The sequence below is a fragment of the Theropithecus gelada genome, chromosome 5 (genome assembly GCF_003255815.1).
Source record: "Theropithecus gelada isolate Dixy chromosome 5, Tgel_1.0, whole genome shotgun sequence".
NCBI classification, from domain to species: Eukaryota; Metazoa; Chordata; class Mammalia; order Primates; family Cercopithecidae; genus Theropithecus; species Theropithecus gelada.
In genome coordinates, this window is record NC_037672.1 from 133,051,513 (window position 1) to 133,195,691 (window position 144,179).

General features: G+C 33.4%; 1 long non-coding RNA gene across 1 annotated transcript; it reads right to left on the bottom strand.

Moving 5' to 3' along the window:
- Positions 1-8,940: 8,940 nt before the first annotated feature.
- Positions 8,941-61,271, bottom strand: LOC112625418. Its single transcript, XR_003119587.1, has 3 exons — positions 61,213-61,271; positions 9,951-10,012; positions 8,941-9,267 (listed from the first exon to the last, which is right to left on the bottom strand). It is a non-coding gene; the product is annotated as an uncharacterized LOC112625418 (long non-coding RNA).
- Positions 61,272-144,179: the final 82,908 nt, after the last annotated feature.

Genomic DNA, 144,179 nt, shown 5'->3' on the forward strand with positions numbered 1-144,179 from the left:
GCATACCTATTTTTCAAGTGTTATTTATTTATTTATTTATTTAATTTTATTTTTTAATTAATTTATTTTTTATTATTATTATACTCTAAGTTCTAGGGTACATGTGCATAACGTGCAGGTTTGTTACATATGTATACTTGTGCCATGTTGGTGTGCTGCACCCATCAACTTGTCAGCACCCATCAACTCGTCATTTACATCAGGTATAACTCCCAGTGCAATCCCTCCCCCCCACCCCCATGATAGGCCCTGGTGTGTGATGTTCCCCTTCCCGAGTCCAAGTGATCTCATTGTTCAGTTCCCACCTATGAGTGAGAACATCGGCACTATTCACAATAGCAAAGACTTGGAATCAACCCAAATGTCCATCAGTGACAGATTGGATTAAAAAAATGTGGCACATATACACCATGGAATACTATGCAGCCATAAAAAAGGATGAGTTTGTGTCCTTTGTAGGGACATGGATGCAGCGGGAAACCATCATTCTTAGCAAACTATCACAAGAACAGAAAAGCAACTAGCATTTTTGAATCACAGGTAGTGCAAAGTGGTGGATAGGGACATAGCCTATAGAGCATTGCTGCATGTGTGTATAGTTGACCTCTGTCTCTTCTTATCTGTGAGATTTTTTATTTACTTTAACTCTCTGTGCCTCAACTGCCTCAACACAGAATGGTTAACAGTACCCCCTACACTAGGACGACCCTATGAAGATTAATGTCCCAATATAAGTAAAGTCCTTACAAACCATGCTGTTTCTTATCTTGGACTCACAGTTTTTTAAATGGCCAACATGAACATCGGGAAATTGTATTTTACATTTGTTTCATGTACTATGAAACTTACTTAATTCACGTTGGTATAGCCAGTGCAAATTCATCAGGGTATGTAGCCTAAAGAACCAAATGGATTAAAAACAAACAAACAAACAAACAAACAAACAAAAAAAACTCACACCCAAAGTCTTGTTTCCTGAGTTGATATGCCTGAAAAATAAACTTAAATTATACTTTCTCTTATATTTTTGCCAAAGAAACAGAAATGCTTGTAATTCTGTGGTGAATTGAACTCTGGGAGAAGAAATGGGAGATGGCCATGAAGTAAGGAAACCTCTATGTTTGAAATATCAGATTTCCAATGAATCTCCAAGCACAATGTTTGAGTTCATGTAGAGAACGCACAAACTATGGCTATGTTGAAAAATGATTACAGAGTTAAAATGTTAAGAATCCTAAATTTGATTTAAAATGTAGTCTCTGTTTCTCACCCAAATCATGCATATTATAGGGAGGAAGTCTGCCTCCAGAGAAGGTTATTTAGTTGGCTTCTTTCTTGTTCTTACTTACTGCAGCTATTTAATCAAAGCTTCTGACCATTCCTTGGTTGGCCTACAGGAAGAAGAATAGGAACTGAGCCAATTAATTCCTTCCTGGCTGATACTGCCACAAACTGGTGGCACAGCTCTAGTATCAGTATTTGCTGGACTTAGGGAGTATTTCAGTTTGTCTCTCATAGACATGTTTCTGCTGCACAAGCTATTCCACATTGCTGACATTATTGATCTACTGTTTATTGATGGAGATAAATGCATCTCTATTTTTGCTGGTCACTCATTAACTCATCAGCCTGTAGAATTCAGACATACCTCAGCTTCTATCTATTATGATTTGTTCACATTGAGAAGGCTTTATTGGAGAGGTTCTAATATATACTACAATGAATATTTTTGTGTGTTATCACCTACATCTGTTACATGGGAAAAGCTTCCCATCTTTGCTCTGAATGAAAAGGTAGGTAACTCCTAAACTACAACCCTATTTTGTTAATATCTTATGATTTTGATTATTATCTGTGACTTAGACACCAATGTACTTTATCCTACAAGCCTCAATGTATAAGTATTGAGCTTTCAAGTGACTGCTTTCAGAACATTCCCTTTTGTGTTGAGTATGTATCATGACAGTGAGAAAAGTAAAATTTCACAGTACTGTTATAGCCAAAGAATTATTCAAATCTTCCCTTCATATACCCTCATTCTATTGTATTATAAAAATAATTCAAGATTTTCAGAATAATATGAGAAGTCATCACTTTCTGTCATTTCTGCAATATCCTTGTGGCCACACAAGTCAGCCCTAATAATTATGGTGGGAACTTCACAAGCTCGCTGAATACCTGGAAACAGAAATCACTTGGGGCTGTCTCAGTAGCCAGCTAGTACAGTATGTCCTCTGGCCACCAATGATTCCCGCTACCCCCACATGCAAAATACACTTGCCCTCCTCCCAGGCCATGAAATGTCTCATCTTATTAAAATTATAATAACTTATTATCCAAATTAAGTTTTTTGAGCAACTTCTCAAGAAGTTTCTCTCATTCTGAAGATCTGTGAGTTAAAGAAACAACTTATCTGTTTCCTATTTACATGCACACAGCTAACACAGTGAGGCGGTTCTAGGGTACTGCTACACACATTCCTTTCCAAAGAAGGGTGTCTGTTGGGAAGAACACAGAAATCACTGTTTCTCAATATTTTTGAAATTATGACAAGCCAGTTGAAAATTTTCTTGTTTGAGACTCAGTCATACACTTACCATGGACTGATTCTCCATGATTCTTTTCTCTGCCCTCTCGATTTATGAATTCTTTATTGAAAATACCTCAGCTGAATATAACCTACAGCCCACTCAGAAAGTGACTTTGCTTTTACTCTCTTTGTCTCTTTTGGTGAAAACTGGAACAGTTTATGCAAATATAATTCTCTTAAAAATGTGTTCATTTATTCCTATTGAACTCTTAAAAAAATCAATTGCATGTTTTTAAAATATATTCTGAGAACAAACTTCTACAGCTTTTGTGTGTTCCAAATATCTTCTTCAACTGCATGGCTTGCCTTTGAAATCACATATGTGTATTACTTATATCTTTATTTATTTACATATATAATATACTCAATACATTTTATTATATTAATTATATATACATATTTACATATGTAAAATGCATATATTAGTCATAATATATATGTGTTTTACTTAACTTTTCTTCAATTTTTAATCATGATTAATAATTTTTAAGTTCTATTTACAAAATTTTAATCAGAGGTCAAGTTGATATTTTCTTGTATACTCCACAGAGCTTATTTTATTACAGAGTGCTTTTAGAACTAAAATGTATTACAGATCAGTGGTCTTTTTTCCTCATATGCACTCCATCTCCATAAACAGGACATGTTCCTTGAAGATTACTCTCACCAGGCAAGTCTCAGCAGAGAAAGTGGTGGGAGGGTAATCCTGCAGATTCTACAGTTCAGCTCGCTTTCAGCAAGGGGCTGATATCCCAATACCTCTATTTTCCATGAATTACTCTTCTGAGGGCCCCTCACCTGTCTGCCTGTGAGTAGTCTTTACAGTATGTTTCCAAAAAATCTTACAAAGACTATCTCAGTGACTCTCAACCCTCAACTCTCAACACTTTCTCTGTCCCCAGTCATTGTTGCATAAAGTTTGGGGATAAGAGCTGGAGAGCTACTATTGTGGAAAAGTGGTAATTGTAGTAGGAATAAATTCTATTTTCTCTTTAGTAATCCCTAAGGGTCTTCTTTATAACTGGACACACATCATCGCTTGGTGGCAACTGTGGATCCTGATCTCCGCGGCAGAAGTTAGCTAAGCCTCAATTACATGAGTGAAAATGAAGATCCCCCTTGTCCCTGAAGGTTTGTTTATCTGTTGAGTTTTAGAGCAGAATACTATGTGATGGCACATATTGAATTCTAATGTATTTTTTTATTGTTTATGTTGAAGAATAAACTAATAAAGAACATATTTTCAGGAAAATAGTGCATTGAACTTTTGAAAAAAAAAATTATCTCAAACTGTAAAATTACCTGACATTACTTTCCAACAAAATGAATGATCTACTAAAGTGTAGAATCTGTGATATAGAACTAATCTTCTAAGTGGGTGGGTAGGTAAAAACAAAAGAAAAATTTCTACTAGCATGACTCTTATTAATGTTTCAGCCCTACACACTAAGTTGAAAATTTATTCTTTATTATGTAGAGTCTTCTATTCAAAATCATTCAGTGAATCTTTCAGTTATTAATTGCACATGAGATTTGTTTTTGTGCTATGATAACTCCTCTGGAAATGAAGTTATAACACAGGCTATGTGAAAATTTACAAGGTGCTAATGAGCTTTCTTCAAGCACCACAAATTATTTAAGTAACTTAATGCTGTTGTTATTTTTACAGTGTCAGAGGAGTTTTCACACTAATGTGAAGCAGCCACACAATTTATTTCTCTGTTTTCAAACTTCCAAGTATAAATTGAAAACATAAGCATAATGTCAAACAGAATGGCATTAATTTATTTCTTTCAAATGCTTGGATGTTAAAAAGTATTTTTATTCCAGGGAAATGTAATACATAATGATATAATTGACTTTGATCTTTAACAATCTGAAATGTTTAGTACAGTATTGAGGAAGGGAATGTGTAATAGAATGTTGATATATTTTAATAAAATATTTAATTTCTATTCATTTCAGTTGGATGCACTATATTAAAATTTGATCCAGGTATATATTTACACTAAAACCTCTCAGTGATAACTGTGCTCATTCCATCACACTTGAAGGTCAATTTGATTCTTGTCTAATATGGAGAAGTAAACACTGGATAAGCATAATTCTCTGTTATTTTAAGGAACCTCAGAAGTGGAAAGCTAAGTTGAATTTGCAGTGGTATGCAGAGCTAAGGATTCTAGAGAAAGATAGAAAATTCCAAAGGATAAGTGAAAGTTGAGTTTTGAGCTCATAAGGGTTTAACACTAGCTTTGGACTCTTGAGGAGATTCACTTGTATGGTTGTAAACTCAACAGCTGAGAAAATTGGAAGGGGTGGAGAGGTGGACAAGAGTTTTAAGCTCTCATTTAGTGAAGATGCCACCCAATAGAAATTTTAAAACCTAGACACACTTGCTTTCTATTTCCTCAGTTACCTGTGGTCAACAGCAGTCCAAAAACATTAAATGGAAAGTTCCAGAAATAAACAATTCATAAGTTTTATATTGCACTCCATTCTAAGTAGTGTTATGAAATCTCACACCATCTCACTCATCCCTCCAGGAATGTCAGTCCTCCCTTTCTCTATCATAATCTCAGTGTATTTGCTACCTACATGTTAGTCACTCAGTTATTAGATCAACTGACATGGTATCACAGTGTTTATGTTCAATTAACTCTTATTTTACTTAATAATATCCTAAAAGTGTATGCATAGTGGTGCTGACAATTCAGATATACCAAAGACAAGTCATAAAAGATTTCCATTAAGTAAAATGGGTCATATCCTGAGGTTGCTATGATATATGGTAAGAACATATTTGTGAAACTGTGAAGAAGAAGAAATAAATTTTTGTTAGTTTTGCTGATTCACCTCAAACTGCAAAAGTTATGGCCAAAGTGTATAATAAATTCCTAGTTAAGAAAGAAAAGGCATGGAAGGAGTGGAAGACATGAAAATAAACACACTCCTGTTGACAACAATTAGGTTCAGTACTATCTGTGGTTTAAGGTATCCACTGGGGGGGTCACAAAACTTATCCCTTTTGGATAAGGGAGGGCTCCTCTAAAAAAATAATAATTAGTTTAACACTGATCTTTCCAATGACTTACTTTCTGAAGTGATTTTCTACCTATGTGGCAATATATTTAACCCTTCTGAGAACAAGACTTAAGATCTGTCAGATTCAGGATTTAACTGCAGGGCCCTGAAAAATTTATTCACAATCTCTAAAATTTAATTTCTTCTCCTTTGAGATGGGAAAAATAATAATGTGTATTTCATCAGGTCGTTTTCAAGGTTTAAATGAGTTTAGCTGAGTGCCTGACACAGATTTCAGTTTCACTGAATTTTAATAGTTGATTACTTTTGCTAAATGATATGAATGACGTAAACCAGAATATATCATATGATATAATAAGAAGAATTATACAAAATGATAGAAATCATTTATTGAGATTACAATATTTGCTTATACAATTAACTCAGTGCTTTAAGTGAGTTTAATCATTTCAATAACTCTAGATAGAGATAAATAAGAGGCTGAGTAACTTTAATAAAGTATTAAAATTAGGGAAAAATATTGTAAATCCAACCTCTAGTTAATGCTTTGAAGAGTTTTGATCCTTAAAAGTTGTCAGTGGTTATCTAACATGCTTATTATTAACAAAAGCATGTGCTATTACCCTTAATTATCACTTTTAAGTCTTTGAAACCACAGCTTCTTTATTTATAAGTAATGTGCATCCAGACCAGGTTTGGAGATGTTGAGCACACTAATTGGCTTCTTGTTTTGTTTTGTTTTGCTCTGTTTTTGTTTCTTCTGAGATGGAGTTTCACTTTTGTTGCCCAGCCTGGAGTGCAATGGCACGATCTTGGCTCATCGCAACCTCCACCTCCCGGATTCAAGCAATTCTCCTGCCTCAGCCTACCAGGTAGCTGGGATTACAGGCACCCACCACCACGCCTGGCAATTTTTTTTTTTTTTTTTCCATAGAGACAGGGTTACATTATGTTGGCCAGGTTGATCTCGAACTCCTGACTTCAGATGATCCACCCACCTCAGCCTCCCAAAGTGCTGGGATTACAGGCATGAGCCACTGCACCCGGCCGGATTCTTATTTTAAACCACGTTTGCAAGCATGTGTGACTTGTGCATTTCATTTAGGGATTTGGACATATACCACAGAGCAACACTTTGCTTTGATATGGCTGCTCTGTAAACAGATGGTAAATTCCTTACTGATTTCAATTAAGTGCATTTTTTTTTCCAGAAACTTTGTAAATACTAAACATTCAGAAATTGTACCCACATACACCTGTAATGTTATGAAGAGAGCAGAATAAATTTTTGATAATATAGTAGGTTTAACTTAGGTAGTTCCTGGACTGATGGATTTATTTTCTCTATGGTTTTCACACTAATATATAACTGTTTCTTCCATTTAGGCTAGGTTTTAATAAAGGCACCTCTTATTTATAGTGTACCTCTTACTTGACTTAATTAACTCTGATTATATAACTACAAATTGGCAGATGTAAAATTTATTTAAATGGTGTTTCTCAAATTTCAAAATAAAAGCATTTCTGTTTCCTTCAATCATACAATTTAAAATCAAGAAAACATGCAAATGTTAAATTGGGAGGTTGGAGTTTGACAGTATATTTATTTGATTTTAACAAAAAAAAATGTTGCTTTGCATATAAAGTGCATGAATTTCAATTCAATAATGATATAAGTAGGAATAGCAGAGATGATTAAAAATGTTACCTTAATTCTACATTCTAAGTATATCTTTATACCTCCTATTAGCTCTATGCTTTTTATTTCCCATCATCTTTAGTGATAAATGACCATAAAATTTTCACACCATGAAGGAATTTCAAAATTATAGTTTCAAGTGTTTCTTGCATAGCTTCAAAATATAAAAAACAGAAAATTGAATACAATTTTCCAAACTGCCATGGATAATGGAAGAAGAAATTCCACGTTGATTTCATTAAGATTAAATGCTGTTTCCACCATACAATAAATTGTCTTTACAATCTGCCAACTAAGTAAAAAAAATTGTATTATATTCTAATATTAAAGCCACCTCATATGCTATTGTCTTCACAGGGACAATAAAACATAAAGACATTCTATTCTGTGTGTTTCTATTTACTGAAGATAATTATGTTAAAACAATAGGTAATGATGGATATTTTAGAAGGAGATATAAATTAAACACACATAGAACTTAATGTGTAAGTATGTATGTTTACATGCACACACTTATCTACATATAGTCATTAAACACTTGGATTTGCAAGGACTACACAAATAAACATATGTGCACTTGAAAAAAACCATAAGAGACTGTGAAATAAGCTTTGGTGTAAGAATTAAGTCTATATACTACACTAATGCTTATTTAAGATCCATTAATGTGAAATTTTAGTTGAAGATCATTTTGTTGTGGAAAGAGATTTGGGCTCTGATCACGATAGAAGGAAACAATAATACTCAATACTCACTTCTACTATCAGTTCCTTCTCAAATTCTACCTTATAATGTTCATGATATATTCTTATCTTTATGGACTATGATGTATAGCATTGCCATTAATTTATAAATTACATTGATAGACATTTTGGAGAAAGCTTAAATTTATTTTGAGCTATTTCAGGAATATATAATGAATAAAGAATCTAAAATATTCTCTGTCTCCACTATTAACAAATAAAACTTAAAACAGAGTTGAATCATTCCTACAAACTTTTACTGATTGTATTCTTCTTCCACACAGAGATATTTATAATTCTGAATTTATATTTATTACCCCTTTACATTCTTTATGTTTTACTTCATATGTATGCACTCTGAAATGTTGTGACTAAACTAGAACTATGTATATCAATATAAATGAATTAAAAATACATAATTTTATAAAATATTAAAAGAAATTAGTTGGTGAAAACCTAAGTAGTATATATAACAACAATTACATGAAGTTTTATTCAGATTTATGTCTACCTATAAATATTGTGTAATTCTCTATGTCTCTGATAGTTTCTTCTACATATAGTTTGCTAAACAATACATAAGATTTTCTTAACAAATCTTGATCCCCCTAACTTCCACTCACTAGTAGAGTCTTATCAACTTGATTCTATAACCGAGGGACCATGATCAACTATGTTCATTATATTAGATCCCTTGGAAGCAACCAATATTTTCTTTCTGTCTCCCGACATCTGATATTGCCACATAACATCTAACAGCTTTGCTTATCGAGATATACCTTCGTTCTGAGGGTCTGATTTTCTTTTTTCTTTTTAGTGTCATCATTCATATGAACCATTCATTCTGTTTTGTTTTTTTTTTTTTTAACTGCTGATATTTTATCACTGTATCACTATCTGGCAGAAACACATAAGGTCTTTTAAAACTTCCTATCACATTACACTGATATAAAATATAACATATAGAATAATAACTTCTCATCAATAGCATTTGACATCAGGATCCATTTAAATTAAGACTCACATTTTCTGATACATGTGAAACAAACATACTTCTCTGTTAAATGGACTGCTTAATATTTTTACATAAAGATCTTCATAAAGCATGAGAAACCATTTAAGTATAATAATAATCTTGGTTGCTGCCATTTTTCTTCCTCTGTTTTTGTCACAAAAAGGCAATCTGTGCAATCCTGTATTATAGAAGGACATAGAGCATAGAGAGAAAAAAACAATTAAATTAATTACATATTCTAAGCAAGATTAGAAAGCAGTAATAACCCAAAGAGAAAGATAAAATACCACTGAATAGTGAAACTCTAAAAACCGTAGAGACATTTCCCATTAGAATTAAATTACATAAAAAACAAAGTTACCCCTAGCCCTTATCAAAAGTTCCTGTGTCTTGCGAGAGCAGAAACAATCACATCAGACACATATATTGGGAAAATATAATGAAGAGCAATGAAACTTAATTGAAGTGCTTTTGGCCATTAGGGTCAGGCCTTCAGTGGATTAGAGGCACATACTATTAGGCATTGCTCTTGCTATTTCCATTTAATGTCAATTTAATGTAGGTGCACGCACTGTTCTTCTGCTCCAATTAAATTAGTCAAAGTTATATTTTGAAATGTTCCAATACAGAGTTAACCTTGGGGAAATACACTAATCATATTAGAAGATGATATATTTTAATAAATATTTTACTGAAAGAAATAATTGCATTATGTTAACAATCTGTTATTTCACTGGAATAAATTATATCAGCTTTCAACACGTCTACATTTAAATATTTCATCTGCCTTATTCATCCTGAAGTTACACACACACACACACACACACACACACACACACAAACACACTCAACAAATATCACCTGTTTGCACCTATATAATGAAGGTTAGTTCTTTTCTTTAAATATTTTTTCTGTTCTTTGACCTGAAACAAGATTTATTCTCTTGTGAATTTATCTAGTCATTCCAGTTGTAGCAGTTGCCTATTTGAATAGATAGTTTGAGGTCAGAATTTCACACCAGGAGAGTCTCAGAGGATAATGTTTTATTTCACTGTGTATCTCCACTGGGACATGACTGTCACCCTCATAAGTAATAAATAAATAAATACCAAATATTGCCAAGTAGAGATGAAATAGCAGAATAAATGTGATGCATATAAATAAATATTCATTTTCTTCTAAAAATAAAACTGATAAAAGTTATAAAATTAATAGGTGAATTATTAGCCTTCTTTCTAATATGTGATTGTAGAAAATCACATAGATATTTAATAATTCCTATGGTTTTCAAATAATAACTCTGGACATTTATTAACACTCTTATATTTAAGTCTCCTCACACACTCACATATAGGAGCCCTATTGGCCTTTCTTAGAGGAATAGTGCTTTGCTATCAACTCTGAAAAGTCTGAGGTAATTTATGAAGAGCAAATTTCATGAGTTACCATAAACAACAAAATAAGATGAAGGAACTGATGTTATTCTTCAAATGCCTTAGCCCTTACTCTTGCTGTTCATTTTTATCAAAATCCAGATGTCAAAAACGTTAGTACTCTGCAAGAGAAACTCATAGTTGAAGATGATCTTGACAGACTGTAACATGTGCATAATATGACTTGTTTATGGTTTAAAAGAATAAATGTATAGACTTACTAATACAGGCTAGTTGATATGACAAAACACATGAGAAAGCAAAATCCCTGTGATTTAGAATTAATGAAAATACTATTGATGGATAGTTAGGTTGATTCACTGCCTTTGGTATTATAAATAGTGCTGTAATGAACATGCAGGTGCATATGTTTTAAAACAAAATAATTTATGTTCTACTGGGTATATACCCAGTAATGGGATTGCTGGGTTGAATGCTATTTCTGTCTTTAGGTGTTTGAGGAATTGTCACATTCTCTTGTCAGAGCTAAATGATGAGAACACATGGACACACTGGGGGAACAACATGCACTGGGGCGTTTCAGAGGGTGGAGGTGGGAGGATGGAGAGGGTCAGGAAAAATAACTAATGGATACTAGGCTTGATAACTGGATGATTAAATAATCTGTACAACAAAATAATATAAGACAAATTTTCCTACGTAACAAACCTCCACTTGTACCCTCAACTTAAAGTAAAAGATTAAATAAATAAATAAATAAATAAATAAGAATAAAATAGAAAAAAATAATGAAAATAATATTGAGACTCCCCAGGAGCTCTAGCTACAGATACAGCATATACAACTCTGTATGTAATTTAAACAAAATACAGAATACTATCACACAATTCACCAATTGACAAGGACTATTAGGTATAAAAAGACAAATATTAATTAAGAACTAAATTTCTAGAAAAAATACATTTATTATACTTTAATATTTTATTTTTAAATAAATAATTATTATACTGAATGATAAACCTAAAGACATTGAAAATATTCAGCCCAGAAAGACAATGTGTAAAAGAGATACTACAGATAATATTAGACAACAGTGAAAATGGAAAAAATAGCATAACATGGGGAAAACAATGAGTGCAAAGTTTGTTCTTTGAAAAAAGATAATAGAGAAAAATCTCTGGCCAGATTGATCAAGAAAAAAAAAAAACAGACACATGTAAAAATAATATTAGTAATGCTAAAGCAAAAATAACTGCATTAAAAATGAGAGTACTTTATTATAGTAATAACTTGAAGATTTTGCTGGAATACCAGAATTCTTAGAAAAAATATAACCTGCATCTGAATCACAAAAATCTGAATACCCCTATAAAATTGAAGTAATTAAAATATTTCTTATCAAACTACAAGAAAAACACCAGACCCAGTGATTGACAATATAAAGGTCTATAAGGCTTTCCTAGAGTATATCATTCTAATGGTATCCAAATATTTTAAAGTAATTTATAAAGGAATATCTTCTATCTCATTCAGTGAAGCCATGTCACCTACATACCAAAAGATGATGGGAATATTATCAGATAGGTATAGTGAATTTCTTCATCAACAAAGCTCCCAATATTTTTCATAAATTATTAATGTCCAACTCTAGCAGTATATTAAATGGTAATTCAACATGAAAAGTTGATATATCCTGGGAATTGGCAACGAGAGGTGAACAAACAAACTCTATAAAAAAACTATTCAGTACATTAACGGAGTGAAGATAATAAAGAGAATACAGGATAGATGGATTCAGAATAAGTATTCTTCAAGCCTGACATGTCTTCATAATATAAAAGCCATCTTAAAAAACTAAAAAACAAAGAGAATTTCTTTGTCTTGATAAGGATTACCTGCAAATATCTTACTGCATAACATCAATCAATAAGGAAATGTTGGGAAAATTCTTTTAAAATTAGGAATAACGCAAGGATCTCTGCAATCAAAGCTCATCTTTCACATTGTCTTGGTAATTCTAACAAGCACACTAAAACTTTCAAAATAAATTAATTCTAGAAGATTGAAAAAAGTAATAAAAACACACTGTTTCCAAAGATATCATGATGGATTGTCATAGAGAACCCCCTCGCCCAAATTTGCAGGTTCATTATTAAGAAAAATTGACAAGGTATATAGCTATAAGATTCATAAAAAGAAAATAAATTGTGTTTCTATACATGTACTTTACATCTGTTTCTCAAAAGCCAGTGATGTGCATATCATATAAAAATTACCTTGTCTATCAAAGATAACTTTTGCCATCTTTGTAAGTCTTGCTGTTATATGTCATTGTCCTAATTAATTATTTGTTTATATTTTACTAATTGCATCTTACAAAGAGTGTTTTGTTTACTTATTTTTAATGATTCCACTTTAAAATTTCATGTGTATTGTAAAAGAACAACTGAAGAACAGAAGTAAATTTTTGTTATGTTTAGAAACATAAAACATCTTATGAATCATGCTTTAGAAATAACCTATTTATTATTAATGTGTTAATTTTGATTTTATCCCAAATCCTATCATCCTTCTTTTGGCTTGACAAGGATTTAGCTTTGTCATTTACAGTTGGGACAGGTTAGTTTTGAGGATATGCAAATTTCACACAAGTTTGAGCTGAAGGAAAATATCCTCAAGCACTTCTGAAAATAAATATTTAGTGTGGTATATAAATGCAATGGGGTTCATACTCTCTAGTCAGTTTTCAGATACATATGTGTGATGGGAAGTTACACATAAAGCAACGAGCTATCTCAAAGGGTTAATACCACATTACAATGGGCATTGTGCAACACACAGTATATGAATGCAATTCTGAGACTAGCAGAAAATATAAAGAGTCTATGGCTCAGTAGTTTCTGGGGCATATTACAGCCTTTGCTGAGTAAGGTGTACAGTTCCTACCTGCAAGACTTTGGGAACATATAGATAGGTATGCTATCTTTGGCTGTAGAGTGATGGTACTTAGTATACATTAAGATGATATTAAAGCCATGTAGTGAGCCAACAAAGCACATGTAGGAAGGCTGGCAAATATAGAGTCAATAATAAGATATGAGGATGTGTGCGGTAGCTCACGCCTATAAACCCAGCACTTTGGGAGCCCAAAGCGAGTGGATCACCCGAGGTCAGGAGTTCCAGACAAGCCTGGCCAACATGCTGAAACCCCCCTCTCTACTAAAAATATAAAAACTAGCCGGTTGTGATGGCATGCACCAGTAATCCCTGCTACTCGTGAGGCTGAAACAGGAGAATCGCTTGAACCCAGGAGGCAGAAGTTGCAGTGAGCCAAGATGGCGCCACTGCACTCTAGCCAGGGCAACAGAGTGAGGCTCTGTCTCAATAAATAAATAAATACATACATACATACATACATACATACATACATACATACATAAATACATAAATAAATAACATGAGGCACAATTCTGAGACATACTGGTACTGTGCATTTTATTCACAAGAAGGAATGAATGCAAGTCAAATTCAATTAAAACAATAGACTCATCATTCAAGGTTGGATCACTTGAGCTACATCATTTTCTAGGTTCAACCTTTGGGGTTCAAACGATTCTCCTGCCTCAGTCTCCTAAGACCTTTTATTTTTAACAATGCAGAAGGAATAGAAGAGAGGGGCTGCTGTTTTAAATGCCATAAATCATTTTGGGGTTTTTATAATGTCTGTGGGAAATGAATTCAATTTAAAGTATTAACATGTAGAAAAAAATTATTTCAAGTCCTCTCGTATGTGAAATGAGTAACAGTGTTTATACTTATAAACTGTCACTGTTTACTATATTTTTATGGTTTTTGGTGTTCACAAATTATTAAAATTCATTTTATGAGCTTGACACTCATAAAAATATAAATATTTACCATTTAGACAAGTCAATCTCTGTAATAAAACTAGTCAACCAGAGTTCATATTTATTTCTATTGAATGGAAACTAATAACAGCAATAGAAATAGAAAAATATATCTTTTCTGATAAAGAGCTTAAAAGTTTAATCTCATAAAGAAAATTTCTTAAACTGATTAGTGAAATAAGGTTTTCTGTTCAGTAATAAATTCCCCTTTCATCTCATAGAAGAAAGTTAAATCATTTACCTGAATAAAGAAAATACTTCTAAGTTCAAAAAATGTGCTTCATAATAGCTTTTCTTAATTGAAGTGTTGTTCCTTTTAAAAGGGAGAAATATCTCTGATGAAGTTTTCTTTCTCAGAGACTTATACTACATTTTTATTGACAAGATCATACCAATTTTTCTATGTATATTTTTTTCATTTATCCAACAGGAACAAATTTATTGATCTACATTATTCATATTATCAATAACATGTAAATACCATGTTATTTTATTAATCATGCATGCTTATCTGTGATTCATCTGTTTATTCATTAGTTTCATTAAATTACCTATAATTTCCTTGGTGTTAGAGACCTGCTTGTTTACTTACATTTTTTTCTAGTACTGATTTCAATTTGAGAAAATATAAATATGAAATTGATTGTTTTAAATGTATAAATAGGAAATGTATACATACATAGGTAGACGTAAAGATGGGAGATGGTAAATCATCCTCCCATATAAACCATGGTATTGTAGTGTGTGTCTTGATTTCCTGTATTGTTGAAAAAAAAAAACTATCTCAAATGACAACATTTAATTATTACTTTACTTTTTAAAACATATTATATGGTCATTTTCTGATCTTTTAAAAATATTTTGCCTGGAAGTAGTGGCTCACATCTGTAATCCTAACACTTTGACTGGCTAAGGCAAGTGGATCACTTGAGCCACAGGAATTCAAGACCAACCTGGGCAACATGCCAAAACCTCGTCTCAACAAAATATACAAATATACAGAAACATGTGCACTCCTGTGGTTCTAGCTACTTTGGAGGCTCAGGTAGGAGGATCACTTGAGCCCAGGAGTTGAGGCTACAGTAAGCCGTGATCGGGCCACTGCACTTCAGCCTGGGCAACAGAGTGAGACCTTGTCTCAAGAAACAAGCAAACAAAAAACCAAACTATATATACATACAAATATATACATTTTTTATTCTTAACATACAGTCTTCTTAATTGGTTTTCTAAATATATGCTTATAATTAAAAATTCATTTGTCTTGTAAATAATATAACCTAAAATATACTATATAGTGAATGCAGACATCAATTAAAAATTAATCAGATTTGTTTTTTCATGCTCAACAACTCCACATTCATTCATTCTATAAACCATTTATGCAAAAATATATAATATATATTGAATGCAGCTCTATATGTTTTCCTAATTAGCACATGTTTAATTTATCAGGTTTGAATACGAAGCCTCATGACTTTAATTTTTAAATAAGTTAAACATGGTTTTTATATTTCCATTAACTTGATTTAACAATACTATATTTAAAAGTTTATTGAATTTTGTAACAAAATCAATGAATAATTCACATTTACTTAATTACTTTCTTCAGAAGCAGTAAACTCTTCATTAACTTAGGGGTTATGGTTTATGTAAAACACTATCGATTCATTTCAATTTTTATAAAATGTTAAATAGGTACACATAAAACTTTTATGGAATTTTAACTACAGTCAATATTTGCTTCACCTAACCTTGTAATTCAGCTCTATGGTAGATAAATTATTTTATTCAATAATACTCGAAAATAAGCTGCCATTACTAAAATCTGTTGAGAACCTACTAGCTTTAGGTATCTAATTATTTACCTATTGGTCTATCTGAAAAAGCAGTGTTCATATTGAGTTGAAAACATATTTATCAAACTCCTGATATGTACCTGGAATTATCTATCCTTGACACTGAAGAAAAGTTGCTGAATAAAAAAGACATAGTTCTTGTCATATTAGAGACTAGATTTGGAGCAGGGAGAGAAACAAATACACGTACACACTCATACAAATATGGCTGAAAAGTACAGCAGCAACATTCATTCTAATAATGATAAACACAATAACGCAACAGAGGGAGTCAAGCAATAGATGTTCTATATTCATGTGAGCCAAGGAAGATCTCAGATATGATGGCCTTTGAACTAACACCTAAAAGATGAGGAGTCAGGCATAGAAGGAAGGAAAGAAAGGGGAATATGGCAGAAAGAAAAATTACGTACATGAGTTCTAAAGCAGAAATGTGTATGATGTATTCAAAAAACCGGAAGAAGACCAGAGTGGCGGGATCATGATGTGGAATAAGAGATGAATTCAAAGAATTGGAGAATACAAGCTACCATCAAACTAATCCATGTGTAAATACAATGTTAGAGACTAGCTTTCACAAATATATAGAAATACAAAGAAGTATGTTTCTCAATAGAAGCAAGATCTCTTGTGTAGGACAAAGTTAAATGACGTGAACAGGCTAACATTACTAACAAATACACACCTCAATGTGTAACGTTTCTAGACTATAAACTTATTCTCAATCAAGTATCCAGATCAAGGAATGTACAGGTTGGAGGAAGTGCTCTGTTCCATGTATTAATTCAATAGCAAAATGTCAGTGACAATACACCTTCAGCATGTCTCCTGGAAGAATTTCCTTTTCATCAACCTTCATGTAGCAGAGGCAAAGAGTATAGAAGACCATGGGTGGAGAGTTGTTTTATGCGTCTAAAAGTCTCATAGGTTACATTCATTTGCCTCTACTTGAAAATAACTCAGTTGCATGGCCACACTGAACTGGAAGGGATGTTGGGAAATACAATCTAGGGAGAAGGACAACTGATGTTTTAATAGACCCTGCCACAGTGCGGCACTTTTAAATTTCAGGTCATGTCATTCCTGTATTTATTAAAGGTACTTCATTTCCTCATTGTCTAAGGAGTAGGCAGGACCTGTAATCCAATTCAATAAATTATATGTATGTTGTTTTTAACTGATACTTATACTTTATGATAGCTAATAAAACAACAATATTTTAAATATTTCTTGTCTGACAGCTACATTAATACTTTACATTTAGTGATATAAGAAAAAAAAGAATTACAAGCCTGGTATAGAGAATGATTATATTATTCATAGAATATAACAAACAATATGTATCTTGAAATTTGAGTTAGCAAGAAGAAATATTCATATAGTAAAATGACTTCACTGGTCATTTGATGATGAAAATCTGATTAATTTTGCATGTAAAAAAGAAATATATACTTAAAGCTTGACTTCTTCACGATCTTCAGCAACTACTTTGAACCACCTATGGTCTAAATTGAAGCGACCATCAACTCTAGAGAAATTTCTAATTATGTCTGTTCATTGTCTGAATTTTAATGCATCTGAATGCACCTTCCATCAGCATTTCAGAGTCAGTGCTCTAGCCTGTCATCTGAGAATACACTTTCTATGTTATTTGTCAGTCCCCATAAATATACTGAATTGGAGAAATTATCTGTGTTAAATGCTTTAGATGATATTTAACACAGCCACTCTTCTAGGTGATCTTTTGTCTGTCCTTGAGAGCCAAACCACATAGACATAAGCTCACTGAGCTTTACTTTAGCGTTCAACACTTGGTTGTTGTCTAAAGAAGTTAAATTGTCCAGCCATTTGAAATCTGTGATTTCATTATCTGCATGAACACTGCAGAAAAAAGTATCACTCTGTGCTCTTTTTACAGAGCCTCAGGTGAAGATTTAAGTTCATATTGCTTTTAGAAGAGATATGCAAGGTACAGTTCACATCCTCTAAGGAATCAATGTTTTTTCCCTTTCTGATGATAATAATCTCATAAGTGGCCATGTGTTACTGTTTCCTCTTGCCTGCTTTAAGAAAAATAAGCAAATAATTAGAAAGTAATTTATGGCCAATGAATTTGTGGTCTTCGATTTCTTTGCTACATTTATCTCATACTTTTTTGAGATAATGCTTTTTTATATATATTATAACTTCCTTTGACATTCTTACTGTTATTTGTCTCAATGCTTTCTTAAGAAGATTAAGATCTGCACAAATAAAAATGTCATAAACTCTAAGTTTTACTGAGGCGACTGTTGAAGATGGGGTTTAAACAGGATTGCTTAGGGCTGTCATCACTCCACATGTCTATCGGTATTATAGCCTGAATTTATGTTCCTCCAAAATTTATATATTGAAACTCCAACCCCCAATGTGATGGTGTTAGGAGATAGGGCCTTTGAGAGTTGACTAGAGGTCAAGAAAGTGAAGCCTTCATAAATGGGATTAATTCTATATAAAGGGATGGAGAGATCAGAGTTCTGCCCTTCTGCCATGTGAGGACACAGTCAAAAGATGACCATCTATGAACCAGAAAGAGGGCAATAGTGAATTTGCCAGTGCCTTGATCTTGGACTTCCCAGACTCCAGAACTGTGAGAAATATATAACTGTTCTTTATAGATGACCCAGTTTATGTTATTTTGTTATAGCCACCTGAACTAACACAGTAGACAACACTTACTTGGATGGACACTTTAGTATTGTTTCTATTCAAACTTATTTGAGGATTTACATAGCAAGTTGTATCTCCATATTGCTCTGCTCTATATATATTAAAAGAATACAAAACCGTTTCATGGAGTGGATGAGAGTGCTGTCTCTAATTTTAATTTTACTGTTTCATGTCTGTGATGTCCTACCTTGTACTAATGTGCAAACACATGCATATGAGTGTTGTCCTTGGCTTTAAACAAATCTAAAGATTTTTCAAACAAAGGAAATAATAGACAAATTAAGAAGTCTAGAAATAACTTTCAATTGTAGAGCCAAAAAGGAGAATTGACATTTCTTTGAAGTAGGTTTCTTTCAGCATTAATGAAATGCAGACTCCTCTGAATTTCTCTTTCTTAAGTCATATCTCCTGTCAAACTCTTAGAGCCACTGAAATCCTGGAAAAATTCTGGAACTACTGAGCACTGAGTATCTCAAATACATGCTAAGAAAGCACAGATTGGGGATTTATGCACCAGGAAGCTTGAAAAGGGGGCAAATGTAACAATGTCCATACAGTGATTTACATTTTACAAGCTGTTTTTACATGGAATATCTCATTTGATTCAGGGAAAAAAGAAAACAATAAAAATGAATAAATGAACAAACAAACATTGTGAGATGAAGAATGAAAAGTAGAATTAGTCTTCAGATTTTATAATAATAGTTGTGGAATTTGAATGTCAAAGAGGTTAAATAACTCCTCAAGTTTCCATGGTTGAACAACATTGTACTAGATTAGTCTGTTGATAGATCGCCTCATTGAAGACCTGTGTATAGTTTCAAAATTAAGCTAATTACTTTTCCAGTTCCCCATGTCTGAACACGCATGAAAGATTAAATCTAGCTAGTGTTACCCTGATAATTTTAGTGAATAATAGTGTCAGAATTGCATTGCAATTTTAATTTTAGGTCACATTAAAGAAGTCATTTTCTTAAAAATTCCTATATTTTTACTGGAAGATTATAAACATTAATGTTTGGAAGAGTATAGTGCAAAGTTAACTTTCATCTTAGTTTTCAAAGTTGTATTATCTACTATTAGTATCTACTACTAGTATCTATGTTCCATGTCTCTTTGCTTGATTTTATCTGTTTGCTTTTCTAGACCAGAAAACAAGAATTTTCATTTTAATATTAAGACAAACCTTTAAGTAATATGTCAAAAGAGAAAATACTCTGGTCTAATGTGCAAAAACAGCACTCAGTAGCAAATTGCTTTATTTTCTTTTTTCATTATATAAAATAGGAAAAGTAGATTATGTGCTTGAGAAGGAAAAAAGACATTGGAATAGTAATATTAGGATGAATAATTTCATCTTGACAAATATTGCTAGGAAAAATATTAATACATATTAATTTTCCAGTTTTCATAAAGATCTGTGTGCATGTAATTGTCAATTTGTGAATTATTTGTAAATAGCTGTAATTTCAAATATTCACTGATATAATTGTGTCTGGCTGCAGTAAAGTTACATATATTGTAGCAGGATGAGCTGCAGACAAAATTCCTCAGACACCAAGTTAAAGGAAGCGGTTTCTTCGGCCAGGGGCATCGGCAAGACTCCTGTCTCAAGAGCTGAGCCCTCCGAGTGAGCAATTCCTGTCCCTTTTAAGGGCTCACAACTCTAAGGGGGTGCATGTGATAGGGTCGTGATTGATTGGGCAAGCAGGGGGTACATGACTGGGGGCTGCGTGCACCAGTAATTAGATAGGAACAAGATAGGGATTTTCACAGTGCATTTCCATACAATGTCTGTAATCTATAGATAACAGAACCAATTAGGTCAGGGGTTGATCTTTAACTACCAGGCCCAGGGTGTAGCACCGGGCTGTCTGCCTGTGGATTTCATTTCTGCCTTTTAGTTTTTACTTCTTCTTTCTCTGGAGGCAGAAATTGGGCATAAGACAATATGAGGGATGGTCTTCTCCCTTAATAGTACTTTGTGTATCCCTCACTCATCATGAAGCATGTCAAATGCAATGAGCAATAGAGCATAGCTGCCTTGTGGAAACTGCTCTCCCTTTCTATGCTTCACTGCTTTCTGTCTTGACCCAGGATAGAATACCAGCATTTTAACATCACAATTAAACTATCAAACAGTACAAGTTATATCACTAATCAAGTTGAGGGAGAAAAAAGAAACTATTGTTATTTTCCTTTATAAATCAAAACTGACTTTTTAAAGGAAATTTATGAACTCCTTTAGCAATATTTATTAAATTCCATAAAATAATTATTATGAAGTGTTGGAGGCCCCAATTTTAAGTAATATAAAACGTTTGTATTTTTCAGCAAAACATTTTTACTAAGAGCAAGATCTAAGAATTGAACACAAATAAGATACAGTTTTAAATTACATTCACTATATAACACTTAAGATGTCTACATCAAATGAGAAACATTTGTCTACATCAAATGAGAAACGTTTGAATTTTCCCTTTTTATGGCATAAATGCTGTTGAGTAAATATAATTAAAAATAAAAGTTACTCCAAACCTAGAAAACCTCTCTGCAAATGTAGAAGTAAAAGAAAACAACTTTTATAACTGAATAGGTATCAAAACAGAATGTGATGTTCATCACAGATAATCTGCTAAGGGAATGCAAAGACAGGAATAAATATTATTATTTTGTATAGTGAAGCAGATCTAATCCATTGCATATGAGTTCTCAAGATAAACAATAACTAGTGCTCAAATAAGAGGCCCCGACAACACCATTTAACACACAAAGGTCATTCTATAAGCAACAGGTCATTAAAGTAGCCATCTGTGTTTATGAATTGGCTAATCCAAAATTAATACATAAATCAACTTTTCACATCCTTCTCATGAGAGAATTATACAACTTGGAGTGAAGCAGCCACTGAGTTAGGCTCCTTCCTTCACAAAAAAACTGGGAAATAAGGGCACTACCCCTTTCTTCATGATTACATTTCTAAGAGAAGATTCCCAAGACTTGGAGAAAGATATTCTTGGGTTTTAAACCTGACAAGAAGCTTATTTAACTTTTAAAAATATTTCCATATATTTCAAAAAGATAGAAGAATAACTTAAAACTGTAAGTATTATAAAATAAATGTTATAGGAAAGGGGGGAGTCTTTTCTCTTATTTTAAATATAAATAATTAAGCCTCTTATTTTTTATTTGTTTGATTTTATATTCCACATAGATTATGTATCTATAGAGTGACTAAGTTTTCAATACATTCTGCTAAATAATGCCATATGATAAAATGTTAATTTTTAGGCCATTTTTCTCATAGGCAAATTTCTTTTTTGAAATACATTATCTAATTTTACTATTAACTCCTATTGGTTATTAGTAACTACTAGCAACTTTAGTAACTATTCAAAACTCGGTGACGGTGGGGGAAAGAGGTGTCATGTTGCATATCTGCTGATATTGTTTTCAGTAGGCAAATGGAAGCATCATAATGAACCTACCCTTTTATTATTAAATAACATGCTTTCCTCTGAGACCCTGTAGGCTATTATGCTATTTAGATGATCTGATTTCCTTAACATCTTCCTGGACACCTTGCAGTCTGTTTACATATGTATATATGCATAAGCATTCAGTAATTACTAATGAAGTTCAGCATCTTTTCATTCATTTCCCAGAAAGGAGGAGGGGAGATTTACATTGAGCTGGACTTATCAAGCCCAACCATGATAGACATTCGTACTATTTTTGAAGAGAATAGTTGTTTGCTTTAAATTTATAATTCAGTTACTTTCCAAAAGTTAAGCCTGATGTAAATTTACTATCATAATTAAATTGAATTGACTATGGCCTAAAATTTTAGATTTTAATGAAACCCTTCAGGAACGGTTATGGTTCAGGACTTCAGCTTAAAAGATATATTAGTTACACTTTAAAGATTGAATGATATCTTCATCTATATGTGTTGTGTGTGTGTGAAATTAATGTCTGTACATGTACATATATAGGTAAAATTATCTACCTATGTGTTAAAAATTATATATAGTATATATAATATATGCATATACTATTATATGATATATAATATATGTATCACACATATTATATATATCATATAATATATTTTTATATATATGGCTATTCTCTTATCTGTAGGTTATCAATGTCCTTTTAATGCCCACAGTTTATTCAATGCAGAAGTTTATTTCTTTATAAAAGAGACAATGTATTTGAGGCATTACTTTTTATGATTGTTGCTATGTCCTTCAAACTTCGAAACAGTAACTACTGTTGATTAAATTTTCTGATTTCTAATTTTAGATTACACATAGCATTGAGATAAAAATCAGATAACTTGTAGCCCCATTGCCTAGAGTCTTAGTTCCAATAATTATTAGCTGTATGACATTGAGCAAGTTAAGCTCTATGTCTCAAGCTTCCTCATCTCTAAAATGAGTATAACAATCATAATTTCCTCATAGGTAGTTGCAAGAGTTCAGTACGTTAATACAAATAGAAAGGGAAAGTGTAACTACCAAAGGGATTGTGGGACATGATCCTAACCTCTATGTCTAAAGTTCTCTTCTCTCCTTTAAAAAATAAAAATTAAAAAAGGCAAATCTTTGGTGATTGATAATCACATGTTCTTTAATTCTAATTGGCTATGAATGAGAATTCTATTTTCTTCTTCTCAAAGACAATACAAAACAAATATTTTTATTGCATATCATGGCTGAAAGTATCTCATAAATTGCAGATATATTGACTGCATATGAAAAAAATAACAAGATTGCACTAAGATATCAAAATATAATTTCTGGTATTCTTGACTTAAAATTGTAGTTTTAAAACATTTGATTACAGAACTCTATATTTACATGAATGCTTATTCATGCTCTCAATATTAGGGGAGATAGAATAGCCCATTCACCCCTTCCAGCCTGTCTTATACACCAACCAAGACTGCCTTTCATGAAGTGCTACAGAACTCACTGGTCTAGCGGAGTTTAAACTTGCGTTTTGGCCACCATCTAGTGCAATAGATCACAAAGACTTATTCCTTCAGTCTAATGCAGCAATATACCTTTGATTAATATCTCTTATTTTCCCATTCACATACGCAATTATTGTCAATTAAAATTAATTATTAATTAATTAAAACAATAAAAGTAAAATACACAAAAATGTGTGCTTTGTATAAAGTGAAAGAATTACTTATTTTTCATCAATGTAATCTCTTTTTGGTACTTGCAGCTACCAAAAATGGCCATTGCTTTTATAGTTATTTTAAGAGTACTATCAGTAAGATAAAATAATCTTATTAATTAGAATTACAAAATGCATAAGGTCAAGCAATCAGAGACACCGTATTTTGTTGGAATGTAGCAAAGCAGAGGGGTGCACCATAAACTAAGCTATTGGAATTCTAAAGCTAGGATTTTACCAGGATTTGTTTTGTTATGCTAAACAAATGAAGCAAACTCCATCAATTCAGTGACATTTGTTTTAAATAACAAACAGTTCCTGCTGCTTCTTAGATCTCAGCAACAGATATTTTTAATGTAGGGTATCGGATCCCCAAAACAATTCTTAAAAATATATTTTTAAAGGAAAAATATTGCCGATAGGCTCAGACTCACAGATTGCTGTGTTTGGTATTATTTTTCTGTACTGCATCTAGTATTTACCCAGATCTCTGTTCAGAGTCCTGAGTATCTATTAAGTCAGCAAACTATGACCTTTCTCCTGCTCTCTTGTTTTTCTTACCCAATTTATATACCGATGCATGACTTTTATTCTAGTTCTTTCTCCTAAGTTTCAACCTAACACTCAAAACCATTAAAGCCCTCTGTTTTTAGGGGATACACTCTGTAATCCTCATTTCCAATTTTTTTTTTATCACAACCCAATCCAATTAAATACAAGTGTCCCATGATGTATTCTGTCCACTTTGGAAACGTTGTGACTATGCCTTCCTCACTAGAACAAGTCTCTATTAGCTTAGGGACTTTGAGCATAGCTGAAACCTAAGTTTGTTACACTCATTAAATATTATAATGTGAACTTCTAATGGGTAACAACTATTGATTTCTCTATTTCTGGCTCTCTTATACCAGGTTTTCTCTTTCTACTATGACCTGTGTCCTTAAAGCCTCAGCAGACTTCACCATAATCTAAGGTTTAATACAAAATTATTTAACATGAGTTTATTATGAAGATATATGAAGCCATTTTGTTAATATTAAATGGTGCATAATAACATTTCATTTGATTTCATATGAAATTTCTTAAAATAATATTGTCAAATATACAAATAAAGAGAAACATAAAATCTAAAGAATGTTTTTCTCATAAAAATCATTAAAACAGTGATGTTGACCATCTTGTAGCAGCAATAGATAAAATATCCGTGTCATAATCCAAAATATCCTATTCATTTAACTTTCAAGTTACATTACACTTTTGGTAGAAGATAGAGTCTTGGATAGAGCTTCAGGGTCTGAAAATAATGGCTAACCACTAGATAGATTAAGCATACATACAGGATGGCAGGCAATGACTAAATCTCACACATCAGATGTTTTCAGTTGCACTATACACGTGAGTGATTTTGCATCACATATACATAGATAATAATTTTAATTTTCTAATACAAAGGACATAGGCATAAGCTAAACTCTACTTTTTTTTTTTTTTTCCCTAGCATCTTGGGTAGAGATAGAAAATTTCTTAATATTGATGCTAATTTTAACAACTCCTAGCATTGTAAAATGACTTATATCACACCATAGTAACAGCACAAAGAACACTGAACCAGAAAACAAATTGATCATGGTTTTGTTATTGTCTTTTAGGCCAAACTCATCTTCCCTTAAGCAATTGTTCAGCGCTCAGTGAACTGAGTTTAAAAATGCTCATCACCTTCTTTTTCCAATCTTGAAGGATCTGGAGGAGACGGCATCTTCAAGGATGAACAGGGTTTAATAGATTTTAAATTCTTCCCAGAATTCAAGAAACAGAGTTTTTCATTTGTTGTGCATGCTGTGACACTCAAAGCATTTATGGAATACATCGTGTGTGTGTGTGTGTGTGTGCACGTGTGCGTGTGCGCGCACGTGCGCCCATGTGTCCACTGGGACTGGGAAAGGGGTAATATGAAATATTTGGTAAGGCAAAATGATCAATCCAATAGCTCAGTTTATATCACAGTATGTGCCTTAGTGGCTTGGTTTGACATAATATCTTTATACCTATTAAATCCTGTAAGACAATAAATTTTATAAAGTTACAACACAATGTAAATATAATTCAATAAACCTTGGTTTGTTAACATTCATTGACTATTCAATTAACTAAATGGTCTTTGGAGGATCTTTTTAGAATACTAGACTTTATCCTCTTTGTTCTTTATGTTTTAACTGTTTCAGTTATTTAAGGACCCGTGATCTGAAAATAGATTATTTTATTTACGAACAAATGAGACTTGGAGGATGAATTGGAATGTCAGAGGCATAAAAACCTTAAATTGCCTAGGATTTTGGCCAGGTATCTATTCAGAGTATATAATCACTAAGCTTGGTAAATCCAGAATGAAATAGCAGAGGCTGTGAAGAGATTGCATCCCTTCTTGCTCTAAGCCTAAGATCACAACTAAACAAAAGATCTTGTATACCTCATAAATGTTTTACCAAAACTTTCTTGACTTGGGATTTTCAGAGGTTAGTTAGATACAGGATCTTGAGAAAGAAAGCAAAATTATTAATTTAGAAAACCTCAAAGTACAACGCAGCAAAACTCGGGAATAATAAATAATCAGACAACTATTTAGCTAGCAGAACAGTGTTAAACATACTGCAGATTTGTACACACATGTATAGATGCCCGAAATATCTTTGTGTCCAAGAAAAAAAAAAAACTAAGAGTAGGAATACTGTTAGTAATAAAGAACACTAACTATTTCTTTTCTCACTGTCTGTCTCTGTGATCACGAATAAATAACTTATTTGGACCTCATTTATTTTTACATGTGTTTTAAAACTTAAAAAAATCAAATAATAGTAATACTTGAAGTGAAAGATTTCTAAGAACGGACTGCAAAACAACATTTTAAAAATATATAATACTACCACACATAAATACAAATATCAAAAATTAGGTAGATTTTGGTTAAATATAAAATATTCAGCTAGTTATTGCTTCATACTAGTAAAAGACAGCTCATGACAGAATTATCTTTTTTCTCATTTGGAATTAAATATCCGCAGCTGTAGTTACACAAATGCACTAAACTTTTCTTTGCAGAGTTTACATATTATTCAACAAATATTTTAATTCTTAATACCCCAAAATGGTCAAAATCAGAGACAAAATGTTCAAGACAAATGATAGTGCCAGAAGCACAAATAACAGCTGTCAAAAGAAAAAATGATAACTGCTGTTCCTAATTGCCTGTTAAAAATCAGTAGTGTTTAAGTTTATAAGTCAATTTTCCTTTGTGAAACATGGAGTCAACAGTTTGCAACATTAAATTTGGAATATTCTTATTTGCATTAGTAATAGGGGAACATCTCTTTATTTGGAAAAAGGTTTAATGTATTTTATTTGAGGCCTGATATATCAACAAGTCACAGAGTCATTGTACAGAATCGTGCTGAAGTTAAATTAAATGCATTGAATGAGTACAGCACAGTACTACATTTTGTCAGGTACAAATATAAAATATATTAAACTAGACATATAAACATAAAGATTCTGAGAAAATAATAACAATAATATGTGAACATAGTGTAGGAAAAAGAGCTGTTGATATGATATTTAGTAGATAAAGAAGATAATATGGCAGAATGGATTGGCTGAGAAAATAACAGAATTGGTAAGAATTGAAACATGATATTAAAAAGTAGAAAATAGTGTAATTATGGTAGATCTTTCATATGAGAGTATTGGTTAGATGGTTTTTCATGAAAAATATCTGTAAGAAGATACATTAGATTTGGCAAATGTATTAGTCTTCTATAGCTTCAGTAACAGTTTACCACAACTTGGATGGTTTAAAACAACAGAAATTTGGTCTCTCACAGTTCTGGAGACTAGAACTTCGAAATCACATACCAGCAAAATTAGTCCCATCTACAGAACTCTGAAGAAGAGTCTGTCCCAAGCTTCTTTTTCTGCTTCTGAGAGTTACCAGTTACCCTTGATCTTCTTTGGATTATAAATGCATAAGTGTGAGCTCTGCCACTGTCCACATGCAGAAATCTTTGCTCTGTGTCTCTGTCTCTTCTCCTCTTTTTATAACAACAGCAGTCATTAAGGGCTTACTCTATGCAAGTATTGCTTCATCTTAACTAATTATATTTGCAATGACTGTATCTTCAAATAAGCTCATATTCAGATATTCTGGTGGTTAGGACTTTAAGTGTTGAGGGGGTAAATTTTTACCTATAACAGTAAGTAAATATTTTATGTAATAGAGTTGAATAATATCAATATTAGCTTGAAGTTTACAGGAACTCATTAGATGTACAAATTAGGAGAAAAGCAATTTGGAAAGTGGAACTTTGGGATTATTTAATTGCTTAGGAGAATTCTACAAAAATACAAATATGAGATAATTAAAACATAAATATAATGGAAATGGAAAGAACATATTGAAACAGTCTCTTGTTAAAGAATGATATACCCTAATGGCACCACTGCAAAACAAATAAAAATACCAAGAAACTATTAAAAAAGCATAACATAAAAACATAACTTTGAATCTATCAATGGTATGAAAAATAACTTAAAAATTCTCAGAGACCAAACAGAAAGTAAAAAGAGGCAAAGATTCTAAAAGAGTCATCTGTCAAATTCTATTGACTTTAACCTTCAAGTTTTGCTACCATATAGCAGAAGACAAAGTGTAGAAACTGATTTTGTGGGAAATCTGATAGAAGACTCAAAAAACAAAGCTGACACCTGTAAAAACTATCCTCTTAGTATGACTGCAAACTAAAGAATCATCCACCCACAAAAGAGGGCAGTAAGAAACGTTTTTCTCTCAAACTTTGCATTGTGTACCAGGAGAAAATACCTTCGTTAAGAATTCAAAATCAAAAACCTCAACTGAGCATGCCACCTGAATTTACAGTTCTTATAGATTTCTGAAAAACTCTAATGAGTGTATAAATGCCATTGTAAGCATATAATGTCACCAAGAAAATGGGAAAACATAATATAAATTATTGAGGGTAGAACACAGTCTTCAAACAAGACCTCAAACATTATTACAAATGAAGGTCCTAAGGGGCATGAGCTAACAAAGATTAGATATGCAAGAAACAAAGGCATAATGAGCAAGACCAAAAGGATACAAAAGAGTATAGTCATACCCAATGAATATAAAAATTAACAGTAAGAATACAACAAATAAGTGTGTGCAATATAACTGATCAAATAAAATAGTAAGTAGAAAATGAGTTTAAAAGAAAAAAGAGACATAAAATTGTCAAGCACATTGGAATAACAACCAAAGAAGTTAAAGGAGGGAAAATAGTAGTTTCATGTGATGAATACAGTGGCAATTGCCTAGTTAATTAGATGCGGCTAGGAGAAAGACTGACTTGGAAGATAAATAAAAATATATTATAGTGGTAATTCTAAAAGAAAGATTAAGAATGTACGGAAGAATCTAGTTACCACTTGGCTGGCAAGACTACTAGGAGGAAAGTAGAGAGAAAATGGTGCAGAGTCCACATTTAAAATGATAATCATTGACAAAACTTGGTGAAAGACTCACATTTTCAAATTCGAAAATCTCAATGACTCTCAAACATTATAAATAAGAAATACTAAACCTAAATACACCAGAGTGAAATAGCAAAACAGCAAAGAACAAAAGAAGATTTTAACCACAGCCAGAGGAAAAAAACTATATTTATTCCAAAGAAATAACTTTAGATCAACAGTTAAATTTTCTATAGCTACAGTGGGAAGCATAACATGGTATATGAATAATTTTTGATGAATTTGTAACCAACAGAATCTCTAGAAGCAATATATGGATATGTCTCACACAGAAGAAAAGATTCCAGAGAGATTGCCTAGTAAACATGTACAAAAGTTAAGAGATAAATAACTAAACAGGCAAAACTATGATAATAATAAATAATAATAAGAAAATAACAGTAATAGTATTTTGTAGGATTAAATGAAGCCATAGAGATCTAATATCTAAACAACAATAGCAAAGTTTGATGTGCAAATGTGAGTTAAATTATTGATTTTATTTCTTTTCTCAAAATAATATTAGGGTTATTTAATAAATTTAAATATTTTAAATTATACATGTTGAAATGCTGATGGTAAACATTTTCAACAAAACAAAAATAGTGTATTTAATTTCTAAATTAGAGGAAGAAAGTAGAAAAAGAAAGCAAAATAATGTCAAACAAATCAAAGTTATTACAATGGAAAGAAAAATAATGACATAAAGCAAAATAAAATTTTGAGCCAAAGAAATAAAGTTGTAGAATACATACATTATTATTTAATTTATATACAATTCCAAATGCAAAGCCAAGTATAATAAAAATAATGCATGTATATATTCCAAAAGTACATAAAAATGAAAGGGAGTGGTTAACATAGAATTGGGGTAACATTTCTCTCCTGAACAGAGAAAGGGAAAAATAATTGGAAAGGAGGCATACAGGGGATCTAATATTAAAAATTAGGAATTTGTATTATCCACGTTTCAATGAAGATATACAGTTGTGTGTTTTATTATTTGTATTTAAAATTAACAAAAATGATTTGGGCATATTCAAAAATTAATAAAACATTTTAAAAGAAAATAAAAGGATTGTAAAATTATACTAAATTTAGAGAGATACCATTGTCAAAACTGGAAATTTGTTACAGGATTTGTTCATATACTAGCATTCTCAAACTGCAAATTTTGTCCTTCAATGTCACTTTCTGGTTGTTACGATTGTTTCTAGACAGAAAGTTGAGGTTTGATGCAGCAAGCTTGTCCTCCTCTAAAATTGCTTTGCACAGTCTACCAAGAAATCTAATTTTCAGGTGTAGTGAACTCATCATAGAAGCATATATGTATGCATATATAATCAAATATATAAATATATATTTCCAATCAAATTAGACAAAGACATTGTCTTTAATGATAGCATTATTTAGTATGCTTTATGGTTCTTAGAAATTATAGATTTGTCCCCTTAATCTTTGGCAGAGTCAAAAGTAATATCTTATTAGTGTCTCTTGAAAAACAGTAAGAGACATTGCCATTATTCTTAATCTTTGATATGTTTCATTTAATCTCATTCAATATTGTAACTTTATTCAGCCCTTGCTAAATTTGATATACTTGCAATGAGGGAGACATATGCTGAAAGATATATTTTTAGAAGGAATTATGGAAAGTATGTATATATGTTCTATTCACTGATATATACACATTAATATTAAGCATATATAAAAAGAAAACTACATAAAATAAAGAAAGAAACATATTCACTATGAAGTGAATTGAATTACTGAAACTAATATTCCATTTGATAGATTTTCCTAGAGTAAAAATCTATAGTTAAAAAAAAGAAATCTGACAGATCAATCACACAGCTCAATATCAGAGAATTATTCCAGTTATTCAAGAATGAACTTTAATTTTTATGGTCCTTTAAAATTTCTTTATACAAACATTTAAAAACATAATCTTTAAATCTATGGATAAATATATAAATCTGACACTATCATGTGTGCTATTCTTTTAGTAGTTCTTTTCCTTTTGCTTTCCTTTTTAAAATTTGTATAAGTAGCCTCTTCTCTTACTTCTCATCAGAAGTGCTACCAATCATTAATCCATGTTAGTTCACTAAGATACCTTCTTGTATTTGCCCTTAATTTATACATATGAAAATACAGGAAGAATTAAGATCATTTATGACTGTCAAAAAATTGGGCCATCTTACTCATAACTAACTTAATCGCAGAAATCTCTCCAAATCAACTGGTATATATCTACTACTGTTGGTTTTGACATTTAAAAAACAACAACAACAACAACAACAAAAACAACAAAAAACTGTCTTTAATGATGGGCATTTATTTGCTTCTTCATCTCACAATGTATCTTCTTTGGGTAATTGTGTGTGTTTGTGTGTGTGTTTAAATGAATAAATATATATTTGTTAATACATAGGTACTTTGCATTTTTGAAAGTGATTATCTGTTGTTTAATTGTGGGATCAGAGTCTGTGCTACTTAACCTTGATTTTAGCAAGCTGTTAGTTTCCAAATGACTGTAATAGTTAATGTATCTGAATACTCCTTAATCCACCATATATAGGTATTTCTAATTTGGAAAATTCTGATTGTATATTGTGACATGCCTGATATGTCACTAAAGTTTGTGTTGAGAATTTCACTATTGATTAAATAACTAATCTACTTCTCACTGAAATAATGCTAACTTCATAATGCAATCTTTTCACATATTTTAAGTTCTATTCATATTTTTTGTGTAGTTTTATTTTGTTCAGATCTGCATACCTTTTCCTATGCAGTTTCCAGGTCAACTTGTTTTCAGAGGTTTTATGATTTATTCTCTCAATTCATACACAGTAAGTTTTTAAACATTCTTGCCAGTTGTTCAGTATTCTGGCACAGCTGTTATCCCCTTTGATTTTAAGATCATTTTATTAAATTTCAAAAGCAACAACTAAGAAGGTGCTGAATCTAAAAGCAAAACTTTAATAATGGAGATTACTTAAGAAATGCCACTATAATAGAGATTATTCATAAAAAGTTAACATAGATGGATAAACAATATTCAGATGTGTCATGTGCTAAAACATTATTGTCATTCTTTGATTAAAGCTAATATATTTTGTATTTGGCTGTTAGTCAAAATGCTGTAAGTAATAAACATAGATGACTTCGAAATATATTTCTAATTATCTCTCAAGTGAGATTTAGATAGAATTGATAATTGCGTAATGAGAAAATATGCTGTCTGACAGAGATTGGTACTCTACAATTCTCTATAGGTGACTGAAGAAGGATATAGTTGCATTTGAAACAAGAACATTACATGGTGTAATTGAAATGGTCAATCGTTTTTTCATAAAGAAGTACATATTTCAAAGTTTAGTCATACAAAATATGTGAAAGAATACAATTAATAGTGATTTGAAAAAGAACACAAAAATAAACAAAAAATTGTATGAAAATGTTATAGTCATTGGTGGTTCCTGGAATATGTTAAGTTTACTTAGTTGAAGGAATAGAATTATACTAAGGGAGTTAAGCTGAATGGGCATGTTCTCCTATTTTTGTGGGAGTGCAGGTGAGATGGTTTGTAGCTACATTTCTTTTTGTCTTCCATCTTCATTCATTTTCTGCTGTACTTTATTCTATTTCTTTGCTTTCCCAGAAAGTCAGCAAGATAATTGAATCAATGCTCACGTTAAAATTACGTACAGTTATTTAATAATATGATTTCTAATTTTGATGCTTTGGTCATCTTTTATTATGCATGACTTAAAACTTCTTTATAATGAGCATGCATATTTTCAGTGCATTCAAACCAATAGTCTAAAAGTAATTTAGTACCTAAAAAGTATTAGATTGAACAAAAAAACAAAATATCTAAATCGATTGTTTAAAAAATTGCTACAAACAAAGTCATTTTTTATTTCTGGATTTTAGGATTCATTTCTTAGAGTGCCTTGATGTTATGTTTCATAAATAGTTACTAGCCATAACTTAATAGCATTCTATTTATATGATAGTTATTCTGTATACTAATGATTTATTCTATATTACATAAATACATCTTGACTGTAAATTTTCTTCTTATGTCTGCTTTGCTGTGCCTCCCTTGCAATCCCTAAGAGTAGTTTTGTCCACGACTCTGTCCTTGGACTTCTTCTCTTTCCACTCTTTTCCACTCTTAAATTTTTCAGCTCATTTGAAAATTACTTTAAATATCACCAAATACCACCTACAAGCTCATCACTGCAGTAGTCCCCCATTATGCATAGTTTTACCACCATGGTTTCAAGTACATGTGGTCAACCAAGGTCAGAAAATAAGTGATTACAGTACAATAAGATATTTTGAGAGAGAGACCAGATTCGCATAACTTTTGTGACAGCATATTGTTATGAGTGCTCTACTTTATTAGTAGTAATTGTTGTTAATCTCTTATTATGCCTAATTTGTATATTAAACTTATCATAGGTTTGTATGTATAGGAGAAACTTGGTAATTATAAAGTTTGGTACTTTCTGTGGTTTCAGACATCCAACAGGATCTTAGAACACATTCCCTGCAGATAAAGGGGCATGCAGCTGTACTTAAGGAGTAATTTCTAGCCAAGAATCTCTCTTCAAGTCACAAATGACCATCAGAAAGATCCATCAAATGTAAAGATAAAAATTAAATATAATCATTATTTTTATTGTGATACTTCTCCCAGTATGAATGCAAATCATGTCCACAAAATATTCTTTCTTCTCTAACACTTTCCCTTTGAAGAGTGCTATCCTCCAAGTCATTTGAGTCATAAAACTAGCGTCTTCCTATCTTATTTATTCTCCTAACTTCAACCTCCATCCATCACTAAATTCTATAGATCTTATCTCCTTTATACTTCACATATCTAGTCTGCCTATATCCAGTACTCCTATATTATTCAGACAGATATTTAGTCCTGAGCTATTGTCTTCTAAGTATTCTGCACACCTGCATTCCCACATCACTCAGAAACTTTTTATACCTGTTTCAGAGTAATTTTCTTCCAACATAGGCATGATTATACCACATCCATGCTTGAAATTTTTTCATGAGCGTTGAGCTAATTTACACTCCTAACAACAGTGTTTAAGCATTTCCTTTTCTCCACTGCCTTTCCAACATCTACTGTTTCTTGATTTTTTAATAGTAATTGTTCTGACTGATATGCAATGGTATTTAATTGTGGTTTTAATTTGCATTTCTCTGATAATTAGTGCTGTTGAGCACTTTTTTCATATGTTCACTGGCTGCTTGTATGTCTTCTTTTGAGAAATGTCTATTCATATCTTTTGCCCATGGAAAATATTATGGATCTTTGTCAAAGAACTAAAATTTGATTTACCATTTGACCCAGCAATCCCACTACTGGGTTTCTGCCCAGAGGAAATCATTATATCAAAAAGACACCTGCACTCATATGTTTACCACAGCACTATTCACAATAGTGAAGTCATGGAATCAACCTAAGCATCCATCAATTGTGCATTGGATTAATAAAACGTGTTATTTATACACAACTGAATACTACACAGCCATGAAAAAGAATGAAATCAGGTCCTCTGAGCCAACATGGATGGACCTCGAGATTATTGTCCTAAGTTAATTAATACAGAAACAGATAATTATATACTGCATGTTATTACTTATAAATGGGATCTAAACAATGGGTATACATGTGCATGAGGATAGAAATTATAGACACCAGGGGACTCTAAAGGGAAGAATGGAGGGAGAAGAGTAAGAGTTGAAAAGCTTCCTACTGAGTACTATACCCACTATTTTGGTGATTACTTCACTAGAATCCTAAACCCCAGCGATACACTTAAAAATCTGATTTATACTCCAAAATGTAATTTAAAAAAAAATGATAGCTTCTAAATCAGGAACTAGTAAACTATGATGCATGGGCCAACTCTGGCTTCCAGCAGTTTTTGCAAAGTTTTCCTGGAACCAGCCATGCCCATTCATTTGTAATTGTATGTAGTTGCTTTGGTCTATAATGGCAGAGTTGAGTAGCTATGATAGGGACCATGTGGCCTACAAAGCTTAAATATCTGGAACTTTACAGAAAGTTTTGATACTCTGCTTGAAATCCTAAACTCTTAATGTTTGACATCTCCTCCATATAAATCTGAGTTCTTTTCAATACCTTATGCTATAGCTATCAGAATATACACTGATATAAATATGCATCATAACATACACTGATATCTCCTGAGATCACAAGTCAGAGACCTGCCTGGCCAACATGGCAAAACCCCATCTCTACTAAAAGTACAAAAATTAGCTGACGTAGTGACAGGAGCCTGTAATCGCAGCTACTCAGGAGGCTGAGGCAGGAGAATAGCTTGAACTCGGGAGGCAGAGGTTGCAGTGAGTTCAGATCTTGCCACTGCCCTCCAGCCTGAACGACACAGCAAAACTCTGTCCAAAAAAAAAAAAAAAAAAAAAAAAAAAACTACACTTTTCATGTTGCAACCTAAATCCTCAACTTCTTGGTCATTGGGTAATCTTTTAAGATTCAGAACAACTTTTCACCTTGTCGTTGAAACCTAATCCCTGGGGAAACTAAATTAATCTCTCCTTGCCCTATGCCCTCTTTGCCTCTCTATGCCCTGCACAAGGTTATTTCCCACACATAAAGGGTTCTCCTCTACTTAATTCATGTGGCTCTGTCTTAGCTTCTCCACTCTCCTGTGCAGAAGCAGGGGACATGTTTTATACTTTTTTATTATTCCCAACATATAACCCAGTGCCTGTCATAAAGTTAGCACTCAACACATAGTTGGAGCATGCATATATACATAAGTGAATATCTATATATATTTTGGGAAAAATATTTTTTAGGAACAAAGGTAATTAGTACCTATGTTATTGGAAAATTGTTGCTCCCTATCTTTCTTTCCCCATACAAACTTTTCTTCTTAAAGGAAAAAAACTACAATCCTGAATCAATTTACTTTCAAGTTCCATTTGATCCCACACTATTTATCTTTGACACTGTTTCCTTTTATCATACTAATAGGTTACATTGGTTTATAGGAATAAAACTGCATTCCTCTCATTTATTTTTTAAAATATTTTTCTTTCTTTCAAAGTTGATTTCTATTCATTTTTTATTGGACTTAACTTATTCAAGTCTTAACTCATTCCAAGAACTTAACATTATTCAAGTCTTACTATAGCCCCAGCACTCTTGTTTCTAAGAGAACACATTAATGATTTCCTGCTAAGAACAGAAGAACAACAAATCTGTGGACATTACTTTAATAGTTGTAGAACAATACTTTAATAGTTCACAGTTAATTTTGTTTTCATTGTATATGTCTCTGTAGGAAATATAGAAAAACACCCTAGTACATATTCAGTTCACAACTTCCTCTTCCCAGTGTTGTTGGTTAGGTATTTGTTTCCTTAATGATAAAATGAGAAAAGACAGGTTGAGGATAGAAGTAAAGTTATTGTTTAAAACCATAAAATTTTAATGGAATACTGTACAAGCAAAAGGATAAGATCACACATCTGTTCCACTTGCCACTTCTATTATTTGTGTAAATTAGACAGGATTTCCTCTATCCCTCACTAAAAATAATCATGGGTGAATGCAAATTAAGGTGTACTTATGAACATAGTTTAATTCCCAGTATCCAATTTTGGAAAGAAAAATGTAACATATATATTAATCAAACTGTTTCATATTCTTAATAGGTAAGTAGGTAGGTAGACAAATGCATATTATTTCTTTAAGAATATTTTCCCATATTAGAGTCAAGATTGCATCTGAAGAATCAGATACTATATTTTGGAGAACTAGTTCAAATATAAATAATGCAATTAGTTCAAAGATAAAATAATTCTTCAGATTGCATCTGAAGAATCAAACACTATATTTTGGAGAATTAGTTCAAAGATAAATTATGGAATTTATAGGTGGTAAAATATGTACTTAAGGAATCAGTACAGTACAGATGTCAGTTTATCCTGGACTTTACATGCATGTGCACATACACATTTTCAGCAAAATGTTTACAATAAGATAGACAGGTGTGTATTTTATAGTAATTTATTATAGGTTGGTGAAAAGTAATTGTGGTTCTTGACATTAAAAGTAATTGCAAAAACCGCAATTACCTTTGCACCAACCAAATAGACAAGGCTAAACAAGGTTGACCAGGTTTTTAATCTATTATGCTGATTATCAAACAGTTAAATTCTGCATAACATATAATTAAACAGAGTAAATCATATTGTATTGGTTTTAAAATGCCTTACTGTTGTGTACAAAAACCTTCATTTTAAAGTAGGTATAAATTGTGGCATCAACAAATATTTGTGTTATTCACAGTAAAAATTTAACATTAATTAAATAAGAAAATAGGGCAGGCACAGTGACTCATGCCTATGATCCTAGTACTTTGGGAAACCAAGGTAGGAGGATCACTTCAGCATGGGATTTCAAGACCAGCTTAGTAAAGGTGGTGAGATCCTGTTTCTACAAAAGTAAAAAAAATAGCCAGGTGTGGTGATGCATGCCTGTGGTCCCAGCTACTCAGGAGGCTGAAGTGGGAGAATTGTTTGAGCCCAGGAGTTTGAGGCTGAAGTGAGCCTGAGCAACAGAGGATGATCCTGTCACTACTTTTTCAAAAAAAGAAAATTATAATAAAGAAACTGCAAGTTTACATTTTTGCAGTAATAACAGAAAATTATTTTAAATGTCCTATTACATGGACCTTAATTATATTTAATTATTTGAGACACTAAATTTCACTGGGCATACACATATGCACATGCACACATGACTAACCTTATAACTCTAAGTAAACAGGAAAATCAAGTCAGTTTGTTTTAGCTACTTTTTTCATAGCAATAAAGCAAAGTGACTAAAGCTATGCATTCACAATTCCTATTTTCATCAATGCATTCACAATTCCTGTTTGCATTGAAAATTATTTATCAAAGTAAATTTGTAAAAATATTTCTGGTATTCATTAATTTTGTTATGTATACTGTTTTGCATGCAGTCAAGCCATCCATCCATCCAGATATATATATATATATATAACCGACATACCATGTCTTGGGTGCCCTCATACTATCATAAAGGTTGGAATAGATCCATGAATAAAAACAGGCAAACACATTATTCTCATTGAACACATTCTTCAATGAGTGGAGACAGACTCTAGACAAGATAAATAAGTAAAATATATAGTACATTACATGGATATTAATGTTATGAAAAATATTGTATTACAAATGGAAGTTGGAAGTGGTGGTACGGCCTTCTTAAAAAAGACCCCAAGGACACAAATAACAAATGTGGAGATTTCTGCTGTAAGAATGTTCCCGTCAGAAGGACCAGCACACATTGCTCACTATGAGAATGGCTACAGGAATGGCAAAGAGGCAAGCATAACAGAAGTGGAGTGGAATGAGTGAAGTAAGGGAGAGAGGGTAAGGGAGGGAGGTAGGGGAAAAAACTGGGCAAGAAACTCTAAGATTTTATTCTGAATTGTCCTTTTGTAGAGGTTGAAATAAACTTTATTTTTATAGCAATAAAATATAATTTATATTGTAAATGAAATTCTGAATTATTCTTATTTTGTAGGAACACTATCTCTTGCGGGTCTACATCGCTTAGTATTTTGGTCCTGTCTTCCGTTTATGCTAGTGCAGTGGTGTGTGATCTACTGGTTTTCTTCCTTTCAATGGGGGAAACTAACTAATATGCATGTTTTCAGAGACTGTATTCCACAAGAAGTGTTCTTTTGGGAGATTTTGAGGGGGGAAGTGCCATCCTCACTGAAAGGAGTGAGTTATTAGTCTGTTAGTTCCTGGGAGAGCTGGTTATTTAAAAAACTCTGGTACCTCCTTCCTCTCTGTCTCACTTTCTTCTCCTCTTGCCATGTGATCCCTGCTCCCCTTGGTCTTCCACCATGAGTGGGAAGCTTTCTGAAGCCCTCACCAGAATCAGATGCTGACACTATGCTTCTCACACAGTCTGCAGCACTGGGAACAAGACAAAGTTCTTCTCTTTATAAATTACCCAGCCTCACTGTTTTATTTATAGCCACACAGATAGACTAAAATAACAAATTGGTACTGATGAATGGGGCATTACTATCCCTAACATCAGTGTCAAATCCAGAAAAATGTATTTCCTGAAAATACCAGACAGATACCAAAAAATGTATAAAGACGTTTGGAACTAAGTAACGGACAGAAGTTGGAAGAATTCAGAAGGCTCAGAAGAAGATAGGACGATAAGGGCAAGTTTGGAATTTTTTGAGGCTGGTTAAGTGGTTGTGACCAAAATGTTGATAGATATATAGACAGTAAAAGCCATGCTGATGAAGTGTCAAACGGAAACGAGAAATGTATAGGGAACTGAAAAAAATAAGCCGTCCTTGTTCTGCCTCCGCAAAGAACGTGTCTGCTTTGTTTGCATGTCCTAAGGCTTTGTGAAAGGCCACACCTAAGAATGATGATTTAGGTTATCTGGTGGAAGAAATTTCTAAATGCTAAAGCATACAAAATGTGGCCTGGCTACTTCTAACAATCTATGATCAGACATGGGAGCAAAGGAAAGATATAAAGTTGGATCTTGTAATTACAAAGAAAACAGAGTGTATAAATCAGGGAAATCTGAAACTTAGTCATGTGGTAAAGAAGGAAAAAGCATTTTCAGGACAGGAATCCAAGGGGACTAGGAAGCAACAACTTGCTAGAGAAATTATTATGACTAAAAGCAAGTCAGGTGCTAATAGTCAAGGTAATGGGTAAAAATCCCTGAGGGCACGTCAGAAATGTTTAAGGCAGCCCCTCTCAGCACTGAGCAGAGGCCTAGGAGAATAGAATGGTATGGGGAGGTGGCAAGCCCAGGTTGCCTGTGCTAACTCAGAGTGCTGCTCCCCACCAAACCACTGAACAGGCTGCTCTGGATCTAGGCTCAGCTCAAAGGGTCCTAGGTACTGCTTGGATAACTGCTTTGTGGGGGCACAAGCCATAAGCCTCGGCAGCTTCCATGTGGGATTAAGTTTTAGGTGCCTAGAATGCAAGAATGGTCGAAGCTTGGCCATTTCCACCTAGATTTCAGAGGATGTATGGAAAAACCTGGGTGCACAGACAGAAGCCTGCCATAGGGACAGAACTTCTGCAGAGGCTTTACTAAGGCAGTACTGAGGTGAAATGTGGGATTGGTGGCGCCACAAACAGTTCCCACTGGGAGACTGCCTACAAGAGTTGTGAGAATGGAGCCACATCCCTCCAGACCCCAGAAAGTTAGAGCCACCAGCAGCATGCACACTTTAGCCTGGAAAAGCTGCAGGCAATTGCCTCAAACCCTGAGAATAGCCACATGGCCTACACACAGCAAAGTTGGGGAAACAGAATTGCCTGAGGCCTTGGGAGCCCACTTCTCATACCAGTGTGCCCAAGATGCCTGACATGGAGTCAAGGGAGATCATTTTGGAACTTATATTTAATATCTGACCTGCTAGGTTTTGCATGTGTCCTGTTACCCTTTTTGTTTGTTTGATTTCTCCCTTTTGAATGGGAAAGTTTATTCTCTGCCTCTACCACCATTGTATGTTGGAAGTAAATAACTTGTTTTTGAACTTATAGGCACAGAGCTGGAAGGAACTTGCAGTAAACAAGTCTAAAGCCTTGAGAGTCAAGACTTTTGAATTGGTACTGAAATAAGACTTTTGGGGACGATTGAGGAAGGGTGCTTGTATTTTGCAATGTAAGAAGGATGCAAGATTTGGGGGCGGCCCAAGGTGAAATGATATAGTTTGGATTTGTGTCTCCTCAAAACCTCATGTAGAAATTGGATCACCAAGATCGGAGGTAGAATCTGGTGGGAAGTGTTTGGGTCCTCAGGGTGGATCCCTCATGAATAGCCTTGTGTCATCCTCTCTATAACAAGTTCTCACTATTTATTCCTGCAAGAACTGATTATTAAAGAGTCTGGCACCTCCCTTCTGTCTCTTGCTTCATTCTGCTCTCACTATGTGATGTCAGTTCCTCTTCACCTTCCATCATGAGTGGAAGCTTCCTGAGGTCCTCACCAGAAACAGAAGCCAGTGTCATGCTTCTCATACGACCTGAAAAACTATGAGCCCAATAAATCTCTTTTCTTTATACATTACCCAGCCTAAGGTTTTTCTTTAGAGCAATGCAGACTAATACAAATTTACACCCACCATCTCCTCTTAACTGCTGGCCCTGTGGACTCGTAAGTCCAGCAACAGACACACACACAAAAAAACAGACTTACCAACTCCCACAAATGCTTATGGCCTAAGCCTTGACTGAAAACATAAGTAAATATTCAAATTCATAAAATGACAGATATAGATAAATTGAAATATAATTAATTTACTTTGAAAAGTGAATAAATGATAGATATTTTTCCCCATGTGGAATTGGTTAAACTTTCAAAGAACAAAAGCACACTATGCACAAATGTTCCCAGGACAGAGAGAAAATATTATTTTATATCAACATATTAAAATGCCAGTTTTTTATCTACTAAAATACTGAAATATTTCCATGTCCACTCATAAAAACACTATTACATTTATTAATATTAATTACCTCCGCATAGTTATAGAAATCAGACACACATTGCAATTTCAAGAAATACATTCTTCCGGATTTGACACTGAAGCTAGGGATTCTACTGCGGCTATTTTATTTACTTCTGTTTTCTGGCATTGCCACTAGATTTAATCTTCCAGAGGAAAGAGAAACTTCCAAGTGAAGTTAAAAGGAATATATTGTGTAAATCTTTGAGAGAAATGCCTAAGGGGAAAGCTTGACTTAGTTCAGATTGCCTCTGCAGAATGTGTTGGGGTCCATGGTGACAGACAAATGTTTTCATGATAGCCTACTCCCGATGATTTGTGATATTAAAAAAAAAAAAAAAAAAAAAAAAAATCCCCTAAGTATAGGCAGTGCTTTCTATCCATTTTCGAAAGTTATCACAAACAAGCATCAACCTGACACCTTGTTTATAAACCTATGCAAATAACAATGGATCCAACCCTTCCACCCTCTTATCACAGGCACCATAGTGGCATTTGTGTATATATATAATTTGTATAATCATATTATCTTATTCATATGTGTATATATCCATATATACATTTGTCAAAGAAATTAATTGACTTAAAAATTTGAAAACTACACATGCAGAGACCGGGCGGAGCAAGATGGCTGAATAGGAATGGCTCCAGTCTCTAGCTCCCAGAGCCAGCGACACAGAAGACAGGTGATTTCTGCATTTTCAACTGACGTACTGGGTTCATCTCACTAGGGAGTACAGGACAATCGGTGCTGGTCAGGTGCTGCAGCCCGATCAGCCAGAGCTGAAGCAAGGTGAGGCATTGCCTCACCTGGGAAGCACAAGGGGGAAGGGAATCCCTTTTCCTAGCCAGGGGAACTGAGACACACAACACCTGGAAAAATGGGTAACTCCCACCCCAATACTTAGCAAATGGGCACACCAGGAGATTATATCCCACACCTGGCCAGGAGGGTCCCCTGCCCATGGAGCCTCCCTCATTGCTAGCACAGCAGTCTGCGATCTAACCACAAGGCAGCAGCGAGCCTGGGGGAGGGGCGCCTGCCATTGCTGAGGCTTAAGTAGGTAAACAAAGCTGCTGGGAAGCTAGAACTGGGTGGAGCTCACAGCAGCTCAAGTAGGCCTGCCTGTCTCTGTAGGCTCCAACTCTGGGGACAGGGCACAGCTAAACAACAACAACAACAACAAAAAGGCAGCAGAAACCTCGGCAGACCTTTGCAAACAACTCTGTCTGACAGCTTTGAAGAGAGCAGTGGATCTCCCAACACGGAGGTTGAGATCTCAGAACGGACAGACTGCCTGATCAAGTGGGTCCCTGACCCCTGAGTAGCCTAACTGGGAGACATCCCCCACTAGGGGCAGACCGATACCCCACACCTCACACGGTGGAGTACACCCCTGAGAGGAAGCTTCCAAAGCAAGAATCAGACAGGTACACTCACTGTTCAGCAATATTCTATCTTCTGCAACCTCTGCTGCTGACACCCAGGCAAACAGGGTCTGGAGTGGACCTCAAGCAATCTCCAACAGACCTACAGCTGAGGATCCTGACTGGTAGAAGGCAAACTAACAAACAGGAAGGAGACCCACACCAAAACTCCATCAGTACATCACCATCATCAAAGACCAGAGGCAGATAAAACCACAAAGATGGGGAAAAAGCAGGGCAGAAAAGCTGGAAATTCAAAAAATAAGAGCACATCTCCCCATCCAAAGGAACGCAGCTCATCGCCAGCAATGGATCAAAGCTGGACGAAGAATGACTTTGACGAGATGAGAGAAGAAGACTTCAGTCCATCAAACTTCTCAGAGCTAAAGGAGAAATTACGTACCCAGCGCAAAGAAACTAAAAATCTTGAAAAAACAGTGGAAGAACTGATAACTAGAATAATTAATGCAGAGAAGGCCATAAACGAACTGACAGAGATGAAAACCATGACACGAGAAATACGTGACAAATGCACAAGCTTCAGTAACCGACTCGATCAACTGGAAGAAAGAGTATCAGCGATTGAGGATCAAATGAATGAAATGAAGCGAGAAGAGAAACCAAAAGAAAAACGAAGAAAAAGAAATGAACAAAGCCTGCAAGAAGTATGGGATTATGTAAAAAGACCAAATCTACATCTGATTGGGGTGCCTGAAAGTGAGGGGGAAAATGGAACCAAGTTGGAAAACACTCTTTAGGATATTATCCAGGAGAACTTGCCCAACCTAGTAGGGCAGGCCAACATTCAAATCCAGGAAATACAGAGAACGCCACAAAGATACTCCTCGAGAAGAGCAACTCCAAGACACATAATTGCCAGATTCACCAAAGTTGAAATGAAGGAAAAAATCTTAAGGGCAGCCAGAGAGAAAGGTCGGGTTACCCACAAAGGGAAGCCCATCAGACTAACAGCAGATCTCTTGGCAGAAACTCTACAAGCCTGAAGAGAGTGGGAGCCAATATTCAACATTCTTAAAGAAAAGAATTTTCAACCCAGAATTTCATATCCAGCCAAACTAAGTTTCATAAGTGAAGGAGAAATAAAATCCTTTACAGACAGCAAATGCTTAGAGATTTTGTCACCACCAGGCCTGCCCTGCAAGAGACCCTGAAGGAAGCACTCAACATGGAAAGGAAAAACTGGTACCAGCCATTGCAAAAACATGCCAAAATGTAAAGACCATTGAGGCTAGGAAGAAACTGCATCAACTAACGAGCAAAATAACCAGTTAATATCATAATGGCAGGATCATGTTCACACATAACAATATTAACCTTAAATGTAAATGGACTAAATGCTCCAATTAGAAGACACAGACTGGCAAATTGGATAAAGAGTCAAGACCCATCAGTTTGCTGTATTCAGGAGACCCATCTCACATGCAGAGACATACATAGGCTCAAAATAAAGGGATGGAGAAAGACCTACCAAGCAAATGGAGAACAAAAAAAAGCAGGGGTTGCAATACTAGTCTCTGATAAAACAGACTTTAAACCATCAAAGATCAAAAGAGACAAAGAAGGCCATTACATAATGGTAAAGGGATCAATTCAACAGGAAGAGCTAACTATCCTAAATATATATGCACCCAATCCAGGAGCTCCCAGATTCATAAAGCAAGTCCTTAGAGACTTACAAAGAGACTTAGACTCCCATACAATAATAATGGGAGACTTCAACACTCCACTGTCAACATTAGACAGATCAATGAGACAGAAAGTTAACAAGGATATCCAGGAATTGAACTCATCTCTGCAGCAAGCAGACCTAATAGACATCTACAGAACTCTCCACCCCAAATCAACAGAATATACATTCTTCTCAGCACCACATCGCACTTATTCCAAAATTGACGACATAATTGGAAGTAAAGCACTCCCCAGCAAATGTACAAGAACAAAAATTATAACAAACTGTCTCTCAGACCACAGTGCAACCAAACTAGAACTCAGGACTAAGAAACTCAATCAAAACCACTCAACTACATGGGAACTGAATAACCTGCTCCTGAATCACTACTGGGTACATAACGAAATGAAGGCAGAAATAAAGATGTTCTTTGAAACCAATGAGAACAAAGATACAACATACCAGAATCTCTGGGACACATTTAAAGCAGTGTGTAGAGGGAAATTTATAGCACTAAATGCCCGCAAGAGAAAGCAGGGAAGATCTAGAATTGACACTCTAACATCACAATTAAAAGAACTAGAGAAGCAAGAGCAAACACATTGAAAAGCAAGCAGAAGGCAAGAAATAACTAAGATCAGAGCAGAACTGAAGGAGATAGAGACACAAAAAACCCTCCAAAAAATCAATGAATCTAGGAGTTGGTTTTTGAAAAGATCAACAAAATTGACAGACTGCTAGCAAGACTAATAAAGAAGAAAAGAGAGACGAATCAAATAGACGCAATAAAAAATGATAAAGGGGTTATCACCACCGACCCCACAGAAATACAAACTACCATTAGAGAATACTGTAAACACCTCTACGCAAATAAACTAGAAAATCTAGAAGAAATGGATAATTTCCTGGACACTTAGACTCTCCCAAGACTAAACCAGGAAGAAGCTGAATTCCTGAATAGACCAATAGCAGGCTCTGAAATTGAGGTAATAATTAATCGCCTACCAACCAAAAAAAGTCCAGGACCAGATGGATTCACAGCTGAATTCTACCAGACGTACAAGGAGGAGCTGATACCATTCCTTCTGAAACTATTTCAATCAATAGAAAAAGAGGGAATCCTCCCTAACTCATTTTATGAGGCCAACATCATCCTGATACCAAAGCCTGGCAGAGACACAACAAAAAAAGAGAATTTTAGAACAATATCCCTGATGAACATTGATGCAAAAATCCTCAATAAAATACTGGCGAACCGGATCCAGCAGCACATCAAAAAGCCTATCCACCATGATCAAGTGGGCTTCATACTTGGGATGCAAGGCTGGTTCAACATACACAAATCAATAAACATAATCCAGCATATAAACAGAACCAAAGACAAAAACTACATGATTATCTCAACAGATGCAGAAAAGGCCTTTGACAAAATTCAACAGCCCTTCATGCTAAAAATGCTCAATAAATTCGGTATTGATGGAACGTATCTCAAAATAATAAGAACTATTTATGACAAACCCACAGCCAATATCATACTGAATGGGCAAAAACTAGAAGCATTCCCTTTGAGAACTGGCACAAGACAGGGATACCCTCTCTCACCACTCCTATTCAACATAGTGTTGGAAGTTCTGGCTAGGGCAATCAGGCAAGAGAAAGAAATAAAGGGTATTTAGTTAGGAAAAGAAGTCAAATTGTCCCTGTTTGCAGATGACATGATTGTATATTTAGAAAACCCCACTGTCTCAGCCCAAAAATCTCCTTAAGCTGATAAGAACCTTCAGCAAAGTCTCAGGATACAAAATCAATGTGCAAAAATCACAAGCATTCTTATACACCAGTAACAGACAAACAAAGAACCAAATCATGAATGAACTTCTATTCACAATTACTTCAAAGAGAATGAAATACCTAGGAATCCAACTTACAAGGGATGTAAAGGACCTCTTCAAGGAGAACTACAAACCACTGCTCAGTGAAATAAAAGAGGACACAAACAAATGGAAGAACATACTGTGCTCATGGATAGGAAGATTCAATATCGTGAAAATGGCCATACTGCCCAAGGTTATTTATAGATTCAATGCCATCCCCATGAAGCTACCAATGAGTTTCTTCACAGAATTGGAAAAAACTGCTTTAAAGTTCACATGGAACCAAAAAAGAGCCCGCATTGCCAAGACAATCCTAAGTCAAAACAACACAGCTGGAGGCATCACGCTACCTGACTTCAAACTATACTACAAGGCTACAGTAACCAAAACAGCATGGTACTGGTACCAAAACAGAGATATAGACCAATGGAACAGAACAGAGTCCTCAGAAATAATACCACACATCTACAGCCATCTGATCTTTGACAAACCTGAGAAAAACAAGCAATGGGGAAAGGATTCCCTATTTAACAAATGGTGCTGGGAAAATTGGCTAGCCATAAGTAGAAAGCTGAAACTGGATTCTTTCCTTACTCCTTATACAAAAATTAATTCAAGATGGATTAGAGACTTCAATATTAGACCTAATACCATAAAAACCCTAGAAGAAAACCTAGGTAATACCATTCAGGACATAGGCATGGGCAAGGACTTCATGTCTAAAACACCAAAAGCAACGGCAACAAAAGCCAAAATTGACAAATGGGATCTAATTAAACTAAAGAACTTCTGCACAGCAAAAGAAACTACCATCAGAGTGAACAGGCAACCTACAGAATGGGAGAAAATTTTTGCAATCTACTCATCTGACAAAGGGCTAATATCCAGAATCTACAAAGAACTCAAACAAATTTACAAGAAAAAAACAAACAACCCCATCAAAAACTGGGCAAAGGATATGAACAGACAGTTCTCAAAAGAAGACATTCGTACAGCCAACAGACACATGAAGAAATGCTCATCATCACTGGCCATCAGAGAAATGCAAATCAAAACCACAATGAGATACCATCTCACACCAGTTAGAATGGCAATCATTAAAAAGTCAGGAAACAACAGATGCTGGAGAGGATGTGGAGAAATAGGAACACTTTTACACTGTTGGTGGGATTGTAAACTAGTTCAACCATTATGGAAAACAGTATGGCGATTCCTCAAGGATCTAGAACTAGATGTACCATATGACCCAGCCATCCCATTACTGGGTACATACCCAAAGGATTGTAAATCATGCTGCTATAAAGACACATGCACACTTGTGTTTATTGCGGCACTATTCACAATAGCAAAGACTTGGAATCAACCCAAATGTCCATCAGAGACAGACTGGATTAAGAAAATGTGGCACATATACACCATGGCATACTATGCAGCCATAAAAAAGGATGAGTTTGTGTCCTTTGTAGGGACATGGATGCAGCTGGAAACCATCATTCTCAGTACACTATCATAAGAACAGAAAACCAAACACTGCATGTTCTCACTCATAGGTGGGAACTGAACAATGAGATCACTTGGACTCGGGAAGGGGAACATCATACACAGGGGCCTATCACGGGGAGGATGGGGGGTAGGGATTGCATTGGGAGTTATACCTGATGTAAATGACGAGTTGATGGGTGCTGACAAGTTGATAGGTGCAGCACGCCAACATGGCACATGTATACATATGTAACAAACCTGCACGTTATGCACATGTACCCTAGAACTTAAAGTATAATAATAAAAAAAAATAAATAAATAAAAAATAAAAAATAAATAAAAAATAAAAGACTATAAGGGAGCCAAAAAAAAAAAAAAAAAGAAAGAAAGAAAGAAAACTACACACGCAGAAACATAAAATTTTAATGAAACTTATGTCTATAAATTAACATAGTTAAGTATTTGGGAGGTATAGCTTTCTAAATATATATTTATATATTTACACCCATTCATTTACCATTTATCCTTCTATCAATTTGTTTATCTATCTGTTTATCCTTTTATATACTTACCTATCATGTTAGCTGTTTTCCTGCATTATAATTGTTTAAACAAAAAATCATGGAAGACATTCATTGGCTCTCCTGTCATTATTTACTATTTGTTTAAATGTTTATTCTTTCATTAATGAGTTATGAAGAAGAGAAGTTAAAAAAAGGTACTGCAAATAGAAAGCAAAGATTTAGCTATTTTTAAATGAAATTTTGTGACAAATGATAGATTCACATTAGAGTAAATCATTCAATGAACAGAATATTTATCTTAAATTATACCATTATTTTTCATATTTATGGCTATGGTTAGCAAAATTGTTTTGGTCTGAATCATCATAAAGTGATTTACCTTATGCCATCTTTGTCCCAGGCCCTAAGGACTAATAATATCTTTTAAATAAGCAAGAACTACGATAATTCTGAAAAGCAATATACAATGTTTTTCTTGAACCAGATAGAGTAGAAGTTAAACTCTACATGGGTTTTTGCCCAAGTTTGTCATTTATATAAATTAAATTTTAGCTCTTCTACTATTATTACGATAAATTTGTCTCTAAGGAAGCACATTTTAAAATCCCACACAAGCCATTGAAATAAGATACATTAAATCTGTACTTTATAATTCATGTATGTAGTAATATTGTCAACAAACCTACTGTGTTTAACGAAGACACATAGCTAACTCTATCATAAACCTACGTAATCATGAAATAACTACCACCCATTTGGTCAGTTATGAGTCTTGTTTAGAACGTAAATGTAAAGAACAGGTACATTTACCAAATAAAAATAAAATCTCTGCTTTGGATCAAGTGAAGGTGAATTAATCTAAGATTCTAATTCAATCCAATGGTTAATATGCAACACAATTTCTACCTCCTCTCTCTCCAAACATATTGTATTTTTATATGTGAATAGTTAATGAAATTCCACAGTCTCATTATTAAAGAAACTTGGAAAAATTATTGCATTTTAAATGCACTGTGAAATACAATCACATTTAACCTTCATTTAAAACTGTAAATATACAATTTCCTGTTAATATAGAATAGAAGAACTCTGAAAAATTAATCAAAACATTCTGACTTAATTTCTTAGGGCATCAACACAATTAACATAAAATATTTGCTCAATAATTCTGTAAGGCAAATAATAGCAAAGCTCCTAGTAGAAATAAGCAGAAAAGAATGAGAAACAGTAGCATATAATTTTAGGACATACTGTATTACAAGAGTGATGTGAAAGTTCATAATTGATTAATTGACACTGTACCATAGACCGAATCTGTTAAGCTCTTATTTATTCTGTTACTATACTCTGGTTTATAAGCTGGAATATTTAAACACTTTTTCGATTTTAGAGGAAAATAGTGGCTAGCTAACAATCAATTACACATTTTGTTTTGCATTATATGTTTTGACCGGGGATGTGGTCTTTGACAACATATGTTTGAAGTCCCCGTGGCAGAGTTCCTGTGGTATTTCCCTGCATGCTGTTTGTCAGTCCAAGTAATCCATTAAAACAGTTGATTTCTTCTTTGCTTAACAGCAACAAAGAAGACATTTTTAAAGATTAATTTTATAATGTCATGAAAAATATTTGTAAAATATACTATTTGAAATATCAATACAATTACTTAGAGATTAATGCACTTGTCATTGAAACAGCTTAGAATTTTTTGATTAATTTTCCAATACTCTAAAAAGATATAGAGATGTTTTCTTTGTAGCATGTCCAAGGTTTTGGAACAGTTATTGGATTACTTTAGAACACTATTTGTTAATGTTAAGAAAAGAGAAATATTTTGATTAGATATGTTGAAGTTTGTTTGGAAAGTCAAGTGATAAGACAATAATTTCATTTTATTGTTACTCTTTCTTTTGAAATGTTTTGAATTTATAAAAGCATAACAAAATAATGCAGATTTTTTTTCATGAAATTAAGCATTCTTTACTGCTGCTTCTTGAGGTTGAGGTGTAATGAATCTATTATTTTCTTTGAATAAACATATATAGGCCAGGCCTGGTGGCTCATGCCTGTCATGCTAGCACTTTGGGAGGCTGAGGTGGGCGGATCACGTGGTCAGGAGTTTGAGACCAGCCTGACCAATGTGATGAAACTCCGTCTCTACTACAAATACAAAAATTAGCCGGGAATGGTGGCATGCGCCTGTAATCCCAGCTAGGAGAACTAGCAAATATGGACTCTGCAAATAATGAGGATTGACAATATAATATTAGAATATCATAAATAATGGAGGTTTTTCTTCCTTTGAAAGTAGAGTACAATGAGGGAGTTCATGAATTCCCAGGAAAAGTGCAGCTGTTATTTAAAAAGGGTAAATCAGGGCATCCTGGAGAAAACAAAATTTCAGTAAAGGTCTGGAGCAGGTAAGGAGGGTAGGTATTTGTTTTCTGGTGTGTAATATTCCAAACAAAATGAGTAAAAATAGCCAATGTGCGAAGCTTGAAGCATTCCTGAAATATTAGCCCAAGAGCAAGGAAGTCATAGTACCTGGAAGGTCAGAAAGAGGAGGGGGGGCGGGAAGAGAGAGAGAGAGAGAGAGAGAGAGAGAGAGAGAGGGAGAAAGTTGCAGAAAGGTCAGAGAAGTAATATGAAGAATCAGTTCCTGTGGGTTTTTTGGGCCCCACTAAAGATCTCTGCTTATATGTTAAATACAACAAGAAGTCATTGCACAAGGACTGACTTACATTTTAAATCAAACTCTCTGGGTGTTCTGTGGTGAAAAAACAAAGGGAGAAGGGAGGGATGAGGGTCAAAGGAAAAAAGCAAGAAAACCTGTATACATTAGGCATTCTTTGTGGTGTGTGGAGAATAGCTGCAATAGATCAGATTCATAGTCATATTCATATCTGTGGAAGTGTTGAGAACTAGTAATGCACCAAATACAGTTTTAAAGTATTGAATGTAGGACATAAGAAAAGAAATTAAAAAGAATAGGAAAAGAAGAGGAACCAGTTAAGTTGACTGAGAAGGACTAAAAGTGAGGTAGAAAATAATTGAGGAGAGAGTGGTGTTTAGTACCCAAAAGAAGTAGTGGATCAAGATTGAGCACGTTAAGCTTTGTCAAAGGCTACTAATAAATAAATTATATTGAGAAGGGAGCAATTTGACACTTGATTTGACAGCCTAGAAATTACTGTAGTCTTTATGGGAACTCTAGGAGGGAAATCTTGATTGAATTGGATTTAAGAGAGAATGGAAAGTGAGAATTTGAAGATGGTTAGCCTAAACTATTTCGTAAGAGATTTGCAAAAAAATGGAAACAGTTTTGCTATATAGTGTTTCAAGAAAAAAAAAAGTGTTTAAAAAATTGTAAGACAGGAAAATAACATTATGTTTTTATGATTATGAAAAATCATTTTTTTTATGTGGGGAAGAGCCAAAGTGTACATTCTCAGGCCATGTACATAAATAGTCAAAAGATGAAAGAAGAGAAGGTAAGCTGAAATAAAAGAAATTATTGAATTTAGGCAGAATCGTGATAGCATTACATCTATAGTAACATCAAAAACACAGTCAGTATTTGCAAATACTGGCAAGTAAGGAAAATGTGCTTGTGAGAATATGTAGATACTTTTTTAAAAACTTTTAAGTTCAAAGGTACAAGCACAGATTTCTTATATAGGTAAACGTATGTCATGGGATTTTGTTGTACAGATCAGTTCATCACCCAGGTATTAGGCCTAGTACTCATTCGTTGTTTTTCCTGAAGCTCTTTCTCTTCCCACCCTCCACCCATCAAAAGGCCCCAGTGTGTATTGTACCCCTCTATGAGTCCATTTGTTCTCACCATTTACTTACAAGTATTTTCTCACTTACAAGTGAGAAAATACCATATTTGGTTTTCTGTTCCTGTGTTATTTTGCCAAGGATAATGAGCTCCAGATCCATCCATGTCCCTGTGTCCCTGCCAAAAAACAAAAACAAAACAGAAATTCATTTTTCTTGATGGATGCATAGTTTTCCATGGTCTTCTTTTGAGAAGTACCTGTTTCCTTCTTTTACCCACATTTTAATGGGGTTGTTTGTTTTTTTCTTGTTTGTCTAAGTTCCTCATAGATGCTGGATATTAGACATTTGTTGGATGCCTATTTTGTGAAAAATTATCTCATCAGTAGATTATCTGTTTACTATTTTAGTAGTTTCTTTTGCTGTGCAGAATCTTTTTTAGTTAAATTAGAATCTCAATTGTCCATTTTTGCTTTTGCTGAAATTGCTTTTGGCATCCTTGTCATAAAATCTTTGCTCATGGCTATGTTCTGAATGGAATTGCCTAGGTTGTCTTCCAGGGTTTTTATAGTTTTGGGTTTTCCATTTAAGTCTTTAATCCATATTGAGTTAAATTTTGTATATGGTGTAAGGAAGTCGTTCAGTTTCCATCTTCTGCATATGGTAAAACAGTTATCCCAGCACGATTTATTAAATAGGGAATTGTTTTCCAATGGCTTGTTTTTGTCAGGTTTGTCAAAGATCAGATGGTTGTAGGTGTGTGGTCTTATTTCTGAGTTCTCTATTCTGTTCCCTTGGTCTATGTGTCTGTTCTTGTACTTGTACCATGCTGTTTTGGTTACTGTAGCCTTGTAGTATAGTTTGAAGTCAGGTAATGTGATGCCTCCAGCTGTATTATTTTTGCTTAGGATTTCTTTGGCTATTTGGACACTTTCTTGATTCCACATGAATTTTAAAATAGTTTTCCTACTTATGTGAAGAATGTCAATGGTAGTTTAATGGGAGTAGTATTGAATCTATGAATTGCTTTGGGCTTTACAGCCATTTTGTTGATATTGATTCTTTATTTTTCATAAGTATGCAATGTTTTTCCATTTGTTTGTGTCATTTCTGATTTCTTTGAGGAGTTGTTTGTAGCTCTCCTTGTAGAGATCTTTCACCTTCCTGGTTAAATGTATTCCTAGGTATTTTGTTTCTTTCTATGGAAATTTGAATGAGAGTTTATTTGTGATATGACTCTTGGCTTGACTATTGTTGGTGTATAGGAATGCTAGCAACTTTTGCACATTGATTTTTTATCCTAAGACGTTGCTGAAGTTGCTTATCAGATTAAGAAGCTTTTTGGCTGAGATGATGGGCTTTTCTTGATATAGGTTTATGTCATCTGCAAACAGGGATAGTTTGGCTTCTTTTCTTCCTATTCAAATGCCTGTTTTTCTTTTGCCTGATTGCTGTGGCCACAACTTCCAATATTATGTTGAATAGGATTGTTGAGACAGGGCATTCTTGTCTAGTGCCAGTTTTCAAGGAGAATGCTTCCAGCTTTTGCTCATTCAGTATCATATTGGCTGTGGGTTTATCAGATATGTCTCTTAATATTTTGAGTTACGTTCCTTCAATACCTGGTTTACTGAGAGTTTTTAGCATGAAGGGATTTGAATTTTATCAAAAGCCTTTAGTGCATCTATTCAGATCATCATGTGGCTTTTGTTTTTCGTTCCATTTATGTGATGAATCACAATTATTGATTTGCAAATATTGAACCAACTTTGCTTCCTGGAGATGAAGCCTACTTGATCGTGGTGGATAAGCTTTTTGATGTGCTGCTGGATTCAGTTTGCCAGTAGTTTGTTGAGGATTTTTGCATCAATGTTCATCAAGGATATTGGCCTAAAGTTTTGTTTGTTGTATCTCTGCCAGTTTTTAGTATCAGGATGATGTTGGCTTCATATAATTAGTTAGGGATGAATCTCTCCTTTTCACATTTTTGGATTCGTTTCTGTAAGAATTGTACCAGCTCTTCTTTGTGCATCTGGTAAAAGTCAGCCATGAATCTGTCTGGTCCTGTCATTTTCTAATTGGTAGGCTATTTATTACTGCCTCAACCTCATAACTCTTTATTGGTCTGTTCAGGTATTGAATTTCTTCCTGGTTCAGTCTTGGGAGGGTGTATGTGTCCAGGAATGTATCTATTTCTTCTAGATTTTCTAGTTTATGTGCATAGAGTTGTTTATAATATCCTCTGATAGTTGTTTGTATTTCTGTGGGATTGTGGTAATATCCCCCTTATGGTTTCTGATTGTGCTTATATGAATCTTGTCTCTTATCTTCTTTATTAGTCTAGATAGTGGTCTATCTATTTTATTATTTTTTTTTCAAAACAAAACGGCTCCTGAATTTGTTGACCTTTTGAATGTTTTTTCATATATCCATCTCCTTGAGTTTAGCTCTGATTTTGGTTATTTATTGTCTTCTGCTAGCTTTGGGATGTTTGCTCTTGATTTTCTAGTTCTTTTTGTTGTGATGTTAGGTTGTTAAATTGAGATCTTTCTAACTTTTTGATGTGGGTGTTTAGTGCTACAAATTTTCATCTTAACACTGGATTAACTGTGTCTCAGGGATTCTGGTATGTTATATCTTTGTCTTCATTAGTTTCAAAAAACTTCTTGATTTTTGCCTCAATTTTATTATTTTCCTAAAAGTCATTCAGAAGCAGGTTATTCAATTTCCATGTAATTGCATGGTTTTGAGTTAATTTCTTAGTCTTGAGTTTTAATTTGATTATGCCGAGGTTTGGGAGACTGTTATTTCAGTTATTTTGCATTTGCTGAGGAGTGTTTTACTTCTGATTATTTGATTGATTTTAGAGTAAGTGCCATATGACAATGAAAAGAATGTGCATTCTATTGCTTTGGGGTGAAGAGTTCTGCAGATAGCTATAAGGTTCATTTGATCCAGTACTGAATACAGGTCCTGAATATCTTTGTTAATTTTCTGTGTTGGTGATCGATCTAATATTGTCTGTGGGTTAAAATCTCCCACTATTATTGTGTGGCAGTCTGTCTCTTTGAAGGTCTCTAAAAACTTGTTTTATTAATCTGGTTGCTCCTGTGTTGAGTGCGTATATATTTAGGATAGTCAGCTCTTCTTGTTGAATTGAACCTCTTTAAAGCCCTTTTTTGTCTTATTTGATCTTTGTCAGTTTAAAGTCTGTTATGTCAGAAACTAGGGTTACAACCTTTGCTTTTTTCTGCTTTTCATTTGCATGCTAGATTTTCCTCCATCACTTTATTTTGAACCTATGTATGTCATTGAAAGTGAGATGGAGCTCTTGAAGACAGCATACCAATGGGTTTTGGTTCTTTATCCAGGTTGCCACTCTGTGATTTTTTACTGGGGCATTTAACTCATTTACATTTAAGGTTAGTATTGATATGTGTAGATTTAATCTTCTCATCATGTTAGCTAGTTATATTGCAGACTTATCTATGTCATTGCTTTATAATGTTACTGGTTTGTGTATTTTAGTGTATTTTTGTAGTGACTGGTAATCGTCTTTCCTTTCCATATTTAGTGCTTTCTTCAGACGCTCTGGTGGTAACAAATTATCTCAGTATTTATTTCTCTGAAAAGAATCTCTGAATCATTTTGGACATTGTTTTCCTGAATTAAATTGTAACCAATAGATATAATTATGTTTTTTTTTTTTTTTTCTACTCACTTTTGTTCATAAATTTGCATGTGTGGAATAAGTGATGTGTTTAATTTGAGTTTTAGTTTTGCTAATAAGTAAGACAAAACACAGATGATCAAGGGTCAGTGTTATATTTATTAAATATTAAGAATCCAAAACTTCATGGTGATCTTATCCAGGATATCATTTCTTTACATTTGCCTGACACACACACACATAAACTTTCTGCTTACCAGGGAGGTTTTATCACCTTATTGAAAGATTCAGTGATGCAGTAGCTTTCCAAATGATGGTCTACCTTATATGTCTCAATGTGCCCCTAGTTGATATTAATTTATTCTACACATTGCCAACAGATTAATCTTTATGATACCCTATTTCACAAATAATATATTTTGTAATTAAAAAACCATGCATATCTCCTTTGTGAGAAATCACAAAATAACGTAAAAGCTTTGTTTATTACTCTTAACCTTAGAGAAAACCAATTAACCTCCTTTTTGCATTTTTTCTGATAATGTTGTGGAAATTATTATATTTCAGTGACAGAAAATATTTTAATACTCTTTAAGTAGTGATAACTGTTAGTTAACAATCATAAAATATTTATTTTATATTGCCCAACTAAACTATTTTAACCATTTTATAGTTTAATATTTTTGAAAATATTTGTAATTTTTTGTAGTTAAATCCCTTTATTAGATTCCATTTTTATTTCTGAAAGATCCACATAAACTATTGATGAGAAATAGATGTATTTCTCTAGTAATGACTCATGCCTAAGCTCGAAATTTATATATTTTACTTGGTTTTACTTCCTGCTTGATTTTTCACTTGGATATTGAGTAGGAAATTCAAGCATAATGTCTCCAAATATCTTGTTTCAACTCTACCATGTCCCTGTCACAACCTACTCCCCATGTCTTTTGTATTGCAGTAAAGTGTACCATTATTCACCTAGATGTTCATTCTCAAACATGATGTTTGATTTTACTCTGTCTACCTCACCAATACATCATCAAATACTGTCTGTTCTACTTTCATACAGCCTCAACAATACAATCTCCCATTTCACAGAGTTCTACTCAATTCCTTGTCTGGAGTTATGCTTTTAAATATCAAACCCTCTTACAGCTTCTCATCTCCTTTACAAAGAGGTTTAAGCTCCTACAATGCCCTGTACAAACTGTCTTCTCATGACCTTTCCAAATTAATCTCTCATTTATCTTCCCATTATCACACACTTCATGTTAGATAGGCTTGCTACTTTTCACTCCTTAAGCATGTTAAGCCAGTTCTGCCTTACCTAGGAACTTTACTCTTACATTTTTTTCACCAGACAAATGTTTCTCTCAGATCTTATCACAGTGTCACATCAGTATTTTTCAAGTGGTCCTTCCTGAGAGATGTCATTAGTAACTTTCCTCTGTAAAATAGTCATCAACCTTGTGAGCCTCTCTCACTTCCTTCTGCCTTTTGTCCCTTCCTTTTTTTCTAATCCACACTTAACCAAAAGATCTCATATTTCTATCTAGATGTACAGATTTATTATCTCATTTTCAATTTAACACACCCACCCACCCCTCCACACACACACACTTTATTGTAATTACTTCTATTCATTTCTAGCCTCTCCATCTCATAACTTTATGACTATGGGAAGATCTGTTTTCTTGTTCACTATTCTATCATCAGTGCCTAAATAGAATTCTTCTTAATATGATAACTGTTTAATAAATATTGTTAGAAAGAAGAAAATATGAAGTGAGAGAAGAATGGAAGGGAAAAAAGAAGAAAGGCACTGCAAAATCTGAATCCCAAGGTATGATAATTTTTTAAATGCCACGTAATTTTAATATCCTTCTTTGACAAAGCTGGAACAACAAAAAAGATGGTCTTCTTTGCTCAGTTGTCATAGGAAGTGTTATGCAAAAGGGAGTATCATAGTAAGGAAAATGCCATTCAGTGAGGCATCTGGAAATTTGTATGAGCATTTTGTTGTCACATGTGGATGGCATTGAATGTATATGGATGAGGACTGTTAGATATTCTGCACTGTGCAAAAATAGACCTTTGTCATGTACATATTTTGAATGATCTGATATATATTTATATATGATAAAACCTAGAACTAATATTTTGTATATAAGTAAAATGTTTCTGGAACCACATTTTGCATGCATATACTTTTCTAACAATATTAAAACTGTATAGATACAGAAAATATTTTTTTATTTGGGGGCATATAATAAAAAACTGTTCAGTATTTCCCCAAACTTGTATCAGCAAAGGCAATGCCACTCTTGATATTCACCTACCACTATCAGTGGCAATTGTCTGTTTAATATGATGCAAAGGCTTGTGTCTTCTCCCAAAGGTGTGATTATTAAAGGACATACTATTTTTTAACTTAAATTTGCTTTTATGTTTCCTAATACAGTTAGGGCATTATATTATTTTTTTGTAGCTGCCTATGAAGTTGGGTTACAGTTCCTCTGTTTATCATTGCATGATAACAAATTCACTACAATATATGAGAAGTTGGTTTGAAATGATTGAGAATGAATGGTCTAACATTTAGCTTGTTCATATATGTATTTTATATATGTATTTTATTCCTATTTTCATCAGCAACATCTAATATCACTACTACTTTGCATAGTGAAATATGATAATAACAACTAACTGCTGTCTTTTTCTAAGGGTCTTCTGCTAATCACTTTATGTTTATTATTCCATTAATCCTCTCAAGACCTGTATAAGGTATTGAAGAAAGTGAAGTTGAAAGAAATGATGTCTTATGCAAATATCACAAAGCTAGTAATCATAAGATATGACTTGATCTCTTGTCGGTGTCCTTCTTTTCAGACCTGGACTTTGTATTTTTATGCTCCATAGCACTTTCTAAAAGGTATTATGCACAGTTATTCCAAAAAAAAATCACTCAAATTTCCTTTAATGGATAAAAGCAGGAGCATGGGCAATGTTACGACTCAGACTGAGACAACACCTCAAAGCCATTATAAGTGGAGACTTCTTCATGTTCCAGTTCTTGGAGATATTTGGTTTGGGTCACCTGTTTTCTCTGCTGGTATACCCATGAGTGCCTCTATGGCAGTTGTTCCTACCATGGTTTCACCAGAGAGTAAGTCCTGTGTCATATGCTTCATACAGAAGATGTTCACAACATATGTAATATTTTTGATAATAGTAAACCCCAGTCAAGAAAGAAAACTCTGTTAAACGGTATATTGCTTACTTAATGTGAACTATTTCAATCTGTATGCAAAATTCAAATAATTCAGTAAACGAGTCATTCTTTAAATTAAGCCATCAATTAAAATCATTTTTCAATGGAAAGGAATCCTAGTTTGAATTAAACATGTGACATAATGCCAAGACAATGTTTAAATTCTTTGAATAAAAGAATTGTAAACTCACACTGAATTTGGAATTTGATTTTCAAAACTGATTTAAAACAACTATTATCTACTTGTAGCTAAGCATTTTAAATGGTTTCAAATATTATTTTAAAAATCAGACTAGGTATCTAAATTATAAATTTAAAATTATTATGTTCAAAATATCAATGAAAAGAAACTAATTTTGTATTAGTTAGATATTTGCTAATATTTAAAAAATATACAACTGCATTTCTTCAGATAAAACAGAAAAATTCAATCCCTAATTTTTATCAATCTTTTGATTTGAAAATGTGACAGTAATTGTAAATCTTGTTGACATGATTTCCCCATGTTCTGGCAAATATTTGAGCTTATATTTAAACAGCCAACACTCATTACCTGTTACTCTGGTTTCCTTTTCATTTTGGGGAATATGTTCTTTTTTCTTGTGTTGCAGGATCATCCTAACTAATAGGTTTATATTACCAAGTATGAAGAAGGTGACTACATAGACAATGCTAATAGCATGCCATCATTTTTATAGTTACATATTCTGTGAAAAGCAATTTTTTAAAGGTAATAATTCTTAAGTAAGTATTATAGGATTAGTAGTAACAGGAATAGATTCTGTCAGTCATGGCTTAAGCTGAGCAAGGGAACCCATCTCTGCTTTCTTTTTATATTTGTTTAGCTTTAGCAGTAACAAGGCACTATTTGTCTAACAGATCCTCACTAGGTAAGAGCCTACATCCAGCCTATGATATCAGCATTTTCACTTTAAAATTCATTTGATTAATAACTTAGTATCCCTGATGTTGTCTGATATATCTTAGCTCAGTGACTAATATTTATTTTGAAATGCAGGGCACAATAAATCCAAAAAAAAGTTAAGTCCATTTATTTTCTATTAAAGCTATTCAAAAGAATAGTTCTAATTGAATGATGACAATAGGATTGAGGGAACAAAAGAAAGATAAAAGGTTCTATAATCCTTCTGACCAGGTTTGGCTGCAGATGACCTCTTGTTCTTTCTCTGATTTCTCATTGTTCCAAAAGAGCCTGTACAGAACAGAACAAGAATTCTTTAGCCTCTGTCGTGCAGCATTAATAATGCCTCTTATCTCTTATAACATTGACCTATAAATAAATGGGAGTTAAAGACTATACAGCACAAGATCAAAAGTATATTTTATGTAATGACAGTCTAACCATCAGATACATTAAAATATTGAATATATACAAATCCTAGGTCAGTAAACAATTTCTGGTATGGAATAATAATAAAACTCTCAATATGTGAGATATGAGTGGGAATTATTGATTAGGCTCAATTAAAAATTAGTCTTCAAGATACAGTTTTTAAAGATTTATATTAAATGACCCTCTTTACTTCTTGTACAATGGCTTGTCTTGAAGTTTATTTTATCTGATATTAATATAGCAACACTAGCTTGCTTATGTTTAATATTTGCATGGGATATATTTTAATATTTTACTTGTGAGTCATTCATGTCTTTACACTTGAAGTGCATCTTATTGAAAGAAATAATTTTACATGATTTATCATTTTTTTTTTTAGAGCTTGGGCTGGCAATTTGGAACAATCTGTACATTTTAATTGAATTGTAAATTCAATTTATATTTGATGTAATGTAGTTGTATTTATATTTATAATTTTCCATCCATATCTATTGATTCTTTTTTTTATTTTCCCATTTGTCTTTCATATTTTTATTCTTTTTCTTGAATTGCTCAACTTTTTTTTTAAATATTCCACTTAAATTCCATTAATGGACTTTCTGCCATATCATTCTGTATCTGTGATATACACAATGGGATACTATTTGGCCATAAAAGATTAAAAGAATGAAAATCTGTCATTCATAACAACATGGATGTAACTGGAGGGCACTATGTGAGTGAAATAAGCCAGGAACAAAAAGTTAAACACTGCATATTCTCACTCCTATGTGGAAGCTAAAAACGTTGGTCTCACAGAAATTAAAAAGTAGAACAGAGGAAGGGTGTGGGAAGGGAGGAATAGGGAGAGATTTATTAAGGATTATATAATTTTAGCTAGATGGAGGGAAATTTTCTAGTGTTCTATACTACTTTAGGATGACTATAGTTGACAATGTTTGATACAGTTTCAGAAAACTAGAAGGAAGATGTTCACAAGACAAAGAAATGATAAATGCTGGAGATGCTGACTCTGCTAATTACCCTGATAATAGCCTACATCAGTAATTGCTGTTAGTGGTCTAGTCACTATACATTTAGTAATATAAAATTACTAATAGTAATTAGTTCTTCAACTAAAATCAAAACGTATACTCCATTAGTATGAACAATTATTACACATCAATTAAAAATTTTTAAATGCTGCAGTATTTACTCTTCCTATAGTCTAAGATGAAAGCATAATATTTTCTTCTACCTATAATTAGATATTAGTATTTATTCTCATAAAACCTGGTAAGCTTCCTGGGAAAGTCCCATTTAGACCTCCAAACTACAGAACCTTGAACACATTTCTGCAACCATGGTAATGCGAAGCGGTGGTCCCTTCACATTTATGATATTCATTAGGATGTCTATGATTGGTGCAGATCATCTTTAAAGAAGAAATAAAGTGTTGTGGAGTTTCACTTGTTAATAAACATTATAAGCTCCTTTTTCATACGAGATCTCTTTCCTATTTTTCTTCACATTTCCTTAAATAATGTGTTTTCCCTTCTGCTGCTAATTTATGTTTACAAAAGTTAATCTACTTTCTTTTTTTTTTCTTTTTGCTTTTTTACCTCTAAAATAAGCGTGGAATTATTTTGAGTTCCTCTAAAGGTTGTTTGTTATGAGATAGAGTAAGGCAAAATCGAAAGAGATGAAAAAAGACAGAGTAATGAGATGTGAAATCCAAACCACTGAAAAGACCTGAAAGTAAAAGATTCACTGTCACCTTTTGTTCTGCTGGCTCCTATGTGTACAGAAGTAGCTGCCCACAGGTAATCCAGAAAACATGGTTGAAACTAATTCACTTTTATATTTTAAAAGTATTTACAATGTTCATTTTTGTTATGTTCTGGCTTAAGATAAAGAAAATAATTTTTAAAAATAAAATTTCAAGGTACCCAGAGAAGATATACTCTATTTTAAAATCCACAGAAGCAAGATATTTCAGATTTTTTAAAAAAGTAAAGAAAGCTGTGTAACAATAACAAACACAAATAAATAATCACAAACATTAAATCATAATAATGGTAATGAAGATAATTAGTAATCAGATTGATGTAAGCAGGTATTTTATGAAAGAAATTCCCCATCAAATTATTGATGAATAAGACAATAAAAAGCTGAAAAGTTAGGCAAATCACCAATTTCTGAAGGAAATTTACCAGCTCATGAAATTAAAACAAACTAACCAACCAGAGCCAATTAATAAAGTCTATTAAGATTTGCTTCTGGCAGATGATTTCAATGATCTTTATAAACTCATGATATATATGTAGTGTTTCTCACTCCCCAAATATGGAACAACTTCTAATGCTCTGATTCCTACATCCAGACATCATTCTTAGTTCTATGCAGTTGAATTTATAAGCTTTTTTTGAGAAGTCTATTAGATATTAATATTTATTTTATTTTTTTTTCTTTTAAAAACTTTGTATCTATGGCATTAGACTCTTCATATGCTATGATAAAGTTGAGCAAATGAGAATTTGAAAATTGAATTTTGTTTGGTGTGAATTTATTTCTCATCTTGGTTATTTAAAGTATAAAATAATAAAAATTTATTTTATATATACTTTTCTAAAGTAAACTATCATCTTAAACAATATAGAATAACAGATAACTATAAATGGATAATGCCAAATATAGACAAAGATTTCCCAAACTACTGCATAAACTCATTCTCAATATTCATCTGAAAATTGACATTAACTTTTGCATTTCGGCCACTACTAATCTTTACACTCATTTCTGGAAATCTCTCTCATATGCTCTTTATTTCCTCTGTGGTTTGATAAGAACATAGTGAATGGAGAGCACAATTGGACTCCGTGAGAATACGGTTGAATCATAAATCTCTCTATAGCAGAATCCATTTAAAAACATATAAATTAGTATTTGGTTTAGGGCGTGTTCAATGTATTATGTGAACTATGTCCCTAAGAATTAATTAATTGTAGTAATGCTTTCTTGGAAAACCAAATGCTACAAATAAATATTGTAAATCAGAATGAGTGCCAATATTAGAACGGTATATATAGTAACTATTATATATAATTTAGCTTAGGTAATACAAAGTATATATGGTAATATATTGCAAATAATCAAAATATGCTTAGCTCCCCTTATTATTATTCTCCACTATGTTTTAGAGTATTTTAAATTCATATTCTAAGAAAAAAAATCTGTTTTTCTCACATCAGAAGTTTTATGAAAATTATAAATTGTAGAATATACTATATCAGGATTTTTAACCAACTTTCTTATATTACATACAAGTGCTCTTTACTATGTCTTGGCCTGAATTATTTTATATTTTGTATCTGTAGTCTGTGGGATGATTTTTACTTCCATAAATGCTTTTAAAATTATATTTTAATCTGACCTTTGATGCCTTTTTGTTGTTGTTACTGAGACGGAGTCTCACTCTGTCACCCAGGCTGGAGTGCAGTACTGCGATCTCAGCTCACTGCAAGCTCCGCCTCCGGGTTCACTCCATTCGCCTGCCTCAGCCTCTCCAGCAGCTGGGACTACAGGCGCCCGCCACCACGCCTGGCTAATTTTTTTGTATTTTTAGTAGAGATGGAGTTTCACAGTGTTAGCCAGGCTGATCTCGATCTCCTGACCTCGTGATCCACCCGCCTCAGCCTCCCAAAGTCCTGGGATTACAGGTATGAGCCACCGCGCCCGGCCGATGTATTTTTAAAGAAAGCATGACAAATATAATTTCATTTTTTTCTTCAAATTATTGATGCAAGACTAATAACAATCAAAGAACAGGGTTAATAAAATTACTACAATTATTTTTAAATAGTTATTTGAAATATCATGCATTGAACGTTTAAAAGCATAATTAAAAAATTGAGTTGAGTATTTTTGCTGATGCTTTTTAGAATAATAATATACAATGGACTATTTTTCATTTATTCATTTATAAATTAAGAGTACAAAATTTAGTAGGAATTTGTTGAAAATATTTTATATGGAAAGCTTTGAGAGATATAATTTGTGGAGGCTGAAAACTACTTTAGTCACAATATTAATTCAACATCAGTAAAATTAACAATTATATTTAAAATATAATAGTTATTTAAGAAACTCACAATTATAACTTATTGTGCCTTAGCAGTTACTGGTGTAAGTAATGAATTCTTTGTCAACTAAAACACATCTAGTAACATCTACTGATGAAAAGCTGCAATATTAAAGATTCAATATAACTAAACTCTGTCACTTAAAAAATTTTAAAACATCTAAAATTGATTAATATCATCTTCCTTCCAAACAGTTATGAGATCGTCAACTTTTATCAGTATTTTAGTGACATTTTGGTATTTATATTTCATAATTTGTCATAGTTACTATTACTGTTTCCAGTCAGCACTTGTTTATTATATAATCAGAATGGAGTTTCAGTAGTAACCGTTACATAATTTGAAGATAAATAATCTTTTGAAAAAGTCTACGATTTCAATAAGTATCACTCATAAAAGTGATACTAAAAATCTAATGCTTTACAATTATTTTCTGTCTTGGTAATCTAAACTAAAGTATCCATAGTTAACATAGTACCAAGCATGGTAACATATGTAATAAGAATATTTTCTTGGGCTTTAACTTACATATATGTGAATTCTAGAATTTAGTTACAGGCGAGGGTGACTGACTCTGTCTTAAATCAGACTGCTAACATTTACAGTCACAGACACAAGATAAAAAATACAACTAGCACTAACTGGAAAACTTCCAATAATGGCCTTATTGAAGAGGATTTATTACTGTGGTGCTAAAGCCCTCTTCAGAAGTCCTGTTCTGGGGTGTTGTGTGCTAACAGTGAAAATATTCATTGTGTATTATATATGCTGTGTGTACTTGCACACACACTGTGTGTGTGTAAATATATAGCATATGTACCTAGGAAAATATAAGAAAGACAATACAGATTTCACTCAGACCCACCATACCCTAGTCCATATATTTTAAAACTTGAATTTGTCCATTGTAAATTTTCTCTTTTTGAATTAGTTAGCTCTTTCATTATCATTAAGGTCTAAATAGAAACAGGTAGGTGAACTGTTCTTATGAACCATTCCTTATTTGCATAATTTTTCCTGAATTAATTTAAATCTCCAATTTATTTATTTATTTATTTATTCATTTATTTATTTATTTATTATTTTTTATTGAGTTATTAGTCAATGTACGTTGCAACTCAGTCAAAGCCTTCTAAATATAGTTCTCTCTTGCTTGGTCTCCACATCCACTTTGAACTCTGCCAACCCTATTTTAGACTCAGGACACTGACATATGTGGGCTGTATCAACAGGACTTCAAGGCTCTCTGACTTCTAGTTGAGTTCCACCAATGATTAGCCCCAGTAGGAAATCTAAAAGGTGAAGGAGAGATAGGTCAGGAAAATTATCCTCAGGCTCCCTCTTACTAAGATCACAACAGTTGGCTGTGTTCTTTTACTGAAGATAACTAATCCTCAAAGCTATATTTTTTTCTTGTTCCTATAACCTCACCTTCCTTTTATTGTTAAAAAAATTCAGCTAGTGCAGGAATCTGCACTAACACTTGAGTTTTCTTACACCTCATTCGAACCTTCATAATTTATTCTTACACAAATAAAGCCTGTTCAAATTATCTTAACTGAAATGTGCTATGTGTCTCTATTTGGGATGTAGATTGATACATTTTCAGTCATAGAATACATACTTTATATAGTATGTCCATGAGGACACATCAGTGTGCTTGAAATCTAAGGCAGTATTAATGGTGATCTAATAAGTTTGTTAAAACCGACAGATGATAATGTGTTAACACCTACTGCAATATAGTTATTTATTTTTCAGGAGAATTCACAGGGCAAAGCACAGAATACTGTGAAAATAATTTGAACATATTACTAATAGACAAATTTTTTTTTTCAAATGATTACTTAAAAACTAATTATATAATTTATATTATGGAATAATTTATCAAATGTTAGAAGAGCATCTTCTGTGGTCAAGATTTCTATTTAAGCCCATATAAATGCATTTAAAAATCAGTATAAAAAATTAAGTACTTTTATTAATTACTGTGTTCCTTATGTTCAAAGAAATAATGAGGTTGTACTACTTCAAAATTTTTGTTTAATTGCTTTTTAAATAATAAGATTAGATTTAGATGTTATCTCAAATGATAGATCAGCATGAAAAGAATTTTAAAAAATAAGTGTTTAAAATACATTTTATTTCATCTTCATGAAATATGTCACAGTCATAATAAAATTGAATTAATAACACCTGGATGGAAAACTGAATTAAATACAAAAATACTAGCTATTTCAGTTGAAATTTGAGTATGTTATTTCCTTTACTTTTCATTTCGTTATGTTTTCTAAACTGGGACCTAAGTACTAATTTATCAATTTCCCTCTCCAGTTCCACATTGTTAATCACTCAGTGTGTGGAGTGTAGGTTTACAGGATCTGAGCATTTGGCTCAATTGGTAGGTGTATTTCTCTAATGAAGCCATAGATCTATGCCCAGTCCCAATAGAAGCCACTTTGTTTCACATGGGAACAGTAACTACATAATGCATCTTTAAACTCAATACTTACTGGAAAAAATCAAATTATTCATATGCAAGCTTACTTTCATATTTTTGCTTGAGGAAATAGTCTTTACTTCAGTATTAAATAAAATAATAATAATATTAATACTGCTACTACTGATAAAGCATTTTAGCTTACCATTTCCTGAATACAGCACTTCATCTTAAGCTCCCTCAAGTAGAAGGTGCTCATTTTCCATATCTCACAAAATTGGGAGTCAGGAGATTATATAGGAACCTCCATGATCCCTGCTGCTATGATTCTATTTCCAAATTATAAGTTCTTCACTTTTATGTGAAATCATCTGTGAATTAGAGGCTCTTAGCATTGTGTTATATATGATATTCTTTTCAATTTTTAACAGTGAATTTTGAAACATTCAATTTATACAAAAAATTTAAAAACATTAAAAAGAACGTGTATACAAGTTTTACTTGTATCCTATGTATTTTACCAAACTTCCGTTCAATTTCTATGTATTTTCTGTCTCACACACACATACACCCATTCGAAGGTAAATTCTAAGTGAGTTGCTCCTTTACCTGTGAATGACTTTGTATATAATTATGTGTGTGTTTCTTAAAAGGACATTCTTTCAAATAAGCACAGTTTAAACACAGATATCACAAAATCAAATTGATAAGGTACTATTTATATAATGCATAGATTATTTTTAAATTTCATCAGTATGTCCCACTGGTGCTCTTTTTTTTTTTTTTTTTTTTTTTTTTTTTTTTTTTTTTTTTGGTCTAGTCTAGAATTCAATTCAGGTTGTCATCATTTGTCATTCTTTTAAGGCCCCTTTAAGGTGATATAATTTTTCAATCTTTGTTTTTTCATGACCTTGATATTTTTACTGACATCTCCTTAACTCTTTCTCATTCATTAAATTACTGAGCACTGGCCTTACATTTGCCTTTTCCACGCTGACATCAAGCTGGGTAACTTAAACAGAATCTGACATTATCTCGAATAGTATTCACCTTCTCCTTATTTCAGCTCTCCCCTAGCACGGCTACACCATAGCCTTAGTCAACACCCAGAAGTTTCCTCACATCTAAAATGTTAATGCTGGGATTTCTTTCCTGTGTGACAACATTCTTGCTATTCAGAGTGATTATCAACTGCTTCTCCCAAAACTCAAATCTCTCTTGTCTTTCTCATTGGATTCCTCCTGTCTTCATTTTTCTCTTTGTTCAGTGAATATTTTACAGTATATCAGTCTGCCTAAAGCTTTTCAACACTTTAAGTGTCTTTACTTAATTCATTTCAGTGTCCTCAGGTGACAAAATGCCTATTTCAGATTATTCAAATATTTAGCAAAGTCTTGCCTCTATCATTAAAGCAGACAGAATTATGACTCGAAGAATTTATGATCTCAAAGACCAATTAGATAGTCAATACTCCCAGTCAATTATTTCTATTTTTCTTTCCAAGGAAATAGAAATTGACCCTATGGGCAACCAAACGTGAAGCACAGCAATCAAAAAACTCTCTCCTCTTCCTATGCATAGCACTCCTGTTTTTGAATTATCACTACTTCCTTACCAGTGACAAACCTCACCAAGCTTTAATATTCCAGCCTCCAGATAAAGATTATTGAAGTATCCAATCACCAAATTAACATCATTTCAAATTCAGAAAATGGCCCATCTTTTGAATTACTTCTTTAATATTATAAAGTCCCTCCCAACTGCTCCATATTAAAATGGTCCTGGCTGTTCCCTGGGGTGTGTTTCATCTTATAACAAACTAAATAAACCTAACTTGGTTTCAATAAAATTTGTCCTGGATTTACTCATAAAATGCTCTCCCTTTTCCCAAAGGAAATGCAGTAATTATTATCTGTGTTCAGATAATAATTTTCTGTCCTCAGATAATAATTTTACCTGGCTGTGTTATAGGGAATGTGTTGCAAGAGAGTTAAATTAAGATAAGAAACATGGTTCAGGCTGGGCGTGGTGGCTCACACAGGTAATCCCAATACTTTGGGAGGCCGAGGCAGGCGGATCACCTGAGGTCAGGAGTTTGAGACCGGTCTGAGACCGGTCTGACCAATATGGTGAAATCCTGTCTCTTACTAAGAATACAAAAATTAGCTGGGTGTGGTGGTGGGTGCCTGTAGTCCCAGCTACTTGGGGGGCTGAGACAGAAGAATTGCTTGAACCTGGGAGGCAGAGATTGCAGTGAGCCAAGATTGCGCCACTGCACTCCAGCCTGGCTGACAGAGCGAGACTCCATCTCAAAAGAAAAAAAAAAAAAAAGAAAAGAAAAAGAAAAACTGTTTTCATATTCAGGCCAGAGAAGACAACAGTCAGGGTTAGGCACTAGGGTGGAGTTTCAGAGAAGTAGACAGAATTCAAGAAAATTAAGGAGACACAGCCATGAACTTAAAAGTCAATCACTATACCCCTTCACTCCTGCTGCAAAGATTCATAGGTTTAAGATAGCTTAGAAGAGAGAGGAGACAAAGTGAATGGGAGTTCCCTTTAAAGATACTGACTTGGACATTTTGTTAACTGAGTAGAGATTCTTCTTGTGGCTGAAAGTGATGCTATTTTACACAAAAATTAAAAGGCCAGTTGGAGATTTCTTTCTAAAATGGGGAAGAAGAAATGATCCATAGAGTATTCAGAAAGAGAATGAGAAAGAAAATATAAAGTTTTTTTTTTTTTTTCTAAGCTGTACCACATTGAATTCAGCTCATTCAGTAGGTTATTTATGCATGCCATTTTATTATTTCTGATTTTCCATTTCATTATTTCTGATTTTCCATTTTAAGTATTATCTACTGCCTCTTCACTGTGTAATATGATCTATGCTGGGGCAATAAAAAGGCATTATTTTCTCTCTCCATCCCCATCCACACACATAGACAACTGAAATAGTCACACATTTACAAAGACTTTCTTGATGTGTTTCTGATTTTCATTGGAAAAATATCTGAAAATTATTTCAAGACTTGGATAATAAAGTATTCCTCCAGAATGCATACAGGGGTTTACATCTTTCAGTCAGTCAACTGGGCAACTATTAGTCCATGACCATTTTAAATAAATTCATGACTTGATGTTTTTAGTTTTATTTGTTTTGTTTTGTTTTGCATAGTGCAGATAATATGAATTTGTGCTGCAAATCCACATGAGGGCATGTTTGTGATGATAACTTTGCATGGATAATTATTTTAATTTCTTGACAGTGTGATAGCATTTTCACTGCAGTCAGCTAAGGTTGTGAGGTCGAATTTGTTTGCTTCCGGAAGGGATGAAACTGTGGGATCCCTGCTATAAAGGATTTGTCTCCTATTTAACTCTCCCTTTGGTTTTGGGCTTTGCCTTTTATTCCCAGCAACCTAAAAAGGAAACTAAAGCCCAAACCAGGTTCTGTAAATGACCCCAAAGCAAATAATCTCTGGTTCTCTGCTTATCTCTATGGGTTCTCTGGTTCTCTGCTTATCTCTAAGACTTTAGCTGAGTAAATAACTATCATGCAAAGTTTTTAATGTCTTTACTGAGAAATATATATATTTCTTGTTAAAGTAATTTAACTTGCTCTTTTTACCCTAGTATATCTGGCTAAGTTTTTTTTTTTTTTTAATTTTTTATTATTTATTTATTTATTTATTTATTTATTTATTTATTTTTTAATGCATGAAGACATACCTAGACAGCTATGCATTAGAAAGAACAACCCCAGCACCACACTGATATTATTTTGTGATAAATGGGATTTAGCGTACAATACATGGTTTCAATACCCACTTTCCAGAATGTATAATGTACAAATGTTCTGAAAATTGTATTTAATATGTATGTATGTATGTATGTATGTATGTATATATGTATATGTATGGATGCATCTGTGTATACATATGGAAAAGTATACACATACATAGGAGTGGTAATTTCAACTTATAAAAAACTAACAATAAACTTGCCAAAATTACTAGTCTGAATACTTATTACACATGATAATACTGTAATATGAACTGAAATAAAAATGTTGATCGTAAATTATAAGCAAATCTTTTCAGAGATCCATAGTATTTTATATAACAGCTATATTTTAAATGAATGTTTCTTGAATTAAGACTTAGGATGTTTACTTTGTAACAATTTCATGTTTTTTTCCTTTCCAATGTTAAGAAATAATAGATTTTTATTGCTACAATATACTCGTAAGAATAAATCATGATATATTCATTGGGATGACATTCAGAAATGTCTCATATAACCCTACTTTTAAAGATTTCTTTTATTATTAAAAGAAATTCTCTCTTTAAAATGTAATGGCCCATGAAAACAGTCAATCCACTAAATTTATTCTAGAAAACACAATAGAGTTGAATCTCCACATGACTAGAAAACTGAAATGTATAGGTGCTTTTAGCAAGGATTCAGGATCAATCATATCAGGCTAGCTTCAAAGGAACTGTATAAATATGAAATAAAAGTCACTCTGTTTGCAGTATTAGTCACAAACCACTTGTCTATTTGTTCAGTTTATTTCACAGTGAACATTTATTTCTTTTACAATTTTCATCATATTTCAAAATCTTTTCCTCAGTAAAAGTTATCAGTCCATAAGTAAAATCTACCCTCCATATTCCTGGGCTTTAAAGTATAATAGAGAAACTACTGAGAAATTGAACTCCTTTGGATGTTTATCTGTCAAAGCCAAAATTAATCCTAAAGGTTGTTTTCCCAGTAGGTACAAATGTTTTATTTATTTAGGTTACACCATTTAAAAGATACAATAGTCTAGCTTTAGTGTTTATTTCACATATAATTTTTTAAAAATTATGCCAATAGATAAATCCAGTTGTTTAGCAATAGGTCTCAGGAACATACCTTCTCTTCAAAAATATCAAAGTTAAAAAAGGAAGGATAAACAGAAAAAGTAAAGAAGAAAGGGAGATGAAAAGGAAAAAGGATAAGACAAAAGGGCTTTGCTTCTGGGACAATGAATTCATGTTATTATGAAAATTTATTTGAAAGTTATGACCACCACAAAGTATATTTTTGTGTTACCATGATAAAATTTGAGGACTATATTAAGAAATTAAAATGTGGTACAATTTGTTGAATACTTGAATTTATTTATAATTTAAAATGTACTCACCGAATCAGTACTAACAGATGAAAAGTAGGGAGAGAAATAAATTTGAAATTGCTTCTCATCTCAAAATGAGTAGCAGACGATATTTCTATATGAAGCCAACAGTAGGTAAAAATGAGTTGACATACAAAGTCCCTGAAAACTATCTTTTCAGGTTCATCCCTTTTTACCCTTTGACCAATAGCTAAGTATATTCCATTACCATGAAATTGGTTTTCCATTTCCCCTTTAAAGCATACTTTCATCATACTTTTGTGTATTATCATAAGCAGATTTATCTGCAGTTTTTCTGGGTGGTGGGGATACTAAGTAATACTTGATATAGAGGAGAAAATAAATATTTACTGAAACAATGGACAAGTGATAAGATTTCCAAAGGAGTTTTTCTAATTTTGAATGATTAGTTCATCATGTAGAGAAATTTGAAATTAAATATTCGAAGTTGAGAAAAATTATCCTCAGTTGGGGCTAAACTTCTTTTTTTTAAACAATTATTATTTTATTTTTTTAAGTTCTGGGGTACATATGCAGGATGTGCAGGTTTGTTACATAGGTAAAGATGTGTCACGGTGGTTTTCTGCACCTATCAACCCATCACCTAGGTGTTAAGCCCAGCATGTATTAGCTCTGTTCCCTGATGCTCTCCTGCATGCCCCACCCTCCCCCAACGGATGTCAGTGAGTGTTGTTTCCCTCCCTGTGTCCATGTGTTCTCATTGTTCAGCTCCCACTTATAAGTGAGAACATTCCGCATTTGATTTTCTGTTCCTGGGCTAGTTTGCTGTGGATAATGGCTTCCACCTTCATCTATATTCCTGACATGATCTAATCATTTTTAATGGCTCCATAGTATTTCATGATCTATACATACCACATTCTCTTTAGCCAGTCTATCATTAATGGACATTTGGGTTGATTCCATGTCTTTGCTGTTGTGAATAGTGCAATGAGCATGCATATGCACATTTATTTATAATAGAATAATTTATATTCTTTTGGGTATATACCCAATAATGGAATTGCTGGGTCAAATGGTACTTCTGGTTCTAGATCCTTGAGGAAGCACCTCACTGTCTTCCACAATGGTTGAACTAATTTATGGTCCCACCAACAGCGTAACAGCCTTCTTACTTCTCCACAACCTTTCCAGCATCTATTGTTTCTTGACTTTTTAATAATCACCATTCTGGCTGACATGAGATGGTAGGTTATTGTGGTTTTGATTTGAATTTCTCAAAGATCAGTGCTGTTGAGTTTTTTCATATGTTTAGCCACATGTATGTCTTTTATTGAGAAGTATCTGCTCATACTCTTTGCCCAGTTTTTCCCCTTGAAAACTGGCATAAGGCAAGAATGTCCTCTCTCACCACTCTTATTCAACATGGTGTTGGAAGTTCTGTCCAGGGCAATCAGGCAAGAGAAAGAAATAAAGGGTATTCAGAGAGGATATGAGGAAGGCAAATTGTCTTTGTTTACAGATGACATAATCCTATATCTAGAAAACCCAAATCCATTGAGCCCCAAAACTTGTTAAGCTGATAAGAAACTTCAGTACAGGATACAAAACCGATGTGCAGAAATCACACGCATTCTACATACCAAAAACAGATAAGCAGAGTTCCAAATCATGAATAAACTCCCATTCACAATTGCCACAAAGTGAATAAAATACCTAGGAATATAACTAACAAGAGAAGTGAAGAACACTTCAAGGAGAACTACAAAACACTTCTCAAAGAAATCAGAGAGGACACAAGCAGATGGAAAAACATTTCATGCTTATAGATAGGATGAATCAATATCATGAAAATGGCCATACTGCACAAAGAAATTTATAGGTTCAATCCTATTCCCATTAAACTACCATTTACATTTTTCACAGAATTAGAAAGATACCTACTTTTAAATTAATATAGAACCAAAAAGGAGCTTGTATAGCCAAGGCAATTTGAAGCAAAAAGAACAAAGCTGGAGACATCATGTTATCCAACTTCAAACTATACTACAATGCTACAGTAACCAAAACAGCATGGTACTGGTACAAAAACAGGCCCATAGACCAATGGAACAGAATAGAGAACTCAGAAATAAAACCACACACCTACCACCATCTGATCTTTGACAAATCTGACAAAAACAAGCAATGGAGGAAGGTTTCCCTATTCAATAAATGGTGCTGGAAAAATTCACTAGCCATATGCAGAAAATTGAAAATGGATTCCTTCCTTATACCTTATACAAAAATTAACTCAAGATAGATTAAAGATTTAAATATAAAACCCAAAACTATAAAAGCTCTAGAAGAAAATCTAGGCAATACCATTCAAGACCTAGGCATGGGCAAAGGTTTTATGATAAAATCACCAAAAACAATTGCAACAAAATTAGAAATTAACAAGTGGAATCTAATTAAACTAAAAAGCTTCTGCACAGCAGAAGAAACTATTATCAAAGCAAACAGGCAACCTACGGAAAAGGAGAAACATTTTGCAATTTATCCACCTGACAGAGCTCTAACATCCAGAAACTACAAGGAACTTAAGCAAATTTACAAGGGGCCATACTTTCTACTCTCCTTTGAAAAGATCAGGCACTGTTCTTTTTTAGGTATGTAGATTTTTTGGTATGTAAATCTTTTTTATGTAGATTTTCATATAGATTTTCTGTACCCTCTAACTGGAGTTGCAAATAACTGCATTTCCTCTTGAATAACTCCTTCAAGTATTTTCTTCAAAGTTTTCCAGTAAGGGCATCTTGTCAAAAATTGTAAACTTCTATTCCAACACTCTATTTTGCTTCTTTATTTTTTCTTCTCAAATTTATTACCATTAATACATAATTTATTTTTCTATTTGTTTTCTGTTTCTGGAAGGCAACGTTTTAAGCATCTCTCTCTTTCTCTCTCTTGCTCTCTTTCTCTAACTGCCCTAATCACAGTATCTGGAAAAGAACCTAAGCCCTCAAATAAATCTAGCATACGAATGAATAAATTGGCTTAGATAAATATAAAAGATAGAAAACTCTGAATTAATTTTAATTATTTACATAATTGTTGCATTTATATCACTCAGGATAAGCTAGGTTTTACTGCAGTCACAAACAAACTCTGAATTAATTAGCATATGATAATTATTATGCCCACAATAAATACTCAATACAGGTCTATGGGAAATTCTGCCATCATAGAAACTTAGACTGACAGAGGATGAACTTGAGCTTTTTTAAGTGTTTCACTCCCAAATAAAGGGCCAGTTGTTGTACCTTGTACTCTGTACTATAAAGAAAGAGGCACAATTCTTTATTGGCCACATTTGATAATAGAAGTAACACAACCACTTCTGCATGTGCTGTGTCATCTGCCTTGAATGTCATTCTCCCAGAATAATCCATTTACCAAGTGGCTTGTTAAGCTTTCAGCTCTGAATGGCAGGCAAAGAAAGAGAAGGCTTCCTGTCAAGTATGAGCAAAAGTGTCAGCTCTTCCGCTTCTTTGGCCAAATGATCTAGTGTATCTTATACAATTTCAAGTTTCCTTGGCAGATAAGAAAGCTTTGTGGAAACTGTCAATTATTGATGGAAATATCATGGCACAGACACTTAGGGCTATGAGAAAGCTCTGGAGAAGACTCCATGTATTTTTCTTGAGAAAACTATTCCACCTTTTAAAGACAGAAATCAGCTTATGAATGGGTTCTTATGGAAACAGAATACTTTGTTGTGGGATACAAAACTTACGAACCTGAGCTACTTAACCGCTATGTATATAATCCCTAGATTACACCAAGTGTATAGCATGTAGCAGAATCCTGTCTTTAGAAGACGATTGGATTCCTAATGATCCTAAAGGAACCAGTATTTGCTTAAGTAAGTGGTTATGGTTCCTATAAAGCTACTAATTCGATTCTTTCTCTTTTCAGCTGTCTCTTATGATCTCATCGAGTTCCCTCTCAGCATCTTAATAAAGAAACAAAAACAAAACAAATACATGTTTGTATATGTTAAGTGGTTCCTTTCCTCTCTTTATGCTGTCATTTTACATGATTTTATCTGGGATAGTTAACTTTGCATTTGAGTCTTTATATGAGTTATCAAAGGACATAGATACTAAGTTGAGAAAGTTAAAATGACATCTAGATAAGCATAAAGAGACTAATGGGACTACTCGCCTATAATTTTATAGAGATGATAAGCAAGTTTTAATTTGTACTATAGTTGTTGATAGTATTAAGTAGAAGACTGACAGAGTAGTTGATGTTTAACAGCTCTAATATAGACAGAAGTTTGTATAGGTTAAAAATGGAACAAACACATAACACGTTGGAGACTCAGTGTCATTTCTGTAACCTTTTACCTTCTCTCCTATGTCATATGGAAAGAAGTTTCAAAATGAATTTCCCTAAGTCTCTTCACAATATGTTTATAGAATAGGAGGTGACAATTAAAAATCTAAAAGATGAGAGAGAAAGCAATCTCATTTTCTGGCAATAGCTGCATACAGGTAGTTGAATTTCTAGGCTGTGGCTTCCAGATGTTGTGGAATTAATCCATTTTGGTGCTTTAGGCATATGGGATTATTTGCAGCAGTTCCCTTGCAATTATTATGGAATATCTTTTGCCAAAGAAAAATGAAGATTAGTGCTAGTTTATATGGGGTATGTTAAATAGTTACTAGGTAAAAAATAATAAATGAAGATATATGTTTAGTTAAATAAGTAGAAAAAAGCAATTTGCACCCTAGTATTAAAACTGAGAGAAAACAATAATGTTTTACTCATTTAAACATACCTTTGAAATAGATTAAAAATCAAGTTTATTCTAATGTTTGTAAACATAAAAATACAATTGACAAATCTGTTAATTAGGCTAAAGACCGTAGTACTATTATTCAAGATAATTGTAAGGTAATAAAAATCCCATAGATTCAACAGAACTGACAAAGTAAAATAAAATGAAAGAGTGGTTTGACTCTTGAGTACAGCTAAGGTAGGGAACTTATGAAGTATGTAGTTCAAACATTTTAGTTAATTTCATGAACATTCTTTCTTTCAAAAAAAATAAATTGTATATTTTTAAAAATATATAATTTATAAAGAAATAGCTTATAGTAAAATATATAACATAAACTTATGCAATTGAAGAGCTTCTCCCTACTTGTTGACTCTATACATTAACTGGCATCTGTATAAAAGTATAAGTTCAGACATCAATACATATGCATGTATATGTCTGTGTCTTTATATATCTTCACTGTGTACACTCATTAAAAAATTAAATTTCAATTTATTAGTAATTTAGGATCATTTGTTGTTTTTGTCTTAGTTTAAAAGAGTATCTTAATTTTATTTTTCTTTTTAAATATATATGTATAAAACAAATAAATGCATAGCATGCTATATTAACAAACACATTTACTTTGAAAAAATAACTTTGTAAAAGCTATATAAAAATAATGCTATGCAATCTTTAAGTACGCCTTTTTGAAAAGTACTTAGTAAAATAATAATAATTGACTATGTAATTTAAAGATGAGACATGTTATAAACATAATTTGAATATATAATTAAGAATAGAAAAAATAATAAAAATAGCCCAAAAATAGATTCCACTACGCCTAAGCCTCATCCTCCTTTCTGCCGATGGTCTGTTGAGGAAAATATCTTGGGAAATTAGCCATTGATGGAATCAGTGGAAGTGGACAGTTAAACATTAGCTGGAGGATTAAAAAATTACTTGTGTCTGCTTGGCAAGTACACTAAAACTGATGTTATAAACCCAATGATATAAAAAGTCTTGCTTGAGTAGAAGGGAGGCATTCAAGGACCAATGGGATTCTCAACTTATTTAGGTGGTATCACTGATGATGAGGTATCTTCATAAGAATTGAACAGAAAAAGATGCTCTTTTAAGCAACAAGATAAATGTATTTATTTATTAAGCTTTTTTCTGCAATCATTTTTATGCAGTGAAGTTATTTATACTATAAAATTGTAAAATTATTTAATCTCTCCATGCATCAGTTCCATCATCTGTGAAAAAGGGCAATAATTTTGTCAAATTCATAGAGTGCTTTTGGTTTAATGATATAATACAGATGGAGCATTTAGAAAAAGTACCTAAAAAATCAGCATTAGTAAATGCTACTATAATCAATATTTTATATATATTTATGTAATGTATTGTATAATATATAATTAGTTTATAAATAATAAAATTAAATTATATTGGGAACTTGTATCTCACAAGACTGTTTATTGTTAATCTTCCACTTTCTACAATCTTCCAAATAAAAATAATCAAACAAAATTCAAATAAATCAAATAAAACCATAAATACACTTTAAAAAATGCAACTGATTTTTAACAAAGTTGCATAGTCATTTCAGCAGACAAAGGAAAGTCTTTTTAATAAACAGTGCTACAATATTTAGTTACACATATACAAATAATTAAGCTTCAATCTATAACTTGTAAAATGTACAAAAATCAAAGCAAATTGTTCATAAATCTAAATGTAAAATCTAACTCTATGAAACTTTTAGAAGAAAGCATAATGAGAAAATCTCCATGAATTTAACATAGACAAAATCTCAAGATACAACACCAAAGCATGATTTATCAGAAAAATATGATAAACGTCACTTCATCAAAAGTAGGAACTTTTGCTCTTTGACAGAAACTCTGAAAGAATGAAAAGACAAGTCATAGAGTGGGAAAAAAAAATTGCAGTACAAATATATGATTTAAAAAATAACACAAAACCAAAAGTCTGGTATCTAGCACATATAAAGAACTCAATAATAGTGATACCACGATCCAATTTTTTAAAATTTACAAAACATGTGAGCATACAATTCACAAAAGAAGATAGAGCATTTAGAAAATAAGCACCTCTATAGATGTTCAGCATTAGTAATCATTATGGAAATGCAAATTAAATTCACACTGAAAAGCATTAGAACTCTATTAAAATACCCAAATTAAAAAAATTCATAATAGAAAGTGCTGCTGCTGCTGAAGTACAACTGGAAGTGTCATAACTTGCAGGTTGAACCTGAAAGGGAAGAACCACTTTAAAAAATAGTTTGGCAGATCCTTAAATAGATAAATATCTTCCTACCACATAACCTAGCCATTCCTCTATTTGTTTGTCAATTCTAGAGAAATAAAAGCATATGTCTATATTAAGATTTTTAAACCAATGTTTATAACAGCTTCATCTATAAAAGCTTCAAACTGGAAATAACCCAATTGTCTAGCAATATACACTGCAATATTAAAATGAATGGTGCTTGGCAACAATAAAAAAAGTATTAACTGTTAATACACGGATAATCATGGAGAGATATTAAAATAATTATGCTGAATAAAATAAACAAGAAAAAAGGGTACAGTCCTGACGGTGGAACCGTCGCCAGAAACGCTGCCCTTCTCTTCCTAGCACTTCCCTGCCCCACTCCTGCATCAATGACACGAATTTACCTTAATAAAAAATCTGTACATGTAGCCTTGAAACTAAAACAAATATTAAAAGTAAAAAACAGAATTACCATTAGATCCAAAAATCCCACTATGGGGTATCTATCCAAAGAAAAATAAATTGTTTCTCCAAAAAGACATATGCACTCATATGTTCATCGCAGCACTATTCACAATGCCAAAAACATGGAATCAATCTAGGTGCCCATTAAAGGTAGATTGAATTTTAAAACTTTGGTACATATGCACCATGGCATACTATGCAGCTTTAAAATCAGATTTTTTTTTTTTTCAGCAACATAGATGCCGCTGAAGCCCATTAATCTTAAGCAAATTAATACAGGAACAGAAAAACAAATACCACGTTCTTACTTATAAATAGGAGCTAAACATTGGGTACACACAGACATAAAGGTGAGAACACTGGGGACTACTAGAAGTGGGAGAGAAAAAGTGGAGAGAGGACTGATAAATGGCCTCTTGGGTGCTATTTTCAGTAACCGAGTGACAAAATGAATCATGCTCCAAACCTCAGCATCGTGCAAAATACTCATGTAACAATCCAGGACATGTACCTTCAGAATCTAAAATAAAAGTTGGAATTATTTTTAAAAATTGGAAGCACAAGGAAGGTAAGTTACTTTGATAAGGTCTCACAGCTCACAAATGGCAAGGCAAAGATTTTTCTGTCTCCTTGCAAAACACACCTGAAAACTACAAAGTACTAATAATTGTTTTATTAGAGTGTTGAAGTATGTTTTGTTATTTTTAATGTTTTCACTTGGAAATTGTAATAATATTTTACTTTAGAAATGTATATATGTAGAATTTCTTATGTACGTTCATTTTGATCATAGTAGAAATCATGCCTGTTATGATCCCTCTGATTTGGAACTGAGCCAATGAAACAGAGAGATGGGAAAATTCATTTTCTCTCTAAAAGCCATCTCACATTCTAATGTAATTGATCAGATGACACTTCAACATCCAGCTTTAGTGCAACCAATACAATAAATTCAAACAATGTGTTTTATTGATCTGAAAATCTGAGAATTACATGTTTCAACTGCCCAAAACAGTTTCTAGGGAAAGACAATGGAAGAGACAAAAATAAGGACCCAAGGGGAACATATAGCCTCTGACATGTACAGCTACAGCAAACAGTGAGCACAGCGTAATCTCTAGCGAGATAAACATAAAACTTCATTAAAGGCCCATTGACCTCTGTTCTTTTCACCCACTAAATCATATACAGTTTTCAACAAAAACTTACAAGGCATACTAAAAGCCAAAAAACAAAACAAAATAAAACAAAACAACAACAACAACAACAAAACACATTTTGAAGAGACACAGAAAGCATCAGAACCAAGACTGTGACATGGAAGATGTTGTTATCATCAATCCTGACTTTGAACATAACTATAATTAATATGCTAAGGGCTCTAATAGAAAAAGTAGACATCATGCAAGAACAGATGGATAATGAATGCAAATTCTAAAAAAAAAAGAAGAAAATGCTATAAATAAAAAACACCGTAACAGAAACAAAAAATTATAATTACTACTTCAGTTACAAAAATAGCAGGCTTTGTCTGAAGCCTTTTGTGTGAAAGTTTGTGAATGTCTGAGAATTTAATACTTCTAAACATCACTTGGATTTTGGAAGAAAATTAAAATTAAGAGTTCTAGAGATTTTAATATTCTTGTATTTGATTTGTAAGTTATAAAGTGACTAGTTAACATTATTTCTCTTCATACATGTATATACTTATTTTCTATGTGAAGTGTTAATAGTTTGATTTAGTTCTAACTTTGATTCAAAACCTTTATCTAGTCCTTTGAGCACGTGAAAAAGGTCTCCATGCCAAAGTTGTGATTAACTTTATAGATTCAGGGGAATTATGGAAATGCATCATGCAAAATGCCTACTTGCCAAAATTATTCCATGACCTTGTGCTTAGGCTGAGTTTTAAATAATTCAGTGATGTATTGAATGAATAAATTTGTATTGCTTGTTACTCTAAACAGTCATGCATTCCCTTTTCCTTGCCATTTTTAATAAAGCCCTGTTTTCTAATATTCATGAAATATTGCATTTCAATTAAATTACATAGGTTTTCAAAAAATAGTTTGCCCTAAGCTGTTTAGTGTTGACACAAACTGTCATTTACTTTTTCTTTGGTATAATGCCCAAGGAGTCTTTGAGTCCAACTAATGCAAAATACTGTCACTTTTTAATGAGATACTTTTTGATCATGTATAACAGAACGCTGTTGGAGGAACTGGATAATAAATACAAACAATATTTTGTGTATGGGGTATATGATATATTAAAATATCCAGAAAATTTCAACTTAAACTTTTACTAATTTATTGGAAATTATAAGTATATACTATCCCAAATTGTCTTAATTTCAAGTGTAAGCACATAAACATATTATTCTCGAACTTTTCCTTTGTCACCTATTCACATTACACATCTTCATAACACAAAAATAACTGGACAAGACTAAGTGGCTTTTTGGATTATTAGATTTATTTACTTTTTAAAACCATGCACTGTCATGTAGCTGTTACATTTTACTAACCTGTTGAATTTGTCCTATATTTAATGATATTTATGCCTCAAAGAATTTTGATGTTTTCAGGTTATTTCTTAGTGAATCAGGGCAGTAGTTCTTAAATTAAAAAAAAAAAACAACTTTCTATGATTAGAAATAGCAGCAATATTAATTCAAGTTATTATGTGTTGTGCTTTACATATATTATCCTATATTTAATTATAATACACATACTTAATGAACTGAACCTTGCATAGCAGCATATTTTTAGACAACTTTAGACATAGTAAAACTATAGCAGCTGTCCCATTAAACCAAAGAAATATAAAATTGAAATGTGTGATGTTTTACACATGAAAAACCATGAATTATTAGCATCTACATATTAATAAGCACTTTGCACATATCTTTTTAAAAAATGTATATGATACCATTGATTTTGGTAGCTTTGAATCATTTCACATTAAAATTACTTGCATTTTCATAACAAAACATCCCTTTTAGGTATCCTCCCATTCACCTTAGCTCTCTTATTTTATAAAGGCAGGTGATTTCAGGCAGCTGGGATTTGACGCCACAAAAGAATTTTAAATGTATTCCATTGCAGAGGGCTTAGAAAAAGACACAGTCAGAGTCTGTCAAGAGGATTTTGTAAAGCATTTTCATTTTTATAAAAATCAAGGAAATACAATCCTATTCATTTATTCTCTTTAATTCACTTGATCTACACTGTAGCAGCCATTAGGGTAGCAGCATCAGAAAAGAGTAACTTCAGATAGCCCAAACTACCACACAATCACTCATTTTTTGTGTGTAGATAATTATTAAACTAATATATATTATATTAAAATAGCCAAATATAGTATAAAATAAAATCACAGCTGTATAAGGATCTTAGATTTATTAAAGTTCATCTCATTAGCATACTTTGCCATTTCCCTCAGCCCCTATGCAAAAAGACTCATTTTATCTCTAGCCACATAAATGAGCAAACTTCTAAGGTAATCCCTGAGACTCCTGCCCTGTTACACATGCCCTATATGTATAAATTTGTATATAAACCTTGTATGTGTTAAATTTCCTCTTTTTGAATATGGGGGAAGTTGTTATATAGTATGACAGCACCTCCCTTGATTGTCTCTTCATATGCAAAAATGATGATATAGTCACCTCCATGATAATGACACAAAGACTCCTGTTTATCACACTAGATAGCAGAGACATTCTTCTGCTGTCTTTGAAAAAGTAAACTGTCATGTTGTGAGAGAGCCAAGTAGCTAGGATCTGACGGTGGCCTCCGGGGCCTAAGAGCAACCCCCAGCAGACAGTCAGAAAACAATAAAGACCTCAAGTTCAACCACTATTCATGAGTTCTGCCGACCACTCATGTAAGCTTGAGGAATCCAAACCTTAGAAAAGATTGCAGCTTCAGCAAACACTTCCATATCAGTCTTTTGAGCAAAGAACCCAGGTAACCCAGGTTAGGTTTTCTTACCTACTGGTACAGTGAGATAAATGTGTATTGTTTTTAAGTGCCGAGTTTGGACTGACTTGTTATGCTACAATACAGAATGAGCACAACATACAAGGGTTTCAAATTTGAACAGTTATCAAAAAATCATAACAATATTTATCTTTGCTTTAATGTATTGGAAGTTATAGATATAAATTGTAAATAATATACATTAGAAAATATTACAGTCTGGGATATTTATATACACATATGGGGGTGTGTGTGTGTGAATGTGTAAAACCACACATATGCTTCCCTACATATTTCATGCTTATGCACACACACAGACACATGCACACACACACACAGACATATCACAAATATGCATCGCTAAATGATATAAGGAGATATATTGCCCTAAATAAAGTGAAAGTTTAAAGTTAACCAATGTTTTATATATTTATCAGAATTAAGGTAGAATGCCTGCAGCAGAAAAGATGAAAGAATTGTGTACATTAGAGGTTTATTACCATTTTCTACTGCAGAAAATCAATGTTGCTGATAATGTACCTTTACATTTTCAGGATAAATAAACACTAATATAAAATACTTAATTGAAAAAATAAAATTATGTTTCAAGTGATGCAATTTTTAATTTAAAACTTAAAAATAATTTTAAATTTTAAATAATTGTATTGCATTACATTTTGAAAAGCAGATACAAACTAATCATTTTGAATCATTTGTAAATTGAATACGAATGAAAAGTTTAATACATCAAAATCAGGGTATAAAATAATAGATTAGCACCATACTCTTCGTGCTGATCTGGTGATAGAGACTGAGTTCTCATGAAATCTGGCTAAAGTGTATGGCCCCTCTCTCTCTTTTGCTACTGTTTTTGCCATGTAAAGTGCCTTCTCTACTTTGCCTTCTTCCATGATTGTAAGATTCCTGAGGCCTCCCAAGAAGCAGATGATGGTACTGCCCTCCCTCTATAGCCTGAAGAACTGTGAGCCAATTAAACTTCTTATAAATTATTCAGTTTCAGGTATTTCTGTATAGCAATGCAAGCGTGGCATAATACAGAGCCATCATGTATGCTGACTGTTTTTTATGTATTACCAATATCATTTATTCATATATTGTAATTTAAAAATGATAGCAAAGTCTTTCGTTAGTGTTAAGATAACTACAATATTCTATTTATGGGCTAATAGAAATTCATCTAAGATATTGCTTACATTGCATTTAGAGACACTGAAAAGAAAATAAAACTTAGCTTTGGCTTATAAATACTGAAATTTGTACCATAGTCTAGCGTTAGGTGAATACTAGAGTGTTAGATTTACTCTATAAATGAACTAAAATTTAAAAATCTGAAAATATATTTGGAGACATTAATTGTAAATTTACATTGGTTATTCTTAATGGAATCACTGCCTATTAGGAGAGATTCTGACATAAATTATTCCTTTTTATTTCTTTAATAAATTATATTTTGACAGTAGAGCATCAATAAATTTAAAATAAATAAAGGGTCTAAAACTGATTAAATATAAGATTATGTAGAAAAAGTGAAGCTTTAAGATGTGCCCTGTGTAAAAGTCAATAATCCTACCTTTTGGCCTAAATTTTGATTTTTGGTTACTAAATATAAGCCAATATTCAACTCCAAAGCAATCTGGAAAAATTATAAAATTAAGCACTTTATCACCTAACATTTGAATTTTCAAAGGAAATAACATAATTTCTGAAGGTGGTTGTAGTTATGTCGTTCTTGTTGAAATACATGATGATTTCTTATTATTAATTTTACCTGTGTTGCATCATTTGACAGTGTATTTTTGGGAGGCTTTGTGTAATATTTTAATGTTTAATGTTATTAAATATCTCCTTACCAGTGTGCCTTGACATCAAGCAATGGTGAGCCTATGGCTCAAATCTAAACAGTTCTTATTTTTCATGTTTGTATTTTCTTTAGAAGATCCTTGTAATTTTTTTTTACTAACTTGTTTAAGAAAATTCAAAATTTGTACACTCTCTAAAGTATATATTTTGTTATTATTATTATTTAATTACATACATTTGTAATGTATATATTTAATTTAAATTTATATTTATGGGTACATTTAATTTTGATTTGCATGTTTGAAGGAATAGTAAATCGTTCTAATCAGTCTCTGATAAATTTGAAATGCATTTCTTAATTACTACTCTTGGGAAATTTGATATCCTCATCATTCCAGTTTTATATGCAATGAATTAGACACTAGGGAGAACCCGATATTTTTCTATTCCATGTCAATATTGTTCCAATAGCTTTTTCAACACCTGTCTTGTATTTTGTTATTGTTAGTGTATTTTAATTAATAAAATTAACACTAACATTTCATAATATCAATTTATGTAGCGTCTAAAGGTACTTTCATCTTTCACTTGGAATTTTCAAACGCTAAATATTCATGTCATAATTGATATTCATGGTTAACTTCTAAAGCAATTAAAAACATTTTGTGACAGGGCCTATTCTTCAGTTACCTGAATCTGTACAAGTATTATTTCTTAAAATTTTAAACTTTATAAAGCATAGTAAACTAGACTGAATCACAATTATATACTCATTGTACAAATCAGTATTTTTCTTTACCGTTAATACTACTAATTTTCCCTACCAGATCTGTGGTAAGGTATTAGGAAGGTAAGCTTTCCTAATAGCATATATAAGAGATGTTTAAATGGAACTATAAAATTCATTTGGGAGTAATAAATGTCATTTTTTCAAAGTTATTTTTATAATAAGATGGTAAGAGAATTGGAGCTACATTTTGTGTTTTTTTGGAGATTAAATGCCACATATGATCTTTACTGAATGCATATACATATATATAATGATAATTAATATAAGTTGTACATCTCAGTAGTTAAGTATATTATAGCAATATATATTTTACTAATAAACACATTGCTTATTAGCATAAATAAGGAATAAAATTGTTTATTAGGACTTCATAAAGTGCAGACCCATGTAATGATAAAAAAAATGCTCTCATTATTTTTCATAAAACAATTTTTCATTAATGGAAAACAAATATTGTGACCAAAGTACATAATGCTACATATTGGTAGTACCTGTTAGAAGTATTTTAGTATCAATTATTTACTTAGCAAAAGAATGATCAGATAATAGTTTAAGAATGTAATTACAGAAAAATGACAAACCCCACGTTAGAAGCTGAGATGTGTGAGAATAATTTTCTTTCCCCTAAGCACCTTTAGCCTATGCTCATATTTCTTATTCTTCTCTGTGTTTATGTTAGCATATTTAAACACAGACCATCTACTGTGTCAAATATACAATGATGATAGTGGCAGCTTGAAACTATAGAATATTGGTATAAAATTACAGCACGTTATCAAGTAAGACCACAACAGAGAAATTAAATAGAGGCAACTACAAGTCTTCAGTTTATCTCTTTCCCCCAAATCCTGAGAATCGCTCCTTCTTTGATTCATTCCACTTTAATTTTATTTATCTGGAATTGAATAAAGTAAAACCTAGTTTATGAGCTACAATAAAATCAAAACAAAACAAAAAACTGTGAGTTATCTATTCAAATGTGTCCAGTTATCTTGCTTGTTTGTATTTTAATTGATTTATAAATGTTATTTTCATATATTTTAGGACTCCTTGCTTATATGTGATATATCGAGGATTATCTATGTGTTCACTGGTTACACATGATTCATGGTATATATGTTAAAGCTTCTAAGAAATATACTGTTGTTATTGGTGCTATGTTGGCTTAAGTGAGATCTGGCTAAAAATAAGTATTTTTGTGTATTACTTTTAGTTCTCTTTATGTTTTCTCCTCAAAGGAATGTGTAAATTCAGAGAATTCTAGATGGCAAATGCTTTTTTCTTAATTTTTTAGAGTTAGCAAATAATTGTATGCTTCAGAATAGAAAAGAATTTAGTAGCCACCATACTTAACTTTATTCTTTAAATTGATCTTTTTTTAGATAGAGTAAAATTATTTGAACATGAAGATATGATTAGCTGATGGAATATATTACATTTTATGTACATTGAAAGTTATTGATGCTTATTTGATTTGGGACAGCTTATAAAGAAATCCTGTGTGCATCAAGAGACACACAAGGAAGCACTCGCACAAACACACACATACACAAACACACACCTGACATATAAACATTTAATTATCCTTGCTATGTAAATTCACTAAACACACTAAGAAACAGCAGATGGTTATTAACAGCTGATAGATGATCTCTGTTTATGACCTAAACACCAACGGAAAAATCTGGCAAATGAATTAATTTGTGTTGCTTATATATCTTTTATTAAATATATTTATTTGGTTGAAATCTTTGGCTTTCTTCACTTACTATAAAACTAGAGTGCTCAAAAGAAATCAGCAATATGAAATATAACTAAAGCTCTAATTTGGTGTTGACTTTATTTCACAGAAATTATTAGTTTGGGTCAAAATTGTTGCAGTCTGAGAGAAGGCACTGTACGAAGATATAGATTATAGATTATAAAGATATAGATTATAAATAATATTGAGTGATTTAGAATTGCAAAGCACTCTTGACCCTCTTAAGAAAATATTATTTCTGACTGAGTTTTAAAATTACATATAGTCTTCCTAAAAAGAACAGACCTAATTGGATCTTCAAACAACCTTAATCTTCTTTCTACCTCAAGGCCTTCATATAAATATTGTGTCATCATTGTATTCAATTTTGTCACTTCTCTTCATGACTCTGATCCACCAGGGGCTAAAGTGAGTATCACTTCCTTGCTGAAGATTTCCCTAAGCATCTATTTCCACTTTCTCAGGATCAATTTAGTCCCTCTATTATACACTCTCTAAACATCATGACTTTGATTATTATTGATGACACTTATAAAATAAAATATATTTTATTAATTTGTATTATATTAAATTTCTGTCATTTTCCTACTATAACTGTAAAGGCTCATGATATCAGGGATTTCTTTCACCTTTTCTAGCTCTGAATCTATGACTAAACATTCACTAAGTAACACAAATTTTAAATAGAATTATTTTATTTCAATAGTTTATAATTCTGGTTTTGATAGATTATGTATATATCTATTTATAAATTATATAAAACATTGATGGCCATATGTATATTTAAAAACCATCATTTCAACTATTTTCAGCTTACTTGAATCAGGTTTTATTGCTAACCATAATTCAAAAGCTGCCATAAATAGTCTCTGGACTTTTTCGTTTAAAATTTGACTTCTCTTAGAAGATGTGGTTCTTATGCCATCAGGATTCATAGTGTGAGTGAAAATACATAGTACCTATGAATCGCTAATCAACACTGATGAAAATAAAATATTAGGGAGTCCCAAATTCAGATCTTTGCTCCCAGCTACCCTCACCACATTGCTTGGAAACTTATCCTGCAAAATTCCCTTTTAAAATCTCCCCTAGATAATGCTATTCCACTGAACGTCAGACCTCAGACCTGCCCTGAAGCTGAGCATTCCCTCTTGTTCATCTCACTTTATCTAGTTTATAGTTTTGTTGTATACTCTTGTGAAGTTTATTACACAGCATTTCTCCTTTTTGAACACTTTGCCTCCAATATTATACATTGTTGAACTAAGAGCAGGGACAGTGTTTGATTCAATTCTATATATCTCGCAAATCTTTCATTTTAAGTAGCTAAAAACCGTACTACTATTTTGACAGCAAGAAAAAGGATTATCCAGATCCAGTTTATAAGAAAAGCATGATTATTAAAATTGTGTTTATTAGCATACTTTTGAAATTCATGATTTACTGATTCATTGTGGATGCTGGTAACTTATTCTTACAGCTCAGTAATAGTGAAATGTAGTAGGCTTTCAATGTTTGAATCCATGCCCCTGTTTGACAATAATTAAAATCTCATCCAAGAATATTAATTTAATTTCATCTGCCATATCTCAATAGTTTTAATGGAAAACAATTAATTGAATGACCCTTTATATAGTACAATAACATAATGAAGAACCCAATCTAGATCCACAGACAGCTTTTATAGAAGGGGTTGAAGGATGAGATCCCACTTCCTCCTCTGTTTCCTAAAATAGCAATCTCTCTTTCTTTTTACAAAATTCCTGCTAATCAGAGGCTATCATACAACAAAAAAAGGGAAAGAGCATCGAAACAATAGAATAACATATAGCAAATAAATTAAATTTCTTCTGGTGATGCTCCACTATGGAACACTAAAACTGCTGTCATCATTTTGGAACCACATTATATATTGCAACTGATGACTGCCTGTTTCTTTATACCTGGCACCTTACTAATCAGCTTTTATTTCCCCTATATGTAGATTTTACTCCAGTCTCTGTTGTTCTCTCTGTGCTCTTTTAAATGGCATTGCTCTCACAAAGTCTCTATTCTAGGTTAAAATTAAAAGAATGAAAAATTTTTGCTAATTTTCTCTAATAACATTTATTAGTCTTTTATATAATAACATTTTTGAAAGACTTCTTAATCTTATTTTCAATTAATGACATATTTAGTTGAATTATGTAAATGAATTTTTATAAAACATCAATTTCTTAATATCGGTATTTATTTAAAAGTGAATTTCACTATTTTACATTACTACCAAATTTAGTAACATATTACATATTATTGTGTATTTTTTGTCAAATTTCTGTTAGTGATGTGTATTTAGTAATATAAGAATATATTTGTATTCATTCGTAACATTCCTTTACTTTTTAGGTTTGAGAAAATTAAATAGTTTGCCTTTTTCTCAGAAAAACTGGTTTTTAAACAATGCAATGAGATAATTTTCTAATGTAATTGCATATAGCTTGTTTGAGTGACTTGGAAATAAGTAGCAGAAAGTCTCCATCAACTTTTTATTCATGACATTATCCAATATGTTCACTGCCATTCACTGATAATGTCACAAATCACTCTGTTACCTACCACTGGCTTCCATTCAGGCTGTTATTACTTACTCTCACATTTCTGCAGCCACTTATTATATAATTCAGTGGAGGGTAACCAACACATTTGAAAGCTTTCCCTTTCACCCCGCCTCTTGATTGACAGAATTCCTGATTTCTATTAGGAGTGGACTCATTTGTATGTAAAATATTCTGTAACATCCAATTGCTTGCATAAAAATTTAAAACAAACAAGAATCAATGCAATTTTGTCCTAGTTTCAAGTGACAAGTACTGGATGTTGCACACATTGAAGAGCTCGTCAGAGGAATTTTTGTGTATATGACTATTTTAAAAGAATTTAAGAATATGTATGTTTAACTAAAATCCAAAAGAAACGTTTTAAGAGAGGAAATATCAATAACAGAGGCATCCTGGATTATTTGATTTTGAGGCTTGAAGGTAAACATAATTCAAGGGACAGATGAATGTACGCCTCCAGCTGTACCTCTGCACATTGAACTGCATAATTTTTAATGTGACAGCAAAAGGTTGGATGTCTACTGGTTGTATAGTTAAATAACACAATCTATATTCACAGCTTGCAGATAGGACAGTTAGATCACAGAAACAATTCACTTACTAGTATTTTAATGTTTTATTTTTGCAGCCTTCTTACATTGTATGACAATTTAGGAAATATGCATTATTTTTCATTCTAGAAAACAAGTGTCTCATTGATAATAGCCACAACCTAGGATATATTACTGAAACAACAGAAGGCAAAACTTGCATGTTAAAATAATCTATATATTCACAGTTTTTATGTTGTTGAAAGTAATTGAAGATTTTTACCCAAAGTTCCCCTTGTGAAAAATTCTACTATCTAAAAAGATTGGAATTGGACCCTCAACAGCAGTAATGTTATATGCTCTTTAAAACTCAGGACTATAATCACCAACTATGAGAATAACCTGAAAAATTCTTTTGTTTAGGAAAGAACACACTCTATAAAGCAGTCTAATTAACCACAAGAAATGTGTTTGACTATAGATTTTATTATACATTTAGCTATTTGGATGGTCTTCAAAAATCTGGTGATTCATTGGAGAAAACGACAATGACTGAATTTGATAACTAATTAATTGAACTGCAGAAACTAACTAAGGATTAATTTCCAACATAACTGTCAAATGGAGTGTGAAGTAATACAGAGAACAAGTGGATACATTCTAGAAATATTTAAAAAAATAAATTCAAAAGGGTTTAAGCATTTCAATTGGTTCCCCTTCTAAATCATAACTTCTCTGATTCATATTATTGAAGAGGTTATTTTGATGTCCATTAAATCACAAACCCTCTCTATCTGCTTAATGTGTGTGTGTGTGTGTGTGTGTATGTAAAACACTGACGGATAATTGTAATGAAATCACCAAAGCTATTAACTAGCAATTAGCTAAAATATTACACTGTGGAAGTAGAAAGGCATAACCAATTGTCACGTATCACCCAACATCATCTAAGTATCTATGATATATCCAATTACTATGTTGCCCAGAAACATTTTTAAAATTACTTTCTACATTTTACTGGCCCTGTAAATACTATAATCATTTTGGGGAAAAAGTTCAGGATATATAATTCTGTCAAATTTTAAACATTAGGTAGAGCCAGGTTGTCAGATTTCAATTATTCATGCTTAAGTATCAAATTATGATTTTTAAGCAGTTTATTTTATTTTCAAACTTTGAAATCTTAAGTAGTTAAATCATTTAAATGTGAACATGTGAAAAATAGAATTGTGAGTTTATACTTTCGTTAGTTTATTTGTTTCCTGTTTTGGTAACATATCCTTTTTATCAATGAAGTTTTTGCTGCCAGAAACAGATTAAAAGGAAATTCGCTTTTGCCATTTTTTCATTCACCTCTCGTGTTTTAAGAAGTATAAGGTATGAAATATGCCAATCTTGTGCTCAAGTAATGTGACAGTTGTGAAGGAAGGTGACCAAATATGCAAAAGGTAAAGCTTAGAAAAAATTAATTGTAATTGTGATACATAGCTTCTCAATACATGAGCCGAGGGAATCTCAGCATAGAGAGACATCACATTGGTAGAAATAATCAGAAAATATTTTGTGAGAACTAAGACCTAATGGAAATTTGACATATGTAGAGATAGTCAATCCATAGATTAGGTACTCTAGAAAATAGGGCAAGTAGAATTTTACCATAGTGGTAAGTTAAGAAATACATTTGCCTGCTATTGACAAAATTGAAAAGTAATAATGGTTAAAATTAGGTAGAAGTTATTTTCTTCTCAAGTTAAATAAATAAATAAGAGCACTGAAGGCTCTGTTCATTTCAGACAAAACACCAGACACAGAAGTCACAGGTTTTCATATGATGCTTAGTTAGCTTTCAGGATTGTGTAAAGTGTAATACTTATAATCAATTATGTATTAAATCATATTCTGCTTTCTTTCTGTTTAATCTTATTCTATTTCCCAAACTGGAGTGCAGTGCCAAGATCATAGTTCACTGCAGCTTCCAAATCTAGGCTCAAGTGGCATTCTCACCTCAGCCTCCAGAGTAACTGGGACTACAGGTACGTGTTATCATATTCAGTGAATTTCACTTTATTTTTGTAGAGATAGGGCCTTGCTATGCTGCCCAGGCTGGTCAAAAACTCCTGGCCTGATGTGATTCTCCTGCTTCGGACTCCAGAAGTCCTGAGATTACAGGAGTGACCAGTTTACCCAGCTTTCTGCTTTCTGATCAAAATCTGATATAGAATTTGAAACAAAACATTATTTCAGGCTGGGCATGGTGGTTCATGCCTGTAAAACTAGCACTTTGAGAAAATGAAACAGAGGGACCACTTGAGCCCAAGAATTGGAGACCAGCCTGGGCAACATAGGGAGACCCCATCTCTACAAAAACATCAAAAAAAAAAAAAAAAAATAGTTGGGAGGCTGAGGCAGGAGGACTGCTTGGGCATAGGAGGACGACGTTGCAGTGAGCTGTGATTCTCACCACTGTACTTTAGCCTGGACAACAGAGTGAAATTCTGTCTTAAAAGTAAATAAATAAGTAAAAATAATATAGATTTTTCCAGGAAAATAAAATCATACAAATTAGTTCACTGAATAGGTTTTTGATTATATGGAATGATTTCTCTGATTTAATTGGACTACAAATTATATTAAATTTTGATCTTTGTAGATCATTGATGCCCTCATTTCCAGAGGAAAAGTGGTCGCTGTATTGGAAAATTATTACTTAAAGTATTACATGTGGATACTTATAACGAAATTATCATTGAAAATGAGGCTTGGGTTAAAAAATAGTCACTCTTCGAATATTTTTGCTAAAATAATGAATATAATACAACCGGTTGCATCTATGTTCACTGGAGAATGTGGGGAAATAAAATAATAAGCTCAGTGCTTTAATTTTTAAGTTAAAATATTTGAGTAAGGAACAACAGAAGTCTATGATTGTGCTTAACAGTCATTATTGGCTGTGGCTGCAGGACTGATATTGCTCAAATCCGTAGTTAGAGTGTAATCCTGTGGATGGCTGAGTTACAATACAAATTGAATTTACAACCTTGCTAAGTCTATTATTATAAAATTAGGATATTGGGAAGGAATGGAACCCTGAAAATTGGAATGAGAGTATGTGGCAGATTCTTATCAAATTGGAGATATTAAACTCACAAATTCCTTCTGATTTTCTTGGTCAATAAAACCAGACTTTTTTCCTTTCCTTGAGAGATTTAGTCTGCCATTGTCTAAATAATCATTAAATTCCTTCCATGAGGAAGCTGCCTACTGGAAGGCTTCTAATCATCTTCAGGACCCATCCATATAGGCTTGTACTGCCTCTAGTACCTTTCACCAGATTCAAGTGTTAGCATGTCCCAAAGGGAAAAGTAAAATGTGTAACCCATCAGGAGTATTATGTTACCTCAATAAAAATGCGGAGAAATGTTCAGAAAGAAATCCTAAGGGTATTGTGTTAGAGTAAAATCAGTTCAGTGTTTTATCAGGTTGAATTCATTGATAGGGATATGCTGATAAGGTATTCTAGGTTTATCATGTTAGCTAGAGTGAATGGGAGTGACTCTCACAGTTTAATATGCTGAAAAAAACCTAGACCCAAAGGTTATCTATATTAAATAAAAGTAAAATGCTAAATATTTCTTAGCATATGGTAAAGAAAGTCGCCAGAAGACTGGGGATACTAGAATGTTAGAGTAGATTTATCATGCAGTAACCACAAACGATGTCCTTTGGAAAAGTTCAGAGAATACTGCTTTCTAAAGGCTTTGATATATATATATATATGTATGGGTGTATATATACATATATGTTTTGAGATATATATAGGTTTTGAGATATTATATATAGGTTTTGAGATACACACACACACACACACACACACACACACACACACACATATATGATTTTTGTTTTTGAGATGGAGTCTGGCTCTGTTGTCCAGGCTTGAGTGCAATGCTGTGATCTTAGCCCACTGTAACTTCCACCTCCAAGATTCAAGCAACTCTCCTACCTCAGCCTCCCAAGTAGCTGAGAATACAGATGCCACCACCACATCTGGCTAAATTTTGTATTTTCAATAGAGACAGGGGTTCCTCCATATTGCTCAGGCTGTTCTAGAACTCCCAACCTGAAGTGATCTGCCCACCTAGGCCTCCCAAAGTTCTGGGATTTACAGGCATAAACCACTACTCTTGGTCTTGATAAATATATTTCTAAGAAGAATCCAAACATTCTCAAACTCCAAATTATCTCTTCTCTGTAGTCCAAAATTTATTATCTCTTCTTTTTAGTCCAAAAGTTATGGTGCAAAAATTTGCATTTGAACTACCTAACTCCTTAAATTTAATTCAGATGATGGCCCCCTGAGTGGCCAGGGCCAAGAGGTAGCATGTAATTGTCAAAGATAAAGTAGTTGTAGTTACTTTAATGGATATCACATATACACTATAACCATAATGATTTGCCCTACAGAAATATTTGACATTGACTAACTAATCGTGGTGAGCCTAGAATTGAAATAAATGGTCGCCTTACATCTTTCTTGAGTTATATAAATAGAAAAGCTCTTGATCTGGTGAACACAAGTATGAGCAAATTACTACAATAAAGAGTCACAAACCCTCAAAATATTTTCAGATTTAAGGCAATTCACAGCACAGAGATTATTATTATTTTTTAAGCCAGTCTTGCTCTTGTTGCCCAGGTTGGAGGGCAATACTGTGATCTTTGCTCACTGCAACCTCCAGCTCTCAGATTCAAGAGACTTTCCTATTTCAGCCTCTCAAGTAGCTAGCTGGGATTACAGGCACCCACCACCATGCCCAGCTATTTTTTTTTTTTTCCTATTTTTAGTAGTGATGGGTTTCATTGTGTTGGCCAGGCTGTTCTCAAATTCCTGACCTAGGTGTTCCACTCACTTCTGCCTCCTAAAGTGCTGGGATTACAGGCATGAGCCACCGTACCCGACCAGCACAGAGATGATCGAATGAAGAGGAGGCTTCCTTCTCTTGAGGAAGTATCATCCGACACTGAGAGAAATTTATAATGTAAGTCCTCCTTCAGCCTTCCCCTAAAATAACCTCACATTATTCACCAAAATGGCTGTACACTGAAGAAAGAAAATAATCAGAATATTAGAGGTCACCTAATACTGGTTTTAAATTGAGGCCCCAACTATCTCTATAGTGTACTAGTCAGAATAGAAGTTAATGGAAGTCAGTCATTCAAAAGAGTTTTGTTGAGACCAACTCGATCGTGGAGACCCTAACCCAGCGGCACTAGAGAAATTAAAGACACACATACAGAAATATAGAGTGCAGAATGGGAATTGGGGGTTGACAGCCCTCAGAGCTGAAAGCCATGAACAGAGTTTTACCCACGTATTTATCGACAGCAAGCCAGTGATAAGCATTGTTTCTATAGATTATAAACTAACTAAAACAGGAAGCAAAGGGATGAGCTCTGGTTAGTAATCTTCAACAGGAACATGTCCTTAAGGCACAGATCGCTCATGTTATTGTTTGTGGTTCAGGAATGCCTTAAGCGGTTTTCCACCCTGGGTGGGCCAGGTGTTCCTTGCCCTCATTCTGGTAAATGAACAACCTTCAGTGTGGGTGTCATAGCCGTCACAAGCATGTCACAGTGCTGCAGAGATTTTGTTTATGGCCACTTTGGGGGTCTGTCTATGGCCAGATTTGGGGGTCTGTTCCCAACATTCCCCCTCCCTTTTTTTTTACAGATGTTAAAAGCAAAGGTAGCTTTATCACGGTGAGCTACTTCTTGCAGGAGTTGGGATCCACATCTACAGACTATACAGAGACAAACAACACAGACTAAAAGCACAATTATCATTGCAATCACAGAGTCTCCAAGTGTTTTTGTCCATTTTAATGGGTTACTAGCTGCTAATTTGTCTGCAGCTCCTTTAAGCACTCCAGTTCCTGGCATTAAGGTCAGGTGTGCCTGGGATGTTTTAAAAATTTGTTCTTTTAATTTTGCATTATCCAAAGACAAGTTTGTATAGTGTCTTTCTAGATGTTTTTTTTATTCTTTCCCAAATTTTGATCTTGTTAACAGCCATTAATAGTTTCCACAAATCCTTGTTTAGCTCCTAGAGTGGGCCATATCATTTGATGTTGATGTGCCACTATATCGTCATGTTTCCAGATAATAGGAACTCTTGTCATGCTTCTTACCACTTCTACCATCTGACCATTTTGTTCAGACCAACTGAATACAGTGTGGTCATGGCACATAACTGAGAGGTTCAATTCAAGCTAAACATTCCTTCAGGAGATCAGCTAATAATGATTCCATTGGAATCGTTGCACGCCACCTCTGCCTGTTCTGCAATGCAATCTTCCCAAACAAGTACATTCATTTTTTTCTGACCAGGTCCAATCCTGTTTACAAATAGGTTTTTGAGGCCAGTATGCCCCAATTATAGGAGAAGATTTATTATGGTAAATACTGAGACCAGAAAGTATTTGTAACTGCATCATAGAATGATTATATCCAGACATTATTGCCAGTTAAGATTGATAGCGAGGGGGTAGGCAACTAGTGACCTTTCCCAAACAGATAGGCAGATGTTCAAATCCTAAAGAAATATCATTAACAGTTCCTTCCTCATGTGGGTGAGATGGGCCTCTATCATCTGTAGGACTGAGCATCCAAGAACTATCATTAGTGTATACCTCCACTGGGGGGTCTAGCCAAGTTACAGGCCATAGAAATGGTAGAAAAGGTAAATATGTCCAATAAGTATAATTGTTCTCTGTGTCAGCCCTTGCTAAAGGAATACTCATGGCAATGGTGATCACCACTATCATAGCTATCATTAAATTACTCACTGTGACTGGTTGTCCCACTTTCATCAGGTTTATCTGTGACAGCTTCATGATCTGTCCCCAGGTAGGTGGTTGTGTTCAATGTGTGTGGCTCATGACAGTTGGGGTCTTCCTCAGCTTTAGTCTCGACATGGCTGCAACTAGGGGATCTTTGGGATCCTCCCAAAACCTCTCCTTGTGTATCCGGCTCACGATAAGTTTTCAGGTGTCTTGATGGTATCCAAATTGGCTGCTGGTTCTGGCCTGGAGAAACACAAGCATAACCTCTTCCCCAAGTTATTATTTTACCTATTTCTCAACTTCTGGTTATCTGATCTTTCCACCAAACCAGTTGTTCTGCTTCTGTTTTTACAGCTGCTTTCTGTAGATGTTGTTCAGCTGTTGACAGTATCTGGCCTTTAGTCAGGCTCAAAAAATGTAAAGTCAGTAATGCATATGTGGTTTCCCATAGTCCCTATTTCCCCCTTTTTGCTTTTGCAACTGCTGTTTCAGGGAGAGATTCATTCTTTCCACTAAAGTTTGTCCTTGAGAATTATATGGGATACCAGGTATGTGTTTAATATTCCATATAGAGAAAAAAGTAGCTAGAGCTTGGCTAGCATAGCCTGGGACATTGTCCATTTTAATAGAAGCTGGAATGCCCATCACTGCAAAACACTGCAAAACACAGGCAGAAGACTCTCCTGATTGGCATGTATCCCAGACAAATTGAGAAAATGTGCCCACACATACATGTACATAAGCTAGTCCCCCAAATGAGGGAATATGGGTGACATCCATTTGCCACAGGGAATTAGGTTCCAATGCACCATTTGGCAAGCTAGGCATCGCTGGATAATAGCTTTAGTTTCTTGCCAGGTAATGCTGTATCTGTGTTTGAGACCAAAGGCATTAATATAGGTAAAATTGTGCAAGTGTCTAGCTTTAGCTATTGCAGTAGCAACTAGGTGATCAGTCATTTGAATCCTTGCAGTCAAAAATCCTGGCAGAGGCATATGTGCCCTAATGTGAGTGATGTAAAAAGGATGCATTCTACTCCTAACTGTTGTTTGCAATTGGGTAAATAATGTCATGTTCATCTGTATGAAATCACAATTGAGCATTTTCAATTAATTGTGTGGAATGAACCACGTATGAAGAACCAGAAATCACATTAACAGGCATATTAAAAGCAGTCAATACCTCAATTACAGCTACAAACTCCGCTTTTTGAGCTGAAGTATAGGGCCTCTGAAAACCTTTACCTTTCAAGCCAGAAGAAGAAGCTCTACCATTACTACACTCATCTGTGAAGACATTTTCAGCACCTTCACTTGTTCTAAATTTAGTTATTTTAAGGATAATCCAATGCGTTAATTTCAAAAATTGAAACAGTTTTGTTTTAGGAAAATGGTTATTGAGAATACCCACAAAGTCAGCTAAATGGGTTTGCCAAGTAAGACTATTTCTAAAGGCTTGCTGTATTTATGCCTTCATGAGACGGACAATACTTTTTCCAGGATCATCTCCATGTAATTCAATAATCCAAGTTCTCCCATTTCCTATCATAGTAGTGATTTGATCCAAATAAGGAAATAGAGTCTGTGAATTAGTATGTGGAAGGAAAGTCACTCTAGAAGATCTTGCTCTTGAACAATAACACCAGTAGGTGAATGCTGAGTTGGAAAAAAAGGCAAATCTAGAGTCTTCTCTAGTTCTATTCTATTTACTTGAGCCTTATGCACTTGCTTCTCAATTAGCTGTAACTCTGCTTCAGCCTCCTTTGTTAATTGCTGAGGGCTATTGAGACTAGGATCTCCTCTAAGGATAGAAAATAGATTACTCATGGCATAGGTAGGAATGTCTAGAGCAGGTCATATCCAATTAATGTCCCCTAGTAATTTTTGAAAGTCATTTAATGTTTTCAATTGAACCCTATGTATGGTTACTTTCTGTGGCACTACTGTAGTGTCATATATTAAGGTCTCCAACTAGGAGTACAAAGTAGTAGTCTGAATTTTGTCAGGAGCTATAATTAAACCAGCATGAGAAATCTAATTTTGCAAGTGATGATAACATTGGAGTAATATTTCTTGAGTGGGGGCAGAACAAAGTATATCATCCATATAATGAATAATGCAACATTGTGAAAAATTTTTAAGAGTAGATTCAATTACTTGCCCTACATATGTCTGGCAAATTGTTGGACTGTTTAACATGCCTTGTGGCAACACTATCCAATGAAAATGCTTAGCAGGTTGCAGGTTGTTTACTGCAGGAATTGTAAATGCAAACTGTTCATAGTCCTGCTCAGCTAAGGAGATAGTAAAGAAACCGTCTTTTAAATCTATGACTATGAAAGGCCAATTTTTTGGAATCATAGAAGGAGAAGGCAATCCTGGCTATAATGCCCCCATAGGTTGTATAACTGCATTAATGGCTCTAAGATCTATCAACATTCTCCAATTACCTGATTTTTTCCTTAATAACAAAGACTGGAGAATTCCAAGGGGAAAATGTTGGAGCTATGTGCCCTTTTTCTAATTGTTCGGTAACTAAGTCCTCTAAAGCCTCGAGTTTCTCTTTACTTAGCAGCCATTGTTCTATCCAAATTGGCTTATACTTTAACCATTTTAAAGGTACAGATTCTGGAGTCTTAACAATGGCCACCATCAAAAATGATATCCTAAACCTTGGCGGGAACTTTGTCTTTCTGCTTGAAGTGGTTCCTTCAAACCTTGAAAATTTTTTCCTAGTACCATACCAGGGACATATCCCATTTCACACATCATATGTGGACTTTGAGGGCTGCATAATTGCTCTGGAATTAGAACTTGTGCTCTTCATTGTTGCAATAAATCTCTTCCCCATATATTTATAGGTACAGAAGTTACAGTTGGTTGAATAGTCCAAGGTTGTCTATTGGGTCCTTCACAATGCAAAATGTAACTACTTTGATATACTTCAGGGGCTTTACCAACTCCAGCTATGTTAAATTGAGTGAGTTGAATTGGTCACGTGTATGGCCAGTGCTGTAGAGAAATGATTGGAATGTCTACTCCTGTATCTACCAAACCTTTAAATTTCTTCCCTTGAATAGTCATTTCACAGGCAGATATTTATCAGTAATTTGATTCACTCAGTAATCTGCTTTGTCTTGTTTATTTGTGCTTCCAAATCCTCCTGTTCGTTTAGTTTCACTTTTCCCCATTTCCACATATGGAACAATCAGGAGCTGTGCTATATGCTCTCTTGGCTGTACTTTCCAGGGAACAGAAGTAGATATAACAATTTGAATTTCCCCATTATAATCTGAACCAATGACTGTTGTATGTACTTGCACTCCTTTTAAATTTAAACTACATCTACCTAGAAGGAATAATACCGTCCCCACTGGCATGATCTGATTGGAGACAGCAACATTCTTTTTTTTTTTTTTTTTTTTTTTTTTTTTGAGATGGAGTCTCTCTCTGTCGCCTGGGCTGGAGTGCAGTGGCCGGATCTCAGCTCACTGCAAGCTCCACCTCCCAGGTTCATGCCATTCTCCTGCCTCAGCCTCCCAAGTAGCTGGGACTACAGGCGCCTGCCACGTCGCCCGGCTACTTTTTTGTATTTTTTAGTAGAGACGGGGTTTCACTATGTTAGCCAGGATGGTCTCGATCTCCTGACCTCGTGATCCACCCACCTTGGCCTCCCAAAGTGCTGGGATTACAGGCTTGACACAGCAACATTCTTTAACAGTCCCATTACAAAAGGAGAACCTGGTCTATATTGGTTAATAGCTTGTTTAAATTCTTTGAGTAATTTAAAAGGAAAAGCTCAAATGTAGCTATAATATTTCCCTGTTGATCTGGGGGGTGTATCCTAACAGGGAACTGCCAAGCCTCCATATCAACCTCTTTTCTAGCTTGCTGAATTGCTGCTTGAATAGAACTGAGACCGGTTGCTTGCAGCGCTGTCCAAACCGTCACTGGGGCAACTGCTTCTGCCCAGCGTCCTCTGGAAAAGAAAGATCTGGAGGGTCAGCCACTCTTTTTCTTCAAAATAATGAGGGGGTGCAGAAAGGTAGGGACAAACTTCTCCCTACTTTGATGCTTTAGTTTTAGCTGGCAAACAAACCTGCTCTGTCACCTCTTTTATTACTTTGTTATATGGTCCTTCCTCCTCCTCATCAGTATGAAAAGATTCCAAGGTGGAACAAACCAGAGCCCACACTTGTCCCATTGTTACCCTGATGCTTCTGAGCTCCCCTTCTTTCTCACCACGGGGATTGATTAAGAGTACTCTGGTATCCCCCAGCATAGTTCCACATTTTCCAACCATTGTTCTGGTGATCCTTCGACCAGGGTTCAAGCCCCACGTATGGGCACCACTTGCCAAGACCAGCTCAGTCATGGAGACACTAACCCAGTGGCACCAGAGAAATTAAAGACACACACACACACAGACACACACAAAGAGAAATATAGAGTGCAGAGTGGGAATCAGGGGGCTGACAGCCTTCAGAGCTGAAAGTCACAGAGTTTTACCCACATATTTACTGACAGCAAGCCAGTAATAAGCATTGTTTCTATAGATTGTAGATTAACTAAAACGGAAAACAAAGGGATGGGCTCTGGCAAGTTATCTTCAGCAGGAACACGTCATCAAGGCACAAATCACTCATGCTATTGTTTGTGGTTCTGGAATGCCTTAAGTGGTTTTCCATCCCGGGTGGACCAGGTGTCCCTTTCCCTCATTCTGGTAAACCAACAACTTTCAGCATGGGCACCATAGCCATCGTGAACGGGTCACAGTGCTGCAGAGATTTTGTTTATGGCCAGTTTTGGGGCCTGTCTAGGGCCAGATTTGGGGGCCTGTTCCCAAAAAGTTTGGTTTGGGTCTACCTTCCTGTGAAACCACTAGGAACCTGAAGGAAATCTCTGATTATTTCCTCAGTTTTGTAATTAAAAATATTCATAACTAGTGACTCACATTTCTACAGTGATACCCTGATCCATAGAGTTAAGACTCTATGGATCATAATATGACATACCATATTATGGCAATATGGGTGAATTGGAAGCCATTATAACTACCTCTAACAGCCAAAATAGTCAATCAAATGTAAGACCATGTTACTTAAAAAATTTCAGAGATTGATGCTACCATCACAATGTAGTGGAGGTGAATTCCTTCATATGTTCACTCAACTCACCTTTTTCACCTGTGCAGAAGACAGACAAAATTTAGAAAATGAGAATGGATTACAGAAAACTTAATTGGTTATACTTATTGCAGCTTATGTTCTAAATGTAGTTGCAGTACTGGACCAAATTAGCACATCTGGCACCTGATATGTAGGTATTAATCTGACAAATGCTTTTTTCCCCAAAACCTGTTTGTAAAGATCATGAGAAGCAGTTTTCCTTCTTCTAGCTTGTCAGAAATAAATCTTTACTGTACTACTCAGTGGTATGTTAATTATCATATCCTGTGTTAAAGGACCCTTGATTGCTTCTCCATTGCACATGATGTGATACTGAGTCATGAAATTGATGATATGCTGATTTAATGGATCCATTACCATGCCTGGTGGCAATGATTAGTAGACAAAACTGCAATCCTATATTGGTAGAACCACTGAAACCCTCAGCCACTCAAGAATAAAGGATTGTATCACTCTAACAAGAAGATAATTATTTCTAGCTAGGATACAGAATCTGAGGGAAGATGAAATGTTTATTGAAAGTTAAGGATTTGTAACTGTTTGTAAAAATAAAGATTATATAGCTTCTCTTTGTATTTATATCCTTGGATTGCAATGTATAAATCTGTATCTATTTAACAAATATCCCCACCACTTATCCCTACCACTAGCAACAAATGTATGATGGTTAAATATACCACAAATTACTCACTTTTTAAAATATTGAAAATCAATTGCAATGAGATTAATGAGGGTTTTTATTCTGAGAAGCTAAACTTAAAGTAGGATACTAAAATAACTAATACAACTTTGGATATTCTATAATACTTGAAGGAGACATATAGTTTTGTTCCCGGAATATTTTTCTTATGTTAATCTTGAGATTTCAAGAATTATATTAGGCAATAAAGAAGTAAGCTAGGCAATGCAATGACTTCATTATAACAGACCTGTTATTTTTGCCTTGGCCAACCTCCATTTCTTGATTGTCTTATTGAAATTACTTCATTGTTATCCAGTGGAATTTGGTTGTATACATTAAGTTACTCTTTCTCGGCTACAAAATGCAAACATTTTGCTCAACGTTGGTCGATTAGAAGATTTCTCCCCACAATATAAATCTTCAACAAAATGATAAAACAGACTGAAAATTCAGAAAGTGGCTTTATACTTTATAAGACAGGATCCTATAGTTTCCTGCTTTTGGCCCTTGTGATGCTTTTTTGGTTTTGGCAAAATTTCAAGGTGAGTTTTCGTATTTCCATAGATGTAAACTCTGTACTATTTTGCTAAAGATAACTAAAGTTGAAATCTGTTCCTTGCAACCAAAAGAAGCCTAATTTAAAGAGCATTCTAATAGTTACTTTCCTTTCCTCTTTTTTTTTTTAACTATTCTATGTCAGCAAGTGACAGAATCAATTGTAACACCTTTGCCTAATGATGTGAGTTTCTTGTCTATTCTTTGTATTGAATTGTATTGCCTCTGAGATTTAATCTTTACTTTTGGGATATATGTGCATTTTTATACAGACAGACACATACAAATGAAAGGAAGATTTTGTTTGTGAGTTCTCTTGAGAAGACACTAGAATATGGAAGAAAGGATGAGGGAGCATTTCATTACCTCAAACTGATGGAGAATTCTCTAAGGAGACAACAAGTAATATGTCAAATGTTGGTATGGACTGTTGCAATTCAACTCCTATAATCCCCATGGTGATATTCTTATTTGTGTATTTTAGCGTGGCTAAAAACATTTAGTTCATAGTTGCTAAGAGTTAAATAAAGGAAAATAGGCTAAAAATCAGTCTCTCCTCAGAGAGAAGGGAAGAAATAAAGAAAGAGCAAGGAACATCTTGGCAAAATGTAAAATGTGGAAGTGGGTGCCCAGGGAAAAACTCGGCTTCCCCAAATGAGACAGCAAGAAAACCTGCCAGAAACACACAAGGGAAATATCCCAAGATAACATATTTTCTCCGAGGGAAATAGAGTCTGAGACGAAAAACAAATTGAAATTGGGGAAATAACTGAAAACAAAATCTGAAGCAGTAAGCAGACAAAAGGTAATCAGCATAAGACACAGAGGAGATAAAAGATGAGGTTCCATTCATTTGCAGATATTTGTTTTTATCTGAATACATATCATAATGATTTTTCTTCCAAAATAATATTGTTAACAAGAAAAATTTAACTATTCATGCATACAGCTTTATTATCTTATTATATAATGAATTATTGATGGTGAATGTAACAAAGTGTTTACTATTAATCACAAATCTGCATTAGAGTTAAGATTCAGTTAGTAGCAACATAAATTCCCAGTAGTGACTAGAATGCTACAGTATGCTTCTTGTGTAAAGAATATGGTTGCAATATTATGAGTATTATGAGATCAGTTTTTCTGGGTTTTTTTGTTGTTTTTGTTTGTTTGTTTGTTTGTTTTTTAAGCAAGCCATTCTACTACTTTAAAGGCAAACTATAGAAATAAAAGTATACTTAGGAAAAAATGAAACATCCCAAAATTATAATAGCATGGGAAAATTATAATGAGGTCACTTTAATATCTAGCACTTAAAAAATGTAAATTTGTATATAGAATTGCACTACCAAAATAATGACACTAAATTTTGACTAAATATTAAAGCTTAAAAATAATCCCAGAATAATCATCTATGAGTGAAGAGACTACAATGTAAGCAAAACAATAATTGCTCTTATTGATACTTTATAACTGAATAGATAATTTCACCAAAATGTCTTTTATTAAGACAAGGCAGTAATTTCTCATTGTCTTTTTGTGAGAATTGAAGTCATATAAAAGTCATTAAAGTGTTTCAAGAAATAGTTTTTGATAAAAATAATTTTACTATGATTTTCTAAAGAATCTGATGAGTAATCAAACGTTTAAAATGATAACCCAATAACATTCAGAAAGCTATATAGAGGCATTTACTATCTTTTAAGGTACAAGCTAATCAATACTGTAATAAGAGCTAGCAATTATATATTTAATTAAAATTAAATTATATTTATTTAAAATATTAAATGGCAACCTCCTATTTTCATATTAACTAGAAAATGAGCAAATGTTTTTCAGCTGCAATTCAAAAATGTTTCTATTATTTTACATTTATGAATAATCATAACTGTTCAAGGAACATGAAGCATTCAAGTATGAACCCATTTTAATAATGTTCAGCCTATTGATTAGATAAACACAGGATTACTGTTGAAATATATCAAAAGGCAGCCAACCTTTAAAAATTATATTTCTTTTCCAATATATTATCTGAAATGACAAATGTGCTTTTGAAATACTAACATCCTTATGCATTATGATCTAGGTTAGGTCAAGCTGTGTAACAGACAACAAATGTATCTTTGCAACGCCACATTGAAAAATGTGTAAAAAGAAACAAGATAAAAGTTATTCCGGAACTTCTTTTTTTTCCAGTTTCTGGGTCATTTGTTTTCTGTTTGAAAATGTCAGGGGCAAGACAAATATTCATCATTTCTTTTATTTGTTTAGAAAAAATATAATGTTGAAATGCTTTCTTTTTTTTAACAGTTTAATTTATATCACAAGTAGCGGTGGAACTTTCCAAAGCTCTTATCATTTTCTACAGCCTTTACATTTCTGGCACTGAACTGAATGTAATTGATGATATACCAGCATTTTCAGGTTAAAAGTTTTAGAAAACAGGTCAGTGCTACAAGCTTTTTTATTCCTATACTATCCTACTTTTTTTCCATACTTACATACCTGCTGTGTTTTTTTTTTTTTTAACATAAAGAATATAAAATAAGGTTAACTTAGATTTAAAATAACCTGGATAAAATTAGCTAACTTCTTGTAACATTTATTTTTACTGTACAAGGTATCTTTTTTTCTCATAGAAATTGTAACTAACAACTTTACCCATTTTTTTCAACTGAATTGCTTTCCCCAAATTTATGTGTTGAAGCCCTAACACCCAAAATCTAATAATGTAACTGTAAGAAGACCAGATTAGGACAGAGAGAGAGAGAGAGAGAGAGAGAGAGAGAGAGACACTAGAAAAGACTACTTGAGAACATAGCTAGAAATCGTCTATTTGCAAGCCAAAGTGAGAGGTCTCAGGAGACCCCAAACCTGCCCAAAACCTTGGTCTAAACATTTAGCCTCCAGAACTGTGAAAAAACAAATGTCTGTTGTTTAAGCCACCCAGATTGTAGTATTTTATCAGCAGCTCTAGCAAACTCATGCACTAATAGAAATTTTTTTTTTTTAATTTTTCCCTTTTAATTTGCTTTCCTCTGCCATGAGAAGAAAGTTATTTCTGTAATGAATCAGGTATTCTCAAGTTTTTAAATTAGATAACATATTGGTTATGTTGGGTATTATTTTATATAAATCGGAACTATAGGCTATCATATTGAAATAAAACAGAAATGTAATAATAGTACTAGATTTTAACATGGGCAATACAGATTATTTTAAGGTTTAAAGAATCGCTGTCTAACCCAACCAATTTTAGAGAATGATAGGTGTAACAGAGATACGTAGTTTCTTGTTAAATTATCTTCAATTTTATACTTTTAACTTTTTATGATACAGTGATATAGCAAGGTCCCAGAATGGCATGGGGCAAAAATAATACAACTGAAATACATAAAATAAAATTTTATTTATAGATATCCACTATTATGTTTTATTGTAATTTTATATGAGTACTTTATTTTACAAATTCAATTTATTTATGCTGAATTACCAATGGCTATGGTGCCATTTAATTGTAGAAAATGAAATTAGAACAATGCATCACTTAATGTCACAAAGGAGGATTGTTGGTAAAAGATTATTCGTTAAAGAGACAGGAGCTCTGAGTCAAAGACTAGGTTCTAATAAGCTGTGTGACCTTGATGAACTCACTTAATCTTATTGGCTTTACTTCTATACAAATGAGGCATTTAGAAAGAATAATTCTAAAATCCATACAGTTTTAATGTTCTGCAGTGGTCAGACATAGAATATTAAGGTTGGATGAAGTATCTTTTATACATAAGTATGTAATTCTATACATTTTAATAAAAGTTGAAGTTTTAAAGCTAGGTGTTTGTGTTGTTTGTATTGTTCAATATTTAAATACATTCACTGATGTCCTTATTGGATTATCTAATTCATAGACCACAATTTACAGATTAAACATGCAAAGATTTGACCATCACTGTCTTCCAGTACTAGAAGATGTAACTGAGGGATTAGCAGCAATGATTGATGGCCATGCCCACACAAGGTTAGAAAGTGGCTAGAGGATGATGGTAATGATAATTAACTTTCTAGGGAAGTGTGCTGAACAAAATCATTCTCTATGACAATGCTGGTATACCTGTCACAAGTTAAATAGGATAACATATTTTTCCTAATATGTTAAGGACTATGTGCCATGCTTTGGATTAGATGTTTCATATACAGAAATACAATTCTCTATTTTCAATATGAGGAGACTTTATTTAGTACAGTACATACCTATGTATGTATGCATGAGGGTGTGTACATTTATATATATATATGTAAAAACTTATTTTGTAGAGAAGTTTTAGATTCACAGTCAAATTGAGAGAGAAGTACCAAGAGTTCTCATATACTTATTTTCCCCCAACATGCACAGTCTCCGCCACTACCAATCTCCCACCCCAGATTGGCACATTTGTTAAAACGGATGATCTTCCATTGTCACATCATTATCACTCAAAGTCAATAGTTTATATTGGGATTCACTGTTGGTGCTCAACATTGTATGGGTTTTGTCAAATGTGTAATGGCATGTATTCACCATTATAGTATCAAACTGAATAGTTTCACTGCCCTAAAAATCCTCTGTGCTGCCTATTTATCCCTCTCCTTCTTCTAATCTCTGGCAACCACCGATATTTTATTGACTTTATAGATTCGTCTTTTTCAGCAGTCCATATCAGCTCAACTATACAGTGTGTACCCTTTTCATATTGGTCTCTTTCTCTTAATAATGTGCATTTCAGTTTCTTCCATGTTTCTTAAGGCTTTATAACTAATTTCTTTCTGACACTAAATGATATTCTATTGTCTGCTGTATTACAGTTTATATATTCATTCACCTACTGAAGGATATCTTGGTTGCTTCCAAGTTTTGGTAATTATGAAGAAAACGGCTATAAACATCTGAGTGTAAACAGCAAAGAGCATGATTGCTGAACCATGTAGTATGTTCAGTTTTGTAAGAAATTGCCAAATTGCTTTTCCAAGTGGCTTTACCATTTTGCACACTCACCAGTAATGAAGGAGAGTTTCTGTTGTTCCACATCTTTGCTGGCATTTGGTGTTGTCAGTGTTTCAGATTTTCACCATTCTAATCGGTGTGTAGTGACATCTCATACATTGAATATGCAATTCTCTAATGCCATATGATGTTGAACATTTTTAATACACTTATGTGCCATTTTTATATCTTCTTTAGTTTTATATCTTCTTCTTCTATTTTCAGGTCTTTTGACCATTTTTAACTTATGCATTGTGAATCAAAGTCTTTTACCACATAGGTTTTTGTAAATATTTTCTCCCAGTTTATGGTTTGTATTCTCATTCTCCTCACCCTGTCTTTTTCACAGCAGTAGTTTTTAATGTTAATGAAGTCCAGCTTATCAATTATTTATTTCAGGTATCATGTCTTTGGTGTTGTGACTAAAAGATCATTTTCATACCCAAGATTATCTATATTTTCTTCTATATTATGTTCAAGCAATTTTATAATTCTATATTTTATATTTACATTTAGAACTATGATCCATTTTGAGTGAATTTTTGTAAAAGATATGAGATATATGCTTATATTCTTGTTTTTGTTTTTTTTTTTGCATGCAAATGTTCAGTCGTTTCAGCTTCATTTATTGAAACAACTATCTTTTCTCCATTGAATTGGCTTTGCTCCAATGTCAAACAACGATTAACTAAATATTCAGGTGAATCTTCTTCTGAGCTCTTAATTTTGTTCCACTGATTTATTTGTCTGTTCTTTCACTAAAACCACATTGACTTGATTACTGCAGTTTTATAGTGACTCTTGATGTTATATAATATCAGTCTCCCAATTTTGTTATTTGCCTTCATTATTATGTTAGCCCTTTTTACTCTTTTGCCTCTCTATATAAGCTTTAAAAAGCAGCTCATTTATATTCACAAAATAACTTGCTTGGATTTTTATTGTAATCAGTATCAGTTTGGGAAGAAGTAACATCTTGACAATATTGAGTGCTTCTACTCATGAACATAATATACTCATCACATTATATTTATTTAGTTATTTTAAATTTCTTTTATCAGTTTTATAGTTTTCTTTCATATATATTTTCTTATACATATTCTATTAGATTTATACCTATTTCATTTTGAGAGGTGCTAATGTAAATGGTATTGTGGTTTTAATTCCAAATTTCTCTTGTTCTTTGGTGATATATGGGAAATAATTTACCTTTTTATATTAACCTTGAATCATGCAAATTTACTATAATTGCTTATTAGTTCTAGGAGATTTTGGTTAATGTTTAAATATTTTTATGCAAATAATCATATAATCTGCAAACAAAGACAATATATATTTCTTCCTTTCCAATCTGTATATGTTTTATTTCCTTTTCTTATCTTATTGCATTAGCTAGAACTTCTACTACAGTGTTGGAAAGGAGTGTTGAGAAGACATATTTTTGTCTCATTCCTTATTTTCTAGATTTTTATTTTTTTTAATCTTAGGAATGCTATAAACATACTCCGGGAAACTTTCTGTACCCATATAGATCCAAAATTTTACATAGAAGCTCAGGGTGCGTATGAACATAATAGAACACATCTATATATCTGCAAACAACATATGCTCCACATTAAGAATCCCTGCTCTGGTAAACTATCACTAAATGATATTAAAATGTCTTATTGAGGCTGGATGCAGTAACTCATGCCTATAATTCCAGTACTTGTGATAGGCCAAGGGGGGCAAATTGTTTGAGCTCAGGAGTTTGAGACCAGTCTGGGCTACATGCTAAAGCCTCATCTCTACAAACAACACAAAAATTAGTCAAGTGCTGTGGCACACATCTGTAATCCCAGCTACATTGGAGGGAGGGAGGATCCCTTGAGCCTGGGAGACTGAAGTTGCAGTCAACAATGATGGTGCCACTGCACTCCAGCCTGGGTGACAGAGTGAGATGCTGTCTCAAAAAAATGAAATGAAATAATTAGTATTTTTAATTAAATATACTTTAATAAAAATTAGAATTAGATTAATATAAGATGTATGTATTTAGTTATTTCAATGATCAAATGTAATACTTAAATACAAATACAATACAGTACATAGGAAAAGTACTTGGCAGATTACCCGACCCCAAAAATTCCTAACTTTCTAATACTAGAATTGAAAAATAATTGAATAAACTATAGTGTAAAAAGAAAAGATTTTTAAAAAATGATAGTGAAACACCAAAAGCTAAATAGGAAACTGGGCTAAAAACAATTTTTTTTTAATAGAGAAGGAAATCAATACAAAACAAGACAAACTTAAATAATGCTTTTCACCTATTAAATTAGTAAAATATTAGTTACGTTCAGTCTTAGAGAAATTGGAAAGCAGTTACTTTCATAACTTTTGGTAGAAGGGCAAGTAGTTTCAATCAATTTGAAGGGAAATTTGATTTCATTCATGAAAACAAAAACTTCTGCTGAGAGGTTTTAAAAAAGGGCATCCAGTTACTGCTTTTAGGGTATCTAGCATTCACATCGTGATGACCTACAGCAATCTGCAGTAAAATAAACCAAGATTCTTTGGAGAAGTAGCTGTTCTAATGCTGGGTACAAAATATAAGATAAGCCTGTAGGATTTTGTAATATCAGAAGACAGATGCTAAAAAATAAATAAATAAAAATGCTTAAGAAATTGTAAGAGTACATCAAAGGATATAGGAGAAAAACTGAAAGAGTTCTTAAGGACTAAAACTGGAACAATTTGAGGAATTAAATAAATAGTGTAATATCAAACAATAATCAGAAGAAAAAAATACTATTTATTGCTTATTCAATTATTTATATTAGTAGAAACTCCATACTCCATGTCCACACAAATATAAATCAACGACTAGATAAATAAATAAGGCCCATACTATTATAAATAATTGAATAAATAAATAAATAAGGTCCATATTAATATAAACAATTGAACAAATAAATGAGTGGTTGGGGGGATACAATTCTTTCTTATAGGAAAATTCCAAATAATTTATGCAGATACTTCTTTCATCAAGAGGTGGAACTTATTCTTGAATACAGGCAAAAAGAAAAATAATTTAGGAAGGAGGAACTTGGCAAAAAGTTGGCCATGTGATAAGCTTAACGTAACCAGTGGTAAACCATGTTGATAGCTTGGCTCCTGATAAGACGTGATGAGAAGATTATTTCTTTCTGTGATTTTTCTCTCAATAACCCATCATATCCAGTGTGTAAGTGATAAAACCCAGATAGGACCCTCAGGGAGTCATACTCCAGAGCCAGGGGTCTTAAACATGGAACCCCTTCCTTACAGCTAGACTGTAAGAGTTTAATTTAGCTGTGTCCCTATGCAACAAAATATATTCACATCAAGTTATTAAAATTATGTTTTTCACTTATAAAATATTTGTCTTCAGTAGGGTACCCTGAGGCAAGAATTCCCAACAAGTGTGTTCTGTGGGGTATTGTTGGGTGATAAACTCTATAGTGATAAAATCTCAAACCTATAATTTACAGCCATAAATACATTTAAAATGCTTAGAATTTAATTTTAACTCCATTGTTTTTACTTCCTGAATGCAAACTTTACATTGTAATGTAAGCCTTAGGAATACCATTCTCACTAGTGGGCATGCTTAAATTAACTATGTATCATGATCTTTCACTCCCAAATCATGGAATTAAATTATTCCAGTTTATGTAATTAATATGTAATATTGATTTGTTTACCCCTAGAAAATTGTTTGTAAAGTCATCATAGAGTATAAAATACAGAAGGGCCTCGTGATGCTTTTGTTATTAGCATTATTATTGTTATTACCAGCAGTAGTAGCATCTGATACTTAGTTTCTATGAAGAGAAATAGTCGATATTTTTTCTCAAGTGCTACATATATTCATAAATTTATTTATTGACATTTTATTATAACAAGTAGCTAAAATCTACATGTGTTTATATTTACTTTCATTTAACAAAGAAAAAAATGTTTTAAAACAAGTAAATCATTCTATAAATTTTAAACCAGTTATTTTACTAAATATTTTCTGTAGCCTTAGAGATCAAGAAAATTAACCTAGTATTGTATTGCATACATATGTAATATTAATACTTTGTGCGGGTGTTAGAATTTTCATTGTGACTCTCAGAAATATGAATACTTTTTAAATTTTTATGCTACCTGTAAATATCTGTTTTTGGAATATTTAACCACAATATTTTTATTTATTTTATTTTTTTTTTGAGATGGAGTCTCACTCTGTCACACAGACTGGAATGCAGTGGCATAAGCTTGGCTCAGTGCAACCCTCATTACCTGGGTTCAAGTGATTCTCCTGCCTCAGCCTCCCGAGTAGCTGGGATTACAGGCACCTGCCACTGCACCTGGCTAATTTTTGTATTTTTAGTAGAGATGGGGTTTCACCATCTTGGCCAGACTGGTCTTGAACTCCTGACCTAGTGATCCAACCACCTCGCCCTCCCAAAGTGCTGGGATTACAGGCCTGAACCACTGTGCCCGGCCTACAGTAAACATTTCTAAGGACCCAATCATAAAGTGTTTAAAACACTGAAAAACTTATTTTCTGAAGATTTAAATATTTTATATGCAAATATTTTAATTTTTACAGATAATAATAAATATTTCTACTGTTATGAACCACTTTCTAGTAATTTCAAAAAGTTTTCAGTTTCACTAAACAAAAGTGAAAAAATGAATCATAATTAGGCAGTAAAATGTCAATTATCCAAATTTAGATTTGTGAGTCTGAGTAGTTATTGTCCTCATACTAAATGCTTTATGTAAGGAGTGAAAATATCCGGTTGGCCTTGGAAGCTCATTTTTCTTCCCCTTTTACATAGCTTAGTCAGAAACTGATTCAGGTAGACTAAGTCAGTCTGTGGAGATATATGGACTTTGGCTTATGTCAGCATTACAGGCAAGTAATGTTCTCATAGGGCCCTCAGTGTGTAGATAATGATCCTTGACATGTACACTTTCAGGTCATGGACACTGTTCCTGAGTTAGGAGAGTCTTTAATACACTTTTGTTATTGTTATTGCTACTTAGGGAGCTAGGTGATACTTCATTCCACTTAGGCCAACCTGTATATATATAACATTTTTGGGGGGTATGATTATTTATTATCGATCTGCTAATGTGGTAATCACACACATCTCTAGCTTTCTTGTCTAGGCGAACACCTCTGTTTTGGAACTTTGGCCCTAGAACATGCTCAGAGTATCTATTCCTGCCCTATGCTATGGAATCATGTTTGTAAATATTATGGGGAACAGTATGCACTTTACTACTTCTTTTTGTGAAAGTTTATCCCTAATATGCCTATGCTGCATATGCCCCATCTAGCACTACTGGTGTGTTCCTGGGATCTTTTTTTGCAAGTCAGTTGGTGATCAACCTGCAGCAAACATTACAAATCCTGGTGGTACATGTTCTGGGAAACTACAGGGTTTAACTGGAGAACATGTGTGTTAGGAGTTTTTGATAACAGCTGATGCTGAGTGTACAGTAACCCATGAACGGGTAAGCCTACCAAGGAATCCTCTCAGAACCTTCCAAGGGTAAAAAGATGCCTGCCCCACCGCAGTCCCCCAAAGGAGTAAATAACAATAAAAAGCGTTGGTTATTTGAAAGAAAGGTGTATTTTCTTCAACAGAAAAATGCTTTAAAGTCCCTGCATTTTTACTGGATGGAGATAGGATTTCAAGAATTTCAGAGTTAGAGGTGGAAGTGGTTGTGGTAGAAGAACCTGCAAAAATGCATATGTTTTATAAGTCCCAAGAGAATTATACAATTCAAAGAGACAGACAGAACTCCTGAGATGGAGTTGTATTGGCTGCTCAAATGCAAACATGCAAATAGAAAATTCTGGATAATACTGAAATCTGAAGTGACATTCAAAAAACTATGGCAATGTAATGTACAGTAGCAAGGACTAGATTTGGAACATGATACCCTTCTTTCTTAGGAGAGACCTGGAATATTGTGAAATTCATTAGTTTAGATCACTCTTAGATTACTTATGCTGGCTTCTGTGTCTTCTGCCATCTTTTATGTATAATGTGGATGTTTTGGACACTCCAATAATTGATTAAAGTCATTGCATCCTCAGTTTTTGACTTTTTCAAAACCAGGAAATTGCATTGCCAAGAATGGTTATATCTAGGTACAATTGATCTACTGCCTCTGGCTAGAAGAAGAAAAGTATTTGGTTTACTCACAGAAAAATTAGCAGAGTCAGAGTTACTATGCAATGAATCCTTCAAGGTTAATGGCTCTGACTAGACGCTGGAAATGACTATTCCTAGAGCCTTACTGTGAACGATATAGTCTTAAAGAAAAGGGATCTACTGTTGTTCCCACACGATCTGACATCACAAGAGTAACTCTGATGTATCTTTACTGTCATTATTTGCTCTTGGCATGCAGCCTTAGGCATTGCTGATGGTTTTTTTTTTTTCTTTTCTTTTTTTTTTGTATCATTTTGGAAAGAAAACCAAAATCAATTTGCCTTTCCTGCCTGCCAAAGCATGCCAATGACAGTACAGATCATTGCTGGATTGGACAAACTCTAGTATAATATGGATTTCTGCTGAATGTACAAATATTCTGTTACAACGAGTTTTTGATAAGGACCTCATCATAGTTTGTTTAATATCACAATAAAAGAATGCCTGGTGCTGATAATTTATATAAAGTTAAAAGTTTGTTTGGCTTACGCTCCTGCAGGCGGTACAATAAGCATGGCATCAGCATCTGCTTTTGGTGAGCACCTCAGGTTGCTTCCACTTACTGTGAATGACAAAGTGATGCTGGCATGTGCAGAGACGACATGGTGAGAAGGGAAGCAAGAGAGGGGACACAAGAGAAGTGGTGGAGATGCCAGGTTCTTTTTAGCAACCACTTTTTGTAGGAACTAGTAGAGTGAGAACCCATTCACCACCTTCCTGGAACCCTGGGAGGGAACTAATCTATTCTTGAGAGATCCTTGCCCATAACCCAAGCATTTCCCATATGGTCCCATTTCCAACATTGGGACCTTATTTCAACATGAGGTTTGGGTGACAAACATTCAAATCATAGCAATCCTCTATGAAAAAATTGCTGCGCCTCAAATGAAAACAAAGTCCAAGGCTACACTATCTAGTGATTACATTGGGAATTAAATGGACTATAATCCCAAGAAATTAAAAAATATCTACTATTTCTGCATCCATCAAATATATATATATATATATATATATATATATATTTATATATATATATATATAAAGGAGGCCTACCTACTTATTGGGCTATTTGGATATTGAAGGCAGCACATCTTTCACTTGAGGTATTTTACTTCAACTTCCAAAGTCAGTCACACTTGAGTGGGAATGCCTGTCCAAGATGCCTTAAAAGACAGTTTAAACAAAAGTAACACACATTGTCATGTATCCCATCTCTCCTACAGATCCCATTGCATCTATGTTTTTGTACATCTTCTACCATTCTCATACATGACTGGAGCCTTTGGCAAAAATATGCCACCAGCATTCCTTGGTATTAAGAAGTTATGGTTAGTCTGGCTCCTAACAGAGAAAGAATGTCTCACTAAAAAAAGTCTTAAATCTTATACCTAATATTCTCATACTAAAATGGACCCTCCAATTAATGGATACTACCAGCCCCTGAGCTCTTAGTCCTCTCAGCCACAAGCAGCTGCTCATTCATTAGATATACATTCTTACATAGGACATGACACAAACTTCTCACAAGGCTTGGTCCTTATAGTGTGGCTTGCTGGGTGAAATAGCCAGCATTCAAGGTGGCCATATCCTATAAAATACAGGAATGATCCACCACAGTGATGATGAATTCCTAATGCCTGTGTGTTTGGATGTTCTACACAATAAGCCAAAACTCAAATGTTATTGCTGGACATAGAGCATATCAGTAGAGTACTTATAGAAATCTACCTGTACAGATTGATGAGCCAAAAATAATGGTCTAATTCTATGGTCACAGTTTTAGTACTATATTACTAAAGACACATACATATAGAGTGAGAGATTTTAATAAGTATATCATATTTCCTAACTGAATCTTTTATCAGTTGCACATGCCAAAATAAAGCAACCATATCTTAGGAGAAATAACTGGACTTTCAAAGCCAATTAAATATGTTCAGATATCACCTTTCCTATGGCCCAAATAAATTGTGCTCAAAAAGTGCCATAATACTGAAACTTTTCCAAAGAAATAGGGTGCACACGAAGAATATTTTTTGATATGATAGGGACCACTGTTACCTCCAAAGTGTTCACTCTATGCCAACCATACCAAATTCTCCAGCTAAACCCCTATGAGATTAGCCGATCCTGTCATTAACCACTTACAAGTTACATGTGCCACATCCTCTCTCCCTCAGCTGTGTGTCTAGGCATCGGAGTCAGATAGTAGGAAACAGGAATTTGAGAAGGTGCTGTATACTTCCCTACATTTTCAAAACAATATACTTTTGTTCAAGACTAGCGTCTTCTCAAGATGGATTGACAGGTCATGAAGTGTCTGCTTTTGACATCAGAAGCTTGGAGGGGAGATCACCACTGCTCAGACCAAGGACATCTGGCCAGATATTTACTTGAACACTGAGCTTGCCTTGGGTCATTCTATACTTCTGTCCTCAAAGATAAATTATAACGTAACCATGGTGCCTCCTGGGTCTTTATCAAATACATCATCCCAGAAAAAAAGGACAAACATTCAAGTTCTTCCAAAAGTGGATGACGTAGTTTCGTTGATTGGTTATGAACATGCTCTATGCTGGGAAGTGAGTGATTATTTCATTTTCTATTAAACATATGGGTAAATAACCCCAAATAGTGTTTCACAGCTACTTTTAGCAATGTCTTATAGTGTGAATTTCTAGCAAATGTTAATATTTAACTTTCATCTGACCCAGTGGTATGAGATCTCATTGATACCACACTACAAGTTGATATTGGTCATAGCCTATGGAGTCACTTATATGTTATAAGCCCTCAAAGACCATGGAAAGTCTGATAAAATCCAAATATGGACACCCTCGGGTCATTGGTTTTCCCCTTTGAGTAACCAAGTCTAGTAGACAGTGAGCTCACGTGAACTGAAGCCACCCTGCAAGGCTGTTCCCAGTGTCCTTCGGATGCAGAACCTGTTTCCCTATATGCACTCTCCCTAGTATTTCTCAGAAAGCGTAAAAAGCCCTGACTCTGTAATTATTATTTAGAGAAAATAGGTTTTATTTAACACCTATTACTGTAACCCTATGCATACATGGCATGGTGTGTGAGCAGAAGTCATTCTCTCTGAAAATACTCATCTTGAAAAAACTAAAATTTATGTTCAAGCAATAAGCAGTTTTATTCACAGAGAAACTCTCACATGTAATTAAATTATGTTACCTCCAAGGTAAATTAAATTATGTTATGAGTGTTAAATATAATAACATTTAAATTTATACAACGTGTACAGTTTTCAAGTTTACAAGAAGAAACGGCATATTACTCTCTGCTATGTTATGCTAAAGTTAGTTGGTATCTGGAAGAAGGACTCTATCAAGAGTTTGTAGGCAAAATATTTGAAAATATGTTGGCAATGACCCTAATTTGCAGGTTTCTGGAACAATACTTTTGCCTCCAAAAATAATTTATAAATTAGGGATTTTGAGTGCTTTAACAAGTGCAGTTGAAAATTACAGCTACTGTGTTAAATATGCTCTGAGAAATTTTATATATTTAGAGCAAAAGTCAACTTTGAGTTCCAAAGTGCTTAAGTTTTATTAACTGAATGCTGTTATAATTTAATTTCCACAGCAGAATTATTTAAACTAGCAGAACTATATCCATGTAGACTTAAGAAAAGTCCTCATTAGAGTGAGGCTTATGCAATTTTCAGTACAGAAAATGACTTGTGTTCATATTTATTTTGCATTATCATAGTTAATTTCATCATTATATTGTTCAATTAAAGAAAAGACTGATAGAACTATGGAAAAACTTTATCCTTTAAACACAATTTTCAATAATTGACATGGAAAAATTCTAGTTAATGGAAATAAAATGTTTCTGTCAATTAGAGAAAAACAACTTAATATTGTTCCATCATTTGCTACCACCCATGTGTACAAAGCTTCTCATCAATTGAGACTCTCAGAACGTGAAGAGACCATCTTTTAAAGCCTTAATCAGCAGTTGGGTGAGAGTATCGTTAAGCATTATATATTGATATAAAATTATGTTTGTAGTAGTAATATCAACCGTCTCATCAACTGATTTAAAAATATTTTATCTTGATGTATATATACAAAATTTAACATTTAATAGATTCCCTAAAATACATATTTATATAATCAGAACAGAACTGTATTACAAAAATGTACAAGACATTTTCACTTTGCATGATATTGTTGCCTGAATTTCTTTATAGTTTAACTAAAGCTGCTACAAAATTACTATTCTTTTCTCTCTGTGTGGATTTTATAAAAATGATCGGAAATCACCAGAAAAATGAAGTTCACTGACACTATGTATTATCATTAATATAATAATCATCTTCATCACTGTAACTTTTTCAACTATTCCATTTTCATAAACACATATATAATCAATAATGAGTTACTTCTTAAAACATATTTTGCATGTAATCCTTGACAGTTATTAATAAGCACATATTGAGAAATCCAGGCATAAATACCCTTTACATGTTATTTTGTGACTTTTTAAACATAATATATGTTGATATTTTATGGCCACAATTGTCCTTCTATAAGTAATGTAATGTTAAACCAACAAAAGGTACATTATGTCATATAAATTTATTTAAATTCATATACAATAATTTGTTGTTGAATATTCTGTTTCTAAATATTTCATGTCCAGGATCAGAGGGCATGCTGGTTTTCATGACTCTCAATACAGATTTTAGAGTTACCTTCTGGGCTTTGTATATTTAAATTTACTAGAATAGTCAGGTTCAACATATGGCTTCACGTTCACAGATGTACAATAAATGGCATTTGAAAATTCTATTCTATCTGAAAAATCTTAAAGCATATGCTACTCGCCATTCTAAAGTTAGTATTTCTATGCATTTTCATGTAGCAATGGTTTTTGATAAATAAAACATTTTCCTCTTCCCACAAAAAAACTTTTTGTAAGAGAAATTACAAATTGATGCAGTATCTACATATAATACACATGCTCAAGATTGTGAATGCAAACTGTGTTTTAAAACATTCATCTCAGGTTTAAAGTTGTAATCAGAAGTTTCGAAAGCCAGATGCTCTTTCTGTTCAGTAAGAATATAATTGACAGTTAGCCTGGAATCTTGCACTTATGCTAGAATGTTTCTCAAAATCGACATTGATAATGAGGACAAGTGCAACAATACCAATTACCTGGTATTTGTAATATCACTAACAGAAAAATGTAGCAAGACTTTGAAAACATAAAAAAATATGGATTTACTGGCGAAAATCTTCACTAAGTGGTCTTCACTTAAAAAGATCAATAAGAATCATAAGTGAGAGTGCATGAAGAAAAGATCCTTGAGCCATATCTTTAGGTCAGAATTAACATTATCTCTCTGTGCTGACAAAGATAATTGGAAAGAATATTTTAACCAATAGATCCCTGAAGTCATGTCATTTTCATTTTCTTTAGAAAACACTTAAAAGACAGGTGCATCCACTGAAAACATCTACATGTACTAGAAAGGACCAAATGAGAGCTGTCTGTCATAATGACAGAACATTATTATTGGGAAGACTTCAGTTAAACTTCTAAGAGCTTTTAAAAATTTTTATTCCAATGGAGAAGTAAAGGAATTAATTTCCCAAGGACATTTTCAAAGGATGTTTATAGCAATTATCTTGACCCAAATTTTCTTTTCAATTATTCTAATGAGTTATAATTCATTTACACATCTATATGGTAATTATTTTAAAAATATCATTTTACAGTTTCCCAAATGAAAAATAGAACAATGCAAATTAGTTTTATCAAAACTGTTCAAACCATTAGGAGGCTGTTATTCTTAATATCAAAGATTAGTTAAAAATAATCAGTAAATTTGAATCTCTAAAATAATATAGAATTGCAAATTCCACCAAATTAGTATTACAGATTAAACACATGTAATTTTTAGACAAATCTTTAAGAAATAGAAAATGCCATAGTATTTTATTACTGGTCACATCACCGTACTTAATAGATAAATCCTGTACATAAAGCATGTCAATTATTTTTCCCTGCATCATATTCTTAGCTATCTGTTTAATTTGAAAAATATTTCTATACACTAGTTTAACCATAGGATGCGAATTATTGTTAACTTAATATTGGCTTCTAGGATTTTAACCACTTCATAGCTAGTATTCTCTTAACAAGGTTATCCAAGTTTATCAATTACATATGAAACTTGCTCTAATTGCATAGGTCTTGCCCAAGCCCAACTAACTCAAAAGCTCTAAAAGCACACCATTAGACACTTCATGGATAGCTTTGACTCTTCATAGATTTATGTGATTTGCATATGTGTTCAGGATAAAAGTGTAGAGGGTGTTGAGGATCTATATAATATTCACACTAAAACTTCAGATTGACAATGTTAATTATTATTAACATGATTCAAATTATTAAAATTATTACTGACATCATCATCAATAAAATATAGTATTTTAAATATAAAGCTTCATTTCTTTTCCTAAGGGTGCCTTTTTACACAAATACACACATAAACTCTATAAAACAAAGCAAAGAAAAGCAATGCAAAATATGCAGCATTAGTGTAACAAAGATATTCATCTAAACATGATAACTATAAGCCATAATAGCTTCCATAAATAAAAAAAAGGCATGCTTATGTCTGATAATGTTTTAGATCTTAATAGCATCTGGGCATAAGTGTTTTAATTTTTTGAAATCATTTTTGATGAGACTATTAAAACTATGCTTCATTTCTAAGTCATAGGGACAATTTAGAGTGCAAGAACAAAATATTAATTTACAAAAAAGGATTTTTGTATAATAAAGATAATTGTGTTGTACTAAAAAAAAGCTTTCTATCATAGGTTTTGCTTTTACAAAAAATGTGAAAATAAGTTTTACAATTTTTATTTGCATTAAAGTTGTAATACATCAGTATTTTATTCTATTACTTCTAGATGCTAATAGAAACAAATTCATTAAAAATAACTAGCTCACTTCACCAGCAATATAAAGCATATTTTGAACATAAAGAGTGGCAACTCCATTAGAACAGTTCACTCATGGATGCATACATCGGGGAAAGTCCCAGTTACATTGCCCATCCTGAGGTCTCTGGTTATCCAGGAACTTTATCTACTTCCAAGTAAACTGGAAAATACTTATTAGTGGCAGAATTTTTTAAAAAGTAGAGTTTTCTGAGAAATAACTGGAGAAAACAGAACAGGAGTTTGTATCTGCAACTGACAGGTTTAATTTCATCAAATACATGCTTATCACAAAGCATTGGTAGCACTAACACACTGGTGAAGCTCCATTCTCATTATTTTATATCACTGCCTCAATGAATAGAAAAACCTCCACAATCCATTTATTCAGTAGTAACCATTTTGTTTTATAATATAAAAAGATGTTTAAAGATTGCACTTCTAAGTTGTGAAGATACATTTATATGAGTCCTGTTGATTTATTTAAACTTAAATAAATAATAACTTGAATTTTAGAAATTTTTAGGTGACCAAAATAAATGTTAATTTAAAATATGAATTAATCATTATAAAAATTATGATGGTAAAAAATATCAAACTTGTTAAGCTTGGTGCTGTACCATGTCTTGCATCTGAATATCAAACATTTGAAAAAATGTATCATTTTATGAGATAGTAAAAACATTAAGACAACTATCAGCTGTTAAATAATTGATGTACTCACTTTTCTATGTCCATACTTTGTGGCATTTTTCATTTATGCACCGGGGCTTCTGGTTGTTTCACTTGTATATTTTCCTGTTTTTCCACAAGTAACTTTCTCTGCCTAAAATGTATTTTCCATCCTTTAATCTCATACAGAATGCTCCTATTTTTGAAACACGAGCTTGTCTCACCAACTCCATGAAACCTTACCCAACCACTTCAATTCACTTTTTTCCCAAAGGGTTTGGTTTGTTTGTTGTTGTTTTTGAGACAGAGTCTTACTCTGTACCCAGGCTGGAGTGCAGTGGAGTGATCTCAGCTCACTATAGCCTTAACCTCCTGGGCTCAAACAATCCTCCCACCTCAATCTCTCAAGTAGTTGGAACTACAGGCATGCAACACCATGCCAGCTATTTTTTGAATTTTTTCATAGATGGGGTTTGGCCATATTGCCCAGGTTGGTCTCCAACCCTTGGTCTCAATCATTCCGCCCGCCTCAGCCTCCCAAAGTGCTGGGATTACAGGCATCAGCCACCGTGCCCCACCTAGTTCCAAACTTTATAATGTGTAATCAATAAGTAATATTTATATCTATTAACAGTGCTGTATTTTCATTCTGCATCATGTATCGTGTGTGTGTATCCTAATATTGATATATTTTTAAATGAATGTTAATTTAGGAAAGTTTAAAGTATGTGTATAAATTGTACTAGGTTGGCTTCTACAGAAGCAATCATCAGCCAGTGTTTTGGGAACACAGTATTTCTTAGGAATCAACATTATGCCAGAGTTGAGCAGCAGGTCATTCCTTGGATAGAGGTTGCCTCTACAAGTAGAGCACAAAAAAGTACACAAATGATTACTGTACTAGGCTGAATAGCCTCGATAAAATACACAATTTCCTGATTTTTTTTTTTTTTTTTTTTTTTTACTTTTTTAGTTGGTTTTGGAATAAGTATCAGTAAGCTTCAAGAAGTGTCAATATGATGACCCCAGTTATACATATATGTTAGGCATGAGATAACTGAACATATTATAGCTCCCACAATTCCTAGTGAAAATCTCCATTTTTGAGTGGGCTGCCAGGCTTAGGGTTATGCAATCAGTGCTGAAGAATGAAAGGTGTTCTCAGCTACCTAGAAAGTTAATCAAATGAGCTAAGCAATACAAATACAGTCATATATGTCCCATCTTATGCTTTCATCTCATATCTGCCAATTAAATCAAAGCGTCAGGACCAATTAAAACAAAGTCAACTCAGAAATGCTGAGGGCAATTACCTGGTTGATACATCCTTAAAATGCTGAAACAGCTCAACAAGAGTGCTAAATAATTCTCAAAGCAGCTAACTAATGTTTTCTTACATATGTTAGGCAACATTAGTAGTGAACATGTAAGACTGAGAATAATACAGAGCAGCCTAAGATTAAATCATTAAAAGGATTAATGAAAAAAATGATTCCTAGTCTTAAATCATATTTTACTATGCAAAAAAATCAGTAACTATATATATGTACACATATATATACATAGGTATATATAAACATGTGTGTATACATGTACATATATAGTAAGAATTATTTTTTCTTTTGCTACTCTATTACATCTACAGAGAATAGTACTAATCATAAACATACAACTTGATGAATTTTTTTATAAATTAAATATAATTCTTTAACCAAGATGGAGATCAAGAAATGAAAAAACACCGGCACCCCCAAAGTATTGCTCATAGCCTTTTGAGTCACAATCTAAGGATAACTATTTTGAGATTTACCACCATATATGAAATTTATTTTATTATAAAATAATTTGTTTTGAAGTAATTTCAAAGTTTTAGAATAGCCTCAATTACAATGAAAAGGACTGTCATATATTCCTCACTAAGGTTTCCCATTTTGCCATCTTTGCTGTTGCTCCTCATCTTTCCGCTCCCCACAACACCTCTCTCTCATTCTCTCTCCTTCTGTTTGTCTCAAACCTTTGTGACAAGCCACACGTATGCATTTATCATTTTCAGTACCATGTTTCCTGGTCCCAGTATGTACTTCCCCAAAACAAGGATATTCTCCAGTGCAACAACTCTATATTTCCCCAAGATCGTAAGTCAACATTGATATTGCCCAGTCTTTCTTTCCCATAGTTCATTCAAGTATCCAATAAAGTTTCTTTTGATATTTCTGGTCCAAGGTCCCCTTTACAAGCTATTTAATTGTCATTATGGGGTTTGTAGTTTTAAGTTTGTCTCATATGTCTACTTGTTTTTTTCTGGAACTCTGATGAATCTTAGTTGACGGAATTTTCTTTCTTTTTCTTTTTTCGTTTTTTGAGACTGAGTCTCGCTCTGTCACGCAGGCTGAAATGCCGTGGCTGATCTCAGCTCACTGCAACCACAGCCTCCGCCTCCCGGATTCAAGCGATTCTGTTACCTCAGCCTCCAGAGTATCTCAACAGGCATGCACCACCACGCTTTGCTATTTTTTGTTGTTGTTGTTGTTGTTGTTGTTGTTTAAAATTTTTAGTAGAGATGGGGTTTCGCCATGTTTGCCAGGCTGGTCTCGAACTCCTGACCTCAGGTAATCCGCCTGCTTCAGCCTCCCAAAATGCTGGGATTACAGAGGTAAGCCACGCCACCCAGCTGGGAATTTTCTTTAGAGGATGTATACATGCTTTAGCTGTTTATTCTGGAACACTACCATTTCAAACGTCTTTTATATTAATTAATCTGTTTGTCAATTCCTGGATGATAAAATAATGAGATTCCTGTCACAATCCCCTGTGAGTATAGAACAATGAATTTAAATTTTCATGGATGTTTTCCCCACCCAGAGCTGGAATTCAGGCAGAAGAGTTTCATTCTGATTTCCCTTGTTAGGTAACTGGATCTTTTTTCTAATTGAGGCTTCTCCCTAAGATGTATCATTTTTACAGCCCTGACTTCATGCAAGGATCTCATTTCTAATTCTCTATCTTGAACAGGCCAAGGTCTTATTTGTCTTCCTCCAGCTGTACAGAGCAAAAATTAAATCCTATGCAACACTCTGATTTCTGTTTTCTCTTTAGAGCTGCTTCCTGTGGTTTTCCTCAACAGTATTTTTAGCTCAAACATATAGTAATTATGATGTGCATTGCATCTTAAAAAAAAAAAAAAATAGAGATGGGGCCTTACTATGTTGGCCAGGCTGGTCTCCAACCCCTGTCCTCAAGTGATCCTCCCAAGTAGCTTGGATTACATGGCTGATATATGATGCATCTTACCTAGCATTTTACCTATTTCGCAGAGGAACATTTTCCTACTATACACACTCTGTTTTGCTCTGATGTATTGCTTGTTAAATGCAGACTTCCTTTCTTTGACAAAACAGATTAAGAAGAAGGAGGAGGAGGAGGAAGAAAAGGAGGAGGAGGAAGAGGAGGAGGAGGAGGAGGAGGAGGAGGAGGAGGAGGAATCTGCCTATTAGATTAATGTTTCCTCTAAAACATTTGTTCCCAAAGTCACTAGCTGCTGTGCACTTAGCATGTTCATATTCCTTTTTTTAAAGTTTAAGGTAACAACACAAGACTTAAGTTGTGCTTCAACAGGTCCTCTTATTACGAGCGTTTCACAAGCAGGTCAAACCTTTTTAATACATTTGAAACTTCACATATTAGAACTTAAAAAATGAACAAAAGTCTTTTAAAAGAAATATTTGCCACAGAGAATAAAGTCATTTAGAGCACAAAAGTAAAAAGAACTTTCATAGATAATTTATATTTCATTAAACAACTTACTCAGAAAGGTATTGAAGGAATAATATATGGATATAAATTCTTCTCTCTGTTCACTAGAAAGTTGCCTGCAGGATATTCTCAATTAATTTCCATTTTTGATGTCCTATAAATGTAAGATGAATTGCTATAAAAATGCAAGACATGTGGGTGAGCCTTTATATACATATATCAGTGATGGATTAAATAAATCTAATATGAAAATAAGACAACCCCTCCAGGCTTAGAATATGCTGAATTGGATTATCCAAGCAATGCTAGAAATATACATGAAAAATAAGAAGTATATCTCAAAGGAAAGAGATTGGAAAGTGTTTTGAAATTTTCTGAACATTGCAAATAAATTCATTTTATACAATTTGTGATGAAGAATTATATCACAATGAAAAATTTTATCAATATACTTAACTTTCAAGAATGACCTTCAAAGAGAAATTATCACTGTTGAGAGAAAGATAAACACTACCCCTACTTTCTTCATTTTTCTATCATAATTCAAAATGCCAAAAATATATTCCCCCACTAGTCATATGTATATGTATAATTTCTAAATATGTATATACTACTTATATTTCCATTGGCTAACAAATTCACAAATATCTCATAAGTATAGTACTCTTCTTTAAGGGCATACATGCATGTGTACCACTATTAAAGTATTTCTATTTCAATTCTAAAAATCAAACATATTTGATTAAAATGGTAATGTAATATCTCCTTGAGTAGTTAGATTGATGGCTGTAAAAACTGCGTTAAATAGAGAATTTTGGTTTTAAAAGACTAAAGCAGATAAAAAGTAGAACTGAAATATTTAAAAAACGCAGAAATAATTCTCTGTCAAAAAATTTATCTTCTGAAATTTATATGCCCTTTCTTGTCTATCTTCTGTCTCAGATCACTTAAACATTTTCATTGCTCTTTATAACATTTTTCTTCCAATTATCTATACAAAGTACTATTTTAAAATGTTTGCTGACTCTTTTTTGGTTCCATATGAACTTTAAAGCAGTTTTTTCCAATTCTGTGAAGAAACTCATTGGTAGCTTGATGGGGATGGCATTGAATCTATAAATTACCTTGGGCAGTATGGCCATTTTCACGATATTGATTCTTCCTATCCATGAGCATGGTATGTTCTTCCATTTGTTTGTGTCCTCTTTTATTTCACTGAGCAGTGGTTTGTAGTTCTCCTTGAAGAGGTCCTTTACATCCCTTGTAAGTTGGATTCCTAAGTATTTTATTCTCTTTGAAGCAATTGTGAATGAAAGTTCATTCATGATTTGGCTCTCTGTTTGTCTGTTACTAGTGTATAAGAATGCTTGTGATTTTTGCACATTAATTTTGTATCCTGAGACAATCCTAAGTCAAAAGAACAAAGCTGGAGGCATCACGCTACCTGACTTCAAACTATACTACAAGGCTACAGTAACCAAAACAGCATGGTACTGGTACCAAAACAGAGATATAGACCAATGGAACAGAACAGAGTCCTCAGAAATAATACCACACATCTACAGCCATCTGATCTTTGACAAACCTGAGAGAAACAAGAAATGGGGAAAGGATTCCCTATTTAATAAATGGTGCTGGGAAAATTGGCTAGCCATAAGTAGAAAGCTGAAACTGGATCCTTTCCTTACTCCTTATACGAAAATTAATTCAAGATGGATTAGAGACTTAAATGTTAGACCTAATACCATAAAAATCCTAGAGGAAAACCTAGGTAATACCATTCAGGACATAGGCATGGGCAAAGACTTCATGTCTAAAACACCAAAAGCAACGGCAGCAAAAGCCAAAATTGACAAATGGGATCTCATTAAACTAAAGAGCTTCTGCACAGCAAAAGAAACTACCATCAGAGTGAACAGGCAACCTACAGAATGGGAGAAAATTTTTGCAATCTACTCATCTGACAAAGGGCTAATATCCAGAACCTACAAAGAACTCCAACAAATTTACAAGAAAAAAACAAACAACCCCATCAAAAAGTGGGCAAAGGATATGAATAGACATTTCTCAAAAGAAGACATTCATACAGCCAACAAACACATGAAAAAATGCTCATCATCACTGGCCATCAGAGAAATGCAAATCAAAACCACAATGAGATACCATCTCACACCAGTTAGAATGGCGATCATTCAAAAGTCAGGAAACAACAGGTGCTGGAGAGGATGTGGAGAAATAGGAACACTTTTACACTGTTGGTGGGATTGTAAACTAGTTCAACCATTATGGAAAACAGTATGGCGATTCCTCAAGGATCTAGAACTAGATGTACCATATGACCCAGCCATCCCATTACTGGGTATATACCCAAAGGATTATAAATTATGCTGCTATAAAGACACATGCACACGTATGTTTATTGCAGCACTATTCACAATAGCAAAGACTTGGAATCAACCCAAATGTCCATCAGTGACAGATTGGATTAAGAAAATGTGGCATATATACACCATGGAATACTATGCAGCCATAAAAAAGGATGAGTTTGTGTCCTTTGTAGGGACATGGATGCAGCTGGAATCCATCATTCTTAGCAAACTATCACAAGAACAGAAAACCAAACACCGCATGTTCTCACTCATAGGTGGGAACTGAACAATGAGATCACTTGGACTCGGGAAGGGGAACATCACACACCGGGGCCTATCATGGGGAGGGGGGCGGGGGGAGGGATTGCATTGGGAGTTATACCTGATGTAAATGACGAGTTGATGGGTGCAGCACACCAACAAGGCACAAGTATACATATGTAACAAACCTGCACGTTATGCACATGTACCCTACAACTTACAGTATAATAATAATAAATAAATAAATAAATTTATTTAAAAAAAAAAAAAAAATGTTTGCTGAAATTAGGCTTGTATTCATCCCTCTTTACTCTTCTTGTACTCTTTTCTAAGGTCTGGGTGGCTTAAACATAAGGTGGCATCAGCAGATGACTGTCACTTCTTCCTAGACTCCAGTCGTGTGTTGAACTAGTTACCTTAGTCCACTTTGTGCTAAAATAATAGAATAACAATGACTGGATACGTTTTACAGAACCATGATTTTTTTCTTACAATTCTGGAGGCTGCGGAGTCCAACATCTAACAGCCTGCTTTTAATGAGGGCTTTCTTGCAACATCATTCCATAGATGCAGACAGAAAAGCAAGAGCACAAATGCTTGAGAAAGAAGAGAAGGCAGCTGGACTAATCCTTCTACAAAATACCAAAATACCCACTTCTGCCACCTTCTAGCCACTCTGGTGATAACAGCATTAGTCTATTTATGAGGCTGGAGCCCTCATGACCTAATCACCTTTTAAAGGTCCTACCTCTCAACACTGTTATATTGGGGATTAAATTTCCAACCCATAAACTTTAGGGAACACATCCAAATCATGGTGCTTGTCCTGCCTGGTTTTAAGGAGCCATATAAACCCGTGCCTGGCAGAGGCCCATAGGCACTGCTTTAACCTCTAGTTGTGACATACACATGTTGCTATCTTTTCATTCCAATGGCAGACCTTTCTCTATTCAACAACACTCAGTATTTCTTAAAAATGGAGCATGTTGGGGATCGTGGATTCTAGACTGCTTATCTCATGCCATGCTGAGTTTTATAACACTGCCCTTGGATTCATCAAATTGGTTTCTCTCTTATCTTTTGTTAGTGTACCACCTGCATATTACGTTAGATATTCTTCTGCTCTACTATTAGAGTTTTTTAAATATACTGAAAATTTCCCTTGCTATGCCCTGCTTACAGATGCTTAACTCTCTGTTGAGTCTTCTACCAAACTGATGTTGTTCTTCTCATAAAACTTTTCACCTTCTAAAACACTATACAATTCAATAATTTATTGTGATTATTAGGTATTATGTGACTTTCAACAGTTTCATGTGAATTTCAGAAGAGCAGAGATTTTATTTGTGCTGTTCCTAGGCTTCTAAAAAAGTACCTATCACTTAGTAGGCTGTCAATAAATAGATATTGGATTTAAAGATGAGTAAGACATACATACCAAAGGAAATCCTTTTCCCTTTTCCCACAGAATTATCCACCCTTACCTTAAAGAATCCTAAGTGGTAAGGATATGTCTTTATCTCATATTCTGCTTCCATTTTAATTTATTTTTATACTGTAATCTCTATGTTCTGACTCCCCCAGAATCTTATTATTATGTAAATAAAAACAGAAATGTTCTGTTAAAAAATAGATAGCTTTAGCGAATAACAGTTATGTGGATTTGAGTATCTGGAGCCAAACATATGCTAAGAAATCCACCCACTCAGCCTATTATTTGGCATCCAGGACACACCTGCCCTCCTTTAAAGAACAGCAGGAATCTGGATCCAGCGAGGGGAAATATCTGCACACTTACAATACTAATGTTGTGAAAGGAAATATGGTGGGCTTAAAGCGGCTAAAGTGGTTAAATGTTATGCAATGCCATTCCTTACTCTAGTAAATTTTAGTTTTGTCATCTCAAATAGGATATTTACACTCATTCTAATTTTCCAGCATCTTTTTTTTTTTTTTTGAGAAGTTAGGATCTTGTATATAATTGTAATAAAATATTGAAATTTAATGTAATGTAAGGATCTTTTTTTCAGAATATCCTTCCAGATATACCAAAGTAGCCTAGGAGTCAGAATTTTTTTCTTTCTTTCTTTTTTTTTTTTTTTTTTTTTTGAGACGGAGTCTTGCTCTGTCACCCAGGCTGGAGTGCAGTGGCGCGATCTCATCTCACTGCAAGCTCCGCCTCCCAGGTTCACGCCATTCTCCTACCTCAGCCTCCCGAGTAGCTGGGACTACAGGCGCCCGCCACCACACCCGGCTAGTTTTTTTTTTTTTTTTTTTTTTTTTTTTTTTTTTTTNAACATGTTAGCCCAGATAGTCTCCATCTCCTGACCTTGTGATCCGCCCGCCTCGGCTTCCCAAAGTACTGGGATTATAGGCGTGAGCCACCGCACCCGGCCAGGAATCAGACTCATTTTCATTTTCCTCAAATAGGATTCAAAAATATTTTCCCTCACTTCTACTGTCCAAATACTGAGTAAACTGGCACCATCTGGGGGTGGGATAGATGTACACCTGTGTTTGTTGGAGACTTCCTTTCTTCTACTGCTTCATGCTGTGGCATGAGAATAATTTCCTAGAGAAAAAAGGAATAAAATTCTCTTAGGTCCTTCTTTAATCCAGACTACCAAGTCTCAAAATTTAGTCTACATGAGAATCGCCAGGAGAACTTGGTTAAAACAGAGCCAAAATAATATAAATTATTCTAACATAAAGAAATATGCATTAACATAAAGAAATATGCATGTGTATCTTCATCGCAGCACTATTCATGGAATCAAGCCATGTGCCCATGAACAGTAGACTGGATAAAGAAACTGTGGTACATATATACCATGGAATACTACACAGCCATAAAAAAGAATGAGATCATGTCCTTTGCAGCAACAGAGGTAGAGTTAGAGGCCATAATCCCAAACAAACGGACACAGAAACAGAAAACCAAATGCCACATATGCTTACTTACAAGGCGGAGTTAAACATTGAGAACACATGGACACAAAGAGGAGAACAACAGACACCGGGGCCTACTCGAGGGTGGAGGGTGGGAGATGGGAGAGGACTGAAAAAAACCAAATTGGGTACTATGCTTATTACCCAGGTGACAAAATAATCTGTACACCAAATCACCAAGACACACGTAAATTACCTATAAAACAAACCTGCCCATGTAACCCAAGCTAAAGTTAAAAAATAAACAAACCAAATAAAAAATAAACAAATAAACAGCTCTTATGCTGTAAAAAATAAATAATTAAATAAAAATTATATAAGAATGTTTTCAAAGAGCTAACAAACAAAAACGAATTGCTGGAGCCCATTTAGAGCTTCTGATTCAGTAGTCTGTGAAAGACCCTGATTTTCAATTATTAACAAGTTCCTAGGTCAGGTGGTACATATGCTGCTGGTCCAGATGCCACACTTTGGAAACGATGGTAGGTAATTCAACAGCATATCTTTTTAACTTCTTCTATCAGTTATATGATAAGGCCAAAGGAACCACTACTATGTAGTGCTATGTAGCACTTACATGAGGCAAAATCTGATTTGTCTCAGACAGACATTTCAGGTTGTCTTACTGCTTAAATTTTTATTACCTTAAAAACTTTCATTATGGTACCTTCCTTACTCAAAGACAATCACATAGTAGAATATCACTTAGTATAATGCCCAACAGTGAACGACTTAATTGTATATTCTTAATGCAATATTTTTATTACAAGAAAGTAGACAAATTTTAATAATGCTGGTTAAATTAATAGTAAATATATTTTAGGTATAATCTAAGTAAAATGTGAGCAATATTATAATTAATAGCATCTATATTGTTTCTATTTTAGATATTAAGAGGTCTTTCTACTCTATTTCAAAAATAATATTGCCGTAAAAGCAATCTTTTGAGTTAGATATTATTTGAGCACTTATTATATACCCACTGCTATTTCTTTACATTTATAAGCACTTTTGTAAATGATGTACTATAATATATTAAAGCTACACTATTTTAAATACATACTGTATTTGGGAATATAAAAATCATAATTGCATATATTTATCATATTTATATTAAATTATAATTATAGATAAATAAAAAAGCATAAAAGCATATATATGCTAACTTATAATACTAAACATCAATAAATGTTTTTGTTTCACAACTCTATATTAAAAAATGATAATTGTAGTCTAATTGTAATAAAATATTAGATATTCATGTAATGTTTTATGGAAGATATCAATCATGAAACTATAATATTTTGGCATAACTTCTTGTTATGGAACTTCATCTGAGATGCATTCACTCTTTTTGCCATAAAGCAAATTTTGCCTTAAGAAATTTTACACTTTCAAATTGCTTGGGAGCTATTAAGAAAGTTGGCCCATAAATTTATCAAAGGTAAACGAATTTAGATTTCAAATTTTACTTCTTAATTGGTTAAGATGTTTCTATTTAGTTACCCTAGAGAAATTTACTAAACGTTTATGGAAAAGGAAGAATAACATAAATGTATATGAAAATTTAGATAAAACCATGTTTATTTTTAAGTTTTGTGGGTACAGAGCAGGTGTATATATTTATGGGGTATATTAAATATTTTGATATAGGCATACAATCTGTAATAATCACATCAGGGTAAATTGGGTATCCATAACTTCAAGCATTTATACTTTGTGTTACAAATAATTCTTTCACACTATTTTGATTATTTAAAAATATGCAATTAAATTATATTTGATTGACTATAGTTATTCTGTTGTGGTATCACATACTCAATATTAATCATTCTTTTCATTTTTTTGTACAAATTAACCATCCTCACTTCCTTCTTACCCCCTACTACCCTTCCCAGACTCTGGAAACCATATTCTACTCTCTATCTTTGTGAGTTCAATTATTTTAATTATTCGTTCTCACAAATATGTGAGAACATGTGACATTTGTCTTTCAGTGCCTGGCTTATTTCACTTAACATAATGACCTCCAGTTCCATTCATGTTGTTGCAAGTAACAGGATCTCATTCTTTCTTATGGCTGAATAGTAATTCATTGTGTATAAATACCATATTTTCTTTATCCCTTAATATGTTGATGGACACTTAGTTTGCTTCCAAATGTTGATGGACACTTAGGCTGCTTCCAAATCTTTGCTATTTTGAATAGTGCCGCAACTAACATGAGAATGCAGATATCTCTTCAATATCCTAATTTTCTTTCTTTTGAATATATAATTTAATCATCTCCAAGAGCAATGTCATGTGTATCAGATGAAACATCAGGTATTCTAAACATCAAAAAGTAGTTAGCATTGGAATTAAACCCAATTGAATATTCTCTCAATCTTTCTAAAGTAATAGTGAATTTGTAAATTTAAGTAAACCATTTATATTGATTAGTAGAATTATGTTTCACATATACCTTCATATATGTATATGTATATTTCTATATTTTTAATGCTTGTAGCAACGATTGGAAGGTACACAGTGTATATAGGTGGATGTGCAAATATTCCCAATTACCTATGAATATAAGGTTATAAAGAAGAGAGCCTGCAGAGTACAAAACTGTTCTTTTCTTTTGGATGCTCAATCCCCCAAATAACTTTATTTTATCCAAATTATTTGGAGTATTATTTTTCAGTACTCTATATATTGCTTCCCCTTTTTGTTCAGCCATATGATTCTCACATGTTCCATGTTCATGACTTTTTTACTCAACTTTATAATCCCTCATTGCATATCTCCTTCCAAGGCTTGGAATAACATAAACCACTTTTACTGGCATTACTCAGTAATTCAATGGTTCAAAATCCCATGCTTGGTATATATTTGATGCATATTCTTTCCCCTAGACAAAAGTATACATATATTATATATGGTATGTATACATATGTGTGTGTATATATATGTTAGGTATAGTACAAACACATTTTTACTTTTCATTACATTATGTACCTATACTTTTTAATCATTGCTCAATGGACTCAATTTTTGCTTTTGAATAATTAAATGATACCTATTTAATTTTTACCTTTATTTCAAAATTCAATTTATTGTGAAAAATCATCCACTACAATAAACATTTTTCCATCATCAGTATTCTCTCCAGAATTTTTTTTTAAAGTATTGCTTGCCTAAAAAAGAGCAGTATTTCTTTGCTGTGAAAAATCATCCACTACAATAAACATTTTTCCGTCATCAACATTCTCTCCAGAAATTAAAAAAAAAAGTATTACTTGCCTTAAAAAGAGCAGTGTTTATTTTCTGACAGTGTATTTCAAATTATACATGTTTTGTTTTTAATTTTCCATTTAAAATAAATTGATAACATGTTCAAAGTACAGGCATTACTATGAAAAATTTAAACACTTTTTTCATGGTGATGTTTTCAAAATTCAATTATATAATTAATGAAAGACTTTTCATAATTAAGTAACTTTAAGTCACTTGAAGCAAAAAAACAATCATTTGTCAAATACATGTGTTTTCCTGTTTTGTGCAAACACATTTTAATACTTCCAGTACTTCATATATAAAGGTATTGATACAGGAACTTGAAACGTTTCTTTGCTAATATGAAGAAAATATTTACACAAGAGAATACTTTTTTGTTTGTCATTAAATTTGCAACTAAATTCATCTACTAAAAAGTTTTTATTTCAGGAAACCCACAATATTTGACAAGGCATCATATATTCTTCACCTCTGCTTTTGAAACTGTGAAGTGTATCGATCCAATCCAATAAGTTCAATGAGAATGTCAGGACTTGTAATACAATTTCTATACCAGTTAGAGTTTGGCCAGAACAATGGAAACCCTTCAGGAATCACAAGAAGGAAGGAATTTTATTTTAAGTATTGGTGGTTTACAACTCTATCGGGGGAACTGGGGAAGCAGGAGACAGAGAGGTGGTTATGAGTGTTTAATAAATCAGTAAGTAGGAATCACAAAAACTAGTGATGATAACAACGACTTTCTGCAGCACCTCAAAGGTTGTCTCTCAGAAGGAAAGTAAAAAGATACTAGGACAATGTGTCACTAACCACCTGTGAAAACCACCAGGACTGAAATAAATAAAAATGGCCCCATGTTGTCTTCCTCCATTCCCATCTCACAAAATATGTCCCATTAGTAGAAGTGAAAATGAGAACCGAACCTGTAACATGTAATTTCCAGGCTTAGCCTCTGTTACACAGGAAAGACACACAGGGTGAAAAGAGGCCAAGTTGCTAAGACAGAGGCTAGCACTGTCCAAATTTTTGCCTACTCTGCATCAGTATAGCCCTTCTACATTTATAAACTTTTCAGAAATAGTAGTCAAATAGATGCTTCTACCTAACATAACAAGAATATCTCCTGTAAAAATACTGAGGTACTCACCCTTTCTATCTGCAAATAAAAATCCAAAATTTCTTTATTTATTTCTAAAATATATTGTTGTTTTTCAGTTTGGTACTGATATACCTGTGATATCCTATGCAATAAAGAATAAATTATGAGATTAACCACCCAAACCTTACATCATAAAATATAATAGTATAGAAAAATGAAGAAGAAAAGTAGAAATTGGTTAATTATAACAAATTGAGAAAAATATGCACAGCTGCTATGGTCCTCATTTCTTCCACTTTTCATAAGACCATTTATAAATTCTTATACTACATTTTTCATCCCATTGTGCCTGCAATCAACACTTTAAGAAGTTATAGTTTTTCCTTACTTCTTTATGTTTTACTTATTTCTTTTCCTGTTTTATTTTCAAATGAGGTTACCGGAACCTTTTTCTTTTAGGCAATCTTAATATCTATCATAATCCTTTCTTTTCCCCTTTCTTTCTTTCCCTTTCTTTCTTTCTTTCTTTCTTTCTTTCTTTCTTTCTTTCTTTCTTTCTTTCTTTCTTTCTTTCTTTCTTTCTTTCTTTCTTTCTTTCTTTCTTTCTTTCTTTTCTTTCTTTCTTTCTTTCTTTCTCTCTCTTTCTCTCCTTCTTTCTTTCTTTCTTTCTTTCTTTCTTTCTTTCTTTCTTTCTTTTCTTTCTCTCATTCTTTCTTTCTTTCCTTCTTTCTTTCTTATTTTAGGTATTTCAAACCTTTTTTTGTTATTTTAGGTTTTGCAAAGATAATGTGCATGCAAACTTTTAACATCTTTTCTTTTCTTTTTTTCTTTCTTTCTCTTTCTTTCTTTCTTTTTTCCTTCCTTCCTTCCTTCCTTCCTTCCTTCCTTCCTTCCTTCCTTCCTTCCTTCCTTCCATCCTTCCTTCCTTCCATCCTTCCTCCTTTCCATCCACTTTCTTTCTTTCTTCATTTTTCCATCCTGTATCTCTCTCATTCAAGAACATATGAACACTTTTATATAGAACCTATTTTCAAAAACTTGTGTTCAGTTTTTCTTAAGTATTTTAACGTTTTGTTATATTAACTTTTAGAGTTTTCTTTTTAAATTAAAATTTAAAATAATTATGGATTCACTAACAGTTCTAGAAGATGGTGCTGTGATTACTGGCTAGCCATATGCAGAAAAATAAAAATGGACCCCTAATGTATTAGTTCATTCTGACACTGCTATGAATTAGGTTATTCTGACACTGCTATGAATACCCAAGACTGGGTAATTTATAAAGGAAAGAGTTTTAATTGAATCACATTTCAGCAGGGCTGAGGAGGCTACAGAAAAGGTACAATCATAGCGAATGGGGAAGCAAACATATCCTTCTTCACATGATGGCAGCAAGAAGAAGTGCATGACAACCAGGGGGAAAAACCCCTTATAAAACCATCAGATCTCATGAGAACTCACTCACTACAAGAACCACATGAAGGGAACTGTCCTCGTTATTCAGTGACCTCCCACTGAGTACCTCCCATAACATGTGGGGATTATGGGAGCTACAATTCAAGATGAGATTTGGTGGAAACACAGTCAAATCATATCATTCCACCTCGGCTCCTCCCAAGTCTCATGTCCTCACACTTCAAAACAAAATTATGCCTTCCCAACAGTCCCCCAAAGCCTTATTTCATTCCAGCCTTAACACAAAACTCTAAGTCCAAAGTCTCATCTGAGACAAGTCAAGTTTCTTCTGCCTATGACTCTGTAAAATCAAAGGTAAATTATCAAAAGGGGATATAGGTATTGGGTAAATAACACCCATTCCAAATGGGAGAAATTGGCCAACACAAACTGTCTACAGGCCTCATCCATGTCTGAAATTTAAAAGATCAGTAATTAAACCTTAAGGTTCCAAAATGATCCCCTTTTACTCCGTGTCTCACATCCACGTCACACTGATGCAAGAGGTGGACTCCCACTGCCTTGGGCAGCTCTGCTCCTTTGCAGGGTACAGCCCCCCTCCAACTGCACTCATGGGCTGGTGTTGAGGGTCTGCAACTTTTCCAGGTGCAAGCTGTCATTGGATCTACCATTCTGGGGTCTGGAGGACAATGGCCTTCTTCTTTCTCACAGCTCCACTATGCAGTACTTCGGTGGGGACTCTTTGTAGGGGCTCCAACCCTACATTTCCCTTCTTCACTGCTTTAGCAGAGGTTTTTCAGGAGGGTTCTGCCCCTGAAGCAAACTTCTGTCTGCATATCCAGGCATTTCCATACATTCTCTGAAATCTAGAGGGAGGTTACCAAACCTCAATTCTTGACTTCTGCACACCTGCAGGCTCAATACTACATGGAAACTGCCAAGGCTAGTTCTTGTACCCTTTGAAGCGATGACCTGAGCTATACCTTGACCCTTGTACACATGGCTAGAGCGATTGGTATGCAGGGCACCAAGTCCCTAGGCTGCATACAGCAGGGGGCCCCTGGGTCCGTCCCACGAAACCATTTTTTCTTCAGAGGCCTCTGGGCCTGTAATGGGAGGGGCTGCTGCAAAGGTCTCTGGAGACATTTTTCCCATTGTCTTGGTGATCAACATTCAGCTCTTTGTACTTATGCAAATTAAATTTATACCGTAGGTTTTTCATGTCATTGTGCCTATAATTAGCACTTTGAGAAGTTATAATTTTTCTTCACTTTCTTTACTAAGTTTTACTCTTTTTTTGTTTCATATATCAAATGGGGTTAATAGAACATTTTTCTTTCTTTTTTTTTTTTTTTTTTTTGAGACGGAGTCTCGCTCTGTCACCCGGGCTGGAGTGCAGTGGCCGGATCTCAGCTCACTGCAAGCTCCGCCCCCCGGGTTTACGCCGTTCTCCTGCCTCAGCCTCCCGAGTAGCTGGGACTACAGGCGTCCGCCACCTCGCCCTGCTAGTTTTTTGTATTTTTTTTAGTAGAGACGGGGTTTCACCGGATTAGCCAGGATGGTCTCGATCTCCTGACCTCGTGATCCACCCGTCTCGGCCTCCCAAAGTGCTGGGATTACAGGCTTGAGCCACCGTGCCCGGCCCAGAACATTTTTCTTTTAAGCAATCTTAATATGTCTCATAACCCTGTCTCTCCTTCTCTTTCTTTCTTTTTTTTTTTTTATTTAAGTATTGCAAATCTGCTTTTCATATTTTGGGTTTTGCAAAGAAAATGTACATAACACATTTTTAATGTGTTCTTCTTTCTTTATCTTTCCTTTTCTTCTTTATCTCCTTCCTTTCTTCTTCCTCTATCCCTCCCTTTCTCCTTTCCTTCCTCCCATTTTTTTCTGTCTTTTTTTTCCCCCCTCCTCTCTCTCTCTCTCTCTCATTCAGGAACATATAAACACATTTTTTTTTTTTTGAGATGGAGTCTTGCTCTGTCTCAAACTCCACTCACTGCAACCTCTGCCTCTCTGCTTCAAGCAATTCTCCTGCCTCAGTCTCCCAAGTGCCTGGGACTACAGGTGCATGCCACCTTGCCCAGTTAATTTTTGTATTTTAGTAGAGACAGGGTTTCACCATGTTGACCAGGATGGTCTCGATCTCTTGACCTCGTGATCTGCCCACCTTGACCTCCCAAACTACTGAGATTACAGGCGTGAGTCACCACGCCCGATCCATATAAACACTTTTGTGTGGTATTTTTTCAAAAACTTGTATTTGGTTTTTCTTTAGTATTTTAATCTTTGTTATATTTACTTTATTTGAGATATTTCTTTTTTAATCAACAGTTAAGATACTTGTAGATTCATACACAGATCTAAACAATGGTGCTGAGATAACTAGCTAGTCATATGCAGAAAAATAAAACTGGACCTCTAAGTTTTTCCATGTAGAAACGTTAACTGAATATAGACAAAAGATTTTAATGTAAGTCCTAAAACTATGAAAATACTTGAGAAATACCTAGGAAATATGATTCTGGACATGAATTTGGCAAAATTTCATGAGAATTCCCCTAAAGCAATTGCAACAAAAACAAAAACTGGTGTGATCTAATTAAAGAGCTTCTGTAGAGCAAACAAAACTGCCAATGGAGTAGACAGAAAACCTAGAGAATGGGAGAAAATATTCACAAACTCTGCTTGCAACAAAGATTTAATATCCAGAATCTATAATGAACTTAATTCAATAAACAAAATTAAAATAAAATAAAATCATCCCATTACAAAATGGTAAAAGAACATGAACAGACATGTCCCAAAAGAAGACATACACGCAGCCAACAAATATAGGGAAAATGCTCAACATCAATAATCTTTAGAGAAATGCAAATCAAAGTCACTATGAGACACCACCTCATACATACCAGTCAGAAGGATTATTATTAACAAATCAAAAAACAACAGATATTTGGGAGATTGCAGAGGAAAGGGAGCACTTATACACTTTTAGTGAGAAGGCAAATTAGTTCCGCCACTATGAAAAACAGTTTGGAGATTTCTCAAAGAAATTAAAACAGAACTATCATTTGACCCAACAACCCCACTGCTAGGTATCTACCTGAAGGAAAATAAATTGTTCTTCCAAAAAGACACATGCACTAGTATGTTTATGGGAGCACTATTCACAAAAGCAAAGACATGGAATTAATCTAGTTGCCAATCAACAATGAGCTGGATATAGAAAATGTGGTACATATGCATCATTAAATGCTAGACAGCCATAAAAAAGAACAGAATCATGTTGTTTGCAGCCACATGAATGCACTTGGAGGCTATTATGCTAACTAAATTATGACAGGAACAGAAAATCGAATGCAGCATGTTATCACTTATAGGTGGGAGCTAAACATTGAATACACATGAACATAAGGATAGGAACAGTCAACAGTAATGACTACTGGAGGGGAGAGGGTAGGAGAGAGGTGAGAAGTGAAAACCTGCCTATCATGTACTATGTTCGCTACCCAGGTGACTGGATCATTTGTATTCCAGACCTCAGCATGACACAATATATCCTTGTAACAAACCTGAACATATACTTCATGAATCTAAAATAAAAGTTAGAGAAAAACATACAGAGAAATTATACGTATACTTTACCCAGTTTCTCCCAATGGAACAACTTTGAAAACTATAGTACAATACCAAACCAGACAATTGATATTGATGACATTCAACAATGTATTCAGATTTTCTAGTTTACTTATTTGTGTTTGTGTATTTATGTGCATGTTTCGCTCAGTGTAATTTTATCTCATGTGTAGATGCATGTACTTAAGACCAAAATCAAAATGCTGAACGATCCCTCCACCACAAAAATCCCTTGTGTTGCCCATTTATTAACATATCTGTCTGTCTCTCACCATACCCATTCTATCCCCATCTATTAATAGCAGCCATTAATCTGTTTTCCATTTCTAAAATTCACCATTTCAAAAATATTGCATAAAAAGAATGATAAAGTTTGTAACATTTGATGCTTAGATTTTGCCCCTTAGCAATATATGTATTGAAGTTGTTTCATCTATCTATAGCTTTTCTATTTATTGCTAAGTAAGAATCCATGGTGTGGATGTACCACCCTTTTGCCATCCACATGTTGAAGGAGAGATACCTGGACTGGAAAACCAATTTGGGATTATTATATAGGAGCCTGCTGTGAGCATTCATATGCAGTTTTCAGCATAAACATATGTTTTATTTTTCTGGAATAAATGACCAAGGGTGTAATTACCGGTTTGTATGGGAGTTGAATGTTTAGTTTTATGAGTAGTTGTAGCAATTTAGTTTGTATTTTCTTAATTAAATTTTTTTTTGAGAAATTGTAGACTCAAATTCTATGTACAAATATTAAACATTTTCTTTAATAATTATATTATATAATTTATATTTTCCCTAAATGTATGTTAAAGTCACATGTAAATATGTTTTCATCTAATATTATTTTTATTATTTTTAAAGTTTTTTGTATTGTTGCTTTTTTGTCTATTCTCTGCATATAAGTGTGTCTTATTTTGTTTTGCTTTATTCATATTCATCAGTAGTAATTAGGAGCAAAATATCTATATTCAATTAACTGCTGAAGGTTTACAACTGATAACCTTGGTGTCTGTGTGTAAACATCAAACATGTTTGTTTG